This window comes from Anguilla anguilla, chromosome 6 (assembly GCF_013347855.1).
Source record: "Anguilla anguilla isolate fAngAng1 chromosome 6, fAngAng1.pri, whole genome shotgun sequence".
Taxonomy (NCBI): Eukaryota; Metazoa; Chordata; class Actinopteri; order Anguilliformes; family Anguillidae; genus Anguilla; species Anguilla anguilla.
This window is the reverse complement of record NC_049206.1, coordinates 12,384,085-12,524,498: the sequence shown is the minus strand read 5'-3', so window position 1 is coordinate 12,524,498 and position 140,414 is coordinate 12,384,085. Positions and strand designations below refer to the sequence as shown.

At 44.2% G+C, this 140,414-nt stretch overlaps 8 protein-coding genes, 1 long non-coding RNA gene and 5 other non-coding genes across 25 annotated transcripts in view; 4 read left to right on the top strand and 10 right to left on the bottom strand.

Annotated features, from left to right (window-relative positions):
- epha4a (eph receptor A4a) overlaps nt 1-38,271 on the bottom strand; it is a 42,542-nt gene extending 4,271 nt beyond the window's left edge. Inside the window, exons 1-15 of the mRNA XM_035423130.1 lie at nt 38,077-38,271; nt 36,410-36,477; nt 34,305-34,968; nt 17,478-17,633; nt 14,018-14,353; nt 12,457-12,581; nt 11,226-11,385; nt 10,525-10,636; nt 7,363-7,421; nt 7,072-7,185; nt 5,885-6,070; nt 2,855-2,916; nt 1,082-1,291; nt 748-897; nt 304-497 (exon numbers count right to left, since the gene is read on the bottom strand). Of these exons, the coding sequence (XP_035279021.1) occupies nt 304-497; nt 748-897; nt 1,082-1,291; nt 2,855-2,916; nt 5,885-6,070; nt 7,072-7,185; nt 7,363-7,421; nt 10,525-10,636; nt 11,226-11,385; nt 12,457-12,581; nt 14,018-14,353; nt 17,478-17,633; nt 34,305-34,968; nt 36,410-36,477; nt 38,077-38,167 (2,687 nt within the window). The 5' untranslated portion in view covers nt 38,168-38,271. The remainder of the gene's footprint in view (nt 1-303; nt 498-747; nt 898-1,081; nt 1,292-2,854; nt 2,917-5,884; nt 6,071-7,071; nt 7,186-7,362; nt 7,422-10,524; nt 10,637-11,225; nt 11,386-12,456; nt 12,582-14,017; nt 14,354-17,477; nt 17,634-34,304; nt 34,969-36,409; nt 36,478-38,076) is intronic.
- A 16,248-nt stretch (nt 38,272-54,519) lies between these two features.
- capn10 (calpain 10) lies at nt 54,520-62,710 on the top strand. Of its 8 annotated transcripts, none has more exons than XM_035424251.1 (13): nt 54,520-54,611; nt 55,317-55,615; nt 55,732-55,863; nt 56,412-56,608; nt 57,045-57,265; nt 58,383-58,524; nt 58,828-58,994; nt 59,147-59,415; nt 59,528-59,730; nt 59,816-60,062; nt 60,376-60,569; nt 60,900-60,945; nt 61,572-62,710. In XM_035424251.1, exons 2-13 carry the CDS (start codon nt 55,484-55,486, stop codon nt 61,599-61,601), a joined length of 1,980 nt encoding a protein of 659 aa, XP_035280142.1. In that variant the 5' UTR covers nt 54,520-54,611; nt 55,317-55,483; the 3' UTR covers nt 61,602-62,710. The 8 variants fall into 8 exon arrangements, with proteins under 8 accessions (XP_035280142.1, XP_035280146.1, XP_035280147.1 ...); XM_035424255.1 differs by having other exon boundaries at nt 54,531-54,611; nt 55,394-55,615; XM_035424256.1 differs by lacking the exon at nt 54,520-54,611 and adding an exon at nt 54,618-54,764 and having other exon boundaries at nt 55,394-55,615.
- A 252-nt stretch (nt 62,711-62,962) lies between these two features.
- Nucleotides 62,963-68,786, top strand: eif4e2 (eukaryotic translation initiation factor 4E family member 2). 2 transcript variants are annotated; one of them, XM_035424002.1, is made up of 8 exons: nt 62,963-63,089; nt 64,562-64,673; nt 65,138-65,272; nt 65,723-65,827; nt 66,095-66,247; nt 66,698-66,834; nt 67,342-67,418; nt 67,570-68,786. In XM_035424002.1, exons 1-7 carry the CDS (start codon nt 63,070-63,072, stop codon nt 67,388-67,390), a joined length of 711 nt encoding a protein of 236 aa, XP_035279893.1. In that variant the 5' UTR covers nt 62,963-63,069; the 3' UTR covers nt 67,391-67,418; nt 67,570-68,786. The 2 variants fall into 2 exon arrangements, with proteins under 2 accessions (XP_035279893.1, XP_035279892.1); XM_035424001.1 differs by lacking the exon at nt 62,963-63,089 and adding an exon at nt 63,299-63,505.
- LOC118230729 (phospholipid scramblase family member 5) lies at nt 68,561-75,489 on the bottom strand. The gene is made up of 8 exons (XM_035424000.1): nt 75,141-75,489; nt 73,359-73,719; nt 72,845-72,919; nt 72,286-72,478; nt 71,336-71,447; nt 70,798-70,897; nt 70,651-70,709; nt 68,561-70,416 (listed from the first exon to the last, which is right to left on the bottom strand). Exons 2-8 carry the CDS (start codon nt 73,714-73,716, stop codon nt 70,390-70,392), a joined length of 924 nt encoding a protein of 307 aa, XP_035279891.1. The 5' UTR covers nt 73,717-73,719; nt 75,141-75,489; the 3' UTR covers nt 68,561-70,389.
- A 557-nt stretch (nt 75,490-76,046) lies between these two features.
- Nucleotides 76,047-86,054, bottom strand: chrng (cholinergic receptor, nicotinic, gamma). 4 transcript variants are annotated; one of them, XM_035420818.1, is made up of 12 exons: nt 85,998-86,054; nt 81,469-81,608; nt 81,014-81,058; nt 80,485-80,597; nt 79,959-80,114; nt 79,676-79,776; nt 78,921-79,121; nt 78,427-78,541; nt 78,138-78,252; nt 77,741-77,942; nt 77,271-77,404; nt 76,047-77,153 (listed from the first exon to the last, which is right to left on the bottom strand). In XM_035420818.1, exons 1-12 carry the CDS (start codon nt 86,002-86,004, stop codon nt 76,986-76,988), a joined length of 1,497 nt encoding a protein of 498 aa, XP_035276709.1. In that variant the 5' UTR covers nt 86,005-86,054; the 3' UTR covers nt 76,047-76,985. The 4 variants fall into 4 exon arrangements, with proteins under 4 accessions (XP_035276709.1, XP_035276710.1, XP_035276708.1 ...); XM_035420819.1 differs by lacking the exon at nt 85,998-86,054 and adding an exon at nt 85,575-85,802; XM_035420817.1 differs by lacking the exon at nt 85,998-86,054 and adding an exon at nt 83,070-83,408.
- A 16-nt stretch (nt 86,055-86,070) lies between these two features.
- Nucleotides 86,071-89,814, top strand: LOC118229123. Its single transcript, XR_004765612.1, has 3 exons — nt 86,071-86,303; nt 88,160-88,341; nt 89,453-89,814. It is a non-coding gene; the product is annotated as an uncharacterized LOC118229123 (long non-coding RNA).
- On the bottom strand, nt 87,401-107,675 carry prss56 (serine protease 56). Its single transcript, XM_035420816.1, has 17 exons — nt 107,597-107,675; nt 105,706-106,944; nt 99,320-102,758; nt 97,746-97,904; nt 96,305-96,562; nt 95,546-95,735; nt 95,158-95,266; nt 94,623-94,779; nt 94,202-94,344; nt 93,799-93,958; nt 93,380-93,568; nt 92,791-92,961; nt 92,211-92,395; nt 91,405-91,879; nt 89,057-89,113; nt 88,595-88,701; nt 87,401-88,424 (listed from the first exon to the last, which is right to left on the bottom strand). The coding sequence occupies exons 3-17, from the start codon at nt 99,420-99,422 to the stop codon at nt 88,251-88,253; spliced, it is 2,637 nt and encodes an 878-aa protein (XP_035276707.1). The 5' UTR covers nt 99,423-102,758; nt 105,706-106,944; nt 107,597-107,675; the 3' UTR covers nt 87,401-88,250.
- A 633-nt stretch (nt 107,676-108,308) lies between these two features.
- Nucleotides 108,309-129,935, top strand: vwa5b2 (von Willebrand factor A domain containing 5B2). The gene is made up of 22 exons (XM_035421440.1): nt 108,309-108,384; nt 112,332-112,550; nt 112,992-113,207; nt 114,035-114,260; nt 114,453-114,610; nt 115,538-115,669; nt 116,062-116,186; nt 116,759-116,935; nt 117,281-117,391; nt 118,399-118,601; nt 120,468-120,582; nt 120,737-120,922; nt 121,632-121,851; nt 122,007-122,308; nt 122,827-123,064; nt 123,583-123,888; nt 124,059-124,196; nt 127,505-127,633; nt 127,804-127,854; nt 128,001-128,094; nt 128,352-128,475; nt 128,687-129,935. Exons 2-22 carry the CDS (start codon nt 112,412-112,414, stop codon nt 129,341-129,343), a joined length of 4,047 nt encoding a protein of 1,348 aa, XP_035277331.1. The 5' UTR covers nt 108,309-108,384; nt 112,332-112,411; the 3' UTR covers nt 129,344-129,935.
- On the bottom strand, nt 125,330-125,401 carry trnaa-ugc. The gene has a single exon. It is a non-coding gene; the product is annotated as a tRNA-Ala (tRNA).
- On the bottom strand, nt 125,652-125,723 carry trnaa-ugc. The gene has a single exon. It is a non-coding gene; the product is annotated as a tRNA-Ala (tRNA).
- On the bottom strand, nt 125,813-125,884 carry trnaa-ugc. Its single transcript has one exon. It is a non-coding gene; the product is annotated as a tRNA-Ala (tRNA).
- Nucleotides 125,974-126,045, bottom strand: trnaa-ugc. Its single transcript has one exon. It is a non-coding gene; the product is annotated as a tRNA-Ala (tRNA).
- trnaa-cgc lies at nt 126,182-126,253 on the bottom strand. The gene has a single exon. It is a non-coding gene; the product is annotated as a tRNA-Ala (tRNA).
- Nucleotides 129,936-130,579: 644 nt separating the features above from the next.
- On the bottom strand, nt 130,580-136,409 carry alg3 (ALG3 alpha-1,3- mannosyltransferase). Its single transcript, XM_035423572.1, has 9 exons — nt 136,132-136,409; nt 135,455-135,554; nt 135,207-135,354; nt 134,677-134,837; nt 134,072-134,192; nt 133,762-133,967; nt 133,403-133,479; nt 132,817-132,961; nt 130,580-132,222 (listed from the first exon to the last, which is right to left on the bottom strand). The coding sequence occupies exons 1-9, from the start codon at nt 136,310-136,312 to the stop codon at nt 132,042-132,044; spliced, it is 1,320 nt and encodes a 439-aa protein (XP_035279463.1). The 5' UTR covers nt 136,313-136,409; the 3' UTR covers nt 130,580-132,041.
- Nucleotides 136,410-140,414: the final 4,005 nt, after the last annotated feature.

The window sequence follows — 140,414 nt, the reverse complement described above, 5'->3', positions numbered from 1 at the left end:
CGTGCGTGCAAGTGAGTGTGTGAGTGTACATGTGCATGCATGTATGTGTGTGTATGCGTGAGTGAATGTATAAATGAGAGTGTGTGTGAGTGTACATTGTATGCGTGTGCATTTACAAGCATGTGTGAATGATTGCATGTATGTATACATGTGTACTTGTGAGCGAGGGTAAATCAATATGTATACGTGTATGTGTGTGTGCACGTACATGTGAGAGAGTGTATGTGTGTGAGTGTATGCATGCATGTATGTATATACGTGCGTGTGTGTGTGTGTGTGTGTGTGTGAGAGACAGGGCCCTACCGGCTGGTCTCCCCTCCCGTTCTCTTCAGGCTCCCCGGGTTGCGGATCAGCTTGTCCAGCATGTTGACGATCTGGCTGAACTTGGGCCTCTCGCCGCGCTCCCTCTGCCAGCAGTCCAGCATGAGCTGGTGCAGGGCCACGGGGCAGTCCATGGGCGGGGGCAGCCGGTACCCCTCCTCAATGGCCTTGATCACCTGTGAGTGCAGGGGGGAGGGCAGAGGTGATGGCTCAGGGGCGGGTCCTTCTGTACCCAAATGTCTCAGTTCGACATTAATTATAAACCGCGTGAGCAGTTTCGGGCAAACAGTACCGAACGTGCTCTGTCTTTTCCCCGTCCGTGCTAGCTTTCGCATTTCATTGAGAATTGCACAGACCAAACATCGCATTTTGCCATGTTAATGAGTAACGCAGACAGAGAGGGGTTAAAACAGAGTGAACACTCACATCCTGGTTGCTCATGTCCCAGTACGGCCGCTCTCCATACGACATCACCTCCCACATGACGATCCCGTAGCTCCAGACGTCAGAGGCGGAGGTGAACTTCCTGTAGGCGATGGCCTCTGGGGGGGTCCACCTGATGGGGATCTTACCCCCCTGCAATTGACAGGTGTTACATCCTGTTACATCCTTTCAAAGCACAAACACACACACACACACACACACCCTTCACACCGACTTTGATCTATTGTGTGTGTGTTAATTGCTCAGCCCAGATACCGCTCAACCCTGCCACCCTCAACGACCCTCTTAGTCACAGAAGTGGGGATTTGGGTCTCACCCTGGTGGTGTAGGTGGCCTCAGGGTCGTCCTCCAGCACCCGGGACATCCCGAAGTCAGACACCTTGCACACCAGGTTGCTGTTAACCAGGATGTTCCTGGCGGCCAGGTCCCGGTGCACGTAGCTCATGTCGGAGAGGTACTTCATGCCCGAGGCGATGCCCCTCAGCATGCCCACCAGCTGGATCACCGTGAAGCGCCCGTCGTTCTTCTGCAAACGGCGGGTGAGAAAGAGAGAGAGAGAGAGAGAGAGAGAGAGGGGTTGAGCGACGGTGGTAAAGTCAAGCTGCCAACTTGGGAGCCTGGTGTTCTGGACACCCACTTCACTATACTAAAATATTCATGCCCAGCTTATGAACATAACATTTTCACTCAACAGCTATTCCTGGATTGCTTCCGAGATAACTTTTAAAAGTGAAGTAATTCAACGAGCGCTTAATTTTATTCATTCTTTAGCAGTTAGTCATGCTATCCATTATGCGCACACTCAATAACGCTTGACTTTGTTCATTTGTCCAGCCATAAACAGACAAATGATTCATTCAGATGTACTTAGACCATTTATGGGCACATGCGGTTTCTCTCTTTTTCTTTCTCTTTTCTCTCATCTCAATAGGAGGTCCTTATTACAGTGGCGGTAAGTAAGAGCTTCAAGCCAATGAAAATTTGTCTTCATAGAATGATTAACACTCACTGATTGGCAAACCACCCTTTTTCATGCTAAAAGCTCTGTTTGGGTGGCACATTTCTATGTATGTTAAATTCAGTCTGATGTTCTCCGTGGAACACTGAAAAATGGTGGAAAACAGGCTATTGCTGCTTCATAATTACTTTCTATTGCTCTGGTAATGTAATAAAGCAATTAAGGATTTCATTATTTTGTTTAATTTTTTATTGGTTTTATATAAAGACAGCTCCACTTGTGTTAGCAAATATAGCTGAATGGGTTAATCTACCATGGCTTAAAGACAAAGGCTTGTGTCTGGATTTCATTGCCACTCTTTTTATAAACGGTATAAAAACATTGCATGAATTGTGTGTGATGATATTACTCTATTCACTAAATAATTTATTCTTTGATTATATTTTATTTATTGAATGTGTCAGAACAGTGAGGATTTTGAAGTTGGAGACAGGCAAACAGATTATTTGCGAAGGGTACAGTAAATTCACTTGCTTTATAAAAGAAAATCCCACCTCTAAACGGGCAGCACCTTTTTCCTGTTTGTTGGATTTTTTCCAGTCTTACCAAGAACCTTAAGGTTAATTTTATTAAATCCAACACAGTCTGGTTTGATTGAATTGTATGTCCCCTTAAACAAGCTAAATGCGTTTGATTGAATCTAGGGGAAATTCCCTCCACACTAGTGCAAGCTCATTTTGTTCATGCGAGTAAACTTAGACATTTTCCGTTTGCACTAGTTAACTACAGTTATGACTCAGCAAAGGCCAGGTCATTGCTATCAGTTTGAAATAGAGAGGTCTAGGACAGCAGTGTGAATTTAATCTTAAATTCACTACACACAGTCATGAGGGGGACTACCGTAATCCATAAAACGGTGACAGTAATTCATGATCTCATAACACAATCATTAACGGCGAGAGACATGACCTCACTGCCTTGCAGTGCGGCTCAAAACGACTGGACCAATGGCGTTTCAGATGAGCGCAACGCGCATAATGTAACGGATGGCTGCGGCGCCGTCCCCACACCTGCGACTGACAAGCTGTTCGCTGTCGGAGCGGCTTGTTGCCGTGGTGATGCACAACCTACCCTGAGGAAGGCGTCCAGGGAGCCGTTCTCCATGTATTCGGTGATTATCATCACAGGCTTACCTGCAGGATAAAAATGAAATGACTTATAAAACAATTACTGCTCAGTTATCTGCTCACTTCCGTTCTGCACCTTAGCGTTGGGTAAATTACACAGCCAAAGTTTAACCTACTTTGCTTACATAAATCTGGGTTTTTACTGATTTACAAATGAAGGTTAATTATTCTGCTGCAAGGAGTTACTATTTAGCCATTCCCCGCTTATAATTTCAACTAGAAACCGTGAGGTTTTCAGTTTTTTTCTCTCTCATGGCTTCTCAAAAGCTGATGTTTAACACATGCTTCAGCTGATGGTAGAGAAAAATGTGTGCACGATAGAGGCTATTCGCCACCATATTGTTCCTCTGGGGCTTCTGCTCTGATCGTATTAAAGGATCCAAACCTCCACACCCTTGTATGTTATTTGCTTTCTCTTTTGACTTATTCGCTGAAGAACTCCTGCAAGTTTTTTACAAAACAGAAACTTTCTCTCTCAACACACTGTTCCATCGGCCAGGATCGCAGCTTCAGAAAGCTGTTGAACTTCAGCGCCCAACCGAGCACCCTATTAACTTATTAACAGAACGACAACACCTCAGCGGGCACAAAGTAAACACTTCAAAAAAGGCAGCTCTCTTGGGAAGAGCGCAATTACACACAGCCGTCCCTTCTGCCTGTTCTTCGGGCGACCCTGAACTTGCCTGAACGACAGCTCCCAATCGAGTCTGGAAAACTCTTGCCCTCTGACCCCTCCCACCCCCTCATTTGCATGCAAGTGTTTTGTTTACTGAACGCGTCCATTGCAACCGCCGAGGCGGGCGAATTCCTAAGTAACCTGTCAATCAGGCCGGCTCCATGGCGACGCTGACCCGGCCTGTTTGGAACGGGTCAGCCCGCTAAGAGCCGCACAATGCGGCGCGGCGGGGCCCGCTCGCCGGTGGGGCCCGCGCGCCGGCGCTGCAGATTGAAATGATCGTTTTAATTTCCCGGCAGCGGCTACATTATGCAAATGAGCGTGTCGGTTTACTGCGCCCGCGAGCGAAAGCGGCGCTGCCGCAGCCAGCCTTTTGTAATGATTACCTCTGGGGACGGTAAAAATGACAGCGCCGCTCTCTCCCTCATTAGCATCGCCTTTGTGTTTACTTACACGCCGCGTGTTTAACATTATCAATAAGTCCTGCCGGAAAGCCAGCAAACACGGGAGGGAGAGGGAACAAAACCTGTTTATGATATTTCAAAAAAAAAAAAAAAAAAAAAAAATCAATTACTAAGGTTGTAAGATTTATTAATGTAAACCGACTGCACGAGCGCACTCGAGTACGGGGCTGACAGGAGATAAAAAACCATAAAGAGAAAATATGATCTGCCCTCGGCGAAGGTGGGTGTTGTGTTGAATAATGCCTGGTAATGCACGCTCGGAAGACCCTTTGACTCCGCACAAAGCTTTCAGATACAAGGAATCCATACAGGTCCCTCTCTGATAAAGCTGGCTCTCAGCCCGCTCTCTCGTCTCATCTCCACGCCTGCGCTCTCTCTCCGCTCGGCTGCTGAAAGGTCTGAGTGCGGATAAGCCATCAGGATTGTGCGGCTCCAGACCCTTCACTCGCCACCGCCGACAGCTGAGTGACGGGGCCGGAGCTTATCTCCAGGAAGTGGGGCTGGGTGTTTGTCACAATACATTACACTTATACATCTTTCATCTGCCCTCCGCGGTCCGACACGCCCTCAGCGCACCGGCATACACACACGCATGTGGACACACGCGGAAACACACACGCACATGTGGACACACACACGCACACACGCACGCACACACACGCACGCACGCACGCACGTGTGGACACACACGCATGTGGACACACACACATGCAAATGTGACTGCACACACACACACACGCACGTGTGGACACACGCACAGACACACGCACATGTGGACACACACACACATGCACGCACACACGCAAATGTGACTGCACACACACACACACACACGCACCTGTGGACATGCACACATGGAAGCACACACACATGCACATGTGTACACGCACACATGGAAGCACACACACATGCACATGTGTACACACGCACACACACACACACACACACACACACACACACACACACGCGGACACACACTTTACACCACACACATACAGCCACGAGCACACAGACCTACAGAGCTCAGCAGTTTTAAATGCACATGTACACATACACACAAACACAGACACACACACACACATTTTACAGCACAAATACAAACACATGAACACAAACCTACAGAGCGCAGCATTTTAAATACACATGCACACTCGCACACACAAGTGCACATGCGCGCGCATACACACACATACACATTCACACACACACACACACACACACACGGTCATGTCAAAGATGCAGGCTCCTACTAAAATAAACTTTAGCATGCCAGCGAACCATCAGGTATTCATTTCCTCCAGGAAAAAAAAACCAAACAAAATAAGAGCTGTGAAAACTCAAGGGCAAACGTGCACTGCAGATAGTGCCGCAGACCCCGAGATTAACTCCGAGCCGACATCATGATTAATGACCCTTTCATCAGGCATTAGCGGGGAGAACGGCCTTTTGCATCTATAACATCCCAGCGAGGAGGCAGCCCAAGGCTTGAGAGAGAGAGCGAGAGAGCTCGGGTTGGGCCTGCTTGAGTACAGTACTACAGAAGTACAATGCTGGGGACAAAGGACAATAAAGGCGGGCATTTTCAATCATTTAAGGGACGACCGCACTCCCCGGGAGCAAAAGTAATGCCGATAATACCAGATTTCTTCGCTTTTTACTGTCGTTTTAAAAGCCAGCGGGTCACCAAACTACTTCAGTGACCAGGTGTACGCTGTATGTTTTAAAAAGGCAACTGAATGTCAATTGGAAATCCATGCTAGGAGGAAGAAGACATTGTATACAAGAAAGACAAGGTAACTTCAGATGATGGGTGGGGGCTGGCTCCCAGACTCACATTTGGTGACCACGCCCTCCAGACGGATGACGTTGGGGTGGTCGAACTGGCCCATGATGCTGGCCTCGCTCAGGAAGTCCCGCCTCTGCTGGTCGGTGTAGCCCACTTTCAGAGTCTTGATGGCCACGCAGATCTCCCGCTTCCCCGGCAACTTCAGGCGCCCGCTGCAGACCTCGCCAAACTCGCCTGCCAGGTGGCGCACAGGGGGGGTGGGGGGGTAAGAGCCAAGTCACCATACACCAGCGGGGGGGGGGGAGGAGGCATGAGCAATGCCAACGTACACCAGAAGGGGTGAATGTAAGTGAAATTCCTCAAAAGGCAGAAGTGAACGTATGAGCTATTCGGGGAACAGCAGAAGGGGTGAATGTAACAGCCATTCATTGAACAGCAGGTGGGGGTGGGGGTGGGGGGTGGGGGGTTGGGGGGGTGTTCCAGCCAAGTCACGGGCACAACAGGGGGCTTGACGTTAACAGCCAAGTCTTCGCACAGTGAGGATAAGGGGGTTATGCAAGAGCATTGACATTGCTCAGCAGTAGGGAATCTTCCTTTCTCACATGCACTCATAAGCTCATAGAAAGATATATTTGTAGATTCTTTGGCCCGGACGTGTTATATTAATCACTTTTCTCTTCCAAGTGCCCGGTAATCCACAAGAAGAGGATGCACAATTATTTTTTCAAATGTATAAACATTAAAATGCATAAATTTCATTTTGAGGCAAACCATGCCATTTATAAAAATGATCACTGGAGGCCCGACACAGCCTGTTCCATTCTGTTTGGACATTTGCTTCCAGTTCACTTATGATTAACACATAAATAAAATCAGAGTGGAATGTTAATTACAAAATAAACAGGGTCTCCAAATGACCAATAACAAATTTTTTATATGCTTACTATTATAGCATTTTGTCCTATCTGGGTCTTTGTTTAATATAACACATCTTAATTATAATAATTATAAAAATTCAATAAAGCAGTCTTTAAGCTGCTTTTTTACATTCTTGAGATTTAAGAGTTCTTACTACGAAAAGACTTGTCTATAAACAACTCTGTAATAAAACCTCTGACAGGGTCTACGGCAGTAGCTTCTTTAAATGTGTCAGAGTGAAGTAAAAATGACATTTTAATGCATTAGTGATGAGCTAAAATTCCTTAAAGAAACAGAAACAGAAATCGACTCCTTACCGATTCCAATGACCTTCTCGATCTTGATGCAGGAAGCGTCGATCTCTTTGGCAAATTCCCGGACAGCCTGGTTGGGGTCCTCATACGTGAAGGGGTCCACATATATCTGCACACCTGCAGCAAGAGAGCGAAAGAGAGAAGAGAGAGGTTGCTTCCACTTTCCTCCTCCTGAGCCTTCACACACTTTCAGCCTCCTTCATCCTCCGAAGGAAAGCTAGCAAGGCTTTTCCGTCGTGACTGCTCCTCACTCCCTCCTCCTTCAGCGCGTGGGAGCGTACGCTGGCTGCTTACCTGGGTGTAGATGCTTCTCCTCCTCCGCATCCTGCTTGGCCTTGCTGTACTTGCGCCTCCTAATAAAGAGAACAATGAAGGAAAACGGTAATGAGTTGGTTAAAATGCTACATAACCAGTGTAGCATCATTTCCAGGGACACTATGCATTCATGCTACGAGGAAAATTACAAAGACCAATGCAATACAGTTTACATAATATAAGTTGGAAGAAATACAAAGAGTATCTTGGTTTTATTTGGTGGATTATATTTTGTTGGGGAAGGGTTATAGGTCTGCAAAATTTCATAATGGAGCAAAAATCTATTGATCACCATTGATGGGGAATGAATCACGTTTTCGTCCAATAAACAGACATACCTGGTTTAAACTACTCATGACCACATGCAGTCCTGTTTCAGAGCTTGGCTTTATTTTATTAGGGCTGAACCATACATTTGTGATTTTTTAAAAAAAACAACAGTTTTTCCGATCAGACAAACATATCCCAGTGAGACCAGAATGTGTGATTTGGCCGTCGCTACGGTAACTTTAATCTTCCCATGGGATCAGCCAGCGAGAGGGACAATGGAAGGAACGGAAAAGAGAAACACAGAGGGAGTCCCAAAACACAAAGCCAGGAAGGGACCCCCCGCTCAGCCAGAACGGCGACGTACAAGACAACTATTCAAACATTCCCCTTTCAATATCCCCTGTTGTGTTGTCCCCCCCCCCCACAAACAACCACACCCACACCCACACACAAACACACACATGAACGCTCACACACACCTAGCCCCCACCTCACCTGTTGGCCCTAAACACCCCTTGAGGCTGCTCTAAGCAGACCAGCAAAGAACTGGGGGACAGGCCATGACAACAGGACACCCAGGACACAATGAAACTCACTGCAGGAGCTAGGGGGAGCTATTCTGAGAGAAGGGGGGGGGGGGGGTCAATTCACCTGCTTCAGGACCTGAGGGTGCACTAAAAGAATTTGGGGCGGGGTTTCAGCTCTGCATCCTGCCGATAATGTAAGGGTAGAGCCGGAATGTCACGGTGGGGGGGGGTGTGGGGGGGGGAGCAGGTAGGACGGAAGAGGTGTGCTGGAATGCGGAGGCAACGCCCAAAGGGCTGCTGGGCTTTGACGTGGGGCTTCACGCACTGCTGTGCCTTCGAATGGCCAGAGCAGAGCTGCCAGAGAGAGCTGGAGAGGCGGAGACAGTGGAGCTGTTGTTCCAGGCTCCCGGCCCCATTGAACTCAAGTGGAATTATCAGGTACGCTCTCAGGGCATATGTGCGATGAGTTGCCTCCTTTGTAATCCCGCTCAAATCCCCCCCTTCTTGATTCCCTGCCCTCTGCGAACGGCGGAGGAAACGGTGAGACTGTTTAGCGCAGCCGCGGTAATGGGCAGTAAACCTGTAACGGGGACTTTGGGGGGGAAAACAAAGACCAGCGCTAATTAGCTTCTGTTTGTTAATTTTATCCCCAAGGAGACAGACAGCCATACAAAAGCTCACTTCACATTTATTACAATAAATGAAAAGTGCACTTTCATTATCATAATATTACAGCTCCATGAGCAGCGGAAATAACAGCCATGGCGATGGAAATAATGAAATGGCCACATCTGAACCCGATTAAAATTTGGCAGATTGGATGTCGCGCGGCTTGACGCTACGCTAAATGGAGAGATCGCTTTCCAATTTAGTTACGGTGCAGGCAGGCAAAAAATAAAAAAAAAGATAAATAAATAAAAAATTTAAAAAATTAATCCACCGGAACAGAGACCGAGGCAAAATAAAAGGTTCCTTTGTGCTTATTTCTCATTTTGTAAAAGCACCTGGTGCTATCCGACAAGGTGAAAAGAACAGATATAGCAACTGATGAGACGGAGAGAGATTAAGCGAGAGAGGGGGAAAGAGAAAGGGTGGCGATTAAACTCCTGTGTTGTTCTGAGATGGATCTTTTGTCTGGAACAATGAGAGCCGTGAGCCTGGAGGAGCAGAGCAGTTTGTCAGCAGCTGACAGGCAGATCCCTGTAATGCAGAATCGCACCACAAACACGTCCCATTTCTCTCCTTCAACTCCATTAACTGCATTTTTTCCCTTCAAAAAAAAAAAAAAACTGTTGCGTAATATTCCTATCTCAATAAGTATCTGACAGAACGAGTACCATTGGAATCAATGAGTTGAGAATGTGCATTTTATTTGTAAAATATTACATGTACGATTTCTTTCCGGGCCAATGACTGCATGCCTAAGGTTTTGTAGAACCTTCTTGGTTCCAGTTTATATCCTGAATTCGATTCCGTAAAGCTCTACGGTTTGGTGTTGGATAAATATTGGATCATGTGGTTGTGTGTGTTCTGGTGAGGTGTGATGGTTTCCAGTGCTATAAAGGCTAAGCCTGCTGTTATCCTCAATTCTTCTGGGGCTTGGAGCGCAAAACCATGGACCCAACAGAACCTCCACCACAGCAGGCTGCCTGTCTGTCAAAACCAGCCCCAGCAGAGACTATCACCAAGCTATCACCTGCCTGCAGACATATATTATTATTATCATTTTTTTATTTTATTATTTAAATTTTTTATTATTAAGGTGACCACACAGCACTAGCTGATAATGAATAAGATTTGCATAATAATCAATTGCTAGTCTGTCGTGTAGCAGATTTTGAGCTGGTATACAAATCACCCTTGTGCCTGGGGGCTTGAAGGCCCTTCTCTATACTATGATCCCATCTCTCTTTTAAAGAATCTTGCTTTCCCTGTCTGAATATAGCGGGGGGGGGGGACGGACAGTCCAATCTCCTTTTTTCTGCACATTACAGTGTTTACTGTGCATATCCTTGTTAGTTTAGTTTATAGGTGGAGTATATTCACTGTATGATATGGCATACTTAGTTACCAATATTTACAGAATTAATTTTGGGGCAGTGAAGCAGAGAATGGCCTTTCAAATAAAATTATTATAAAACTGAGACTGAGGAGGGGAATGGAGAGATTTAAAAAAGACAAAGGCAGGCACTGGCCACAGAATGGAGGAGAAGAGAGAGAGAGGGAGAGAGGGAAACCATGGAGAATGAGGGAAAGGGAAGGAGAAACAGGTTGAAAATATTGCTGTGAAAAGAAAGGACGAGGGAGAGAGAAACAAGTGTGATGTGAGGGACGCAAGTCTCACCTCCTGCTGATAAAGAAGGCGCCGATGATGAAGAGGAGCAGGACCACGCCCCCAATGACAGACACCAGCAGCACAGTGGAGTTGGCTCCATCGCCGATGATCGGAGAGGGAACTGAGACGTGAGAAAACACGACAACATCATTCAGTCAGGAGGCCGTTCCTCGTGGAGCTTCCAGTATGTAGCAAAGTGGTGCCTACACACTGGATTTATGTGCGCACGCGCACACACACACACACACACGCACGCACACACACACACCTTCCCCTTCCCCAGTGCAGGTTCAACCCTCACAAATAAAACAGCACTTTGGGGCCGACTGCCACCCTCTCTCAATTTCCACTCGCATTCTTTTTTCTTTGTCATTCAGGGAAAATAAAGCGCTGCAGAAAAATCATGAACGCGGCTTCTTGGCTCTGTCTTTCTGTCTGCCCAGCGCTTGCCTACTCACACCAAAGAGGTGCACTAACATTATTCCACCACTAGAGGCCAAGGTTGAATGAAAGGGGTGAGTGTCAGTGAAATCTGATTGTACTTTTAACCCTACATATCTGGACAGTGTCTTTGCTGCCCAGCACTAATCTCCATAGGAGTGTAATTGTCATGCTTAAGCCACCCCATCACTGAACCCTGTTAGAACTGGACACCAATGTTGCGGACGGCCCAGCTGATCACAGCCGCGCCGGTGCGGGCCAGGACGTACCGGAGGTGGTCATGAACTCGTACGGGCCGCTGAATTCGCCGTACCCGGCGGCCGTGCGGGCGCGGACGTGGAAGACGTAGGACGTGAGGGGGTTGAGGCCCTTGATCTCGGCGTTCCGGGACAGGGTCTTGATGATGCGGTAGCTGCGCTCGTTCTGGTCCTGACCAGACGACAGAAGGAAGAGAAGGAAAAGCGTTGAACGCATATCGAGCGCAGCGCTTCCTGAATGGCCCCGTCAGGAAGGTGACCGGTTCAAAATGGACATAAAGCTGTCGCACGCACACATGCTGTCCTCACCTCTTCCTTGTTTATGGGGCACTTTGCCAAAATGGAAATTTGACGCATTGTTTCTTACCACAAAAATAGCATCTTTTTCTATCTTTGTCAAACCCTGCACAGTCGTAAGAGATGGGCTCTGAGACTGCGGATCGCAATTTCCAAAATTCATTCTAAATCATCCGATAAAAATGACACATCCCTCGAGACAGCTCATTGCAGAGGGTTGTTTCAAGAAGTTTCAAGAGTTTTTTTTAACCTAATATAAAATTCAGAAAATTGCTTGACTATAGAATTATTCCCCAAAGCGAGGTAGTTTTGGGATTTGGCAGGCCTCTTGAAAGTTTTCAACGATCCAGTTCTTTCATGGACATAACAGTAAGTCCTGTGTGCCATGAGAATCACAGTCTCAAGATTTTCTTTGGTCTGAAAGTATAAGGATGAAATATACTAAATAATAAAAAGACTATTCTCTTGGTGAGAAACACCATAATCAATGGCAATGTTCTTGCAGGACCTCTCCATTAAAAGAATAGTTCACTATGGAGTTTTCGGATATTATTTCAGTTTTACTGTATGTTTTTGCGTGCATTGAAGGATATATTAATAACTTGCAGTGCACACAAAAATAAAATATCTCCATCACACACAAAAATCATCCAGGCAAGGTGAAAATAAATACTAAAACTGAAATAATATAAAAAAGGAGAAATTCCTCAATCACAACAGCAGGACGAATATGCACAAATGGTAGGGGGGCAGTATCACACCTTCTCTTTGCCTATTTTTTTTTTTCAAAATTGCATTAGTCATGGCAGAGAGATTGTTTACTTTATCCTGCCTCCTACTCTGTTCAGATACTGTGTCCCCGATCCTGCATGCAGTCACGTAGAAGTGAAGAGTAACCAAATTAATGCATTTCCTTAGAAACTACATTTCCCAGAGTACTTCTCACCTTCTCATAGTACTTGACCTCATAGTCCAGAATGACCCCGTTGGGCCTCTCGGGCTGCTGCCAGACCAGGGAGATGCTGTGCCTGGTGATGTCCTTGGCATGGAGGGAGGTTACAGAGGAGGGAGCTGTGAGAGAGACAGAAACCACCGCCGTCACGAGCTGCTCAGCCTTTCATTCCCCCCCAGAGTCCATCTAACAGGAGATACAGCCGCACCAAACCGTATCTTATTTCCTGAGATGTCCTCCCAAGGGCTGAGAAAGTAAAATGTAGATCAATCCCCAGGACAAGGTGCATCTCCAAACCTAATTTCAAATCCAGGAAAGTGAGAAAATCTGTGGCTTCGTTCAGGGTAGCCGCATCAAAATGGTGTGCTCTCAGAGAAATTATGTTGTTTTAAAACACACCTCTTATACGTTTATAGAACTATATAAATGCTCCCCGGCCTTATCCAAGGTGAGATGAAACAGCATGTGAAATAGCCTTGCTAACTGTGCACTGATGCAGCAAACGACTTCTCATTCTTCCTTTCAGAGGGGGCTATAAAACATATATTTTAGAGGGAAACGAGCAAACTCATCACACACTTACCGTAGTTAAAGGTGCATCACTGTCTGAACTACTCATCATTACTCACATCCTAGTATTCAAACAACTGCTGCCAAATCACTTCTAGTGGCTAAAATGCACTTTTAGGACGATAATATGTGTGGCATATAAATTAGTGATTGTCCCTGGTGTGTTTGGATTTTTTTTGCCCCTTTTCAGAACTCAAATATGTGTAGCGGGCTTTTGGACTAGTGAGGTTCCACAGGCTCTTCTCGTCAGTACTCTTCCCGGTAGGGGGTGGGGGGTGGAGGACAAGGCTAGATCAGCCATTTTTTTCTGGAGTTATTAATGGTCTGATCCGCATGCCTCAGCAATGTTGGACGGTTGTTTGAGAATCCCTGCTCTCAAGTTTTCTCTTAGCTATTCCACAGTTGTCGTGAAACAAGATGTATAGGACTTCTGGGCAAAGGTATCAACTGTAACCTCTTTTTTCATAATTAAATAACAAATCAGAGTACCTTTGCCTTTGAAAATAGTCCACATAAGATTAATTACTAGAACAGAAAGTTATGATGACATTTAGGGCAACAAGAGGTTACAGTAGCAAAATACATTTACACAAAAACTGCGCCAGAATTGCTGCTTGGCCAAAGCAAAGCAAACAGCACTTATTCAGAACCTCTCTGCTCAGTCAGAAAACAACCAGAGACTCAGAACCTCACCGAGCCCATCAGAATACATAGGGGGATTCAGAACGCCACCACCGAATCAGAACACATCAGAACCTTGCCAGCCGAAAAGAGAACCAATGTGCTGCAATTCTGTTTTTTTCCAAATAGCAAAGCAGTGCAACCTCCTTGCCTATAACTAGAAACCCACATAGTTCTGATATTCTTTGAAAGCTATCAGTTCATGGCAGTAATGACACACTACGAGCACTCAAAAACAACTCTGCGGTGTCGACCGTGGTGACTGCGACGGTTTCGCGGTAGGCCACTCCGGCTGCCAACTGACCGGCCTGGTTGGTGGTGACGGTGACGGAGACGGCCTGGTCGCGCCCGGGGCTCTGCTTGGAGACGCCGTTGACGGCCCAGATCTCGAAGGTGTAGTTGGTGTGGGCCTGCAGGTCGTTGATGGAGACGCGCGTGCCCCTCAGGCTGAGCTGCTGGGGGGAGAAGTGGACGCTGCTGTCGCAGGGCAGACACTGGCGAGGCTCCGCCCCGCACAGCTTGCACACCACGTTGTAGCTCAGGTCCTGCCGGCCCCCGTTGGACATGGGCGGGCTCCACTCCAGGTTCACCGACGTCTCGTTCACGTTGGAGATGAGGTGCATGGGGGCCGAGGGGGGCCCTAGGATGGGGAGATGGGGGGAGGGAAGGGAGGGAGGAGGGAGGAAAGGAGAGCAAAGAATTTAAATTAGTTGAATTAAAACGAGTGCCACACACACGCACCCATGCGCATGTACAAACATACACTTGTGCGAACGCAGACACACGCACACACAGTCATGTCGCCTATGTTTTTCCCACAATGGTGAATTCTCTGCCTCTCTCGCCGTGAGCCATATTAGAGAAAATTATGTTTGCCACACAGAGAATACATTTTCTGTGAGTCATGTACTCAGCAAGTATGTAAATCGCCCACAGAGAGATAATCACACCGGCGCACGAGAGACAAAGGGAAACAGAACTCAAAGATCAAACAGGCTGCAAATGAATTTGCCCTCTCCTTTTATCGGCGGGCGCGTGCGGCGCTGAGAGGGGGCCGCGGAGCCGGCCGCGGTGGCGGGACTGGCGTGTTGTGTCAGCGCGGCACGCTCCACCAACACGAACCGCGCAGGAGCGGAGCCGCCGTCCCGCTCCGACACGCCGACGGGACGAGCTGGCGAGGGGCCGCGGGGAAGGACAGGCGAACGGGGGGACAGGGGGGCCCCGCTGAAAAGGGCGGCCATTGTGCGTCCGCGTCTGTCGCTCACCGAAAGGAGGGGTCAGAGAGCAGGAAGGGGCGGGGGCTGGGGGGGGGGGGGGGGGGGGGAAGCAGGGGGGCAGCTGCAGACAGCGTCTGTTCCCTTCAGAATCAGAAGTCAGCGATTAGTATGTAAGGGAGGACTGCGGGCAAGGGAGGAGAAGACAAGGAGGGAGGGAGAAAGAGGGGGAAAGGAGAGGAGTGCTACAAAAGACCGGGGTGTGCGAGGGTGAGACGGGGTGAGGGCGGTTCAGAAACAGACTGAGAAGAGCAAAAAGAAAAGAGTGAAAACAGAGGGAGAATGACAAGAACAGACTGGAGAGACTGAGGGATGGGTATGTGTGAGAGCAAGAGAGAGCGTGTGGAAAAGAAAAATAGAGAAGGAAAGATAGAGCCAAAAAAAAAACAAAAAGAGTGACTGACAGGAGCTGACCAGGACATGCACACAATGTCAGGAGGGCTTCAGAGGCCTGAGAGACAGGGCCGGTCGTTAAGGGGCGGAGCATCTCGTCAAGACAGCCAACATGACTTCCATTTCCTCTTCAGCTGAACTGAAGCCATTATCCGGCCGCATTAGATTGTGCGGCCACGGAACACTCATTCGCAGGCTGAAATTAAATTGCGTCTGATTTAAGCTGGCCGGGGAGTTTTCAGCTAAACGCTTTTATCTTACCTTCTAATGGCTTCCAACGCATAAATAACAAGTCCGATTAATCCCCCAATTAAGGTTTTATTTTGAGATTACACTACAATTTTTTGGTTATCATTTACCTGAAGAAGGAAAGAAAAAATGCAATAAAGGGAGAAAATAAGGTAATACGGGTCTATTTTATGTTCAAGCACACGGTGACTCACTCGGGTTTGGGTAATTTTACAGACTGTTTTTCTTTTTAAATAGGAATGCATGTGGCTGCTGGTTCCAGGATGCTTTCAACAGTCGTCTTAATGCAGCCCTGAAATTTCATGCTTGATAGCGGGCATTCCAAGAATGTCATATTGAGCTCAAGATACCTTTGTCCACAGCCAGGGAACATTACCCCAAGAGCACTGGCCATGACAAAGACTATACACAAGGGGGTAAGAACAGCAGAGATATAGTCTAATGGTCATATCTTCACCCAACAGTGACATACAGTGCCATTATTGCATTACTGTCACAGGGGTGGGGCTCTGATGGAAAGGGTTATTATATCACTGATAAAGCCAAATGCCATTGGGGAAAAACTAAATAAAGAGGAAAACCCCACTGATTCCTGCAGAATCACTCCCTGACAGGACCTAATTGTTCCCATGAGGGAAAGTGGTTTTGATTGCAAGGGGGGGGGGGAAAGGTTCTGCTGTTTGAGTTGGATTTCTCCTCTCACTCAGTCCCTTGTTTTCCCTCTCTGCCCCTCTCTCTCTTTCCCTCGCTTTCTCTCTCTCACTCTCTCCCCCTCTCCTCTCAATTTGGCTCAATTCAAATTCAAATATTTATTAGCATGACAAAAGCTCCATTGCTCAAGAATTTCGGCACAATGCATTTAAGATTTCACATTAGTTACAGGTATTACACTTATGGTAACAACATAACTGAACAATCCTCTCTCTTTCCCTCTCTCTCTCTCGGTCTGTCTCTGTCGCTCTCCATCCCTTTCTTTTTGCTGCTCTGAGAGAAACAGGAGGAAACAGGAGCCAGTCTGAGGGAAATAAATAGAGGGTGTTTGTTTGAGCGACAGACATCATTAACCCTTCATTGTCCCTGCTTGTCCAACCTGGGGATCCCAATAAAAGCACAACATGGCTCGCGTGTCAAAGGTCACGGGTCAAAGGGAAGAACGAAACTCGTCATCACATAACAAGCAGCGCTGCCGCGAGAGAGGTGCAGAGGTGGACGTGATTCATGCATGTCACCAGCGGTGGTGAAGAACACCCTTCATTTCATTTGACTGAAACATGTCATTACTGCCATCTCTCTCTGACTCATGCAATAACACTTAATCTTGCCGACACCTGTCCAGAGGATTCCTCTGTAAGAAAAAAAGAAGGAGGAAAAAAAAGCTATGGAACCATGGAACATTCCAGTACATACCTACATACCTCTGTCCCTGTACACCTCAAAATTGGAAGCGGCATGCTGGTATACTCTGAACCTATTTACAGGCGCTGGCTAAATAAAAGTACTTAAATATGCACCTGATTGGAGTCTTGCGTTTGTTGAGATTTACAAAAAATGAATTCACCTATTAAATCCTCATGCCTATATTCCTTATCAAGTCCACATGTCCTTATATTGACATTTCAACAGGCGTGACAGTGCTTTGTTTGAACGGACAGTTCCAGCTTATCCATTTCCTCTCAAAGTAGATTTTTTTTTGTCCGTTTTTTGTAAAGCAAACAGACCTGTGCGGGAATGATGTTCCACAGCTTACCGTCACGCTCACACAACGACAAACGGGGAATCACAAATTTAGCCGTTGGGCAGACGCAGCCCCACAGCCCCAAAGTCGGGGCGCGGCGCGAAAACACTCACTTGTGCAGGGCATGGAGGCGGGGTCGGTCTCCGAGCGGAAGTAGCCCTTGTCGCAGTTGCAGGAGGTGGAGCCTTCGCGGACGGAGTAGCTGTGCAGGGGACACTTAGAACAGCTGCCGTCTGTCGCCAGGGCCCTGTAGTACCCCATCCTGCAGGCTGAGAGACACAGGGAGAGACAGAGTTTTAAAATGACTTCATTAGCCAAAACAGCACACAAGCAGCATTTTCCCTGTAAACAAAATGAAGACAAATCAGACAAAGCCAAAAATAAACAGAGAAAGAAAGCTTTAAATAGGACATTTCATTATAAAGAATAAGTTAGAGACAATAAAAACCTGTGTGCGCACACTGCTCTTTTAATATACAAGATTTTTCATTGTCTCCCTGGTTGGGTTCATTGCTATCCTATAGCACATAAAAAGAAGTTTATTTTTTCCGTAAAACATTTTTGTGAAAAATGTCACCACCACATCAGTTTAAGAAGCCAAGTAGTATCTTTTTCATTCTTTTAAATTTTATTCCATTGAATATACACCTATATTTCATACACATATACACATACATCCAGAAATGACCTCCAAACTTCTGGGCGCATAATAAATCTCATTTAGCATTAGTTCCTAACATGTAAACCACAGTACAAGACCAGTACTGATAACCAATAATAAATCATAATTTAACCAAAACTGTCAAAAACCCAGAAGCTTTTATTTTGAAGAATGGGGCAATTAAACCAAAAGCCACTTCACACTCGATTGACCTCTGGACTGAAAGAGAAATTACAGATGTCCATTTAATCCACCTCTTACATATACAGAGCACAGGCACATCCTGACCAGCTGACACAGAGCACTGAGCCCAGGCTCGGTGACCACAGTCTGGCCATTTACAGAGGACCACACGGGCAAATCCGGCTCGCAGGCTCTGCAGTCAGAAATCAGGAGACAGACTCACTCACTGCAATGCTCTGAGATTGCTTTAAAAACAGCTATGAGCAGTTCCTTCCCAGTGACTGCTAGAGAAAGGTCGTCGGGCCTGTTTGGTAAGGGGCCCATAGTCCCACAGCTGACCCAGTCAGCAGTCACCTGTCACAGCCTGAGGGACACAAACACACAGGTCTCTCCACAGAGAGGAAGGAGTGGCAGAATCTGTGTGTTACAGCTGTCCTTCTTAGTAATTATTGGTTCCTATATTAACTTACTATTCACTATTCATACTATTCACTATTATTATGTACACATATCCAATGTGTTCCGCTCAGCCATTAAAGTAACCTCTGAATTGAAGTGAATCGACAAAGACAAACTGAGAGACAGATAGCAACAGAGAGACGAGAGACAGCCTTGGACGAACGGAGAAAAATACACAGGAGACGTAGGGAGGGGAGACGGTGGGAAGATGAATTCATCTGGGTATTATTACAGCTTTCAGGGTTGAACTGTGACACAATCATTCACTGCAGAGACCAGGAGGGTGGATGGGGAGATCATGGGAAACTTTGCCATGTCTGTGATTGCTCAAACCACCCACACATACACACGCATCCTCACCCCCACACGCACACGCACACACACACACACAAACCAGCCACTTCCCCCACACACATGCACCGTCTTCAAACTGTTTATTTTCTTTCATTTTTCTCCATCTCGTCTGTCATTCTGCGCGACTAATAAATAACAGAATGGCTCTACCTCTTCCTTCTCACTCAGTCGGAAAAGGAATGCCTGAATGAAAGAGTACTGAATGGACGCATTATTTTTTACAACCGTAATTATGTGCCGTGGTTCTATCTGTGGAATGCAACACACCCATATTCTAAACTCCCAGACTGTTAGATCTCCTGATTCTCCCTCTGGAGCAAGGACAAAGAGTTTCTAGAGCTTTTTTTATCATCTATTTATTGAGCTATCAATACTTCCTTTCTACAAAGATAGCATATCCACATGCGAAATAAAAAGTCCTTTATTTCATTCCAGTCGGACCATAAACCTAATCTTTTATACTAGCACTTTACCCAGGGTGAGGTTGTGTGTGTCTGTGTCCGCTTTCAGGGTAATCTGTACAATATCACTTCAGTTTCAACTTTCAAAAAAAGAGGGAGAGGGAGAGAGAGAGATTGTGTGTGTGTGTGTGTGTGTGTGTGTGTTTTCATGGGCACAAGAGTCAGCAATGTTTGCATTTCATCCCTAACCATAACAATAAATACTGTCTAATGAAACATAGCACATAGGACAGCCAATCACAATAACAGCAAGGAATTGAATCACTTAGCCTCAGCAGAGCAGACATGTCAGTGTGCTTCACCACCACCGCGAAAACAATATCTTATTGATTTGAGTGACAAAACGATGATGTGTCAATCCCATCACAGACAGCTGCGCAGGCTTTTAACCAACTTTCCTGGACCATTGCGACACCCGAAAGGTCACTTTACCTTTGAGCCGTATCTACACAGAAATCCCCAAAAGGAGTGGCAGCTTTGCACAGGCGTTCTTTACCACACAAGTAGCGCAATCTTCACAAGACCGAGCCATAAAAAGAGTAAATCGCCCTCTCGTTCCTCCCCCTCCTAGTTCGCCGTTCAGGAGCAGAGCTCTCACCCCATGTACAGCTCGCTAACATCCAGGCATCATGAAAGCCTTCTCTCTGATGGCTTCTGGCTTTCACAGTGGCCCCCCGTTTCCCCAAAGCATGCCGTGACATGAGCCCGAACCGCAGTCTCTCAGAGAACCCAATTACTCCGCGTCTGCTCGACTGACCCACCCAGACCAAAGGTACACCTAAGAAGAGCGCTTTAATTTCAGACGCACTGCAGGGGGGGATAAAGTGGTTAAGACCAGGCAGATTATCCTGGATCCTTTTTTTTTGTCTTGCAAACAACTCCAATCAGAAACGGAGAACAAAAGACGGAACCGAAAGTAGAAGTGGGCATTGTCGGAGGTGGCCCGGGGGGTTGCGGGGGCCTTTTATTAAATTGTCGGCCTGGTGATTGTGCACTGGAGAGAAAGAGCGAGAATGGAGACCGGCGTTCATCCGGGCTGGTGTCCAATGATAGGGGCTCGCGGCGAGGCAGTTGCGGCCTGTGCTTCGGGGGTTTTTACAGCCGGGGAGATAGCCACCCCTCGGCTTAGCCTCCGCGAGGTTATCGGACTGCCCACCTGCTCCGAAAGCCCAGCGCTCATCCAGGGCCAGCTGTCCCCGCTGGCTCAGCCTTATGGCCGGTCCCCGTGGTGACGACTGTAACGGGCTCCCAGACCACCGCCCCTAAGGCCCCCCAGGGGGAGGGCCGTACCTCCACAGCTCTTCACAGGTCGGTGGCCACAGCGGGGAACAAATGCTTGTTTATTGGTTGCGGCTCGTACGGGACTGAGCCGATGAGTTATTTTGTCCTTTGATAATGGGAGCAGTAATTACCAGCCTCTGCGCTGTTATTCAGGGCCATTACACCCCCCAAACCCCCCCCCCCCCCCCCCCCCCCCCCCCCCCCGCCCCCTACCTCCCACCCCCCTACCCAACACCCATCTCTGTCCGAAACAGGAACAATGCGTTCTTTTTAAAAAGGCTTTGAAAGCATTTATGGGTTTAAGCATTCACACACCTATTTTCTGTGTTGTCAGAAAAAACCGGGAAGGGTGGCGATAGGGGGAACAAAGGCTCGGGGGGAGACATTGTGCCGAGAGAACAGCACGTATGCAGGTATAAAACACACAGGGTTATATAAAGGACTATTTCCAGAAAACAGAGAAAGCGCCATTTGCATTCGCCTCTGAAAATGACAGTCTGGTTCGGTGTGTTGGCTGGGGCAGGGAGGGACCGAGAGAGAAAAAGAGGGAAGAAGGAAAGAGGCCCTCCGGAGTAACCAGATCTCCTCAGACAAGGACACACTGGGCCAATTTATTTACAGTCTTACTGGCCAGGATCACTGCCACGAACCCAGATCCAAATCAGCAACAATTTAGAAAAGAAATGTTGAAAAAATCTTATCTTACAAAACAAAACTGTAATCTAATTATATTTGAAGTTCATATTAAATTTCATGATAATATACAAGGAAAATTTGAGAAATTAAATAAAATCGCAAACAGACTTCAATACCAAATGGTCATGAATAGATATTTAACTTGGAAGAACATCTAAAAAAAAAAAAACTAAAAAAAAACAGAAAACAAAGTGACCATTGCCTAGCAATTGAAAAGCCAAAGTGTAAAATACCATTGGTTCCCAAGGCAGAGGTGTATGTTCTGTTTTCCAGTAACTTCCACAATTTCATGTCCTCCCAAAAGGCATGAAACCCCAATTCTAATATGGCCAGATTAGAAGATGAGCCAGCCTACCATAGCCTAAGAGACAGCGCGTGACGGTTGACCTTCACATGCACACACTCACTGTCTCAATCCCTGCGCTAACCAAGGGACAATCTCTCTCTCTGCCTCCCTCTGTTTCTGTGCCTCTCGCTGTCTCTCTCTGCCTCCCTCTGCCTCTCTCTCTGCCTCTCTCTGTTTCTGTGCCTCTCTCTGCCTCCCTCTGCCTCCCTCTGCCTCCCTCTGCCTCCCTCTGCCTCTCTCTCTGCCTCTCTCTGCCTCTCTCTGCCTCTCTCTGCCTCTCTCTGCCTCTCTCTGCCTCTCTCTCAAAGCACATCAGGTGTCAGGATCCTACTTCCCCGGATCAAAGGGGCTGACTTGCCGTTCCCTTTTGGACTGTCTCAAACAACACGTCTGCACCATTTCATCTGCCCTTCCTTCTCCTCAGCTACTCTGTGCTGCTTTTACTCTTCTCTTTGTCATCCTTTTCCCTCCTCTCCCTCTCCGTTGTGCACTCTATTATGTGCACAGAGAACTTTTCATGGGATTGTTGAGGACCATGGGGATTCTCAAAAATCCTCACACTGACAAAAAAAAGCCTGTTCCCCACGTGGTTAGGAAGACATAATCCACTTCATACGCAAGCTAAGCAACAAAAAAATGTGACAAAAAATATAGGCCTGCTAGACAAGCAAACATATTAGTCCCTGTTAAACACCAGGCTCTTTATAAACAGTTATTCAAAATAAATAAAACAATCTTATTCCCCGTTCCCCAGTTATAGTTGATATGATTACCTCTTTTTTTTTTTTTCCAGTTACCACAAAGTCAGATGACGTCAGCAGAAGTCTGTATGGTCGTTTCTACTATAGCAACCAAATGAAAATGCCCAGACCCTCAATTACTGTTTATTATTGCGGTTTTATGTTCAATGCTGCTAACCCACAAGAATATGTTTCCAAATTAGTTAGATAAATATAACAGCGGGAGCGTGTCTGCTGGGAACAGAAAACAGTAAACTCGCTCGGATGTGGGGGGGGGCCGTCAAATAAAATCAATTATGAGCTCTCCTGACACCGTGGGGACCCTCTGTGCTACAGGGCCACATGGAGGATTACACCTCAGCATCAATCAATCCGGCCCGCGTCACGTGACGCGAACCCCACCTCCACAAACAGCTGGAGGGGGGATTCCAGAAGGATCACACTGAGAGCTCCACAGGTTACAAAGTGCTAGAAATCTGGCAGCCAGTCAGGACAACAGCGGGGATTTGGAGGTGAACAAACCCAGAAAAGCAGCCCATTGTCTTTCTAAATTTCCTTTGAAAGCTCCAGAGACTGCCACTGGGCAGGTCACGCAACGGGGTCACGAGGGTGGGCAGGTGCCCATTTTCCTGAGTTGATATTGTTAGTTGTGAAAGGGATGCAATTAAATGGATGTACATGTGTGTGCTTTGGGGGGAGGGGGGGAGGAAGGGGCACGTAAACTTTGTGGCCGTGCAGTTGTTTACACATCGCAATGAAGGGCGTATGGAGCTTTTCCTGTTTGTCTTTACAGTGGGGAAAAGCTAGGAAATGCAGGACAGGGAAAGCACCCAGAGAGCACTGATGCATTGTGGGATCGTAGCGTTACCTGAAAGACACTGAACCACTGGGAAAATAACCAAGAGGGGAAACAATTCATCTTATTTAGTTTCTGGAGAGGGGAGGGGGGCTGCAGTGGGATTACTGCCCCCCCCCCCCCAGACAGCTATTCCTGCCACACATCCTGAACAGATGACACACTTGAAGTGGAGAAGCTCAAGGATTTCACCTCTAAAAGTAGCAAAACTAAACTTGGTTTTAATAGTTTATTTGCCGTAATCCAAGGCTTCTACTGCAAACTGCACGTCATTTAAAATAAATATTATTTTTAAATTATATATATATATATATATGTGTGTGTGTGTGTGTGTGTGTGTGTGTAAACTGTGCATTTATTTATTTAAAAATCTTACCTAATGGACTGTTAATGAGCACCTTCTTTTGGGTGTGCAATCTTACTATTTTTTTCTATTCTGGGCAGGGTGCTATACCAAATGGACAGCCTTTGTTCACTTAAAACAACACCAAAACTTTGCCTTAGTCATGGGGGAGGGTGGAGAAAAACAAGGAGGATGTTAGTGGAAAGCCGTCTACCTCTCGCTTCAAAGGAAACTATAACCAAGTTTCAGTTCTAAAGCCTCTTTCCACTTACTCCTCAGAGGGGATTTGTTATTTGGAGGATATTTATATTTTGCCTTGTTTGCTATCCCACTGGAGGCTTACAATTTAATCAGCGTAAAAACAGACTGATTGCCTTGCAAAACATATCATGCGTATCTGTATCTATTTTCTTCCGGTGGTTTTCATTGATACCACATTACCTGATCCGTTTCCAAAGAGGGGTTTAAACATCACGTCAGTGAACTGTGGTTTAATAATACTATCACTCAAGGAAACACTGAAATGTGTTATAATCCAGCAAGGCTTGGGGCCCTGCTCAATTTACACTCATTATTAAAAGCGGACAGAGAAGGATCTTTGTGAAATGACAGATAATCTTTGATGGAGCACCCACTCCTCCAAAAGCAACATTTTGCTTGATTTCCTTCTTTCTTTGTCCAGTTTTCTCCACATTACTCCCCGCATGCCCTGTTTGCACTGGCACACGATTCACACAAAATATGCACGCTCACACGGACAGAAACGCACGCAGACACGCAAACAATAACAAACCCCGGACACGCACACACGCAAAGATACACACGGAGCGTGCGCGCGTGTGTTCTTTGACATGTTTTCGCGCTCACGCCAAATTCCTGAACCGTCAGCTACAGTCTGAGACGTCTGACAATGGGTGTGATGGATTCCAGCTGCCTTTGTGGGCCCACCGTCATTAACCTCAGAACCCTGCCTCCTTGAACCGGGCTGCTGTGGGTGCAAGGCGATATCTGTGTTAATGGCGATGGGGTCAGCCGGGGTTACGCGGCTAATGTATTGTCTTGCGTTAAACACGGATGCAAGTACGCGTGCTGACGGACAGATCCGAGGGCTAATGAGCCAAACTCCACTCAAATCCGAAATCTGCAGACAGCCCGCATTGAAACTGGGAGGGGGCTGAGGCTAGGCAGAGATGTAAAAATAGAACCCTTGCCGAACTACTACATTGAACAAATTAAGCCCTCAAATGCTGGTGTGACAGGAGTAATCCTGTGCTGCCAAAGCATTTTAGGGCATGCAAATTTAAGACCGCCCCCATAAAGGGACAAAGAGAGAAAAACATTCCAATATAAAAATATATTTCAGTGGATTTTCCTAAACAGAAAATTCCCTTTGACAACTCCATTACATTAAATTACATTCACTCAATAGATACTCTTATCCAGAGGGACTTAAGAACGACAAAATTTGCACGTCCTTTTAGGATAAGGATTATCAACCCCACTAGCACAACTGTAGCCAGGGGACCAGTTGAGTACACATCCAGAACAGTACTGACAACACAAAAGCAATATATACAAAGATGTAACAGATAACCGGGCGTGTACACTGGAAGACCAGTAAAAATTGTTTAACCAAACAGGTCGATGCAAGGCGGATTTTTTCCTTTCGGGAGTTCAGACCTACCACATAACAGTGTGCTTTAAAGAAGCCCTTGTCTTTTAGTTGCCCCCGCCTCACTTTTCAAGCAATTCCATTTTATCTGCCCTTGCAAATAATCCCCCCAGGGGCAAAATGGAGGCGGCCACTCCAAAAACGCAGAAATGAAAAAGTGTGCTCCCCAGATCTTCCGTTCCTTACTTTTACCTCCCAAACCTTGGCAGCCCGACTGAAACACAATCAAGTGTGGATCATACTTGCAGAGCGGAAGATTAGGGAGTACACAGCCCATCAGTGTACCAAGCTCCCCGATTAAAATCTTCTCTTACTCAACTTCTCCTGCATTTGAGATGCAACAGTAGCCTGTCAGATTACGTTTCTATTCTTCGGCCTCTTTGTGGTGAATCTGGCAGCACTGATGTGATGATTACCAGTTCAGCCAGAGATTCCTGAGACCTGGGGAGGGCGGGGTGGTGGTGGGGGGGGGGGGGGGGGGGGTTATTCACTGAGAGGATGAACCCAATGGGATTTAGTCAGCTTTAGATCAAACAGGAGAAAAGGATGAAGCAGAACCCCTGTCAAGGTGTTTGTGGGTAATTGTCAGTGGGAGGAAAATAAAGGATTGTAGATCATGTGTGTGATGTATTTGGGTTATTTCTCGCCACACACGTGAAGAAGTCAGGATTTCGACGAACAGTTTGGCAGTGCCCATTAAACAGATAAAGATCAATGATAAATTGTTCCCCGGAGCCTGAAGGGCAACAAAAAGTAGAGGGGAAAAATGCTGTCACACTGCAAACTAGCGTTAGCAGACAAAAAAAACTGCATGAGCCTCCTGCTCTCTCTCTCTCTCTCTGTCTGCTGCCTACCGAATCATGAATGATTCCTTCTCCCCCAAACAATCTACTCAGTAAGCCATCTGACGACTGTGCCCCCCTTCCCTCTTTCACCACACTCTTTCCTCTCCTTCCCAAATGTGCCCCCCTGACCCCTGAAAACAGCCCCCCCACCCCCACCTACACACACACACACACACACACAACCATCAGCTGTCAGGGCCTGCCTGTATCCCCCCCACCCCCCCCCTTTCCTCTTCGAAAAATGCACTGGGAGAGAGAGTCACCCAGGCAGGGGAGTGGGGGGGGTGAGGGCTGATTCAGGGGGCTTTTGACATGCTAATATGCTCAATGAGACTGCCTTCCCCATCCTCTTTTCCCAGCCAGGACTTCAAAGACAGGCTGCTATTCAAGGTGGAGGGGGGATGGGGGGAGCGCTGGTTTACTAAATAGCACCCTCCCCACACAACGCCATCCAGTGAAGACACCGCACAGACACAACATGAACTAAAGGCTGGTACGGAGGGGTGTGGAGGGTGGGGGGGGGGGGGGGTGGAAACCTGCGACAAGACATATTTTCTCAGCAGATGCCCTTGTCCAGGATGACTAATTACACAGTTCACATTTTAAATGTTATCCAGCCGCACAGCTGGATAGTCACTGAAGTGCTTCAGGTTGAGCGCCCTGTTCAAGGGCAAAAACTGGCAACCCACTGGGAAACAGAAACGTACCCACAACCCTCTCTGCCTGGGGGAAGGAGAGTTCAGCTCACACAGGTCTGTGCACGGCTTAACATGTCCACTGTGTAATGTGCCCTCACCATAAGATCCACGGCTAAATGGATGCGATAGAAAAAATAAGCATAAGCCAATAAGCTACAGCTGAAAGCCAACAAACAAAACGTTTTGATGTGCGTGAACGTGCAGGACTAGCTATTGAAACTGGAGTAAGATGACTTTTGGCAGAATGGGGGGGGGGGGGGCGAATATTTACTCAGTCACACTTCTAAAACAGTGTGATCCTTCCATGGATTACACATGTTTTAGGGAAAGAGCTGGCAGTGTAAGAGAAACGCAGGACTCGAAGATTGATGCCCAGGCAGGGATTCAAAGGAAAAGGAAAAGCATGCGAACCCTGCTGTAAGGATATCTGAAGCACTGCCATGCTGAGGACGGGCGGGACGACCCCCTGTGAGGTAGACCAGGCAAACAGAAAAGCTATCTCGTGGTATGCGGTTTCTTAAACCATAACAGCACGACAGAACGCATTTAACACCGAGGGCTACGTCATCGTCATGGTAACTGGCATGATTAAACCCAGAACCCTGAGCGCGCCTGAGAAAACGCTCTCTTTTTTCTTCTTCCCTAAAAATCCACAAACACCCTACTACTGTACCGAGGACCCCGGCGTTTATTCTTAAGCAAAATGCGGTGTGATGTTTGATCTGGCCGAGCGGTGCAAGAGAACAAGGCGCTGGGCATCGGACTCTCGCCTGACCGAGACTGGGGAAGCCCCTCCCTGTTCATGACCACTCTGAGTGAGCTTCTTAAACTTATAACATCTCAGTAAAAATTCAGCTACATTAGTCAATATCAGTAAATAGAGCAAAAAAAAAAAAAAAAAAACTAAAAAAAAACCCTGCAACAAAAGGGATCTGCGTCAAAAATGAATGCTAATGGCCGTTTGCACACGCCCAGTGTTTAACTATATGTGTTGGTTGGCCAGTGGAAAGGCCCTTGTTTCTGGCCTGGGAGACATGCCAGTGGTAATGTGCAGTTCAGTGGTATATTGGGGAGTATAGTGGTGGCAGAACAGTATAACGGCTAGGGAACTGGGCTTATAACTCGAAGGCTACTGATCTGATTCCCAGCTGGGGTACTGCCATTGTACCCTCAAGCAAAGTGCTTAAACAGAATTGCTTCAGTAAAACAACCAGCTGTATAAATGGATTGTATGTTTAAAAAAATGCAAGTCGCAGTGGATAATGGCATCTGCTAAATGCCAAAATGTAATGTTACATAAATACTCTGTTGAATCAGCACCATAGCCTTTCCAGCTAGTTGACAGTTATTAATGATCGTCACAGACAGAAAACCCACAATCTGATTTTAACACACTTCCACTGACAGTTCGGTTTTACTGTAGACTGTTAATTAACAACTGTAGCTCAAATGGACTCTCCCCCTCAAAGCCCCCCACCTCCCAAATCTCAACTCTTCTGTTATAGCTGCCGTTGCAAATTTTGGTTCAGTTTTGGAAAGTCCCTTGTCAGGCATGCTGGCAGGTTACTTATCTGTAATGGTGCCAATGGCCAAGTATAACACAGCCTCAAAGAGAGACAAAGAGAGTTTGAAAGCTTGTAAGAACATTCGAACACCCCCACCCCTGCCTTCACTTACCCCCTGTGGGGTAACCTGGTGACCCCTCTGGGACGAAGCCAGACAAAAGCCCAAATACAAGCATGAGTTGAGGGGGGTAGGGGGTGGGCAAACGTTAACCAGCAGTGTGGGTGTGGAGGTGTGACTGGCGGATCGTTTTCAGTCACTACGCTGGAAAACTTTGTAGCCAAGGTGCCAACAGCTGTGTGTGTAAACTAATGCGTGGGTGTGAGTGTGTGCGTGTGGGTGTGTATTGGTGGCAGTCACAGACAATAGGAGAAAACAGTACTATGCAGAATGTGGAACCAAACCGTTGAGCCAGGACAGTTAAAAGCAAAGCGTGTCTACCGCATGGAACTGCCTGCTTGCGGACAGCATACTGATAGTGTGTCAAGGGCATCCAGTCCTATGTAAACACTGGTCTGTAGACGAGCACTGCTCACAGAGAGGCTAGCCGTCAGAGCATTCTGATAACACCTGAAATGATGGCTGCTCCCCCCCTCCCCCTTCCTGCCGGCTAAAGCCACACAGCTGGCTAGGCTCTGCTCCCCCCCCCCCTCACCCCACCCCATTAATCACTCACACATCTGATGGGCCAGGAGCTGTGAGGGATGCTCTAAACCACAGGAGGTGCCACTGGTGGGCAGGGTGGGGTGGAGGAGAAAGACACACACATACCGATGCTGACACCTACATACAGGCACATAAACAAACACACGCCGACGCCAACACCTACACACACATGGGCACATAAACGCTCACACACCGATGCGAACACCTACACACACAGGCACATAAACCCCATATGCACACACACGCATTTGCTTGTATGCATACAGGCACACAAAAAAAACAAACAAAAAAAAAAACACACACACATACAGTCACGCACACAGGCACGCAAATTCAAAGTATTCAAATGCACACAAAATACTTGACTCGTATAATGTTTAGATGGGGAAAAGCTGCTGTGGCAATATAGAAGCATTGTTTTGGAACGAGTGGTAAACCAAAGGTCACAGGTTTTATTCCAGGCAGGGCACTGCCATTGCATCCTCCAGTAAGGTACATAACCTGAATTGCTTCAGTTTATATCCCGGAGTAAAAAATGGACACTGCACAAATATTTTTTTTGTTTCAGTTGCTATGGATAAGAGCATCTGCTGTAACATTCAGCGGATGCAATGGACATGGCGTCCCCATCATTCGTTTCATGTCTTACAAATGTGAGAACAGAAAGAGGAGGGTGGAGGGTGGCAGGGGGGAGGCAGCCCGCAGCTACAGAAGGAAGCTGTGTTTATTGTGCCGGAGGGATATGGGCACTGTGCACTCGCATTTCAGACAAACTATGCAAATCAGGACTGTGTGCTAGCCACCAAAGGACAATCTCTCTCTGTCCCTCTGTCTCTCTCTCCCGTCACTCTGCCTCGGTCTCTCTCTCTCTCTCCCCGACTTTCTCCCTCTGTCTCTCTGCCTCTGACTCTCACTCTCTCTCGGTCCCTCTCCCTCAGTCACTCTGCCTCTGTCTCTCTCTCTCTCCCCGACTTTCTCCCTCTGTCTCTCTGCCTCTGACTCTCTCTCTCCCTCAGTCTCTCTCCCTCCGTCACTCTGCCTCTGTCTCTCTCTCTCTCTCGGTCTCTCTCCCTGTCTCACTCTCTTCCTCTCCCTCAGTCTCTCTCCCTCCGTCTCTCTCATCTGTTCAAAGGGTGATAAGAAAAGTGGAGGGTTTTAAGTCCTTCAGAAGACAGGTGAAGTGCTGAAGGAGCACCTTCTAAGTGCCATGGTGAAAAAGTGTCCATTGCTTCATAATTTTGCACCGCCCACGCTAAAACAACACCTATGTCTGTTCTCTCCGACAAGACAGACACGTGTGGGCTCATATCATGCAGAAAACTCCAGGCTAATTCTGCATCATTTTCATGAGTGAATTGTCTCGCGTTTAAAATGGCTGAGCAGCGAATTTGAATTTTTCCTAATTTTTTTTTGTCTCTCTCCCTTGCTTTGACAGCTCTTTTCACTGACAGCATCTCTTAAACGCTGACAGGAAAAGTGGGGGTGGTCTTAAGCCGAAGCAGAGAGGAACCTGACAGGAATTAACATGTCTGCTTCCCATCACGTTAAAGCATAGGGGAGGGCCTTGAATATTCATGCTTTGGCTGCCACCGATGGAAGAAGCAGTCATTGTTTCGCACGACGGAAGGACAGGAAGACGACACTCATAGCGAAGCAAGAGGCCATACACACCTGCTCAAAATGAGCGGATACACACCAGCTCAAAATGGCACCATACACTCCTACTGCTAGCTAATGACCAGATATACACTCGCTAAAAATTACCCTATAGCCACCCGCCCAAAATGACCAGGAACCCACCTGCTCAAAATAAGCGGGTATATTCCTGTGGCATAATCAGTGTGGCCTAAATGGTTATTTTCCCCACTCGGTGAGGCAGGACAGTGATGGAAAGCAGAGTTCCGTAACAGCCAGTGCCAGGGACCTGCTCAGCTACTACCCTTTCCAGCGCCATCGGGATTAAACGGTTTTCCTGGATCAAACACATATTTTCCCATATAATCACTTCCACATTCTCTGGAGCGAGCTTTTGAACACAATTGCTCTGTTTTGTTCTCTGTTGTGTGTGCCTGTGTGTGTGTGTGTCTGTGTGTATATAATTGTTAGTGAAGCAGGGAAAGGCTCTCTGGCCTTGGCCTTGGTTATAACCTGGCTTGAGTGGATAAGAGAACCTGCCATCAGCACCAGACTGACAGCACCCAGGTGCCTGCATCTCATTGGCATTCATAGTGACACGGCGGTATCGACTGAGGCAATACATATCTGAGCATCACCAGCACCACACTCCGGCAGACGAGAACCAGCCAGGAATCGGCACCACCGGCTCCAGATTGAAAACAAAAAAAAAAAGGCACCTCTCAATCTCTTTTCTTCTCTGTCTTTCTCTCCCCGATTCTGCCCCTCCTCCACCCCTTTCTGTCTCCCTCTTCCTCTCTTGAAACTTGAACATGCCTGAATAACAACTTGGAAGACTTTAAACACAAATGGGCAATGTGTGATGTTAATGAGGAAGGGGATTTTGCTTTGACATGCCTTTTATATTTGACTCTGCGGTTTTCCTTTGTTTAAGGCTTTTTTTTGTGGGTTTCTTTTCTGTTTATGACAGAACGCTTATGCCTTTCCTGTTTATTTATGCTCTCATTGACAGCTGTTAGATAAAGAACTTTACTTTTGAAAGTCTCGCCCTTCTCCTCTCCTCTGTGTCCTTGCTGCCCTGGAAGAGCCCCAGCTGTCACTTTTGACGTCTTCATCTCGAATGGCCCTGACCCCCCCCGTCTGACGAGCGAGGAGGATGCTGACGAGACGTTAAACCTCTGACCTCCTGTAGTGTTTGTCCCATCGTGTGCCCCCCTCCTGCCCCTGCCCCCGTCCCCTCACCCCCGCCCCCGTCGTCTGCACAATGGGGGTATTGGGCGCCTCTCAGGGCCCCGGAACACCCCAAAGAGCCTCCTACACCACCCCCCACTCCAGTATCTCCACATAGAAGGTAAACCTCTCTCTTTGCACCCCCAACACGCACACACACACACACGCACAATGCTTCGAGCTTCTCCAGCTGTCAGCTTTAGGAAATATTAAATAGATCATCACTGCGTTTCAAGGCTGGGAGCGCAAACAACCTTTTAACCTCTCCCAACAGAGGAAGGGGCTGCCTAACACAACCTCCTCTGGGACTGGCCGATGGGCCAATCTGGCCCGGAGACCGCATGAGAATCAGAGTATATACACTGTCATAAACAGACACCCATTACATTACACACCCACGTATACTGACTCTACTGATACTCATTTCATAACAGATCCACATACACCAACACTACTGGCATGAGTTATATCACACAGACCCACATACGCCTACACTGCTGACGCAGGCTATACCAGAGATCAATATACACCCTCCGCATCATAAATCCACAAACTGACACTACTTACAGCTGTTACATCACAAACCCCTATAAACTACTGACATCTATTATTTTACATTACAGATCCAGATATACCAGTTACACTGCACAACATTGCCTATAACAGAATATACAACCATAATATCTATATAGTGAAATAAATCCTCTGACTCTGAATCCAATACAAATTATCTATGATGTATTGATTTAAATTGACTGGCCAGTCCAATTTAATAATTACACAGCTCGTATTAGCACACAAACCAATGCAATAAACTGCCAAAGAAAAATTCCCATGCTTCACGGTGACCTTTTGAGAAGGAAAAGTGAAATGGGCAATTAAAGCAAGTTGTGTTAAATCTCCATGTGAAAAGAGGCTCGCAGCGCACAGTGAGTTATGGCCTCTTATTGAGCACCAACAGAGCAGCACAGAACCTGGTCCTTCCTGCCCCTGGACAGAGAAAGAGGGCGGCATTCCTGGGAATCCCACCCCAAATCGACCCTCGTCAGCTCCGACCACCCCACGCCACCGCCAAGACTCCCACCTCCACCCACCGCAACCACGGACCCTAAATCACTAGTGGCGTTCATCATGCTGTTAGCCCCCTGAGCTAGCACTCCCACATAAATAAAATCAAGCGGTGTGGTCTGGCCTCTACTCCTGCTCATCCTCCTCACGCATTCATGCCCTCCAGGGCCGTCCCACTGGCTCTTTTGAGGGGGAAGCGCACATTAAGCCGTAAAAGTACCTACAGGACACTCATGACCTCGTGACTGCGTCTTGCCCCACCGGTGCTGAATGCTAAGGGTCGCAAAACACCAATGGTCTGAGGCAATGGACACCATGGACTCAGGAAAGGACACTACACTCGAGCACCAGCTCCCATCTGTCTCTCCGTTCCTCAGCTTCGACCCTCTCTTTTTGTATTTTTAGTGTTTACCCATTTCAGTACCAATTACTCACCCGGCTGAAAAGAGAAAAGTGGCCACACAAGAACGAATTGAAGTGGATTCTACTCATTAACAATAAAGAGTGGCAATGCAAGGCTGCTGTTCAGAATGAATAATCAGTGGTTATGACGGTTTTCATCAGCAAACCTCCCTGGGAGAAAGTTTCAAATCACAGTGGCCGATAATCAGATCCATTCCGTTTTGCAAACAGCAGTGCCTCTGGAGCTTTTTCCCCCCACGACCCTTTCAGTAAGCATCAATCTATGTTAATAGCCTGTTACTGAATGTAGGAATTTCTCCATTTCAACTTGCAAAAAACATCAATCAAAAAAATAAAAAATAAAAACAGAACTAATATCATTCTCACTAGAGGCATCTCTACCACATTTCAGCTCTCAAGACTATTTCAAGCCACTTCAGAACATCACTAGTGCAGCCATAATAAAGGGCCACACTTGAACTTACATGCGCTCCCAGTACTGAACTGAAGAGCTCTGCAGATACACCAGACCAATGAAGAATATCCAAAATATTCTTAATTAAATATATAGGGGTCATGGTGTCAGGTTATGCTTGTTCTTAGCAGTACAACACTTCCTTAGACTGATTCAACATCATGTGATGTTACTGGCTTGTAACCCATCCCCAAGTGGAGGATAACTTTCCCCACTATTTAGTTACTCACACTGATGTGTATGTCATTCAAAGCAAAGCAACACATGAATAAGCCAGTACATTATATATGGTGTTTACAGCCTTACCTTGGCAAGCCCCGCTGCGCACCTCGAACCCGGGGCTACAGAGGCAGTTCCCAATGGGCACCAGCCACTCGCCGTCCGCCCCGCAGTACATCTTGGGCACGTCCCGCTCCTCAGAGTTGTCGACGCAGGAGCCCCGCACCTCCACCAGGGAGGAGGTGTCGGCCCCGGTGACGGTGTCGGGGAACTGGGCCAGGTTGCGCACGGTCAGGGGGCACTTCTTGTAAAACACCCGGACGGACACCAGGGCGATGCAGGCGCCCACGTCCTGGAAGGCCAGGTAGAAGCCCTTCCGCGTCAGAGCCCCCACGTCCCGCACCTCCGTGTTCAGCTTCATGATGCGGTCGCCGATGTCCACCTGGGTGAAGCTCTCGTCGGCGGCCACCGTGTCTATCTTGGCGAACTGGCTCTCGCGGATGTAGCGCTCCTTGTCGGTGTTGGACTCGTAGTAGTAGAGGTTGAAGGTCTCCTTGCAGGTGCCCATCACGCCGGGCAGGCTGTTGCAGTCCCGCAGGGTGAACTTGATCTCGATGTAGACCCGCTGCGCCCCGCCGCGGGCGATCCAGTCAGTCCGGAGCCAGTTGTTCTGGCTGGGCTCCATCACGTTGCACACCTGGTAAGTGCGGATGGGCGTGTTCTTCTCATCCATGATACTGACCTCCTCCCACTGCCGGAGACACACACCCACACAGGCAAGAACATTATTATTATTATTACCACCTTAAATCTCAATTACAGCAAAATGTTGATTGTCTTAGGTAGAGTACACATTATACTATCTTTGAAAAAAATATACACATTTGAATGAAGTAAATTATCTTTGAAATCGCACGGATACATGCGTAGGTGTACCATGTTTATTCTTCAATTGTGGATTTCATTTTGTTTTTTTGTAGTTTCACTTCCCGTACGTCTTTTACGGAGAGCAAACCGATTTGCCACTTAATCAAGCAAACGTTTCCAACAAAGACATCGAAGCGATAACTTGAAGACGCAATCATTAGGCTACTTGTTTTTAGAGTGTTTTCAGATTCAAAGTTCATCCTAGTCCGACCGCCCCAAGAAAAGACCACAGCAGGTCGCGTAGCTCGTATGAATATTCTAACAGTGGGGGAAGTAATATACGAGTTCTCCATTTTCTTAATTCTTTAAAATAAACCGCAAACCGAGCTTTATCAACGACAACGCTGCACCTTTCCGCAATTATGGTGGGGGGTGGGTGCCAATTCCTTGCTGAATGCGCTCTTGTCGACATTGCCAGGCCCTGTCAATCACGCCGCTCTAGGCGATAATGCAGCAGGCACCAAGCAGCCCCATGCGGCACCATACCGCAGCGACGGGCCAAGTTCACAGATCAGCCAACTAAAGTGGTGAGTGAAGAATGAAAGGAGCAACGTTCCTTCTCACGCAAAAATATTTTAATGTAATGTATCGGTAGTATTTGTAATTTATGCAGTCTTTATGTGAATTAGGCTATATATGCAGTTCAGGCGATGTGTTAAAACTAGGGAAATGTAGCCCATTCGTTGTTTAAATGTTGACAGTATTCAAAAAGCTTTATTTAAAACAATGGGAAGCGGAGCCCGCAGGTCATAATAATAGCAGCTTTATAAAGGTTTGGTTTATTGTAGTAAACCTACACACGCGAATATGTTCGGCTTTTCAGTTTCCATTGTGGGCTATAACTGCCTACTAATATTTACAAACGCCCCCTAGAACCATGCGCAAACTGCATACACTTGCTCACACCTGTCGTAAGGAGGACATTTAAATTAAAGTGATCTATGAGCAATCGCCTGTTCGCCAAAATCACAGTCCAGAACATTTTTAGAATCATTCCATGTGGCAACATCCGCAGCACGGCTTCTTTCATGCCTCTCTCGGGGTTTTCTTAGCTCCCAAGTGATCGTACCTTTCAGGCGAAAGGATATAATGTTGCTCCACAAAAAGACTCAATTTACCGTCTATTCAGGCAATATGATACCCATACACACGATCTACCCCGTATCTGACCATTGCCGAGAGAGAGAAAGAACATAAAAGGCCTCTTTTCTCTCATTTTTGTCCTCGGGTGCAAGCTTCGTTTTATGTTCTGGGGGAATACTTACCCCACCTTCAGTTGGACTCGCAACCCATTTTAATTCCCCTTGTACTGTTCTGGAATCTAGCAACGTTACTGAAAAAGAAAGGATAGATAGGTCATGTTAAAACTTAATCACATTAAAGAAAATAGTAGCTAAATAAAGAACATCTTTAGGAAGCATTTTTTTCCTCAAACCGGCATTGAAACAATTCTCAAAACTGCTGTCCCGCACAGCCCATAATACTACCCTCAGTACCCATACCCGTGGTAATTAGAGTAGGCCTGTGTTATCCTTTAGTCTACGTATAATAATGATGATAATAATAATAATAATAATAATAATAATAATAATTTAAAAAATAATAATAACAACGGCATTTTTGCTTTAGTAATCATTACGAAAACATTAATTATGCAGAGCTATGTGAATGTTACTGTAGAATAAATGAAGAAATTATGAAGCTTATATTATGAAACTATTCATAATATAAATATTATAAAGAAAATTAACACATTATTTATTGATTTAAGAAAGGTAGAAAAATAATAAATTAAAACCTGGAAGAGTTTAGGTTTAGGGACACCAGAGGCCTATCAACCCGAGTTACACATTCGGAAAGTAATCGTGTCCAAAATCCACCAACTGCTCAACGACACTTTACCGTAGTTTCTTGGGGCATTTAGCGCCGAGAAATTCTTATTCTATGCAGTTTGTTAGGAAAAAACAATACACTGTTCCAAGTCTAGTAAAGGGAACATAACATTAATTAATAAATATGTAGTTTGTGTAAATGTAAGTGAGATACTAAAAGAACAGAGCTGTTACCGCGACCTCAATGTTTTGTACAACCATACGTTTTGGAAGTCTCAAGCTTTGTTTGTTAGGAAAATCCTAACCTAGATCTACATTGTGTCAGTGAAAATTGAGGTAATCAGTTAACCACAGTGTGGTTCGGGTATAGCTTCTTCCGACTTAATATATGCAGCAAACAAAAGTCAAATTATCGTGCGTCTGGAGGCATGAGGTATGCTATGCGGGGTCCCTAACAACATTTTCGAAAAGCAAAACAGTCGTGTCGAAGAAAGTACAATATGAACTCACCCGAGTGCCAATTCAAGTCATTATGAGGCAAATTGTATTGGTTAAAATCCAATTAAAACGATTTAATCAATACCAGATTTCGTGTGGTCGGTGTATACATTTAACCAAATATAGTTTCCAAAAAGGCACCGGAGAGCTACTCAACACAATTTTACCACTAATAAAATAAGGGGTTGTTGATCAAATGAGACATCTTAAAAAGGCACTGGAGCGTCCCAAATGCGCATCCGAAAGCTATGCTTATTTTGGGACCTCGACTCCTACTTCAGACACGCATTTTAGCTATTACAGGTTAGCAGTCCCCACTGCAGTAGCCTTCGCTGGAAAGTGGAAATTGTGGCTCCGTGCAACCGTGAATCAGCCTACTTCCATCGAGTATTTTTGCAGCAATTAAAACCTACACATGTAATGAGTACACGACGAAGTGACCATTTAATCCCTAAACTTGTGAAATGTTGCTTCACATCTTCCCAAGCAAGTTGGATGACACGAAAGCAGACTCAATGCACGAAGTCGCGCATAATTCTTCAGAACTAACTAAGAAAAAAGAAAAATATCCCAAGATAGTACACTTCCTTCCATCTCCTTACCTTCATTTGGAGGATATATCCGTGCTGAATAAACAAATGTTGAAATCCAGATCAGGACAGAAGCTGCCGTGTGGCGCACAGTGAAAGCCATTCGTTCTGTTGTTGTGTGTCTCTTGCGCTGTGCGGCACGGTTGCTGCCTATCCTTTCTCCTCGTAGAGTGTTTGAGATTGAAGTGAAGAGCTCCGTACTAACTGCCTAATCAGGGGGCGTCTCTCTCTCTCTCTCTCTCTCTCTCTCTCTCTCTCTCTCTCTCTCTCTCTCTCTCTCTCTCTCTCTCTCTCCGATGCAAGTCTGTTGAAATACAAAAAGCGAAGAAACATAAAGTCTCCATTATTGAAAATTTAACACTTTGTCTTCATGTTGCAAAGATAACAATTCCATAAACACGGTATCAATATATATAACATAACAACGATTATTTTATTATTAACACTTTTAATTCATATTCATTATTGGTCATACACATATTGTAAATGTATTGTTCATGACACGAATATGGCACAGCCTAAAAGTAAATCAAATTTATGAATATAATTAATGTTTCGTAAGACCAATGCTAGTTCTTTCGAGATACATTTTGTGAACAAACACACTTACACCAAGAACAACAACAACAGTGGGTTGTTACGTTCAATCAAATAGAACAAACATTTTTCCCACACTGTGCACCAGCGAGTTGTTAAAGTCACCTACATGGCAAAATGTCTTGACACTACGTCGCCACCTAGCGGGTTCCCATTCCTGTGGAATTACAAACGAAAATAGCAGCGTCTGTGTCAATATTTATCGCCGAACTTCTGAAGGACTGGGCCTACACGCACTGGCGTCGCCAATGAAGACACATTTTGGCGTGTAACTGGAATGGTGGTGGGTGCGATGTGTCTAAAATGCTTCTTTTTGCTCTCTTTGAGATAGAACGTTGTTTTACAGCTTAGATGAATTCTGGGATTTCAGGCCACTCGCGTTCAGATAGGTAGCCTATAACATGTAGCAATAAGGACAGAACAATACTACTAAATGGACTACTAGAAATTGTTTAATCGAGCTCTCTGGATATTTTTTAAACCGAGTCTACATTCACGCTATCATTAGAGCAGATCAAAATTTTAAATTGCTTGAATTGTTTATGACCAGTTTTTTCCTGAATGTTAACAACAATCTGTCGTTTCAACGCTTTTGTGGATCATTTTTAAAATGTAACCAACTTGACACCTATCCTCCATAATGTTTGTCCACGACTAAATGATAATCATCGGGGGATGTTGCCAGTAATTTGCATAGGACACACTTGGCATGTTTTTGTGACTTTGACAAAACTTGTTTGGACAACAAAACGCTCTCAAAAGGCAATCCGACCAGAATCATTCCCATGCTTCCTACTTGCATTGTCGTGCTAGAACTGAGATTCGATGTTATAGGGTGCAGTGAGTTTTAACCTAGGTGCGCTCCCTCTGTTTTATAAATAGTTGTCGGTAATTTACGATACAATACAACCAAACTGGTGGGACTTTTATTGCTATAATTCCTCATGTTAAACATTCTTATTGTGAATTTGTTATAATACCCTTAACAGTGATTGCTCTTGATGCTAGAAACAAATGACAAACACTTTTTGTCATTTGTTTCTTTTTTGTGGCATCTTTGTTTTTATATTTTCATTTCTTAGTATTTTTTTACGCGGAGCTCTTGGTGGAAAAAATGGAAACATTCTGGCTATCGAAAAGCAGGATTTGGCAGCATTTGAGTGAAGTGCATTGGCGATCTCATTCTTTTTTCACTTTTTGAAGCTGACAGCTGCAACCTAACTCACTTTCTTTCTGTCAAATGATTTCTGCGAGGTCTAAATTTCTCCCTTGCTCACGTCCACCTACGCCAGACTTGACACTTTCCTGTAGTGGGCATCCGTGGCCCCCAGCACTTTTAAAAGGTTACACGCTCTCCCCGGAGATTTTCACCAAAAGTACACAACTCCTACAAAGAATTAGGCTGCGTAATGCTGTTCTATACAGTGTAATACTGTGATTTTAGATGCGATGTAATCATTTGTTTGCAATGCCGGTTTATTTCGATTTTGTCTAAAACCGATTTAGACAAAATAATCTGCTAAATTAATACAGGATAATATTCAAAGAAAATTATGTTTGTTCCTGTACTTAATTATTTATTTTAAGGGTGAAGATATTGAAGTGTATGTTTTGGAAACGGCCAGCCACTTAATGCCTGATGTCCTTAGCAGATCTCGTATACAGTATATACACTCAGTGGCCACTTTATTAGGTACACATATCTAGTACCAGGTCGGACCCCATTTTGCTTCTAGAACAGCCTAGATTCTTTTCATGGCTTGGATCCAAGTGCTGGAAACATTCCTAAGGGAATGGTCCACACTGACTCAATAGCATCACAGTTCCTGAAAATTTTTTTTCTGAACTTACCATCTGCACGTCACAGCAGAATTTGAGATTCAGCAGACCAGCAACATTTTTTCCAATCTTCTGTTGTCCAGTTTGGTGATCACATGCCCACGGTGCCCTCATCTTCCTGTTCTTAGCTGACAGTAGTGGAACCTAGCATGGTCTTCTGCTACTGTAGTCAATCTGCTTCAATGGTTGATGCATTGTACATTCAGAGATGCCGTTCTGCACACCACTGTTGTATCCAGATGTTATGTCAGCGTTTGTGGCCTTTCTGTTATCTTGAATGAGTCCCATTTTCCTCTGACCTCTCTCATGAGTAAGGTGTTTTCACACACGGAACTGCTGCTCAATAGATGTTTTTTGTTTATTCCACCATTCTCTGTAAATTCCAGAAAAGTGGTGGGCAGTTCCATTACTTGAAGGCTGCTGTATGTGTAGGTTTTGTTTACCCTGGCTAAAGGAGCGAATTGGCTGTATACACCAACACTGGTTCACTTATAGATTAGGCCACAGTAAAATGTTTCATATAGTGACAAAAGAACAGTCTTCAGCTGTCATGTGCTTACCAAGAAATGCTGCTATCGTGTCAGATGGCATACATGTTAGGGATAATTAAGTAATTAAGGCCAGACGTTGGCATGAAAAGCAGAAACAGATATGACCCTTCTTGCCCACCTCTGCTCTAGAAACTGTAGTGTATGAAAATTCCCAGAATGGCAGGCGTTTCTCCACGTCTGGCACCAACAATCATTCCATGATCAAAGTCGCTTAGGTCACATGTCTTGCCCATTCTAATGTTTGGTTGAACAACAGCTAAACCTCTTCACCATGTCTGCATGCTTAATATGTATTGAGTCTCATCCACATGATTCACCGTTTTGAGGAGCAGGTTATTTGCATTAACGAGCAGGTGTAACCCAATAAAGTGGTCGTAGGGTGTAAGTAAGGCAAGATGCCGCAATGATTGAAAGATGAAGGATGTCCAAATATGGGGCCCGCGTAGGCGTACGAGACACAGCATTCCAACCGCCCACACTTTGAGGTTCAGAGACGCGGCCGATTCGAAAGCAAAATAAGATGCATAATTGTCGCTTGCCATCTCGGCGTAGGTGTTAAAATGTAGAGCACAGCATCTGTCATTGAGAAAACATAAATCTGAAATGTGTTTTGGGTGGTGCAAGCGAGGGTGGCGTTGGCTGGATGTGGGAAATGAATAGACGTCCTGTGATTTATTTATTTATTTATTTATATTTTTTATTTTTTCCAAAATGCACCAGGCAATTAAAACAACTGCGCACTACAACAAAGAAACAATTTTCTTTCCCTTTTATCTATAAAATAAAATAAAAAAGACTATTTAACTTGGACATATTTAACAGCATTGTATGGCTTGTTTCATATTTTTATCAAACGTGGGATAGTTGTCAAAATGACAAAGTATTCATAAGTAATGAATATACTAGCAAGGTCAAGCTTTTTTGCCTTAGGTATGTATGGATGTTCAGTTTTTATATCTGTACAAATGTCACCATATGGAATTCAGTAATAATTTATTCCTTACTAATAATAATAATAATAATATACTGGTATTGTTGTTTTTTTATTCATAGTTATGATCAATCAGGTATCACAGTTACATATTGTAGTTTAGCTTGATTATAAGTTTCACGGATCAGTTCACTGAAGTGGATCTGTAGTGGGAAGGAAGTGATTCTCTGGATCTGAGAGTTTGAATCAGTAATTATTAGATATGCCGTGGGAAAAACTTCTTTTTTCTCCATGTTATTGTTAATATGTTGATTTTCTTGCCATATCTCTGGTTACTGGTTATCGTTGAGTTACCGATGTCATTCGTGCGGTAAAATGTATTAGCCCTGGGTATTAGCCCAAAAATAATTTTCTGGTACCACTCCATGAGAAAAATGTTTTAGTACTTTCTTGGTTTATATTCTACTGCGTTCATGGATTTCATATTAAACCCATGTGGAAGAAAAAAAATCTTTCTATGGTAATTCTTTAACATGCAACCATGAGAAGTTGATACAACTTTCAAATGAATGCATCTGTTATGTGTGCAGTATGTTTGTTTTATGCTATTCTAGGGTGAAATGTGAAACGTCCAAGCAGTAGCTTTATAGAAACACAAAATTGCATTTGCTGAAGGGGCAGGTGACCTTTTTCTAAACATTTTAAAACATGGTTGCCAGGGCTGTAATCTTGTTACTTTGCGGGGGTTCAGTTGCCTCACCAAAACCGTCCTGGCCGCTACGTTGACCCCTGATGGAGCATCTGGCGGCTCGGGACAGCAGCAGTCAACATCGATTGTGCGTACATGTGATGTGATGAATGGCGGTTTTTGGACTCGCACAAATGGCCGCGCCTTCACAAAGCAGCCGATTAGCGGGAGAGGTGGGGGCAGGGTGAAAGCGGGCGAGCTGGGCCAATGAGAACGCAGCTCGGTGGGCGTGGCCTCTCGAGCGTTGGCACCAGTGGGCGGTGATGCTGACACCGAGGGCACGGCGTCACGTCCCGGCCGTTGTTTTCGGCCTTTCCTGTGACAGCTTTTTTTGATTGATGACCTTCGGATCATTCTCCATTCGCTCGCCGCAATTCTCGGCTTCGCTGAAAGAATTACCTCAAGGGAGCGTCCGCCCCCACGCCACTTTTTTTTATTTAAGAAGCCCCAGATGGCATCTTCCTACACTTCTATACTCTCTGTATGGCGGGATGACCCGTCCCCCCCCCCCCCCGGGGGGCCGTGGGCAGCCTTTAATTGCCAACTCATCCCCTCCCCTCCCCCTTCGCTTTACCCCCAGACCCCAAAACCCATCCACGTCCTCCTCTTTCTGTGTGTCCTGAAAGTCGATCTCCACAAATGGCAGAGAAAGGCTATCCTCCAAAATAAGGATGACCGACCAGCAGAACACAACGTCCTGCTTATCATGCACCGCACAGCTTTTAAGCCAAAGGTCGCCTGTGGCAACTCTTTTTGTGATAGCCGCAGTTTACCCTTAGATTGTCCGTATGCGTGCTCTCGTAATGCCCGTGATTTAAAGGGACGGGGGCCGTGGGTCGCACCGCAAGTACTGCAGAGAAATCACCAGAGCGGTGCGAACGCAGCAGGGCGGCAGGAAAAAGCTCCATTACGGGCGATAACGGGATGCCCAGAGATAATCGCTCATTGGCGTGCAAGTCCTGTTACTCGGCTCTGCTGCGACGCTGTTGTCCCGTTGTGAGAATGCTGCGTGTCGGAGGAGCCTTGTCCAATGGGGAGACAATGGCGATTGTGCTGTGGGGGACAGTAGGAGCTCCGGGGAGTCTGTGCGTGGGCGTCTGAAATGGGAAACTGAAGAGGGGGAGCAGAATTTCGCTACTGCCGCTGCTGCTGGAGGCTGCTGCCGAAATGTTCTGTCTCAGCTCAAAATGGCCGCATACTAATTACTTACGAAAGGAAGTCACAAATGCGCTCCCACTCCACGCATGTGCAGCGGGGTGCTCTTTTCAAGGTTTTCTATGAGGTGGTCATCAGAGAGTCAGAAGAGGGAGCAGCAAGAATAGTAGTCGTTTACGGGAAAGAGAGGGAGGTGTTGTGTTCACACAGTTGAAACGACGACAGCACCAAAAATACCAAACAAAGCACACTTCCTCAAGGCTCCCTTCCCCAGTCCACGCAACCCATCATCTCAAGTGATTCTCAAATTTTATTTTATTTTTTTCATTAAAAAACCCTCTTCTGTTGGGTGTTTAGCCATACAGGTTTAAGCTGTGTGATTTACCCAACTTATATTTTACATGCTATACATTTATACAGCTTGATGTTTGCTGCATCAATTCAGGTTAAGTACCTTGCCCAAGGGTACAACAGGTGTACTCCATCTGGGATTACAAACTGCAGCCTCTGAGTTTGAAGCTGATTCCCATAACCATTGTACTACACTGCTTGCAACAGGATGGGAAATCACAGAACTGGATGTGGATGACTCCTCATGATATTGGTCTAATATTTATTTATTTAATTTTTAAATGTTTTATTTATTTATGTGGAAATACGGGATTGGCTGAGCTAATGAGCAAGCAAAGAGCATAATACTGCCAGTACGGAGATAATTATCCCTTCCGTGAACACACTATTAACAGATACAGATACCCCATCCATGTACAAAAGAGCATTCATTTCAGTTTGTAACAGTTTGTAACAGATACAGGTACAGAACCGGTTTATCTAAATGCCTAGTACACAGTGTACTATTTTCACCCCAGTTCAACTCTTTAAATTTAGTTTGCTATGAGTTGGTTACAACTTTGTTGAATTCAGCCCATGTTTCTAAAAAATACATTGCCTTAACAGCTTAACTCTTGTACTGTCTCCAGCATCCAGATGGCTCATGGATATCAAACAGTTCTGAAATTTCCAACACCAATATCTGTTCCCTGAAGGGACTTCCGTCAGCCAATGATAAATAACCATTCAATAGTTTCTCTCGTAAAAAAATATCACTAAGCTGTAAATGCTCTGTAAATGACAAACACGTGCTTTGACATTCGTATGCTGGGCAGAAGTGAAGGTTGAGTTGCATAGGAACTTTGAGTTATGAAACCATAATATGGATTCATTGGAAATAGAAAACTGTTTAACAGAACCAGCTGGTGGCTCTGTGTTTCATGGTTAGTGCTAGGTACACATGACCAGATTTATTGTTATTTATTATTTATTTAATTGAATACCTACTAACGTTCATTTTTGTATCTTCATACACCAATGTTTGATGCTTGGTGGCAACTGAAAGTAACTTAAGGAATGACAAACTGAACAAACTCTAGACATCAGAATGAAAGGTGGGTATATTTGAAACAGCAGGGTTTCTTCAATTAATATTTGTCAGTTACCTTGCTCACAGCATACCACAACATAAGACAAAATACAACACCTACGGTAGCATTAAATAATCATGTTTTTGATGCCAGAATTATATCTTTTAGAGAAAATGGGCACTTGTACTAATGTTAACAGTATGATATTTGCCGATTATACACATAAAAACTGAACCTTATGTATCCATAGAATTGAGGCACTGAATATTTGTAGTGGTGTGCGACTTTGAAAAATTGGCTTCACAGATCCCATATCTTTTTTTCAATGTTTTAAAGCAAGGTTGGTTAGAGGCCCACTCAGAAGAGACAAGCCATGGTAGACCCAGAACCTTTTGTGTTTTTGATGTTCTATACAGCTTTCGTTTATTCAAGGTGCATATATTTTTATTTTTCCTTATCTGTCCTATATTTATGCAGATGAGTACCGCTGAGACAGAGGTGTTCTCTTGAGTGGAGCCCCAGTTATAAATCCTGCTAAGCCTTTTCATTGCCTTGTAGGGCAGCATGGGTGATTAGCGTGTGGCTCCCTGTGGCTCCGAATCCTTTGCTGTACGTTTCCAAAGCCCGTGTGGAGCGCCAGCACTGCTCCGTTCTTTCCGCAGTGGCCCTGTCCACTCTTTACGTGCGCTGCCCGAGAAGCAATTTGTACTCGCCTTCAAAGTGCGGTGGAAATTCACCACTCACCGTTTAGGGCTATTAAGGCTTCTTTATTACATTCACGCATGGAGAGATCTCTATGCTTACTGTAGGAGTGCAAAGCATCTCTGGGGGGAGAGGGCAAATACAAGCTCTTTACAGTAAAGTTGAAGCGGTCGAAAGGATGGTGCTACGGACAGTTCAAAAGGCCGGTTGCTGTTAAGACGGGTGGATAAACCACAGAAGTTTTACTTCTTGGTAAAAACACAATTTATACTCATCCTGTATCTGTAGATATGTATGCCAAAGTTCATCTAGAGGACAGTGTTTTCTCTCTTCTTCTTTCTTTGTTCACTGTGTTACACAATCAGCAGATGCATTAAACTTCCACAAAAGGATATACATTGTTCCACTGCTGCTGTGTGGCCCTTGGGTTGAACCTGGCACCTGAACATTGTTTGCAGCGTAGGACTTAACAAGGATCAGGTTCTGAATTGCCCTGATTAAGAAACCATCTGGCCCTGCCATGTTCATGGACGTGAACATCTGCAATTTAACCTCCCTATTACAAAAGACTGTTTCCTTAAATTTGTCATGGGAATATCCTTTGTATTACTTGACACTATAATGTGAATCACAACCTGAGAAAAAACGGGGAAACTCGTGTTTAAAGTTTTATTTTATTTTATATATTTTTTACATTGTGGGACTCTTTCAACCACTGTGAAGTGGTCTTTCATTTTCAAATGTTCTGAAGGAAACAAAGCTGAAAATACAACAGCCCACGCTCTGGTTGAGTTTAGTCTGTCTGTTCATCGCATCTGTGTGTTATCATGTTCTCAGTAATGGTAACATGCACTAGTACCCCAGAGTTCCCTATGGTGTTTTGACCCGTCTGTTTCGTGATTCAAACATCCTCTTCGGAAACACAACTCCTGACAAATTCCTTGCAAAGCCAAAAGCCCATATTGATCGGAACCGCGGTGAGTCCAAATACACCACGGCGATCTGTGCCAAGCAAGCTCTTGGTAATCAAGCGCAGTAATTCTATTCCGTGGTGTGTGCTGGGCGGAAACACAAGGGTCTCGATGTTCCCCTGCGGCAGAGCCCCTGCCGTTTCAATATCACAGTGACTCCGTCGGACTGGCGGTTTTGCGGTGATTCGGCTGTAACTGTGATGTTTTTTTTCTTTCTTTCTTGAGAAGACAGGAGAAAAGAGGAGAAGTTTGTCATTGTCTGTGTCACCGTGCATGTGTAAGCCTATCAACAGTCAGGGAGGGGCCTGAGGGAGAGTCGCGACCGCACCATTTAAAGCAGAGCCTTAGCTTACTTCCCCTTCCGCTTTAATGCGTAAACACTTGAGAGATCTGCGCCCGAACTCCAGCCTGAGCGGTACAAAGATGTGGTCGGAGCTGAGGAAGGGGGGGGGGGGGGGGGGGGGGCGGCTTTCGAGTGATGAGAGGGAGGGTGCGGAACAGCGTGTGGTGCGATCTTTGTGACGCCGTTGACGCATCGGCGGCGGGGCACTGCATCCCACGCCGTCTGTACGCCCACATCCTCTGCCCGCGCAAACGCACGCACTGATTCCCGTTGCCATTTGCTCTTTGCCCATTCAGCTGTCTCTTAAATTGGCACTGTTCTGTAAATATGAATTCGCGCTCTCCAGTGCTCTGCTTGTATCCAGCTTAGCATAGAATTCTCAGACTTTTTAATCAAGTGTGAAATTTGCTCTCTCTTACATTACGGTGCTAAATTCAGCCACAGCTCTGGCCTGAGATGAACGCGCACCACTGATTCTTCCCTCTCCTGACCCCTGGAAAAGGGACACGCTGTTGACCTAATGCATCTAATTGACCTCACGCGGCGTTCAGATGGTGGTATAGAGTTCCCGTTTGATGAGCCATGCAGATATCCAGGTGTGGACAGCTGAAACTGCCTGTTAATTGTGGTGTACCGCTGTCTCTAGGACAGAGGAGGCTTTGGATGGTGGGGAGGGGTTAAGAGATGGTTTGAGGGCACTGTTATCAACATCAATGAGAGCGGGGCCATCGACATGGACGGTCGCTGTGAGGCTCAACGGGCAGGTTCTGTTCCTTCCTGCCGATTCTTGGAAACAGGTGCCTGTGAGCACAAAGCATTCTGTCCCCTGCACCGTGGGTCACAGCACAGCCTGGGGGGTTTCTCCAGATACCTGTGTCGCCATAGAAACGCCCCCCCCCCTCCCCCCTCAACACCATTGAGCATTGTCCACCACCTCCCGCGGTTCCCACTGCCACAGGGAATATCAATGCCCCCTCCACCCTCCTCCACTTCACTTAACAGTGATTTCTGTACCTGCAGGAGATGGGTTGATGGCCCTCATATGCTATGGGTCACTGGATGGCAAAGATGAACCTTTTAATGTGCAGACCTCTGAACTCTCAGGGAATTGGGGAGGTCAGCATATGTGCACCTCTGTGCACTTAAAAAAGGCATTGTTCAGGCAAAATCACTGAAACGTTTCAGGGAGAAGGCCTTTTGCTCTTCAGTCAGAAAAAAACTGGGAGATTCTCTCCTTGTGTCTAAGGTTTTCTGTTAATATATCCCTTGAAATTACATTAGTAGAGAAGTTGAAGTGTCTCTCTGAATGGGGTTCTTTGGTCTATGTTTAATTGTCCCTCTGTGTCTATGTGAAACTGTAAGTGATATCTGTAACACAACACAGCTGCTGCTTACGATCACACCTCATCCTTCACTGATCTTCCCTCTCACTTATTCATTAATCATGAAAAAAGTGATAATTGGAGGGGCAGTTTACAAGTTTTGTTTACAAAGTCTTGGAGAGAAACTTTGTCTCTGGTGCCTCAAGTCAGACTTACTTGCTCTCAAAGGTATCTTGGGATGATGGATTTTTCCAAGTCTGTGTAACTCTCTTGAAATTTGAACAATAATAGACACCAGGCTAATTCTGTCCAATGTGCATTGCTCTGTACTCTGTATGCACTTGTACTGTAAATATTACCTACTGCAATTGTTTGAACTGAATTAAAGAAAAGTGTCAAGGTTTTTAATTGTTATTTGAATTTCAACATTGTTTATTTGTAATGAAAAGGCTTGCTCTCTCTCTTTCTCTCTCACTCTCACACACACATACACACTAGAACACCTACAATGATGCATACAACTCTTTCCAGTTGCGGTGCTAGTCTGCATCCTTATTTGGGTATCAAACTGAACGCAGGGGTTCTAGTTTCAGTCTGAACTGCTGGGATTTTAATGTCGGAGTGGAATTTTCTGGAAGCTGAATAACAAATGATGGCTGTCAGTTTCCCTGTGTGATGTTCCCTCTGTCGCACTGTTCCTCAGACTCTGAAAGTTTCTGGCAGTTTCTGCGGTGACTGTTGAAGTGACAGGACGGCAGGGGCCTGCGGGGGTCCGTCTCTGTAATTAACGTACTGATTCAGCCGAGGACTCGCTGTGGTGCATGGGACTGCAGCAGAGGGACGGCTGGGAGCCATTTTCTCAATTAGACTGGATTTAACATTTCTACACCGCGCTCTGCCCGAAACACGGTCACCCGAGGGGTGGGGATTTCTGAAGAACAGCAGGACACAAGGGAACCTGGGGGTGAGGGGTAGAGGAGTGGAGGGCGGAGTAAATCGAGTGCACATCCTCCTGCCCCCCCCCCCCCCCCCCCTCCCCCTCCATCTCACACGCCCCCCAGCCTCGCTTCCATCCATCATCTTCAGCAGGCTGCCAGGTGACGGGGTGGAAGCAGCCGTACGCCGATGTGACCTCACTTCCTCTACTGGGCAGGTCAAGTTTATGGGGACATGACAGGAGTGAATTGTTTTGACCAAATCAAGATCGCCATAGCTGCACCAATAAGGATTGTTATTCATGATGTCAGATCCTGTTTCTGTACCCGCTGAGTTTTGGCCCTTGTTTTTATGTAGGTTTTGTATGCTGTGCTCAGAACCAGCTCAAACAAATGAGTCAAAGCAGCCAATATTAATATCATGTTTCTATTTCTTTTTGAGGAATGATCTCATATCCATTTTAAGTTTGTTTCAGAATCAGACAAATTGGAATGAGAAGTGGTGAGGCCACAAAGTGGGATGTATCTTTTTGCGTATTGCTAATTGTTGGTTGGTTTGACAAACTTTACATTTGTTGATTATAAAATGGGCCTTCTGTGCCTTCTTGGTGATATTGCACTCTTTTATTCTTGAGAGTAACAGTAATATTCTCAACTTTTGCAATTCATTTTGCATAAGAGTGTCTGTTTAGTGAAAGTGACTTAATGTAATGTAATGCTGGAGCAATTCTGAATGCTGACTTATGTCATCACAGCAGCCTGAACCTAAAGCTACCTCAGAGCGTAAATTCACACGTCTGGGTGTAAAGGAATTCTCCTCCAAATGGTGATTAGTAAGACAGATCTCAGGCATGGTGGACAGGAACACGTCTCTTTAATATCAATAATTCACAAGAGATCGATTCTGCTGAGGCAGTGCCTTATGGTGTTGAATCATAGAACCATGGGATTTTCTCAATGTCAGATGATTTCACAGGCAAGAGCACAGAAGATATATACACACAATGAGATGTCTTCATATTTGAATAGTGCTCGCACAGAATATGAATTGCCGTTAAAAAGTAAAACATAGCTTTGAGGCATGGCTGTTTCTGAATAAAAATGAACTGAGTATGTAAAGAATGTTTTATTTATGAGACTGGTAAAAGTGTGAAATATTGCCCTGACGCAAGGAAGCAGATTAATTTGGCTAAGTAAGCAGAGCTTCAGATGAAATGGACAGAGAAATATGTCCCTCCATAACCCTCCATTCTGTCCTACCTCGCTATCTCGGTTGATTAAAAACACATCCTTTCCTTTACATTTGCATGGGGGCATACAACCAATTAGTCAGGTGTCATAAATCAGACCCACTACTCTGTGGTCAGAAAGAAAAAAAATGTCTTCTTGAAATAATAGAGGTATTATATATTACCCCTGCTATAAAAAAACAGGGATTCAATTTGAATATATACATGATTCCAATATGATTAGAAATTCTTCTGAAGTTTTAGTTTTTAAAAAACATAAAAGGATTAATTTAACCCTTTTACTCTACGTCGATTTCACATGTAATCGCTTCCAGAACGTGTGTGTTACATTGCACCCACTCATTAAACTCACAGGGCTTGGAACATGAATTCTACATGAGTAGCCATTTTCCATGCCATTTTACAGGCCTTAATCTAATGAATATTTATGAGCAATTAGGTCATAGGGAATGACTAAGAACGCCATTGCAGGGCTGAACTGGACATGCATGTCCTGGCCTTTTAATTAAGGTTTTGTGCCACACAAGCCTGTAATAACCACGGTAGGAGAAAAGGACATCACACACCCTGCGGTTAGAGAACACTGTTGCAAGTTCAGCGTTTTTCTCCGCGAATTTAGGACACCTCATTTAAACTATACCCAGGCCTTATTAAATGCCCAAATGCTGAAAGGAATTCAAGGTTCTATAATTAGCAATTCCGTGCAGGAGAGATTAGAAAATTTAATTTGATATTGCAAAGTGAATGCGTCGTGTCTCGGATTCAATGACGAAAGACGTTCGTGTCTCTGAGCTGTATTAGAATGAAAGCCCGAGACTGATGCTCAGCAGTTTTACAAGGTTTTTAGCCCCGACTGGGAATCTTACTTCCGGACGTGCGATCCACGTTCTTCACACTTTGGTTGAGACTCCTTTCTTCAGTTAGAATTAGACCTGGCTCCCTGGAGCCACACAGTTCATGGCGATCCCTCAATCAATCAAGCTCATTATAAGTGGGCTGTGCATTACAAGGAGCAGGTGGAAGGGGTAGATAAGGTATCAAGATGTCTTTTTTTGTCTGTGGTGCAAAGATGCAGTGTTTCGGCTCCAAGAGAACAGTCAAGGTCAAAGCTAATCCGTCCTCTCTGTTCTGTGATTTTCGCAGGTTGAGCTCATCTGAAAGGGTTCCAGGTTGAAGTAACGGCCACATTATGACCTGATATGACAGCCTCAGGGATTAAAGCATTAATCTTGTTTCTCTTGTTCCTGCTTTGTGCTGCGGACAAGCACGCTGTTTAATAAATATGTTTGCATTCGTTCTTCCTAATCTTGTTTTTTTTCCCCCCTCGGTTCCTCTCATACAGCCAAACACAATCTTCAGCATATCTATTGTAAAACAACTTAATCTGCGGTATTAAAGCAGATAACATGTGCAGAAATAGAATGGTTTTCCCCTGGAATGGAGTATATCTAGCCCTGAAAAAGTCCATTGAAACGTGAATAATGTCCACAGTCTTTGGTTGCATTTTCATCTATATACTGCATCTTGGCTGCAGACAAGTCTCCAGCCCTCCTCTCTGATGCTACCTGGGCCAGGCCATCTTAACCAGCAGGTGGACCATGCATGTGATCCTAATCCCCCCCCGCCAGGAAGCCACACCTGCTTTAATGAATGCTTGCAAATGTAAGTATTTTCACAGAGGTTTATGAAATGATTCATACCCTTAACAAACAAAAGCAGCTCAGTGGAGTACCATACACCCTGAGAAATAAAGGTACAGTGGAGGTACATTTTTGTTCTTTAGGGAAAATAATGTTTTATAAAGATACAAATGAATTATGTATTCCTGGCTAGGGGTACAATTTTATGTGCCTATAGGGATCCAGCCCAGTGACAAACCTTTATAGGCAATTTTTATACCTTTTTTATACCTTCTTTTTGAGAGTGTATCATGTACCATGTGTAAATAAAATCTCTGGGTGACAACGTGATAAACTATATTACAGAATATATGTTGTTGCTGCTAAAAACCATGCTGGTCAAATAACACACTGAGCATGGATACAGCAGCCTTAAGAGCAAGATGGAATCATTAGAAATAATGTAGTGCCCCCATGTGGAAGTAAGTGCTACATGCATTTCGGTTGCTAGGATAGGTTGGATGTATTCTTAAACAGAATTAATCATTATTTATCCTCTGAGACTGCATTTGTTCTCCTCCAATGAAATTCAATGTCAGCTAAAATGCAAATTGAGAACCACTAATGTAAAACTCCTTGCTGTAGTTCACAAATTTTAGACAAAAGGCCCCCTTTTTGATGTCAAATGAGAAGGCAACACTTATTTTCTGTTTTGATCACAAACCATTCACTAAATGCTTTTGGAATCTGAACAAGATCGCAGCTTTTTATGTCCTTGCTAGAGATCTGGCACTTATAACCAGTGACCAGAGAGGATATGTGAGCTGCAATCTCCTGTCTACTGCAGCAGGAAGATACTCCATATTCCCTAATATCTGATATCCACCTGGATATATCTTTGTTCATAAATGACATATCAACAAATCCGATTTTAATAATGTCAAATATAGCTCATTTTCAGGATAGAAATTTTAATCGTAGGCCATTTTGTTCTCTGTTCTTTTGGAAGTACTCTTCATCATTTCTATAATTTCCCCTGGAGTATCCTGAAATGATTATGGGTAACTTTGTTAAGAGGATTATATGAAAATCAAATCTGACTGATTGACAATTATGTATCCTAGAGTGCTGAAATCTTCATCATTTTATATGTGGTATGCTAATTTGCATTGCCTGGAAATAATTTTTTTTCAGTCCAGAGTGCTTTCCTCAATCTATTTTCACTTCCCCAAGTCAAGCTGATTTTCATAAAGATTTTAAGAACAGTTATAAGACAGCTCATCCTCTAAGTTTCTGCTATGAGAACATTGTCTTGAACTTTTCTGTAGGCTACTCTGGGTTTGTGGTTATGACCTCAAGTAATTTGTGGTATATAATGTTACCTTTGTATTTTTTTTTTAGTGTATAACCTATTTTGAGTTGCAGAGATATCAGCTGTCAAGCTGAGGAATTCATATTACATTTAGCAGTTTATCAGACACCGTTATCCAGTGAGGTAATTTACTCTACTTAACCTATGCTTAGTGGGTGAACTAGACTTGATGTTCATGGCTATGGATAACTGATACTGAATGGGAATTGTACCTTATCGGACTTGTGTTCTGTAGCTGTTCCAATGACCTTCGGTGTGCACTCGTACATCGCTTTGGATAAAAGCGTCTGCCAAATAAAATGTCATTTATTATGATCTCAAAATGCATGTTATTATCATACTGTTGACTGTGTTCTAAATAAAGGACTACATATGGGACATATTTGAAGTGATTTATTTATTTTTATTTTTGCAAAACTGTGCAAAAACAAATACTTTTCTCTAAATTAAATGGCTCCTAATAAAGCAGAAGGATTTTTGTATCATACACGCTTTGCCCTTCAAAGTGTGCTGAATTCACATTTTTGGTAATGATAGTTTGATTGGGATATATATATATATATATATTCTGCCCAGCAACCAGCCTTCACAGCAATATAAATCAATATAAATTAATTCTCTTGAAATCGATGAACTTAGTTTAGACTTGCACTGTAATTCAACAAGGAGCCATCGGGTGGCATATACATACTGGATCAAAGCACGGTTGACGTCATGAAAAAGAGAGTAGCGAGGGAAACGCGTCTTGAATCTTCTTCCCGGAAGGAAACCACCGGCAGGAAATAAATTGGGTATTTTTTTCGCATTCGTTTGCAGAAATAAGTATTGGAAGCATTATTTTCGTATGATTGCCACATTTATTAACAAAGGAACTCACTGAAGGATTATCTCAGTGAGCAACTGAACGTTAGCGTGCTACAAGATAGCTATCAGCATGCACTCATGTATGATTTTAGAGGGTATTGTGTTAGTCGAAGAATGCTTAACTTTAGCAACAAGATCCCGAAAAGCAATAATGCTATTATATCAATAATGATATGTCGGCTGGCTGTGTAATTTGCTCTATTTATCGAATACTTCATTCATATCTTGTGGTCATGCTTAGACATAACTGGATTGCAGGTTTACTTTACTGAAGGTACCGAAGACCTTAGCAATGTAGCTTGCTCTCGTTGATATTCCATACGAAAACTATCCAAATAGGAGCACATTGCCTTCGTCTGGCTACATCCTAATATCCGAACACACGTTGTATATCAGTTCTGCATGCCGTAACCCTATTGTATTTTCAATCAGGTCAGTTCTTGGCTGCAGTATGTTGCAGCAGACTATCGTACAGCCTAATACAAATTATACAATGCTTTGGTCAATCAAACCAAAGGATCCTAGTTACTTGCATTAAAAGATTGCAGATTTTACGCGGCGTAGCGAACGTTATGCATAAAAAACATGACATGAACTTTGATATGTAATAACATATATTTCTGTTTCTCCAGGTCAAGAAATGTGTTTTGAAGAGATAAAACCAGAGGAATTCATACTTCGTAAATCCTCGTGTTTGTTTGCTTGGCAGAAATGATGTAGATATGAGGTGCATGACGGCAGATTTCAGGAGGAGAGGGGTAGCAGGACATTGTGAGTTTTTTGGATCTTCAAGGTGGCAATGGAGGAGGAAGCAAAGTGCGGGAGGCTGTTCGCGGACGCAGAGTTTCCGCCAGAGGATTCCTCCCTGTTTTCTGATTATACCACCCCCATTTCAAATTTACAAGTCTGTATCACTTGGATGCGGCCGCAGGTGAGGGCTGCCTGTTGGATTTTTTATTTTATTTTTTTACTATGTGTCATGACTTGTTTGAGCATCTTGAACTGTGTAAGATCATGACTTAATGATCAATGTGGTGTTTTTGCCAGGAAATTTGTCAGTCACCTAGAATGTTTCCAGAAAATCCAAAGGAGGCCCATGTGAAACAAGGGATTCTGGGAGATTGCTGGTTCTTGTGTGCCTGTACCGTACTGCTGAAGAATGACCACATGATGAACAAGGTAGTCACTGACATGACAAAAAGTCCACTGAAAATTCAGTCTGCCATTTTAACAAAATTATCCCTTGCTGGAACCTCTGATCATGAAAACTCTTTAACAAATTAATTGGTGACAGGAACACTTAAGTGAACCCGGAAGAGCTGAAGAGGGAGTAGTCTTCCTGTGGTTAAACTACACATGTGATGTTGTATGAAATACATACATTCTTTGGGAATATTGTAACTTAAATTTTAACCTTTTTAAAGTATTAGAGAATCTTGGGTTTAGTTTGTGTAGCCTAATCCTAAAAACAATGTGATGAATTAAATGTGTAAGTAGATTTCCTACTCCTACAGTTTGACTGGATTAGTGCCGTCAGTGTGCCGACATTATTGACTTGGTTTATAGGTAAATCCTCCCTACTTTCACAATTAAAAAAATAAAATAAAAACATGATTAGTTGTGTAAAATTGGGTGTAACCCAGTTCCAGTTTTGTGTCCTGACTGATATTCTACTTGAGAGCGATGCTGGCTGCCTCTGTCAATATTCAACATTGTGTATGTCTCAGGTCCTGCCTGCTGGACAGCCACAGTGGGGCGAACGCGGGTACGAGGGCCGCTTCCGGTTCCGCTTTTGGCAGTTCGGCCGCTGGGTGGATGTGGAGGTGGACGACTGGCTGCCTTGCGTTAATGCCAAGCTATGCTTCTCCCACTGCCAGTCTCCCAGTGCATTCTGGGTAGCGCTCCTGGAGAAGGCATATGCCAAGTGAGTGGAAATGTGATATGGTGATTCTTTTAATTATAGGTGATCATAGGTGATTTATTAGTTAAAAGTGAATTATGCACTGATACTTTGAATGTGTTTTTACACTGAGTATTTGATGAAGGGAATAACTTACCTGGGAATGTAGTCGAAAAATAAACCAATGAGGTTTTTAAGACCAGATTTGATACCGTCCTAGGCGCTCTCAAAACTGTAGGCTAAAGAATGACCTCCATGTGATGAGTTGTTGATTGGAAAACATGACCACGACATAGTCATCGTTGACTGAAATGCACCCGATTTTAAAATAAATAAATAAAATAAAATAATGAAGCCATATAAAGCAGATTCAAGAATGGAATGTAAAACCTGTGTTTTGTTGTTTCAAACCGTGCATTCAGTGGCATTGGTTGCATCACCATCCTCTGCCCCCCTTTAGGCTTCACGGGTCCTATGAGCGGCTGTGGGCGGGACAGGTTTCGGATGCCCTGGTTGACCTCACGGGGGGCCTGGCTGAGCGTTGGAGCCTGAAGGATTCTTGGAAAGAGGAGAACCAGCATGGAGAGAAGCACAAGCCCAAAAAGAAGCTTGATCTCAGCAGCCTGCAAGGAGTGAGGGACAGGGGTACAGTGAGCTGTTCTGTGCACAGCTCCCCTGGAGGTGAGATGGAGAACCGCATAGATATATTTTATAGTAGCCATTCAATCCTGAAACTGGTTTGTCAAACCAAAGTGTAACATTTTTCACTTATTTACACAACACTGGGTCAAGCTCATAAGCTCAGTGGTTGTTGGTATGATGTAGAATGTTGTTAAATAACAAAGAACTCTATGTTAATATTAAAAATTAACCCCAAAGTGTCAGACATGGTAAAAAAAAGTACTTTATTAATGACAAGAACCAAACAAAGCTCTGAACGCTTAGCCCTTTGATTGATTTGAATATTTCAGTATCCAATGTGAGTATACGTTATTTATGAACCCTTGCTTTTCCCATCATGGTGATTACACATTTCTCATTTAATTATGCATCATTAACATTAATAAATTACATAGAACATATTTATGCAATGCTCATGCAAAAGTAATCAAGCTAATATCAGTTTTTTGAGTGGTTATACTTAATTAAAAAAAAAAAAAAAAAGTATCCTGTCAAAGTTACAGGGATCAGAGATAGTGTTTTCCCAAAATCTAAGTAAGATAGCTGTAGCGTGCTAGTGAAAATACAGCAGTATGTCGTAGTTCACTTGGTTTTGTTCTGGTCTGCTCCATGCAGAGACATCTGATGATGAATAACATGTATTGTGGTTTAAGAAGGGACATTTTTAAAACCACCTTTTCCTCATTATAGCACTGAAGTTAAAGCAGCTTGTCATAAGACCTTCTGTTCAGTTCACATGAAACAAGTCTCATGACTAACACTGAATGCTGGCACATGTACAGTGCAGTGCGTCAAGCACAAAATGTTAAGGGAGATCCTTGTGTTAAAGCCTGGTAAGCAGCAACCGATTACCATATTAATCTCTGAAGAATTTTTAGATAACACAAGCTTTAGCCTGTTGCGTGCTGGTAAGAGGTTTCTTTTTGAGATTTCTTACCGCACATAATGTCTGAATAGCCACATGACCTGGTGCTGTTAAGTGCAGCATGGGCTGTACTCTGTCATACGTTTGGAGTTCTTTGAAAGCCATGACGTGTGGAGTGAACTGTTGCATTGAGAGGGGGGCCTAGAACAATCGTCGTTTATGGTAACAGTGTTAACCCCCCCCCCCCGCCAGGTGCTAGTGAGTTGGGGCAGTACCACGCACTGAGCGTGATGGAGTGGACTGACGTGACGACAGAGACAGGGGGTCACGTGCGTCTGCTTAGGATCCGGAACCCGTGGGGACGCCGCTGCTGGGGAGGGGCCTGGAGCGAGAGGTGTGTAGAGCCTGGGGGCAGGGTCAGTTTAGCTGCTCTTAACCTGTGTAGAGCCTGGGGGCAGGGTCAGTTTAGCTGCTCTTAACCTGTGTAGAGCTGGGGGGCGTGGTCAGTTTAGCTGCTCTTAACCTGTGTAGAGCTGGGGGGCGTGGTCAGTTTAGCTGCACTTAACCTTTGTAGATATGGGGGGCGGTGTCTGTTTAGCTGCTCTTAACCTGTGTAGAGTTGGGGGGTGCGGGGTCAGTTTCAGAAGCAGGGCAAATTTCATGGCTGTGACAGCATCTCCTCTGTCTGTACTGGCAGCGGGGATGGCTGGAGAGAGCTGGAGCCAGGCTACTCTCAGGATCTGCTCAGCCGCACCCAGGAAGGAGAATTCTGGGTCGAGGAGGCGGAGCTCCTGAAGGAGATAGATGAAGTCACTGTGGGATATCCAATCAACGATCAGGGTTTGCTTCAAAGCATTTATACAGGTACCCTGTGGTCACCACATATAATCCATAGTTTAAAGTTACCTTCTTTCTGAGGATTATAGAAACTATTTCCAAACGAGCACTTTGGTATAATGTAGGCTGTAGTGTGCTTGCAAGTGATTGGTCCTTCACATCTGTCCTCTGTCCAATAGGAAAAGAGTTACCTCACAACCAGCAGATGGGTGGTTGCTGGATTAGAGATCATTCCGCAGGCGGGTGTCGCAATAACAGCACTTTTGGCAGTAACCCCAAGTTCTGGCTGCGGGTGTGTGAGCCGGGAGAGGTGCTCGTGTCTCTTCTGCAGCACAGAGGATGGAGACAATCCTCCATTTCCAGAGAGTGCAGTAACGTGGAAGATCCACAAGAGGGCAGCCCCGAGCCGCACCAGGACTACCAAGCCATTGGTCTGCACATGTGGAAGGTACCCCTTTCGGAAAAATGGTGCCACTAAGCCCTCTGAATCAAATCAGTTTAAGTATACTTAACGCTAAATACCTTTTATAAAAAGTAATACATTTGTCTGTCTCCGCCAGGTGGAGAAGAAGCACTTTAACCTGACACGGACTCTGAACCGAACGCCCTGTGCCTCCACCCACTGCCACGCCTATGAGCGGGAGGTCACGCTACGCGCTCACCTGGGCCCGGGGTTCCACCTGCTCATCCCTAGCACCTTCCTGCAGGGCGCAGAAGCCAGCTTCCTGCTCAGGGTGTTCTCCTCCGCCCCTGTGTCTCTGAGGTAGGCGTGGCCGTATCGCCGGGCGATGAAGCCAACCGTCCGGAGAAATGCGCCGAGCCTCACGCGGGTTTGTGTCTCGCGGCAGTGCGCTGAAGTGCCCTCCTCCCCCTGCCGCGGCGGTCTGGGACGGGGAGTGGGAGACCAGCCGCTTCCCAGGGAGGTGGGTCCCAGGCATTTCGGCAGGGGGCAGCAGGAACTTCCCCTCCCACCGGACAAACCCGCACGTGCCTCTCGTCGTGAGCTACCAATCGGGCGAGCCCAACACAAGGATCACACTGCGCCAGCACTGCCCCGCCAAAGCCCTCCAGCCAATCGGCTTCCACATATACCAGGTGAGCGCTCTGCAGGACGGGGCCAGGGAGAGGGGCATGCTGGGCCATCTGTCAGTCTGTATGGAGTCACTCCTTTTCACACCATTCTGTGTCTGAATGGTAAAACTGAATGGTGATTTTATTTGTGTTTGTGTATGCCTGCGTGTGAATGCGTACATGCGTGTCTCTGCATTTGTGTGCGTGTGCATGCATTCATGTGGGTACGTGTGGTTGTGTGTGTTCGCGTGCGTGTGTGTGTGTGTGCGCATGTGTGTGCGTGTGCGTGTTCGCGTGCGTGTGTGTGCGTGTGCGCGTGCTTGTGTCCACACTGCAGGTTCCTGAGGGGTCCGTGGACCCGCAGATCTCCCAGGATCAGGAGCCACAGGCGAGCTGCGTGCCCCACAGCTACGCCCCTGAGGTGTCCCTGCACTGCAGCCTGGCCCCCGGGGCCTACGTCATCCTCCCCTCCACCTATCAGCCCCAGTGCAAGGGCCACTTCACCCTCACTGTGACGAAAAGGATCCACAGGTACAGATCTCACTGCTAATCCAGCAGTGTTCATTCAAATTCATTTAGAGCTCTCACAATGAATAGCCTACATGGTCAGAATACTTGATGTATTTATGTTGGTTTGGTAAATAAATGTAAATAAATAAATGAATCATATTTGGAAACAACAGTATGCAGTGTTCTTTACCCCCTGTTATTTACTTTGTGTTTACCCTGCATCTGTAGGACCTCATGCCCATCCAGTTGTACTATGTTTAAGAAATTAAAGATTCAATTAATATTGCCTGTTAGCATTGGCTATGGTGGTCTGAATTTTCTTTTTTCTTTTTTTTTTTGCTTTCTGTCTAGGAAAGTAGTGAAGAGCCGGGAGGCTTTAGGACAGTTGATACAGGAGGTGAGTTCCTGTTTTAATGTTCATGTGGCCACAGCTTCCCTTTTTACCCCGGTGGCCTGAAAGGTAGCTACACTTGAGGATTATTTACAAATACTGGGAATTTAGCCAAAGCCCCCTACCTTTAGTGATCGTAGTGATCTCAGCATAATTGCTTATTAGAAAACTTCTAGGCCTTTGTTTGGTTTGACCTGCTGATGGCCTGGTGTGGCTTCCATGTCCCAAGAAGCAAAGCAATTTTTCCTTTTACATTTGTCTGCGAGAGTCATCACTCACTGTCCATTGTATTTTCAGAAGTGGCACTAGAGGGCAGTGTTTACCTATGAGGTGTGTGTAAAAACTTTCCTTTTGCGAGAGAAGAATGGAATGCCTATAACTCATCTCATCATGCCCGTATTATAATTTCTTTGCTGCTTCATGGGTACTGCTCTTCATAAATTTCTTTCAATTGTAATATTATTATTATTATTATTCAGTACAGTTCATATGGCATAACTGATGAACCAGTACACTACAGATTCAAAAAATGCACATTTTGCTACATGATTCTGTAAGATGTTTTACTTCCCTACCCCATGACCTCCTCTGCCTGTCTGTCTCTCTCTCTCTCTCTCTCTCTCTTTCGGCAGGTTTCAAACATCTCTGTGATGCGCAGCTAATGATGGGGGACCGCCCCCTCCGGTACGGTGACGTGGGTTCGGCCCCTGGCCTGAGATGAAAGTACCCCCCCCCCCCTCCCCCAGGGGCAAATGAAGCCAGAGAGCCTTTATTCGTCCGCAGAGGGCAGGCCGTAGCGATTAGTACATCACAGCCCGTCCACTGCCTCGGCACTAATGGGAGGCGACGTGACTTGGCGGTGTAAACAAACGGGCCCGATTGAAGGGGCCCTCTCCCCGCTGCCCGCCCCGCCGCCAAAACAAAGACGCCACTCATGAACCCTCTCGAGGGGGGGGGGCTCCCCTGTCCGTCCGAACCCCCACCCCAAACCCTCCTAGCCTGCACCAGAGAGATGGGCTGCCCTTTGAGTCCAGTGCGGCCGAGAGAGTGGAGTGGAGTGGTAAGGGTGGGCCACAGAACTCCAAACGTATGACAGAGTGCAACCCATGCTGCACTTCACAGCACCTGAGGACTCTTCTTAGGGAGGGGTAACTTAGGGAAAGTGCTTGGCTGGACATCCTGTTGCACTCATTAATAATTCAGCTGTGCGCCTCTTTACCTTCCACTGGGTTCAGTTCTGAGGTGCTTCACCGTTCTGTTGAAAACTTCAAATGATTTAAGATGAGAGAGAAAAAAAAGAACTACTGATGGAGTTATGACTGACTGTGACTTTTAACTGCTATAATTACCAGCATGTTCTTTTTTAAAATATCACTTGCAGAATATAATTCATGTGGTGAATATAGTACAATTAATTTTCCAATTTCACATTTGAAAAGTCTTTGTCTGGAATTGATTGGGGATATCCAGTCTACTGAGGTACTTTTTATTTTATTTTTTGCAGTAGTCATTTTTCACTTTTTGAAGGTGTCACAGCACATGATGAAAACCAGGAAAGCTGGGTTTTGTGTCTGAACTTGAAAATGCCTAGTATTACTAAACATTTAATATATTTTTAATTTGGGCACTTTGAACGTTTAACTGCTAACTCAAACGTGACCTGTATAAAATGTTCTGTATTTGTGTTCATCTAAGAACTTGATGAACAGCAAGCTGTCAGATCAGCGAATAGAAAATACTATGTCGTGCACAATAAAAAGATAAAATAAACCATGACGTGTGCTGTGCTACTTTTCCATAAGGAGAGGCATCTTAGGCTTCTGAAGTTTGTTAGCAAAATATGCCTAGATGACGCCGAGGAGCGAAACGTTGTACCTACTACACGTCGGAATGTCGGCTATTAATAATATATGATACGGAAGGCGCGGGAAATTGTGAAATTAAAGCTTGAGAAAAATGCAAGGCAGCGAAACAAAATGGAAAAGACATTTCAACAAAGTGCAACGCATGTGCAGCCGATGCACGCTGACTCTGCACGATGCGCGCCCCCGCCTATGTGCACGCCGCTGTTCCTGCGGAATTCAGGGGGCTGTTGTCAGACTCCGGAGACAGACACCCATATAGAAAATAATGAACAACAAATTTGACGCGTGAGTAAAGAGACTCGTTTCGAAGAGCTGCAGATTACTCGCTTTCCTCGCGGATCGCAAATGATTAGTTGTAGTGGTTAGCTTGCTGTCTGCGTTGTTCTTGTTGTAAAGAAAGAGGCGTGTCTCCGCCAGTCTTGCATAGGCAGAGGTCACACACGAGTGCCTGTCATGTGTCCCACGCTTGCTGTGTCCTGCATCGTGAGTGAACACGAAACGACAGGCAATTGTCCATTCTAGCAATGCTGTCTTAATCTGGGGGGAAATGCTTGTGTTTGAACGAGTAAGGCCCGTCAGGCCGTAGCTGAATCCCCGGGTTGTAAGTTGATGAAAGGCAGGGGCAGGTGCGCTGGGACCCGGCTGGAAACTCCATTCTGCTCTGGCCGCATTGGAAGGCTTTCGACTGACGGCAAGCAGTGGTGAATGTAAAATAACGACAACTTAAAAGTGATTAGCAATTGAAAGCGTTTTGCATGTTATCAGAAAAAGCAAGATCTCTTGGACGTATGCGAGTCACAAACTAGCTTTACTAGTTAGCACTTTCATTTTAAAGTTTGTAGTGCTAACAGCTAGTTTGTTAGCTAGGTAAGAAAACATAAAAACATATTTATAGCAAGCTTTTTACAATTAACATGTGTCTTGATGAACAGCTGTAAGCTAATGAACTAGTTTTAATAGGAAAATGTACCCGTGGTGCACTAAGCAGCAAGTAGTGCAATGCTAGCCAGTCATGCAGCTTTCAATGGTTAAAAGTGTTTGCTAACCTTAAGGATTTTACGCGAGCTGCCTAGCAATGCAAGTATTACCTCCCATGGTTTTTATTTTATATTTTTTTTATTATATAAGAAAAACATAATTATTTATCGTTGGTTATAAAAGTATAACATGTACAGAGACAGACGTGCTGTTCATATAGTGAGCTGCTCGCATATGACATTGAACGTTATTTTAACCTGTAAAAGATTATTATTATTATTATTATTATTATCACCTACACTAATTGAGTGTTTCCGGGCAGTTATAAGTGGAGCAGTACTGGCACACCCTCCAGTACCACCAGCACAGGGTAGCTGTGGGCCCGGACCCTCTTTGGAAAATGAGCTCCTGACCCCATGTTTTGCCCCCCAAAAAAAGTACAATCATTACATTAGTTATTTGTTGCCCATTTAATGTGCATAACGTGCAGAGTTAAAAACACTGATCCTAACTCTTATGTATTTCCAAGATTGGAAGACATAGCAGATATGTATTTTAATGAAATATTTTGAGTCACTGTGTAAATACATTTGTCTGTGAACGTTTGGAGACTAGTGGCAGGAATGTATTTCTCTGTGGAACCGAACGTGGCAGACTGTGAGACTGAACCTGAGATATGTAAATGGTCTTTGAAGGAGGTGCGGCCTGTGTATGAGCGTGCACGCATGTGTGTACCTGACTGTGCCCGAGTGAGATAAGAGAACTGTTCTCTACTGCAGTCTGAAAGATGACGACAGCGGGGACCACGATCAGAACGAGGACAGCGGCTCACCGAAAGAGTGTGAAAAGGAAAAAAACGAGGAGGAAGAGAAGGACCAGAATAAGAGGAAGGTGCGGAAAGTGTGTGTGGCCGTGTGTACGTGCTTGCAAGTTAGTGAAGAGTGCGAGTGTGTGCATGCCTGTGTGTGTCTGTACGCATGCGTGCATGCATGCGTGTGTATGGAAATGTATGCGAGCGTGTGGACATGCATGTGATTGCGTGGGCGCGCGCAGGCATGCGGGAGTGCGCGCGCCTCAACCAGTTTCTATGTAAAGCGTGGACTTGACTAGCAGGAATGACAGCATCCAGTTATTTCTGGAGATGCGCATGGTAACTAATTCACACTTTTAGACAGCTTTGTGTAACGAGAAGTGCATGGTTAGTGCAGAAGCCAGTGAGTGCACTAGCAGTGCACACTATCAGCTTTGCATGGAATTGGTGCACTTATGACCCTGCTGGACTGGTTTAGACCTGTTTGGTGGCAGCAGCAGTGGACTGACAGCTTCTCTCTCTCTCTCTCTCTCTCTCTCTGTAGACAGCTGTGCCTGGTGCAGGGGAGCACCCCCTGCAGTATAACTATACCTTCTGGTACTCGCGCCGAACCCCAGGTCGCCCTGCCAGCTCTCAGAGCTATGAACAGAACATCAAACAGATCGGGAGTTTTGCCTCTGTGAGTCATTCACAATAATAATAATATGAGAAGAAGAAGTATCTTCTATTTGCCCAAGGTCATTGTGCATGAGGTGGCAGTAATGACCTCAGTTTTTGTTTTTAAAACCCCAAGTGTTCTGCATCATCCTCACATGACGTGTTTTTAATTATTATGATTATGACTGTGCATGCCTTAAATATGTCCAAACCTGGACTGAATAACTATATATAAAGGCAATAATGTAATAATGAATTAATGAGTAAATACTTTAAATAATGAAGTAATTGTACTGTAATAGCCGAAATCACTCTCTCAGCCGGTACTATTTTTCACCACTGGGTGGCACCGTTTTGCGACGTGGAAGATTTTACAGTTGCACTCCTTTTGTTTTAATTGTTCACTAAATTCCCCCTGCATCAGGTTTGCCCTTTTCAAACATGTGGCACAACAGCTGTTTCTTTCCACCAGGTGGAGCAATTCTGGCGCTTTTACAGTCACATGACCCGACCTGGTGACCTTACGGGCCACAGCGACTTCCACCTCTTCAAAGAGGGCATCAAACCCATGTGGGAGGTGAGTTTGGCAGTTTTGGGAGTTTTGTTTAGCTAGTTGTCATCAGCAAAGCTTTTGACCCTTTGGAGAGTAGGTTCGTTTTCAAAATTCCATGTAAGTGTTCTAGAACTCCTTTGCTTTCAGTTGCCAGTAGTGATTGTTACATCAACAATAGAATGTTCACTTAAGAACATTCTAATCACATATTTGTGATCTTATACCGTAAAGGGTTAAGAGCCCTGTTTTCTCCAGTGGCATTAGCCGTCTGTTCTTCTCCCTCTCTGCCAGGACGATGCCAACAAGAGTGGGGGGAAGTGGATCATTCGCCTGCGGAAGGGCCTGGCATCCCGCTGCTGGGAGAACCTGATCCTGGCCATGCTGGGAGAGCAGTTCATGGTGGGGGAAGAGATCTGCGGTGCCGTGGTCTCCGTGCGTTTCCAGGTAACGCCCACACGTGTGGCGCTCACTCCCACTCCCCCACGATGCCCCATTGGTCAGCATAGAGCAGACAGGCCAGATGGCAAAGGCAGGACAGGCAGAGATAGAGTTCTCTTCAGTTCTGATTAAAGCCAATTTGATGTGATTGTCTTGTTCTGTAGACCCCACCCCAGTCAATTCACAAAGCCACTTATGGAATGTTTCAGTACTGCTTCCTCTCAAAGCCTCCTTGATGATGGTGAGTGCACTCTCTACAGCTGCGTACGTTAAGGACATCAGCTAAGTGGCAGCAAAGAAAGGTAGCACTGGTCTGTATGCTGGATCATAAGGCTGTGGGTTTGAATCTCAAATGGGCTCCTGTAGGCTTAAGTTGCTTTTCCTGAGTTGTCCAGAACACAGAAAGTTCATTTGAGACTGGAGTTTTCAGGTCCATGGTTATTTTTTGTGTTTCAGGAAGATATCATCTCCATCTGGAACAAAACTGCCAGCGACCAGGCTACCACCGCCCGTATCAGAGACACGCTGAGGAGAGTCCTCAACCTCCCGCCCAACACCATCATGGAGTACAAAACGCATACTGACAGCATAAAGTATGCTAACACCCACACACATGCACATGTATACTGCATGTACATGAGCACACATGCTCTCTCTCCCTCACTCTTTCTCTCTCACACACACAAACACACACATGTACATGTATACTGCATGTACACAAGCATACATACTCTCTCTTGCTCTCACATACACACAAACACACACACACACACACACATACACGGGTTCTTGTAAATAGTTGTACACTTACATATGCCGCATGTACATCTGCTCACACACACGCAGCTGTCCCACACATACACACATTGTCCCACACGTACACCCAACAAACAGAACACCCACATATGCTACATGTGAACAACCAGCCGAACACAAACGTACAGATAAATGTATATGGTCTCTCTGTTTTGCTATCCTCCTTTCACACACACACACACACACACACACACTCACAACAGCAGGATTATTAGATGTGGGAAGTCAGTTACCAGTCCACTGATGTTGTTCCTTAGACTCTCTCCTTGTTTCTGATTGGTCAGGGCCTGGGAGGATTTCCATGGCTTGGTGAATGCCAGTGGGGGGCGTTAACTCCAGGTCCGTTGGGCGTCTGCCAAGGGTAGGTCTCTCGTTTAGACCTATTATCACTAGCCTTGAGGTCACTTATACACGTTGATGCATTTTTCGTAAGTGCATGAGTTCACCAGTAGTGTTTGTCTGCCATTTGCTTTTTTTTGAGTGTGTTGTCTTTCTGCCTTTCCCTGAACCAGATTTGTGTTTGTGGTCTTGTGGGTGAAGAGGATTGTCCAGAGGAGAATGTCCGCGAATCACTGTTTCAAAAGAGAGAGGGAGAACGGGAGACAGAGCAGGGAGACAATGCTTTCTGACGGCTTGTGGAATCATTTCTTTTAACATTGTTCATAAATACGTGAGCCATGCCAAGGGCCAGCTAAACGAGGAGCGAAATTGTCAGTAGAAAACAAGGCTGTCCTTACTGCGGCCATCACCCCGTAAACACAAGACATCCAACAAGATGACCGAGCTGAAGATGGAAGATAATGACCTCTCTCTCTCTCTCTTTCTCTGGTCCATAAGGGAGCCTGCGTAGTAAAATTCTCAGCTGCTGTGATATGGGCAATAACTGTTTAAGAGCCTTCAAGAAAAACACAAAAAATAACTAACCAAAACCCCAACTTAAACGAGTAATGTGTATTGTCATATTACATGTGCATTTTACAGCTCCTCATATTAGTATTGTTATGGTGCACTATACAGCCAAAAAGGTTCCCATAACTATACAGTTATTATTTTAATAAACAAATGGACAGGCCTGGAGACTGTTTTACTGTAGTGCAGTATTTTAATTACAGTATTAGTGTTATTTTTTAAAAGCGATTTCTAAGTGGACACTCTAGAGGGATCACTGGAGGATTTTGTCTTGATCCGTACCTTTGACCTGGAAGTGGAAACGCGCCCAAAGGACGACCATCCTGAACGGTGGCGGTTGTGTCACCCGGAGCGTCTCTTTCAAATAGACTGCCGAGCTGCCTATATCACTGTGCCTGGACTTCAGTCCGTCTCCAAATTTAAAACGCTGAAGGCTTTTGTTCTTTTTGGTTACTTTTATTTTTACATCAAACGATATTTAGATTTCCAACGTGAAAACTTAATGGCAGCGACATCTCTTAAGATGCAGAGAGATGTGCTGCCATGTTATTGTGCTATAGCTGGATAGTGCCCAGCCCTCAAACACTGATCCAGGATCAGCTAATTCACCCCTAATCTTAACCGTTCGCCATTTTGCAGATCCAATCCGGGATCAGTGATAGGAGCACTATCTATTAATTACCCCCTTGCTACTGCCTGGGTTTCAGTGGGTGGTGCTGTTTTGCAGGAAGCTCTGTCATTCTAAAGGAGAATTGTGTTGCCTGATTTCACCTGGTTGATTATAGCAATAAATGTCAATTATGCATCTGCTGCTATTGAATTTCTGTAGTGTCCTACTCTGTGATGTTACCAATGTTTACATGAAATGTCACTCCGTTAAAAAAAAAATCTATAGTGTACTAAAAAGTATTATGACCGGTATCATAGCTGCTTTTTTGTAGCAGTGTTAAAACACAGCCCATAGAAAGTGTTGAAGAGCGCTTTTATTTTTTTAATGCTTTCAAACCATTGTGCTTAAAATACCAATATCAATATATTGACAAAAAGTGACAGCTGTGTGAGTGTTGAAAGTTTGTGAAGATCTCAAAATTCTTTCTTGGTTTGATAAACAGGTAGAGAATAACAACGGACAAGGAAACACTTTTTCTGTTTATGTTGGCAAAATAATTGGAACACTGATAATGGGCAGCCTACAAGGGACCCTCATCAAACAGCTGTTGCTAGCTGAATTGTGTACAGAGCCATAGCAGATTGACTGGCCTGTCAGCACAACATTGTGTCAGTGGTTGACCAGTGGGGTTCTGCCAGTATTGGCCTGCTAAAAAACTGCAGAAAAAATTTTTTGGCAAGCTAACAACATAAACCAAACATCCATGCTTGTTTTAGAAGTCTCTTACATTGGCAGTAAAGTATCATAGGAACAATTGTTGCAACATAAAATGTAATCGGAACAGCAGTGTACTAAAAATTAATTTGACATTTACTGGTAGTATTTTAAAGCATTTAAATTAAGAGCAACTTGAATACTTAACATTTAAACTAGTTACTGATACAGTAGTCAGTAAGGGTGGGTGACAACAAGTGAATTACAATTGGTGGCAAGAGGGTGACTCATTAAAAAACTGCCAAAGACATTGTAATGGGAAGAAAGCAATCTTCCAGCTGGAAGGAGGAAGCTGGCATGCCAGTGATGGACAAATCCTGAGCCACATGCAGTATGAGTGGCAAAATGATTGGCCAGAAACTTTTCCAGTGGGTTGACCTTCAAAGGCTTGGTTGCTGTGCACTCAGTTCATTAATGTTCCATTGTCCAGAGTTCTTTCCCATTGTGATCCTAGTCACTTGGACACATCTTCAAAGTGACAGCGTTGTACTACAATTCTACAGCTGCAGAAATAAAACCATCCTACATACACACCAAGAATACAGGCAGTGAGTAGTTGGAATAGGGTTAAATTGTATATGTCAGCATATCCTTCTGGAAAACACACTAAAAGCTGAAAGAAGCTACATGTAATGCCTGGACAATATTGGGAAAAGTTAAATGATTATTTAAAAGGTGTAGGTATTTCCAAGGTGAGCTGATATCATTTTATGTAGAAAAGTCTTAGAAAAATGCATTTACTAATTTTGGAGAGGTAGAAAAAGATGAAAGTATTTAAATGGGTAAATGATAGATGGAAGCATCATGCATCTTGTTTTCTTCATTTGGTCCAGGAAGCTGGGCTCCTGACGTGGCTCTATAGCAGCAGTGGTAGTGCCAGAGGTGGGTTGCATCCCGATCATTGTTTTCCACTGCGTCTGACTATGGCATCGACTGCGGGCGTGACGGACTTCTGACTTTCTCCAGTCTCACCAGAGCTGATGGCCTCCCATCTCTCTCTCTGATGGGTGACTCGTCTCAGGGCCCATTTCTGACCAGGTTAACTCATCTCAAAGAACATGTGATTCTTCACGGAAAGGGGATAAATATAAATGGTTTTTTAAATAAAGTTCTGAAACTCAAGAACAACTCTCGGATGGCTTCAGTTCACATGTCTTCACATTTAAGACATATTCAAGTGTACTGTAAAGTAACAGCCAGTTTTGTTTCCTTTGCTGTATCTTGTTCTAATCCAAGTGGGAGTATACACAATCTTTCTCCGAATTTACTAACCCGTTGTGTCAAGTATTAATGTACTTACCAGCAAGAAAGTGGCAGCCAGCAGAAGAACTTTTGTTTTTGTGCTCATTTCCTGAGGGACTGTTGAGAGAAGGACAGGAGCTCAGAGAGTGAAGCATGCTGGGATATCACACTCCCACCCTCCCAAGTAAAAAAATTACAAACTCACCATCTAATCCAAAAAACTCATGGTCCATGTTGCATTCTTCATTGAATCCAGGCCACTTCTTCCATATTCGTCCCAGTCTCTCTCCAATGGTTGAAACCACCTGGTCAGTTTACGAAGAAAAGTATGGCATTTGAAGTTTGACTTAAAATTAACAATTCAGTTGAATTCAAAGGCAACAGTATCAACAAAGGCACTTGATTCATAAAACACAAGTAATGACAACTACTTTATTGTTTTGAAATCTCAAGTGTTTTGTATTTATGAGCAACGTGCACCTGTAGCAAAAATTTTAACCAATTACAGGACTTGAAAGACAAGAAAATGAGATGTAAGATCAGAGGGTATGTGGGTTTAAAACCTGGGAAAGCATCATACATGTTATCATAAACTCTTCTAATTTATACCAATCCTAAGTGTATCAATGGACATAGAATGTGTAACCACTTCCAGAGATAAGGACTGAAGATGTGTTTCTAGCTTAATAAGACAAAGATGCCCAAGATAAGGTGCAGCCATTTTGTGGCATGTGCCACCCCACCTGAAACTCCTGGTTAGAATAGCAGCGACAGGGACAACAGGACCCCTGGATTCTGATTGTGGCTGTCCCATCAGAGTCACAGATCTCAAAGAGGGGGGTGAACATGCTCCATCTGCCAACATTAACAACAAGCCATTTGCTGAAGTCCCAGTTTTTACATTCATTTAACACGCTCTTATCCAGAGTGATTTACAGTATAGGACATCATTAGTGAATTCACATTATTATTATTTATGTGAACAGTAGTTCCAGACCTGGCAGACAACACTTCTAGACCAGCAAGTATATACTGTATGTAACACCGCTAAAGCACTAATTCAAATAAACAATGCAAGTAAATAACCAAAATACCTGAATGCATTCAAGTTAAATCCATGACTAGCCTTAAGATCAAATAGCATGAATGTTAGGGGGTGCCAATGTAAGCAGAATTAAGATTCAGTCTAAAGAAATGGGTTTTGAGAGAATTTGACTGAACGAGGTAGAATTTAATACAGTTAGACCTGTGAATGAAGGAGAACTAAATACAGTTAGACCTGTGAATGAGGGAGAACTTAACCATTAGATCTGTGAATGAGGGAGAAATGCATAGTTAGACGTGTGAATGACGGTGAAAGGAATACAGGTAGACCTGTGGGATCAGTTGAAAGGGGGTAAATAGGAGGTATTTGAAATAAAACGATTCTGTCAGAGATTATGAAAATTATTATAAATGGAATGAAACAGATTATATAATTACTTGGGAAGGAGTACAAGAGGCTAAGCCTTCTTTCTCAGTCTAAATCTACAGGCCTGCATTCCTGCCCAAGTTCATTAAGTTCCATACAGACAGCTGTGCACTGTATCTGACCCTGTCTAAATTTAGCATTGACAAGCAGTCTGTGTGTGTGTGTGTGTGTGTGTTTAGGGAGTGGCACTTTCCATTCAAGATTCTGCAACAGTCCACATACCTCTGGTGCACAGTTCCAATCAGCTGGTGGTCGGCATTAAAGGCCCTCATTTCCATCAGGCAGCAGCCCAGACAGCACGCGTCTGCCCTGAGGGGCCTCTCGAACAGGAAGACCTGCTGGGCCTGCCGGTCGAAACCCTGCAAGGAGCAGGCACGTGCTGGACCACAGCACTGCAGACACAGGCAGGAGCTTTCTGAGGAGGGCAGTGGAGCACAGTCAAACATTGCCTTTCATCTAAAATAAAAGCATTAATGTGTACTTGCTTAAAAGACAAATTTTGAAGGTTTATTTTTGTATTACACGTGTACAGATTGCCACAGAGCTAAATCGAACAGATATAAAAATGATTTGTACAACTAGTATCACAGATTCTGTTCAAAATCCAATAATAAAATTATATTTAAATATAATTTGTAGCTCTCTACTATTATTTCTACAACAAAATAATCAATTCTCTTGGACTTGAAACTATATCCTTCTGTGACAAAGCCAAAAGACTCAACCATTTATGACTTATCTGGTGAGATTTGCCCCCTGAACACAGGTAGGTGGGAACTACCTTCAACAGCTATGTAGAGCTGGTCTCTGGTTCCTGAGGCAATGCTGTATGTCCGGCGTGGAACACAGTGTGGACCTGCAAAATGAATCGAGCAACAGGTGGGCAGTGCTTTTCCATTTGTAATGTGTTTCTCTTCCTCACTTCCCACATATTTTAATTCTCAGCCATGTTAAATGTCCCATCACTATACCATCTTCTCTCAATTTGGGAGTGCATAAGTGATGCTATAGTAAATTATGGACTACTATATGGAACTGCCTGCTCAAGACCTCCCTTGGTGTATGAAATGTGCTATAGAAATAAATTTTGATTGATTGATTGATTGGCAGGCACACACACACTCTCTATGGTGTACATGATGACATCAAGGTCTCTGGTAGAGACAGCATAGTACTTTCTCAATCTAATGTTTTCAACACACAACTAAAAATCACAGTAGTGAGCATTTAAGTGGACATTTTAAGTCCAGTCTTTTTAGTACATGCAGAGAGATGTGTGATGAATAACCTCTAACCTTGCAGCTCAGGTTTGGCAGTGATGCGCAGCTGGTTGATGGAGTCCAGCAGAGCCAGGCCTTCAGCTTTTTCTGTGCCGGTGTGGTGGTTCCCATCGGTCCGGATATCCATCTCCACCCCTACGGCTCCTCTCCCAATGTCCATATGGCCCTCCTCTTCCCTCTCCTGCCTCAGCCCAGGCACATCTGGACTGGGGAGCTGAGGGGAAACGGGACCCCCCAGAGAGTGGGACGCCATAGGTACCTCCGGATCCGCGGACCACCTCAGTCTGCGCTGGAAGGCTCGGAAAAGCGTCTCGATGTGTTTCTCCCTCTCCAGGCGACCGAATGGGAGGGGCTGAACCGTCACTGCTGACATGCTCTGAAACAGGGAACAAAAAAAGGTGAGGTTATGACAGGAACTGGAGAGTCACGGCTTACGATAGGTAGCGGGGAATTGTTATGGGATAGCAGGAAATGGAGAAACAAGGCTTGAAATAGGAAGCGGGAAAGAGTGGCAGTATGACAGGAAATTGGTTTACATTGGTTTGAAAAGGCATAGTTCAGGCTTTGGACTATGTACATTATTCATGCATTATAATTCATTCAAGGTAGACTAGAAAAACCAAGCCTTGATAAAAATGTAGAAACTAAAGATCTTACATAGAATGCTTACACTCAACTTATACTTGACTTGTAAACAGCATTTCAAAGGTAACAAATCCTGCTTCAAGTATTGTTCAAGCTGTCGAAATGCTGAAAGTGATATTTTGCTTCTCTCTGAGTTTAGAGAAGAGAGGTGGACCAGAAAGCTTTCCCCCAGCATAGCCCCTTGCTGGGAGGAACATGCTTAGTGTTTAAAAGGCGCTGGCATTGTGCAGTTTAACGGGACCCATAGCTCCTTTTCAGCCATGTCCAAAGCAGAGGTTTTTTTCTTCACTGGCGGCCCCTTGGCACTGCAACAATTGTGACTGTCGTTGGGCGCAGGGGGACCCAGACAATCGGCCTGTGGCAGCGCGGTTCTCATTCAGGTCACGGCCCCTCCGTGTCATCGTATTCACACCGCTAACGACCGAACATAAAAGCACCCCTGCTAAGGCTGCACAGGAGCTAGATTCTAACCCGCAGAGACTGCGAGGCCATTGACCGAAGTACAAAGAAAAAATAATCAAGCGCATTACAGCCCCTGGCACGCAGCTATCTAAAAGGCAACCTGACCGTTTTGGAACACACCGCATCACAAAGTGTAACAATCACCAGTCAATAGCTATTAGTAAAACTAAACAGCAGCTGTCCATTGGGCATCGCTGCTGTATATAAGGAATTGTGCATCGCAAGAGGTCCAGTTACTTCAGCTCCTCCATTTCCACAGCTTTCACTTCAGTCCCTGAAACACAGCATCTGGCTAAGTCTTTTCGTAGAGCTCTGAAGAAAACAAGTTGTACAATTTTTAAAAAGTCAAATTATATGGAGACAAAAGGTGAAAAGGAGTGACGAGCGGTTTTGGGAAACATTAGGCGTAAGATAAAGTAAACTTAGCTGGACTGTGAACGGAAATTTGATGTCGTATTTTATCATTTTGTGAGAATGATGTGTAAAGCGGAATCTGGAATTTCCCCTCAGTCCCATAAGATTGTATACCTGAACTACAGAGTAGGCAAAAGGTCAACAAGTGATTGTTCAGTTCCTTTCAAGTGTACACAATGAACAGACAAACACACTCGAGAAGTCAAGAAGCCACATATTCCACCACAGTCTTGTGGTACTATGCAAATTACTATTTGGTTGTGTTTGAGTTCTTACCGGTACAGATGCCCTCCTTGGTATCTTCAGATTTGTATGCCAAAATAGTTGAAATCTGTGACACAGAAGGACTTTGGGACTTTGGGAAGCGGGGTGCTTGCTGGAAGTGCTGAGGGTCTTTTAGACGAGGGTGAGTAGAGGACAGCAGCATCCTCCCTCACATCCTCTTCAGGGGTAATCGCCTCTCTCCTGCTGTCGTTGGCTTCGGCCCTCCCCCTTGGTTGCCATCCCAACAAGCCGGACCTTCCCATTGTCAGGAAAGACTGGCCTCAGTCATCCGTAAAATTGAGTCTCCTCGAGGAGAGCTGGTGAAGGAGCCACCACAACAGCCCCCTTCCTTCTGTGTTTGGATGTAGTTATTGCTGTAATCCTGACTGAAAGTTTGGAACAAAGCGTACGTATGTACATCTTACAAATATATGTCATACGAACAGCATTTTCCATACATTATCCAGAGAAACTTACACTTACGTAGTTTTTGTGTGTGTGTTTTTTTTTTTTTTTTTACATATTATGAATTTATACAATATATACTGAAGCAATTCAGGTTAAGCATCTTTCTCAAAAATACAATGGCAGTATCCTACATGGAACACAAGCCTACACCCTTCAGGTTACGAGCCCAGTTCCTTAACAATTATGCTACACTGCCACCCAGTTTCATTTTTCAAATGTATCAATTATTTTCAGTCTTCAAAATGTAAAAGCGCTGCTTAAATAGTTGTTTTCTTGAAGCCATTTCCCACATATCTGGGTGTAGACACTGGCCTTGCTCTGACAGGAGCAGGCAATATTTGCTTAGCCAATAGCAGCTGTGAACTCAGCAGGGGGCCAGGCAAACAAGGGCTGTTTGGCACTGATAGAAAACAGCAGCAGTTCTCTCTCATCAAAACGCCATTTGCTATACAAGTGTATGGGCAACACACTTTACGTCATTCTGTTTTTTGTATTGGTTTATTGTGAGAGAAACACTGTTTTTACAATAACATTAATTGATGTTAAATAGCCTTCTCTTCATGCTGGTATGACTGGGAGATCGAGGATTGCTCAACCACAAAACAAAGTGATGGAACAAACATTCTTGTCACTTCATTTAATAACATACAATCATCTCTGTTCTTCGAGATAAATCTAGCATTTCATTTCCCTTTACGAAGAACATTTAGCTAATAACAGCACTCTCGTTATACTGATGATTTCAAGCTGTGCACAACCCAGTGAAAATATAAACATTGACAAATCACAGCCAGAAATGCAGAATGAGCCTTACTATATTTGCAAAGCTTTCAGGTTTTTGGAGAATCATATTTCTCCAGTCCAAGCCACTGACAGATATTTATAAAATAACACTGACAATGTATTTCACATCTTATCCATTCAAGCAGCTGGATGTTTACTCTTGGTACCTCTTGCAAGGGTACAACAATAGTGTCCTGCCTGGAACATGAACCTATAGTCTTCTGCTTCTGCAAATCCGATTCTTTAACCTTGCCACGTTGCTACATACTGTAGCTTTTTCATTCAATTTCTTCCCAAACTTTTTTATATTTTTGGGTGATCATACTATAGGAAGGAATAATACAGCAGTACCAGCATCCTTCTATGAGAAAAAAGGAACTCTCTGTAAATTTAAACACAGACATCCTAAGCATTGGTCACATTCACACCTTCATGTTTTTAACATTGAAAATGATGTCTTCCCCATAATTAAATCTGTCCTTATTTGCTGGCTCATTGTGAATACCATTAAGAAGCATAGGCAGGCTTCCACAGCCAGCTCAGCAACACAGACACAGAGCCCTGTTCTCAGCTGGTAGCTGTCCCTCTGCTAAGCAGTCTGCGGTTTTACTTCGGTAAGTATGTCTTTGGGTCATCTGGAAATGGCATGGAAGGAGCCTGGTTGAAGTGACCCATGAGGAAGATACCAATCGTGCCCATGATGAACAGGAGTGCCATGGCAAAGAAGCAGACCCGGTCTATTACCCGCGCCACCAAGAACCACTCTTCGTTCTCCTGTGAACAAAAAAAAACCTTCAGTCTTTCGTGCACATGGATACGTTTTTCACTGTTGAAACAAAGCCCAAAACAGTCGCCTGGCCTTAAATCTGAAACGGGTGAAGCGTAACTCACGCTCTGGAAGCGGTTCTGCTGCTGGATGGTCTCGGTGATGTGCTTGCAGGAAGCAACGCACTGCTTCACTGCTGAAGAGGCCTGGGCAAGACTGGCACACACGTCCTGCGCCGTGTCCCCCTGCAGACCGTTCTCTGAAGGTTAGAAAAAAGTCACAACCATAGCAGCATCTGCATTGAATATCTTGATGATTTCTCAGGCCTGCGTGGAAAGGTTCTATCCTAACTCTTTCATTACTTCCATAGCACCTAGAACTAGATTAAGCCCAAGTGAAAGAAGGACAATCATAAACACAGCAACAGAGAAGTTTCAGAGAGACAGGAAAGTGGAGGTGTGGTAGGTGAGAAAGGCTTGATTTTCCGCATTTGATGTGAATTTTAAATTGGCATTCTGATCCGTTTTTGGAATGGAGATTAACCAAACCTTTACTACAAACTCATATCAATCAATTGAGAGAGAGCGAGACTCACGGATCTGCTCTAACGCAACCCTCATCAGCCCGTCCCGCTCTCTGAGCTTGCTGAACATGATCTCGGAGCGGGCCGTCTTCAGGAAGCACTCGTTGGCCTTGGAGATGAGGCCCAGGGAGCTGCGTCGTCGCGAGGGGGGCTCTGCCGGGGTCCAGGGTCTCATCTGCATCTGGAGCATTTGCGGCAGGACGTTTAGGAAGACCTGGTGAGTAGAGAACAGCAGAGGCATCAAACTCACTTCCTGGAGGACTGTGTGCAGCATTTTTAATTACATTACATTTAATTAAAGAGATTTTCCCGGATGACAGGAAAATCTCCCAGCCAATCAGAACTGCTCAGTGGCAATTCCTTTCATAAGAGCTTTTCATTCATATTTTAAAGATGGTTTTGACTGTACCTTTCGGACTTTGTCTGTCATTAGATGGGTGTTGGGAGTTCGCAGAGAGACATTCAACACAATTACAGAATTCATCACCACCATGGTGGTCACTGATATGACAAACATCAAGTACCTAGGGCCAAAATAAAACCAAGAATATCAGGATAGCTATCCACAGTATTAATCTGCAGCAATAACAGCAATCACTTCCAAGACTTCATTGACTTTACTATCAAAATCAGTATGGGAGGGAAACTACAAAACTTCTTAGAGCAAAATGCACGACAAAAGAGATGTAACATCTTACTTTCCGATAAGTGGTGTAGCTTGCGATGTTTCCGGAACTTTCTTGGCAATGAGGAAGAGGAAAACAGTGTGCGCCAGGAGTATGGAAATTGACATGGTACACTTTTGCCCACCAGCTGATAAAAACAACATCACAAACAGATGTGAGCAAATATCTGTTCAAGAAGACCTTGAACATATGATTCAGCTCTATGATATTACACAAACATGGCACTTTTGAAGGGCATTCAGTGGCACAGTTAAAAACTAACTTAAATCTGAGTTAACACCAGGAAGTTTTCAGCACAGTTGTCATTGTGTGGAGCAGCTTGCCATCTCATGTATGAGAGGTACAGGCCCCAGGGGCATTTAAGTCCAGGCTTCATGCAGTGCTCGCTATTCTCTTGTACATAGGTAAATTATGGGCTGAATGGCCTGTTCGGAACATAATCGGTATGTGTTTCATCTCAATCATTCATTTGCAATAAGGCTCATTAGAGAGGATGATGGGTGAACCTTTAGCAGGGAGGTAGTAGACCAGCAGGCACAGGGAGGAGATGAGCACAGAGGGCACGATGATGTTGATCACGTAGAACAGAGGCTTCCTCTGGATGATCAGGAAGAACACCAACTCCTGGAATTCCAACTCGTCCCTGCTGTAGCGATGGTTTATTATCTTCTTGGCGGGTCTGTGTTTGATGGCCCATTCACCATTCTCTGTTGAAGGGAAATGGAGACAAAGACTATTTAAGCTGTTGTGGGCTGGTATCAAAGCACGCAACTTTCCTAATGTCACTCAACAGTCTGTCATTCTGCATTCAATTATAATAGAACACCTGCTACCAGCTGATATTAATAGTATACCTCAGAAGGTATCAAGTCACAGAAACTGTAATTGTATCCCAGGTTGTGAACTGCAGGACATGGGTCATTCTAAAGGAAATCATCATCAGGACTGTTTTTAATGGAGGTATGCTACTGAATTTCTTTTTAAGCACTCCTTGAGGCCAGGGCAGAGAGAAGCATTAGTTTCATTTTTGCCGCAGGATTGTTGAATTGAAAGCCCACTTGATAACGTGCCTAAATGCTAATTGAACACATTTAATTATGATACTTCATACTTCATGAAATTTACAATGCAATACAGTTTTGTAATAAAAACACAATAAAGCACTGTGGCATTCTGACTGAAGAATACAGTTTTCTCAAAATGGCAACAGGAGTCATTGAGGACAGGAGGCTCTCCACTGCCTTCAGATACTGAGTCTGACCTGTGAACGCCTCTGGGTCGATCTCAATCCACTCCACCATCTGACCCTTTTCATCAGTTATGAGACGTAGCTCGATTTCGTTAGCGGTGTAGGTCTGGGAGCTTCCAGATTGAATCATAAAATGAGAAAAGAATCAGTACAAACCGTGTTAAACCACATCATAGCAGTGGCACTGGTGTGACAGCAAAACACACGATTCAAATATTTAAAATAACGCATGGCTGAATTGTACCTTATTTCATGCAGGAAACTGATAACAGACAGGCCAGGCAAGCGACCTTACCGAAACACCATCGTGCAGTTCTGCCAGTCGAAGGGGAAGTAGTTGACCTTAATGGAGCAGGCACTCCGATAGATAGCCGGGGGCAACCAGGAGACGTGGCCAGAGGGGTCAACGAGGGCATTGACGTACAGAGCGATTTCAAATTTTCCATCCATACTGCAGGCACAAAGAGTGGAATGTACGGTATGATCAAAAGCAAAAATAAGCTCATTGACTAGAAATAAAAATGGTCAGTATGTTGATGTATTTTCCCGTAATCAGAGTAGCAAATGTGTGGAATGATTATATTGCCTATATTAGCAATATATATGGTAAAATATGTGTAAACTCAAAGTTACAGTGATGAGGTATAATTCAAGATGAATAATCCTTCTCCCAGTCAATTGAGGACACTGTGATGGCAGCTGTCAAATGCAAATGATCATATATTGGAAAATGTGTTGCTTTTGCAGGCTGTGGCTACCACAGGGATTTATTGAGAAGCTGCTACTGTAGGTCTATAGCCAGTGATGGCGTTTGTACTCACTTGTTTTCTAGGATAATGTCCGGCAGCCAGATGTTTTTGGAAGGAACGCGCATGCGGGTGACATTCTGATACTCTGGCAAGTGATCCCACTTCAGGCGGTAGTCATCCCATTGCTGTCGAATAAAAAACACATTCACTTTCACTTTGGAGAATTTTTACATTTGAAATTTTATGAAATTTTTTTAGCTGCGGACCTAAGCAAGTGCATGCTCTCAGGTCTGATTCTGTTTTGAGCTCCAAAAATATAGTTTAAATGACCAGTAAAAAAAAAATATTTATACTTTACCTTCAGTGTCTTTTATTCTACTTCAGACTGAAATTTGGTTTCCACATCAATACTCCTAACTCGCCATACTCTATAGTATGTACTAATTCAAATAAGTTTCATTGAAGTCAACTTCTTATAAGGGCTGTTCTAAACACCAGGACGCTAGAAAAGTGTACCATAGCCACCCAACGCCAGGTCCTGACACCCCCACAGCCCCATCATTCAGCTCTATCATAACTCTCTGTTGCACCCTGTTTTTACCATTTCAACCCACACGCTGGTAGTGAGGGCCTCCTCTCGCTCGTTCTGCAAATCAGGACAGAAAGAGTTAGATTGACATATACTCTCCACAAATCATGAAACATATACAGGCTCAGGCATTCCCCTCCCATTATCTGAATGCAGTACCCTAACTGGGCCCTAATCTTTCATAAAGAGACTCATTATTTTTGGACATTCACTTCACATTTGACTTTTTTGTTTCCATTTAAAAATAATAATAATAATACTTTTGAGGGTGCTAGTATATTGTGAGCAGGCTAAAATGCTGAGTAATGGTGAAGATTTGGCGGGTCAGAGTGGATGCAACCATTCCTCAACAACAGGTTGAGTAGTGCTTGAAACACACACACACACACACACACACACAAACACACACACATACATATACACACACACACACAAACACACACCTTTGTGCCTGTACATGTACGCACCAGAGAGATGAGGTTGGTAAGAGTCAGCTTGAGCTCCACTTGGATGATGTTCTTGTTCCACTCCACTGGACGAATGTTTTTGTTATAACCCCGCATCAGGTCCTTCATCAAAGGCCCCTCCAGGTTAAGACCCTCAGCTCCTGAGAAAATGGCACCAGACATTTATCACATTTTAACGCTCCACATTTTGTCAAAACACAGAATTGTTGGATTCCATGTTGCAATTCATTATATTATTAAGCACTTCCCAGGTTCAGTCTGGACAGCATTGCATTATTGTGATTACATTTTAATACTGTATTGACTGCTGCCTGTCCATTGTGATACATCTTGTAAAACACACTGTTCAGGTTTGTCACGTCAAGCAAAATTTGTTGAAATGCACAAATTACATTGAAAGTTAACCAGGTAAACGAAAGGAAAGGACTAATATAATAATATAATAATATAATAATATAATAAGGCAGCAAGAGGGAAACCAACTGAGAGAGGTGTGTATTTCAGTAGATTCTGACTTTAGTGTTATCCAGGTTCACACTGTGTATGGTCTTTGATCCACCCGTTCATAATAAATGAGGTTTGATTGAAATGCCAAATGAATATTGATCTTGGTTTTACATTTTCTAATAATTTGCAACAAGTATGTATGGGAATATATAAAACATCTTATCCTTAAAATCTCAGTTCAAACGCAGACACAGGGCACTAAAATTAAATTGTCTGGCAAGTAGTCATCAGCTTTCATAAAAAATGATCAAACTGAGACAGATAGCTCATACCAACTGTAACAAACAACTAATTTCTTAGCAACCAAACTAGGATCTTCACAAAACAACAAACATACCATTTGGTGAAACAAACAGATAACTAGTATAAGAATATAATTACTGCATAGACTTTATAACTCTGTCTATAGTTCATTATTACAATATGCAGAGTATACCCCAGGAATAGTTACTGAAAGAATTAATGAATTAATTGAAGAATTAATTTCACCAAAGGCATACAGTTTAAGTGGTTTCTTGGTAGCAGGGAGGTTCATAAAAAGAATAGTGAAGTATTCATATTGTTTCTATAGTTCTCACATTTTTAGCTATTCTACCAAACATCACTTTCTATAGGTTGTCATACGTTGGCAAAGGTGAAACTAGAGGACAGGAAGAGGTGAAAACAAAGAGTCTGAAATAAATAACAAAGAAGAAGCTAATGCCCATGCTGTTTTCTCAGTGCTGGCACCTCAGCAGTTTCACAAACGGTGAATTAGTAACCTTTTAGTAGTTTAACAACAGCTCATACCTACAGTCAGACAACTGTATTCTCCAGGAATAAGTTGCAATCTCTCAGCATTCAATATCAAATCCTTTTTTCCATTTGTAGCTTTTGATTTGTTTAAGAAATACACCAAACACACACACACACACGCACGCATACACACATGCACACACACACACACACACGTGTGCACGAACACACACATGCACACACGTACTAGGATAAAACAACAGGGAAAATAACCAAGTAATTATGAATAATTATGAATGGAAAATTATGGATGGAAATACTCAGTACCAAATGAAATAAAGGATGTAAAAGACGTCTACCTGTGCTGAAGAGGAGGATAAAAGAAAGGAGTAGGAGAGCTAAAGGGAGGGATGAGACCAACTCCATCTCTCCGTGGCCAACGGAAAATGTAGTGATCTGAAGTCTCCCTGACTCAGTCTGATAGAGAGGGTATGCACCTGGTTGTCAGGGCATGTGCTGGTGATTGTTGGGTTGCTGAGCTGGGAATTGGGACCTTTGTCCTGTGGTTGAGATGTTATTTTTGGGTGACCTGACCGCAGCTTTTAGCGCCCAACCCCACTGTCCTCCTTTGCATTGTCAGCTGTCCTACAGATGAAATCCTCAGAGAAGACACCCCAGGGGGTTACAGTATTTTTGAACTGTTTCCCACAACTTCAGATTCTGACCAGTAAAATACAAAGATTATATTACGTTCTGTTGTCGACTGCAGATGGCGCAATGTGGATGGTTGGCGGACGGATGGCTCTGGACAGCTGGTCTCCTGCCATTTGTTTCTATCTATAACAGTCATCAATGAACCACAAGGGAGGCGAGCGGGAACTGCACGCAGTGACAGGAAGCACGGCTAAAAACGGCTGCATCTCAAATTATCCAAACAATATTTCCCTCTGTGCCACTGAAGACTTGAGGAAATGCAACAGTCAAAACACCATCCCCAGCAATCTTTCACTTGCATAGCGACAAAAACACCATTCCCAACAATCGTTCACTTGCATAGTAACAAAAGCTCCATTCCCAGTAATCATCATCTGGGATACAGCAACAAAAACACTGTTTGCCACAATCATTCACAAAATATTTGTGTGAATTGCATATTCTCCGCTGTGATTTTTGTCATTTTTATTTTGAGATGACCTTTTAGTAAGGGGATGTGAGGCAGGTAACTCTACAGGGATCACACAGAGACAGGAAATCAGTTAGCACTTGAGTCATTTTACCTCACTTGGTACAAAGATGAGTGCACTTAGGTGAACTGAATAACACTCAGTGGTATAAGGTCATGGTTTACATTACATTATAGGAATCTTATCTAAAGAAACTTAAACAGCCTTCACATTTTGTTCCATAGTATATATAGTACAGCAGCAGTGTTTCTCACATTTTTTCCCCATCAAAAAAAAATGTTATTATTATTGGGCAGGGAATGCTATGGGTGAACACAAAGCCAAATTAGCTTACAAGTTTGTCCATAGAACAGATAAAAAACTTAAGAATATGAGAATGCCCAGAGCCAAACCTCTTCAACATGTGGGCAATAAGTGGCACGTGCTCTCTCTGCAGTCAAATCTCTTCTAGACTGCATGCTTATCACTCCCAGATGAGTTAACAAATCCATGTGCTGCTAATTCAAGAGAATGCAGACAACTCTAATTCTCTGTGGTACTTGCAGCCAGTCACCTCTATTTTCACACTGCAGTCAAAGCAACTGACAACTGTGCTAATGTACAACTGAGCTGGTGCAGGAATATTGCTGGTTCCTGACTGCAGCAGAGATGCTGTGTGTGTGTGTGCGTGTGTGTTGATGTGAGGAGAATCATAAAATCTCCACCCAGTCAGCAATGGGACATGTGGGATAGAGTTCCTGATGGTAGGATGAGACACAACCCCAGTGATAAGCGTTTTAGATGGATACACCTGCAGGTTAGATCTAGTGATTGTTAGATTCCTACATTCACTGTTGAAGTTAGTGTCCAACACACAAAAGAGTAGCTATTGTAAAATAATCTATCTTGCATCCTTCATCGTTATATAAATGCATGAACTGAAAAATCACTACTAAGCACTGCTGCACTAATAAACAAAGCTGAAGATAAATCCATATTATTAGGTTATCAGAATCTTCCTGATTACGAATGAAACTAATCTTCTACTTCAGCGCCTGCTGAAGAACACAATGAGCCGTGGGCTCCCTCTTGTGGTAAATTGCATTAGTGGGCACTACATTTTTTCAGCGAGGAATTTCAAAAGGCATAGCCTACATAGATTTAGAAGCCTATGTATGTCTTGACAGGCAGTAAAAATTTAAAAGGCTTATGAGTGCAATGGAAGACTGCATATACATTTCAAATAACTGAACTGGTAATGCCAGACAACTTAAACCCTCAACACCCGGTGCTATGTTTTACCACGGACAATGTCCCTCTGTAAAATGCAGCACTCCGAAAAGCCACAGCAGCTAGCTATCAAGGTAAATGCTAACTAGTGCCATATTAGCATGATAATTGTTCGGACTAATTTAACTAGCTAAGTTAGTAAACAGCCTGCTGTATCTGGTACAGGCGAAAAACACTGTTAAACATGTTACAAACGTTAATGTTTTCAATTCCTTTTTTAAAAAAAATTCAGAATAATGACAAAAATGACAATAGCTAATGCCTGGCTTAGCCTGTGGATAGCTATAGGTAGCATTACCATGAAATGAGCGACTGTGAGTGACAGTAAGAAGGTATATTAAATTATATCTTAATTAATTCCATTATTTTGAACGTAACAGTGTTTTGTTTTATCTTTGAACATTTCAGAACCTTGTGAAAGTCCTTGTTTGTAGCTTCACACGGCCAGTAACGTTACTCTTCTTAGGCCTACAGCCAGGTCCAGCAGAAAACAAGCCAAATCTGCGTCGCTTTTAATCCATTTCAGTTGACAACACCGAGGAAACCCAAAGCTAACTTTAGTTCTAGAACGGGCCCTGTTCGGATTGTCTTTTCGTTTTGCTGTATCTGGACTTCTTAGCTGGGAGAAAGGGAAAGGTCAAAGGAATTCGAACTTGACAACCGTATCGGATATTAGTTCTCTGGGCTTTTGTAGAATTATTTCTTGTGAACTGACGGCTGGAGAGATGTTGATAGGCTACAAAAATAAGCTGTCGTAATATATATTTATGTAGTAGCTGTAGCTCCCCAGCCAGTTTACTAGAAATCGATTAAGTTCACGAACGACCTGCTTACTTAGCATTTTTGTACTCGGCAGTGGTATTCACTTTGTTACGGCGTAACACATTTTTCATAAAAGACGTTCTATCGCCATTCGCCTTCTCATCGCCTCAATACCAACCTGGAATTCTAAAGTCGGGTGTTCGAAATAAGAACACCCAACGTAAGGTTTTAGAACACACTCCCCAAATAACTTTAAAGCCAGAAGAAGAAAAAGTTAAGAAAGGAAACCCTCGTGGAAGGCTGTAGTCAGCATGCCTGGCCTTCAGGAGGAACAGTGTCCCAGTGGGACAGAGCTGTTCGCTTCAAATTTTATGAAAGGTAAGTTTACGACACTTTATTTCAGTATTTTGGCTTTATAGCAAAGGTAAACTAAGAGGCATGGTTGGCTAGCTAACTATAAACGAACGTTATTGGGGTGAAAATAATAATAATTTAACTTTGTGAGCTATTAGCTTTGTTGGAAGAAGTCTAAATAACAACGTTAGCTAGATCACTGGTTTGGTAGATATTTTTATTTTTCATCTCTCATTGCTGTATCCTCCACTACTGACATTTTACTGTGATTGTACTACTGATTGTGCCTACCAAAAGAAAGACAAGAAGCCACGCAGAGATATGGATGTGAGATTTTACAAATGAGATTACTGAGCTTTACAAATTTGTTACACTCAAGAAAACAAGCACTACAATGCATTTTGTGACCGTGACGGATGCGTTTGTTAAACAACACATTGAGCTTCAATTGTCTCAGTCCACTAGATGGCAGCATAACATTTTTTGGTGTGTGTTGTTGCAGCTATTAGTCTAGTTGTAGCCTATTTGTTTTGGTCACACATAGCCGTGCATGCACAGTTTAAATGAAAACAGATCTTTTAGGTCTCAGTAGAGAAAACTGTAGTGTAACTGCTTCTGCAAAAATCCCATGTAAATGTTGCAGTTCAAGCAGTGAAATGTAGGTCACAGTGCAATGAGACAGGAACACTAGAAGAAGAACACAATAAGTGATTCGAAGGTTACATTTCAGTAAAAAAAGACATTTAAGCAAATGTAAGATGTAGATTCTAGAAGTAATAAAACTTTACTATTTGTGTCACACCGCTGACAGTTTATGTAGGGATCAACAGATTGTTGTCCACAAAATAGGTAATGTGATAAATAGACACTGTGTGAAACTGGGTGAATGCAAGGAAACGGTCCTCACAAAATGAACTGATTGGTCTTTGGTTACAGCCAGCTATGATCACTGCTGCAGGAGTAACTCAAGAAGGGAGGAACTTTTTGTTCTCTTCCAAGTAGTTATACGGGTTCACCCTCAAAGGGAAATGGGGCGGATGATTGTATATTCCAATCATAAATATAACAATAGTTCCCACAGTCATGACTGGTGTCAACAAATGAGGAAAAATACAGTAATATTGTTTATATATTTTTATTACAAAAATACATTTCTATATACAAATAAATATCTCCATAATGAAAATTACCATATTTTTACATTTAGCTTTTTTCACAAGAGGTTTAACCATTGCAAAATCAGCCATTTTGAATAACTTATTTGACAAATATCCACACAAACAGGCTCATAAGTTAGGTCTGAGGGAGTTATACCAGCTGGGTGAAGCGACCCATTGTAGAAATTTTTGGCTGGACCAGCCCTATAAACGCGAATGTCTGTGACTGAGTGATGAAGTTACACCGTTGGTCAGACGAGTTATAAAGTTACACCATTGGTTGGCCGGTCTAGCCATATACTAGGTTTTGACCTGGTCTTGTTTTAAAAATTGGTTATCTTCAGCCATTCCCTCTACATTCAACTGACATGAGTTCAGAACATTTCAGAGTTATAATTTTGATGAATATGCTTGCCAGTCTGTGACAGGGCACTCAGACAACTCAGAAGAACCTTGTCTCTTAAACTGTCAATACATTGACATTCCACACTGCAGGTCTCAGGGAGAGGTCTGGGAGAACAGCGTGATAAGCAAGAAGGCAAAAAATGTCTAACACACATTTATTGACGGACACGTTGCGAGAAGTATTTGGCCAGATTTCACTTCCAATATGGGTGCTATATATTCTTTCCTGTGTCCAGCAGCAAGCCAGAAATTCATCAAGATTGTGTAAAAATCTGTATTGTCTCTTCTGCACTTGTGTAAAATCAGCAGTACTTTCAGATGTGCTGTCAGACCTGTCCTCTGGGGAAGACAGAATGCCCCCATTGATATCTGTCCGAAATACTGTGGTTTGCATTCCTTTTCGGCTCATTCATGCCTTAAGTGTGTCCAGTGCCATGGCAATGACACGGGGCATGCTTCGGTAGAACGCCTCGCTCTCCAATCCCACGAGGCTGTAGAAGGTAAGGGGCCGGCCTGCGACCATGGCTCGGATCCGTGCCTCATATAGGCCTCGCTCATTCTTGGAGGCCAGATCCACCAGCACCTGAAAGCAGGCAGAGAGCAAGACGGCCTGCGTGTCACAACCCAACAAGGACATTATAATGACATATCCTTTGAAAGGATAGCAATCCTAGCAAGTTCAACGGCCTTCTTAACACAAAATCATTGGGTGTCAGTATATTAAAACTCCATTGAAAAGATGGAAAGGCTTACCTCTTGGAAATTCATGCTGAGGTTTTTGCTTGGGATTGCCAGTACCCAGCGGTATGACTGTCTGATCACACTGACTTGCTGCGTTGACTCCACAACCCCTGGGCACACTGTTAGAAAGAGACATATACTCATTTATTAATCTCAGTGATGTAAACTGAGAATATGGAATGGGAAAGTAACACAACTAAACTACATTAGACAAGCTGCACCCCTTCAGTCTTTCCCTTTTTTAACCACATTCTAATTCAAAGTACTGTCTTTGATATTTTAGAATTTTTATGTGTGAGAGCAAATTATGAGCAATATTTCAACAACATGTATGCTCCATAATCTAACAGGTCACAGCAGCCACGTTGTAATGACGGCTCACATATCAATATGGAATATTTGTGAGGGCATATCCCCAATTTTTGAGTGTTTTTTTTCCCTTACAAATATAAAACCTACAAGAATAATGCCTACCTTTGTTGTTCACCCCAGACAGCTGCCTCTTGTGCAGACCTCTGCGTCTTCGTTGAACTGAAAAGAGTAGGAATATTGTCATAAGGTTTTTTACGCTTCATATATCAGCATTTCGTCCATCCTAGCTAATATTAGTCCTAATATTGTGTCTTGTGCATTCAAGCTAAACAACATATCAGTGCATCAATTAAAAGAAGCTACCACTACCCACTTTCTGTCACGGTTCCCGTTTTCAACCACCAGATGTCGCTAACTCACTGCTCATTGTGTTTCTCTTCTTGCTCGTTGAGTCCATTCCTAGTGATTGGTGTCATTTTTGTATTATTGGTTTATTATGGTGTCCAGTTAGTTGAGTCTGTTCCCAGTTCAGTCCTGTCCCTTACTGCTGCTGTCTAGTGCATGCCTGCCCCCACAACATCTGGGGAGAGGACATCATCTTCTGCTACTGCTCCTGCCTCGACTTCAGGTGCCCTCAGCCAACAACTGCCTCTACAAGGTTCTCGCCTACCCCCACCTGTATGTTACGATGGTCATCTGGGCAGATGCTAAGGCTTTCTGACACAGTGCTCTCTCAGGTTCAAGCTCCAGCCCTCTATAGGGAAAAGACAGCAGCTACAAGGGACTGAACTTTTTGCTGCTTTCGGGGAAGACCCTGACTTGGGCCATGGCGGTGTGGGAGTGAGAGTACTCAGCTTGCTTGAACAGTTCCCTGCGCGAAAGAGATTTCTGCATAATTGCTCAAGACTTCTGAGAATTTGCCTTCTGAGCGCTCACAGAATCTGTTTACCCAAGTTTACCCAAATTAGTAACTCAGTCCCCAACCAAGTCTTACCAGAATTTCCCAAGTTTCCTTACTGAGGCTGAGGCAGGATTAAGCAAAGTGTTTTTGACTAATTCGGAAGTGGGCAGGAGGCTTTGAGAACTTGTTTCACCGCAGCAAAGTTTGCAAACAGAGAGTAGGTGGAATGAGGAGGCTCCTGTCTCTCTTTTTCAAAAAGGTCAGAACATTTGATAGATGAAATGGCATCCAGAGATCAGCCTCTTAACCTGGACTCATCTCTTGCTACTTGAGTGGATGGTTGCCTGCGCGAAAGCTATTTCCGCATAATTGCTCAAGACTTCAGAGAATTTGCCTTCCCCTGAGCGCTCAGAGAATCTGACAAGTTTACCAAAATTTGCTACTCAGTCTCCAACTGAGTCTTCCTGGAATTTCCCAAGTTCCTCTACTGAGACTGAGGCATAGCCATTACAATTAGGCAGAATCTGACTTTCTAGCGCTGAGAGAGATAGTTGAATCAAAACGAACTCTTGTATTTACTATGGCTAACCATACCATTTCTGCAATACATGACCTGGGCTCTTGTGAAATGTGTGGGCTCCTCAAGGATCGGGAGACTCCTAATGAGCCAGGTTTTATGTCTTGGACTTGATATTTTTCAGTCAATGGAGGACTGCACCACAGAAGCCCTTGTACTGGGACAGATCCACCCTTCTACCTCTCCTGCTAATGGATGTTTTTTCTTTGTAAGAAAGTGTAATGGCTGGTCAGCCAGGACCTGGAGACCATTCTGAGGTGCTAGGCGTCTGACCACCCATCCTCAGTCAGTTCCTGCCATGCTCGGAATTTCTGCACAACACCCAGTGTTCTTCCACTGGTTTTTTTCCCCATTTTAATATCTCCCCATTTTCGGCCTCCCCCATTTCCAGAACTGGAGGATATATCACTTACCTCTGCCTGCATGTCCCTATCTCTGCCTTTAGATCCATGCTGTGAGCCCTGACACCGTCTCACCAAAATAATGACTTTAAAAGGGAAACTGGCAGGGATACACCCCACTATGACTGACTGAAATGTTGTACGTAGCTCTGGATAAGAGCGTCTGCTAAATGCCTGTAATGTAATGCAATGAGGACTATGATCTCATATGACAGCTACATCCACCTGTATATATACTAATGCTCTGTTGGCTGACAAATAAACAGGATGATGAATGTGAATGACAGATGCACAAGTAGTGCCTTAAATTTTAATAAAATATCAAGGTACTGGATTTCAGCTGTGTGGAATGTGTTTTAATACTGAATATTGTGGAGAGGTAGAAACTTTCCAATTCCAGATTTTTCATGTTTCCTTTTAAGATTAACCTTGTGGTCAGGGAGACATTAGAGAATTAGGTTGTCAGGCTTTAAGGTGTATGAATGAGGTAGTCAAGACTGTCAGAGACAGTGAGGAACTTGATGGTTACATTTACTGGATGTTAGTGAATAATGCATTCTGAAGGGCATTATTCAAAAAGGTGATAAGAGGCTCTTTTTAGTAAGAAGCTCTTTTTAATGAAGAGGCCTACCTGTTTGTCTTCTGGGTGCAGGATTTTTGTTGAAAGGGTAAAGTGTGGGAGCAACAAGTTGAGGCATCTGTGTAGGGTCAGAAGTCATTGGCTCTCTGCCATCAGGGGTGTCCATGTGAGGAGCTGAACGAGATGACAACGGTGGATTCAGCCATGACACTTGCCGACTATGCGCCATAGTCCTATCCCAAGACGCATCCGTAGCTGGAATTTCTGAGGGGGTTTTTGTAGTTTGTTCTCCGAATTCCTGGGCAGCACGAACAATGGATGTAGAAATCGTTCCCTGAGATTGAGCGGAGGTATGGGATGGCATTCCCCTTTCAGCCCCAGCAGAAGAAGAAATGTCTCTGTCTTGTTGAACTGTGGGATCTGCGCTCACGTTAGCAAGGGCGACTGCAGGGCCCAACCTGGAGCGGAGCTGATTGATCAGAGAGCGATATTCTCCTTCCAGCTGGTGAAGAGTGCCATCCTCTCCCTGTGGGTCAGACACCACGATCGGTTGGTGAAGGAAACACCACACTTTCACCACACAATACCCTCGGGGTTATGCTTCTGTCAGAAATCCTAACCCTGTCCATGATGATATTTTTCAGACGTTCTGTTTTCATGAGTAATATATGAAAAGGTCCATCATCTCATGCAATTAAACCAATTGAACCAATCCTGACTTTCCCCAAAAGCCCCTTCTTTTTCTCAACTACTATATTCTTCCTTTTTCATTTCTTTTATTTTCCCCTTTATCCTATTTTCTTTAGGGATTTCACTCATGGTTTATTCTGGTAGGGGTTGTGTACTTAAATATTTACCTGGAGGAAAAGCCTCTTCTCCTGAAGTAGTAGCTGATGACCTTGGCTAGTGGGATTGTGGTTCAGAACTTCTGCAATACCTCTCAGGTAATTAGCCCAATCATTCACAAGGGGTCCAACCTCTTCAAACAGAGGGGGTGAGTGAAGACCCACTTCTTCTGGTGCAGCGGTCACTCCTACCTGTTCTTTTAAAATAATACAGCTGTTACTCAATGCAAAAATATGTACTACACTCACAATTTAAATTCCTGAACAGTAGTTATGGCAGAGCCCTGCGATACATTGGCGGCCTGTCCAGGGTGTATTCCTGCCTCTTGCCCAATGCACGCTAGGATAGGCTTCAGCACCCCCCGTGACCCTGACCAGGATAAGCGGATATAGATAATGGATGGATGGATGGATAGTTATAGCAGAATTAATGTCCACAGACTTGTGGGAATGGTAAGTGTGTATTACCAATGGGACCATTTATGTGAACATGTTAGATTTTCATTCATGTCAGAATGCGGTCCGCAAAGACCCACCAATATAACAGGCAGTTGGACTTTTGCAATTGGTTACAATGGTGTTGGTGGCGTACCTGTTTGTTCCGGAGCCTGGCGGCGCTCCCGGCCTGGGAAGGCGGTGCTGTAAATGTGCTCCACCAGCTGGGGCAGTGTTTGCGTGAAAAATGTTAGGTCCACCTTGTCCCTGATGTAGTCCTCGGCACGCTGCAGGAGATCAAGTAGTGTTTGCAGGAAGGAGTGCAGTTCTGCCAATGTAAGACACAAATTGCAGTGAGAGGGCTTCATTACAAAATGCAGTGTCCAGCCCAGCCAATGAGCATGCCCTCAACACATTGAAGAGAGTCGCTGTAATCTAGCATCATACTTTGGTTTGGAAACCTCCTAAGGTTTAGCTGTTTTATTATAATTTGCATGAGCTAATAAAAATTTCCATATGGAAATTTTCCCTGACTAGAACGGAGATACAAAGATTATAATTATTGTCTGATTGATGAAAACCTGTCAACCTGCCACTGTCTGAAATTTTGTAGTTAAAAATAAAATTTTGCCAAAGGTGCGTAAGCATTTTCATACAGGTTTCCACTTAAAAGCATTTTTTGCATATCCCAAATTATCTTGTCTTAAAATTTGCAAGGACTGTATAGAACAACAGAGGACACTCACGGCATTTCTTGTAGCGGTTATAGCACTTGTCCTCAGTCATCCTGATGCAAGCAGCAGCACCCTGAGAATGGGGACAAGTGAGGGTGTAGAAGCGGCAGAGAGACCTGAACTCTGACCTCTGCTGCTCCTCAGATAGTTCAGATGTCTTCAGCAACTCCGGACATGTCGGTTCCCGACTACCAGAGGATTCTGGTGTAAAAAGAATACACAGGGTTGTATTGATACAGAATTGCCAAACAGTTCCAAAAGATTTTACTTTGAATATCTGATAATGAATTTGCCTTATAACCATTTCTGAGAAAAGACAGACATTGAGAATCTAAACTCAAGAATCTATTCTACAACTGATCACAGCCAGACATAAAGAAACTATATGTTGCTTTCTGGGGACACAAGTTCAAAACAATCAGGAGACTCACTCTGAATCTCAGCCAAGATCCAGTCTGAGAAGGCAGTGACCCTAGTGTACACCCCAGGCTTCCCTTTCTCTCCGCACCCGTCGCCCCAAGACGTGATGCCATACAAGTGAAAGCGCCCTGAAATTCGGTCCGGGTAGATCAGGGGACCCCCAGAATCACCCTGTATGGGGAGAAGAGTTTCACCGCTACGGTTTCTCTGCAGTGTTGAGTTTCACAGTAATTTTCAATTTGGAGTGCAGAAATTGTAGCTTTCCCATGCCATTATGGATTAGGATATTTAAAAGAGCTGGGAAGACTAATCTATTAGTTTTAATTATAAGTCCATCATGTAAAACAAAGCAAATTAACAGAATATCAGTACATTAAATTCAAGGTGCTAAGTGAGAATTTATACGGAACTCACCTGACAGGAGTCAATGCCCCCTGACAGGTAGCCAGCACAGAACATTGTATTGGTGACCAGGTCCTTCCCAAGTGCGTTCTTACAGGTGTTTTGGGGGAGGAGGGGAACCTTGGCTTCCATCACTGTGTTTGCAGGCGGCCCATCTGGAGACAAACACACAAAGAAACCAGCATTGGCAAAAATAAATAAAAATCTGGAAAATGGGAAGCAGGAGCAGCATTGTCAAGATGAAGAGTGTGAATATCCTTGTAATTTAAATGTACTTTTGACTGATTCCCAAAGTGCATTTCATCGGGTATCATGACTGCCAACTTCGAGTAACATGCTATTCACCGTGCTTCATCCAGGAGAGTGGGTCACATTTGAGTCTTACTGTGAAGCAAACAATATTGAGTGTTCTTCCTCCTATGACCTTTCTCACCTTCATACATTGAGCCCCACCCAGCCACCAAACAAGGGGTCCCCACAGGGGGCTCCTGCCCAGAGGGCACGCAGACTGGGGAGACACGGTCAGAGAGCACCACTGGGGAGGTCAGTTCCACCAGAGCAATGTCATTGTTGAAGGTCTTTGGATTAAACTACAGACAGCAAAAGAAAGCATAAAAATGTAATACATATGATTATGAAAGCAGAAAAATGACAGAGCTATGAATTTGAAAGAAAACTCTTCTCAACTGTGACAGAGGAAGATATTGCAGTCTAACTGGTTCAAAAACCAGCAAAAATGGGACAGGAAGAGAATATACTAAGGCATGGGTTGTGAAATCTGGCCCTCAATGCAAATTTGGTATTGCTGGTTTTCATTATTCCCCTCTAAACATGTACTGATTTATACCTGTGACACAAAGTGAGTGTAATGTCTGGCCTAAAGGGCCAGATTTGAGTATCCCTGAATGAAGATACAGAGACATAGCTACGAGTAAGAGACACAGCATTAAACTCCTGTATGCTGTTACCTTGGGATGAGTAATAATGCGATTCACCCTCATGACTTGCTCCTCCGGGTCAGTCTTTGTGATGTCAAACTCCCCCACCACTGCTGTCCAATAATTCTCACTTCGGCTTCTGAAGAATAGCAAAAAAGGCATTGTATTTTTTGGATATGCATCATTAGAGCCAGAGAAATAATATATAAAATAATGCATTGTCCCAAATTAACAACGAATTGGGCCTACATCCATGAATTATTCCAATATTCTGAAAGAACCGTTAACTGATTTAATCTGAAAGAAAGCCACTAGTGCTTCCATGTTTCCATACTAATTTGTTATTGGCAAGTGATCTGGGATTTGATTTGATTGTATGAGTACTCTTAGGCAGGGACAGGACAGTCAACACACTTACCCAGAGAAGCAGTGGGCAGCTGTCACCACCCAGGAGCTGTCCACCAGCACGGCTCCACACATCATCCCACCATCCAACCGCAGGTTGACCAACCAGGGCCAGCTTCCTGGAGGGGCCAGAGATCCCCCCACAATCCTGGATCGAGGCTGAGTGAGGTTCTGCACCGCTGGGACCCGCTGACCACAGACAGCTGTCAGGGGGGAGGCAGCTAAGTGTGCTGATAGCTTCTATCATGGAGCAGTTTTGACAGTGCACTACCGCATTCATTTTTATAAGTTCACTGAGTAAAGGGGATAGCAACAGGATCCTAGCTGAGTATCCATCCACATCCTATCCAGTATGCATCCACAGGTATGGTACCAGTGTGAACAGGACACTGTTTTTCCAAGATACTTCCTGACCAGCACATATACACTACCAAACCAGTTTGCTGAAGGGAGGTGAATTTTGGTAGGGCTCTGTTACTGGTAGTTACGGATAAACCTGTGAAAGGACTCTAGCTGATCTTTATTAAAATTATTTTAGGTTGTGGAAAGTTGTAAAAACGTGGGCTTGTGATTTCTTTGATGTTTATCTCTATAAATGTGATTTGGACCATTCCACAAAGTAGCTAATGGTCTTAAAGGCTATGATTTATGGATGGTAAAAAAACTAACATTGCAAAACCACTACAGCAAAACGTTTGTTCATCTCAAATGTCATCATTTTGAGCTTTTTGGTTCTGGCCACTATAAAAGAGCGGCTGCAGGGATGCAGTACCTTGTATTTTGGTTTGTGGGGCGGGCTCCAGGTTGTTCATGGTGTTGAGTAGACTACACTGCAGGACGCGGGCACTGCAACTCTCCCCCATCACCCGAATGCAGCTCTCCTTCCCCAGCTCCGTCGCTGGGCAGCGCCGCCGGTAGAACCCGCATGCTTGGCTCAATGCCCAGTTGCGCTCCCTCTCGTCCAGCAGCCTCTGCGTCTGGCTGATGACCTCACAGCTTGGCTCGGTGGCGTACGCGTCGGGGGAATGACCTATGAGGGTTAACACATAATTTCTCAGGATGTCAAATCAAATCAATTTTATTTTTATAGTGCTTTTTACAGAGAATGGTCACAAAGACACTTTGCAGGGTAACATAAGGAGAATTTAAAAATTGCAAAAGCCAGCCCAGATTCCCCAAAAAGCAAGCAAGGTAAAAATAAAAAAATCTTCCCAGTGGGAAGAAAAACTCCGAAGGGAAGAGATCTTGAGAGGAACCCGACTATAGAGAGGGAGCCCATCCACCACTGACTGGCCCAGTGTAAAGTAGAGGTAGAACGTATGTAGCAAATGTAATAATGGATCTATTACAGCAAATAATCAAATAGATTGAGATGTATCCCTATTCATCTCATAATTTTTTATTTTTTCTTCACATTATTCGCGTCATACTATTTGTTTATGGTGACAGTTTTGATCAACTAGTTTCCATCTGTAGTCCCAAGACAAGCTAGAATTGATAGAATATCTGACCGTATCTAGTGGTTATGCTACTGCCACTATAAAATGAAATATGACATATTTCCACATCAAGCCCTAATACATCTGGATACCTGCATATGCATTCTCTCCCTGCTTTCTGAACCTGGTTGTTTGAAGTGTACATTCCCAATCAGCTTCCAAGAATGAAGAACATCCCAGAATGAAACAAGATTTGTAATTCTTGCAGGTTCATTATGGATTTCGTTTTCTACCACAGTATAATCTGAAATGGTTCACAAAGAAAATATACCCAATTGTGTGTGTATCCATGTTATCTTGACCTCCTGGAAGAACTTGTGTATTCTAAGGGTTCCTTGAGCACAAACTATCATGTGAAACACCAAACAAAGAAAATATACTGTCGATGAAACCATTGTTTTATATGCAGGGATATAATGAGAATCAGAAATGTGGTCTAATAACCCGTGTTAACAAGTAACGAGTTAAACAATTACGCGAACAGTTAGTTGAGATGCTCAAATGCAATAAACATGACGAAAATTGTAAGTTAAACCTGCCTGGGTTCTCCTTCTGTAGCCCATTGCATTTATTAATTATTTGGCAGAGCAGTTTTAGACACAAAACTCAACTTAATATCTTTAACAACTTCCTTGACAAAACAGAGCCCAGTAGGAAACACTTCACCGATTGGCGAAGGCACATAGTGGGATTGGGTGATGGCGTTTTTCTTACCGCAGGGCCCCGAGCGCTGTCCGCAGTCCTGAAAGAGGCAGGGCACACAGCCCCTGCAGCCCGACTCGGCCCGGCTGCGATCCGATACTGCCTGCTCCAGGGCCGACAGAGCACTGGCCAGGGCCGCCTCCAGCACCACCGTACCCCTGTCAGATAGGGCTGTGGCAAAAGCACAGAGAGAGAGGGACCTATGAAGGTTACATGAGAAATGGAATTCATGAGGACCCCCAAGTTAAAGCTCTTGACGGCATAGTAATTGTGGTTAGCCTATGTAACCAGAAAAGATGAAAATAACACTCTTTATGGAAAGCAGTTTGAGCTTACTAGAGGCAGGAGAATGTTGCAGGATGACAGCGCCTTCTGGAAGCATTTCGGTACACTCTCCTGCATCTAGTAAGACCTGGAATGGCTCAAACTGCTGTGTATTGGGAGTGCTATTCTATCCCCAGATCAGGGGACTAATTAGTGGAATACTGAAATGCTTTACAGACGCAAAAAGCTTTGTTGTTTTTGCATTTGAGGGGAGCTGTGACTATTTAACACAGGGAGTGTGACCCCGGGACTGTCCCATTGCTAAGTAGGAGATTTCAGGGCACCCACAGTGCGTGTCCTCATTCTCGCTGTGCTACGAAATGCGCTGAGGCTGCGCAAGAGAACACAAGCTTGCGCTCAGAGAGCAGCTGAGGAAGCCAGGGACCAGCTTCAAATGTGCCGCTAACCCCCGACCACCCCAGACCCCCCCAAGCTCCCCCCCCCAACAGTCCCTTGTATGCTCTGCTACAGAGAGCCACTAACAACCACAATGCTGATTGAAAATTTAATTGGAGCGCTAGCAGCATCTCTGATGAGGCCTTGGGTAGAGATGGCGGGACAACTGAGAAGGCATTTCTCATCGCTGTTGCCTTTAATTGAAGATCTGTTCTACATGTAGGCCCACAAGATACAACAGCAGTCTGCACATCCCAAAACAGCAGTATCCTAGCTCAGAAAGCACAGTACCATCCTAAACTTCACATGAAAGAACGTGAAATAAAGTTTGTTGTATTAGGGTGGGGTCTGATTACACTGTTGAAGATGGACATGTTATTCCTGCCACATAAAAGGAGGATCCTCCACTATTCATATGAATTATTTTTCCATCAGTCATACAAACTGGTTGTCTTCACACACAACCAGGTCACATTGAGCCCAGGTGCTAAGAGAGCAGTGTTACAAACATGCCATTCTCATTGTCATTACATTAACTTGAACAAAGCTGCAAATGATGGAGATGTTTAATTCATCATCTGTCCAGAAAGTTTTCTAAAACGGATCAAAATATCCAAAAAGATCCAAATCCTTCAATTACTGTTCTCATCCTAATTACCCATCTATTATCTCTTTTAAAATCTGTTTCAGAAAAACTTAATTTAAAGAATTCTGATTCAAGATTTCAATAGGTAATGCTAGCACAGTGCTAACACCATATTACTAGCCTTCAGCGCAACAGCACTACTCAGAGAATTAGTGTGACAGCATCGCAGCATCAGCCACCTGCAGCAGGGCCAGCTTCCAAAGCAACAGAGCATGCCTACCTTGCAGTGCACTCTGGGGCATGGTGTACACCTCTCTCCCAGCTGGTGCAGCCAGCCTGCAGTCCAAAAAAATCATCAGCAGCAGCGATGCCAGTAGCAGCATCTTTTAGATCACCTGTGGAGGAAACGGCAAAAAGAACTGTATGGACCAAGTTCAGTTCCAGAAATCCCCCGCAACTGCTTTTGTCTCAAGGTTTCTGCGGCAACTCTCTCCCGCCTCCCTAGTGTCTCAGCTTTCTCCCACACTGTTACGTAGGGCATCTGTCTGCAAGTTTACTTAGGGGAACAATAGGTGCGTGTAGTAGCATGGGGTATATATAGAGTCCCTCAGGGTGTGACGGAAGGGGGAGGGGAGGGGGGAGTGCTCCCATGGCCAATGCACAAACAGCTGAATTCATTAAGATGGTAACAGCAAATGGAGTGCAACTTGCCAAGGCTGGAAATTATAAAGTGGTTTGGTTTTGTCAAAAGAAAGAGAGGGGAGGGAGGAGAAACAGAGGGGGGTGAGTGGTGCTGGTGAGTGTGTGTGTATGGGGTGAGGGGTTGTTTGAATTCATTAGCGTTAGAAACTTGGGGGGAAGTGATGGCTGTGGACTGTAATGCTTGGAAAAAGAAGGGGGAGGAGGAGGCTGTGGGGGGAGAGGGAGAGAGGAGAGGGGAACGTCTGCCATTCTGCCTGTCCCTCAAAGGAGGCATTGTCCTCCACATCACACAGAGCCTGCCTACTTCAAAGCTGTCCCCTTAACGATCACAGACGAGCCGCTTCCCTTGATCATTTCCACGCTTTTATGCCCTCCATTAAAATATTGTCGATTCATATCACTTTTGTCTTTCTCAGCTGAACTTTCGTTACATAAATAATAACAAAAAATAAACATATATTACAGTCAGCAAGATTGATGATTGTCAGTAAATGTGCATTGCAGTTTGCAAGGTAACTTAAAAACTGGTTTGACACTGGTCATACAAAACATGACAGTATCAAGCAAAATATAAAAGATATTCAAAATTAATTCAATAATTAATATTCAATAATTCTAAATAATAAAAGCAGTCTAAGGCTCCCGTTAAAACCAAACTGGAATAGCACAGGTTAAAAAAGGAAGTAGATCTGTACAATTTTTTCACTTTTTTTAAACAAATACATAAACAATTTAGAGTTGGTTACTATATGTTCTAAGAGCTGGTCATTAAGAAGAAAAGGTTAAGATGCATCACAAATATTTTCTAGGTCTACAAGTGTCTTGTAGAATAGAATATTAAGTAGCAGCTATGCATACTTAAATAAGGTATATTCTTCATTTCCATGTTATTCATACACTGTTTTATAAACAAGCACATGGAAAATGTGTGGCCCATATACGCAGTTCTAAAAGGAAGCCTGCTTTCAGGACCTTGCTCTACACTTACACTTATACACTTTTTGTACATATACATATTATATATATATTCCTTTTCTGTTTGGTTTTAAACAGGACTGTCAAATAAAGTGTGATTGTGTACATCGGGGAGTCAAACTAAATTCCCAGGGAGCCATCTGCAGGTATTTGTGGTTTCCTTTCAATCAGCTGTCAATTAAGCCTTTGGGAACAAGGAGTGTGGATTCTTTAGCCAGTCAATGACTTGAACCACTGGTGCTGAGAACATCTCGAAACCAGCAGACGCTGCAGCCCTCCAGGACTGGAGTTTGACACCTGAGCTTTTGAGAAGTGAAAATCAAACATAGATGTGCCTAGGGTCCACAGGAAAAATGGTTAAAAAATTTGTTTCCACAGACAGACGTATTAACTGCAGAGACATGGATACTGATACAGAAGCACATTCGACAATCAAATGCACTGCAATAAATTTATATTCAGTCTTTAGTTAGAAAGAAACAGCCAGTGGAAAAGTGCGGATCCCACGCAAATGCGAATTGGAGTCAACTTCACAGACGCCGCTCGGCCCGACAGATCGCTACGCGCTCGCCGATGAAAGGCCGGCGTCGCCGCTGAAAACACTTGTCAAAAGGGTTCAGCTGGCTCGGCCCGGGAGCCAACGCTGACGGCATGGCGAACAGTGCCAGCGTACGTGTGCGCGCGTGCGCACGCGCAACTCCCAGTGACACGGAGTACCTCTGGCGGGCTTGCGACCGGCCAATTTCGCCGGGACGTCAAAAAAGGGGACCCTTGCTTTGTGGCGGGCGGCGAATGAAAGGGCTGTGCCGCCCGCGGAGGATGGCGGAAGATCCCACTGCTCCTCCCCTCTTGGAGCGTCCGAACTGAGGACTGAGCCGACTGCTGGTTCCAGCCCCTTCCATGCACCCGCTGGCGCACAATGGCGCTGGGATCTGTAAGCTAACTCGGGCAGAGCGAGATGGCATGGAATAAACGCGCGGCACTCTTTCATCCCTCCGCCCCCCCCTCCCATGGGCTGCTTTGATGTCCTCTGATTAAACTGTCCTCTCCGCCGCCCCTTCTTGCTCCCACTGCAGCGGGCACAGTTTCCCCCTCTTCTGTGCCGAGCTGCTCCAGTCCCTCCCTCGACCCATCCGAAGATGGTGCTAGATGGTGCTGGTGGGGAGAGGGGTGTGGGGAAGGTGGAGAGATGGAGATCTGGGTTCTGGGTTCTCGCCTCTTTGACTGTCTTTTCAGACCCACACAGCCTATGGAACAGAAGCTTTTGCTCCACTTGTGGTGCATAGACTTAATACCTTTTGACCTACTGTTTCCAGCTTTATAATAGAATATAAATGAAAAATGACTTTCTCGGAACTGCAGGAATCTAATTTGAGGACTTGAAATCTAATCTGAATCTAATTATTTAGATCACAGGCATGCAGTCAATGTACAATGGATATTTCTCATTAGTTGGTAAAGAAAAACTGAAAATCAGGCCATGTGCAAATTGCAGGAAAGCAAAAACTTCAGATTGCACTAACTGGGTGAAAAAGCCCAACTTACTGAAGCACGTTACCTATGACTTACCTTGCCCTGGATTCATGGTTAGTTTAAAGCCCCTCATAAATTATGACTGTTGTTTTATGAATGGAGGCTATAGTTCCCAAGGGAAAGGACGCTGGCATTGGCAGGCATTGCACAGCCTGCAGGGACGAGGTTTCTGGTAGACACTTATTTCTCCCAGACGTCACTATGGGTACAAGGGGGGACCCTCCCTCCACATCCCTAATTAAAGCAGTCCTGGAGATCCCAGTGCCTACAACTGCAGGCTTGAACCTGAGCTAATTGTGCAGATCATTATTTTATTCTTGCACTTAACCCCCGATAGGCTAGCTCCATGTCTATGGCCTTCACAATAGAAGAAACCATGTCGGTCCACAGAAAGGGGAGAGAAATAACTCCTTCTTCACAGCTAGTCTGGTGGTCGAGGCTTGGCAGACACCTGGGGAGCACGTCTGATGAAAGGGATCCATGAGTTCAGGCCACCAGGCAAGATGGGGCTGTTACATAAAGCAAGAACACAAAGCACACACCATAATGACATGACAATAAAATAAAACAGTTGTGCTGAATGACACTCAGGAATTGTGTAGTTATGAAACCACTTTTCATTGTTTCAGTGTGAAAACAATTGAAAAGTGGGTCACCGGGATGGAGAAGGGGAGAAAAAAAAATCTATGGTTCCCAACATTTTACAGCTTGTATTTCTTCCCAAAGATCTTCAAAAACTAAAGACGTTATAATAATCCCTTATTACATTTACAAAACATTTTTATTGCTCAAAATACACTTTTTGAACATAAAATGTTCATTTTGTACACAAAGGGAAAGAGTTCAGGTGAAAGTAAATAGTAATTTACTAATGTATCTTCAAAATTGTTAGAAGTAAAATTACCTTTGAACTTTTAATAAAAGGATACTCAATAACACAAACAAAATGTGCAATAATTCAACATTGTGTTACTATTTTATGTGAGGATGTAGAACTGCGACATCCTGTGGTGACATTACGCTTTGCACGTCAGTGCACTGACGATTTCTGCTGGTGCAGCCTAATTGCTAAGACCACCTTGAACACTATCAATGTAGAATATATGCAAGCTAGCTGTCTAAGGTTGTCTCTTGTACAGAGGTGTCACTAGGGGGGACCCTTCCCCCCCCCCACCCCGTCGACAACATAGGGTGACACCACCAGTTGACTGCACCGGGTGTCACCAACCCAAGTCCAACTCTAGTGATGCCACTGCTCTTGTAAACTAGGAAGCTCCAAATAAATAGGCTACGCTAGCTGATTAGGGCTGTCAGCTGCAATTTTCTTGGAACAAACTTGCTAAGGAAACACAAATAACTTTGTTCAAATACCCAATCTATTTACTCAAAATGCACATTTTTCTTATTATACACTGATATTATTTTAATAAAAATGCCATTGACACAGTCTACAGCAAAATAAGCTTCTGGCTGCAAACAGGTAAAATTGAGAACAACAGTAGGCAATATGGCTAAGTTTAAGCCATATATGCAGATATAACTGGCCTACGCTTTACTGGGAGGCACATGACAGCAGTGCAAATTATGTTATGTAATAACACATAAATGATAGTATAGTTCTCTTTAAATTATTACAAAACAAGAGAAATACAAAATGTGTATCATAGTGGGTCTACAGTTAAGAGCCAAGGATCTGTTTTTGTGTATCCTTCTCAGAGCACTATGCACCATGCTGTTTGTTCAGAATACTGGGCACTGAAACTGTCACAGTGTGCATCTAAATTGTGTCCTATACTCCTGCTCTTATCAGCATAGTACACAGTTACCTAGCACCAGGACGGCTGTGTTTAATTTTACATTTTATTATTTCGCTCTTGTAAAAGCACACACATGCACACACAAATGCAGTCCACTCACATGCTGTTTTCCCTGGCTAAGGTTTGCCAAAGGCAAACACTGTTTCCAAGGCAGCTTGGCGGAACTGTGGGGGAGCGTAATGTTTGAGACGGAGAACTTTCCCACTACACTGCCATTCTGAGCCAGTCAGGCTACCAGGCGTAATGAGGATGATGTAGCAGCAAATGGGGAGGAAACAGCAAAGGTAACTTGTCACATTTCTTTATCATACCAGTTCATTCGCTAGGCTGCAGTCGTACGAGGGGAGGGGTTTTCCAATATTGAATTTAAGGACACGGTTGTTCAAAAAAAGTTTCTTCCTGTCAAAAACACAACCTTTGTGTTTTAGTCACTTTCCTTACATCATCAAGGCCTTTAATTTTGATAAGAAGAAAATGTCAAAATATGGACAAGTAATGTGATATAGAATAGGTTAATTTATCTTATTTTTCTTTCTGTGTAGGCTGCTTGTTTATGTTAATAGCATCACATATTAGATAAGAAAAGTGTGGTCTGATAGTGTCTATCTGTGTAGTTCAGAGGAGTAATGCAAGCAAAATTAAGTAGAAATGACAAGCTTTGACTGCAGGCTCTTAGCGTATTGACTGCATATAGAAGTAAATAATCTTCATTCCTGGCCCTGGAGAGCCACAAGCGCTGCTGGTTTTTGTTTTCACCTTAATATCAGCAACCAATTCAGACTCAAGAAACCAGGTGAGGTGAGGTAACTGTAATCAACTGCTTTTAACTTTCTGTAATCAAGTACCGAGTAACAAAAAAAACCCAGCAGACCCCCCAGCTCTCCAGGACCAGGAATGAAGATCACTACCATGTTACACGGAGTAACACACGATACACACGTAGTCAGAAAGAGCTGTTTAACAGCTTTCAGAAAAACAAAAGGGCATTAATGGCTAGACATTTTTAATGTCTAAGGCTCAATGTTGGACAAAGACGGAATTTTAGGAATTTATGGAACTAGTTTTGTTACAAAAAGACCATACATTTTAAAGAGTCACATAGATAGAAGACATGCAAAAACCAACCAAATCAACCACCTTCACTTGTGTGTGTGTCTGTGTTGATTCGGTTGACTTCTGCTTGTCTTTTATCCATGTGACATTTTGAAATGTGTGGTTCATGCACACAGACTGTACACACACACACACACATATATATATATATATATATATATTATATATATGTTATGTATTGTCTTGTTGTGAAATAATAAGAGGAGGTTTCAAGATGCTTTGAATAAACAATCTGATTACAAGAAGCTATGGCACAAGCAGACTTCAAAACCATGCATCAGCCCACATACACATTGTTAATTCCTCTTCTGAGGTTTATGACTATAACTATATTTATCTTTTTTTCAAACCCTCTCAGTGTTTTTAATGGACCGGAAACATTTGAGGAGCATCAAAATTCACAGCGCCACCCCTGGTCAGGATGACCTTGGAAAAAGTGCTCTTATGCTTCGGCCCAAATCAGCCAAAGGGCGGAGACGAAATTCAGCGCAAGCTCCGAACCACGAAGAATGGCTGGAAAACATACCCAATCATCAGGCGTGTGTAGTAGAGCCCCCATTCATCCAGCCAGTTCTGACCTCTGGGAGCAACAGTGGACAGAGTCATGGGTTCAAACTCCAACCTTCCACTAGTCCAGAATCACTACCTCCAAGCGGTTGGCAGTACATGCAACAAGTCAGGGACAACAAGCAGCCAAAGCTGTGTTTTCCATCCCCACCGAGCCCATCCCTCATTCCACCCACTCCTTCCACACTGAACAGATACCGCGTTCTACCCTCTATCAGACAGAGGAAGGAAGAGAACCCACCCAAAAAACCTTTGGAGCCATAATTATTCACTGCTGTACGTCTCCTCAAGTAACAATTCAGAAAACGTTTTTTTTATGTGACAAAGTTGCAAATGTCATAGAGAATACATAGCTTGTGTATCATATTCAGTATATCACAATTATTTTTGTATATTTTGATAAAATATTGAGCTCAATGTGAGTTTCTATGAGATTAAATTTTGTTTTAAGTGTCTGCTTATCCTGTTTCTGATTATTTGTTATAAAAGGCAATACAACTGATACCTCAGACTGCAATTATTCTTGGGTATCTGAATTTGTCTCTAGATGGAGCTAAAGGCTAGTTAATAAAACATTGCAAAGGTAGTACCTTTTGGGGATGGAGAGGGCAGATTGCCTGGGTGCAACACGGTGTCCGAAAGATTCAAATCCCATACAAAAATGTTTCGTTATTAATGCATTGGAATTATATGTCTATAGCAACGTCGATTAGCAACGATTGTTCTGCATTTATCACGCGCAACAGGCAAACAGGATATAAATATCATATGCATAAATACATATGCTATGTCCGGTTTGACAGTTCTCACACGTAAACTGCATGCTTTAAGTGCATAGTTTGCCGTTTTAAGTATGATGAAAAAAACAAATCTACGCTGCATAATCCTTCAGAATATTTTGCTTTTAAGACAGTCGTCATTCATACTAGGGCAAACGATGCAGTCGTACGTGTGTAAACTATCAACGAGGACATTAGTCGAAACCTATTTGCCTGGTGTACAGTGCAGCACATTAAGTTCTAATACATTTCTTTTTCTTACCTGTCGATCGGCTGGTTCCCATGGTTTCTCAAGACGTCCCGAGCTACTAAAATTCATTAAAGGCCATGGGATGCTCAAAATCAAATTAACGCTGGTCAGCGCTGTCACATCGAGCCAGGGATTAGGTGTCTCCGCAGAAGCATATGCCTCGATATGCCTGTCACACGAAAACAAAAAAGGACCTCTTTAACTGAACACAACGTTCTGTCTAAATCTCTCCCTCTCACGAGTTGTTTGCGTGTTCACCTTTCCGGGGAAACAAAGAGATTTCTGAGCAAGTTCTGAATACGTCAAATATCGTAGGCCTATTTTATGTCAATTCCACAACAAATTTATTTTAAACAATTTTAAACGAAATCGTTCTAGGGAATGAAGATTAGCCTACTGTTTAAAAAATGCATGGCCTTTGCAGGAGTTTTGTGGAGTGAAAGTTATTTTGCCTAGAGTGCAAACGATCATTTAACAACAAAAAGTCTTTAAAAACTTCCAGTTTCTGAAAAATGACTACGTCTTAAAATGACTACTATCATCAGCGACCCTGGCGTGCTACTTCAACTTGGAACCGCACTTTATCTTTGAACTGCTGATGCCTGTAGCGACATTTCCGCAGATGATGATACTAGCTACTTTGTGAGCTACAGCATCACACCCAGATTCGACACAGGGCTTGTTAACTGCCTTTTCTGTAGCAAACACAGCTGTAGCCTGCAGCTTCTGTAGCCTACAACCTGGTGGGAGGAACAGACATCGTCTGTCAGGGTTAGTCGATCATTACCAGAACATTCTAACTTGCCGTCAGAGTCAATTACCTTGACAAAGAACGGCCCGCCTCATTCAGGCTCAGTGGCTTTGTTTGGGTCGGAGTGCCGCTAGGTTCTTCCAATTCCAAGCCTCTCCTAGAATTATCAGAAACGGACCCACAATTTTACCATTTATCATGCAATTTCCACTAAGGTTATAAGTCGCTCTGCATTTAATGTACGCTATACTATAGCCAAAAGTTGGGTAAAGATCAAACTCGTCCCAACTGTGTGCGCCCACCTGCCTAGTTGCAGCTGAATGAAACAGCATTGACCACCTTGTAAAGAATGAATGACTCAGCTCGGAATTATAGTTTTTTATAGTAGCTTCAATACCCGTAACCATTAGGGATGATGATACAATATAATACGAGTCCCATTCAACGAGCATTCAAAAAGTCATTAACACCATGCTACTTGAAGATAATATTGTTTTGATGAACGTATATGATCATATTCCTCATCATTTTATTCCCCAAATTTTCCGTGAACGTATCTCGACACGTTAAATTATGAATGCATAAATACATCAAATAATAAAAACCTACACCACGGTTATATGGGTGTGACTCACGTATAGTCTATGCAGTGTCTGGAAAGGCTGTAACAGAGATTTCCAGACGCGCAACAGTGCGCGCCCTCTCTGTGCGTTCCGAGAGCGCACGTGAGAGAAATGCCCTACGAAATCGAGATCAGGCGCTGTTCTTACCAGGCGTCCTGGAGCAATTACGAAGACCTGACTGAGCTCGAAGAGGACCCCGACTACAGCTCTCCAGAACATCATATAGAAACCGCAAGTAAGTGTAATCTGCACGCGTCATAAGCTGAGCATTTTTTGTTATTCAAGTTTAAGAGGATAGCACAGCTTTATAAAACTTGAGAGCGGGCACTTGGACAGGGATCCTGTTCTGCTATAGGCTACAGCTTCTTATAGCTAGCATCTACTTAGCTATTATGCCTAAAATACATATCCCGTTTTGCTATATAATTATACAAATGTATTTTATGTCATCACTGAAAATGTCATGAAATTGTGTTTTTATTTGTAATCTTGTGAGTTTATACACTCAGTGAAAATAAACCTATGACTGTAATGACTTGTTTTATCAGATGTCAGTTCGATACCTGGAAATGTGGACATGTCAATTAATGTGGTTTTAATTATTCTTCTTGTGCCAACCCCTATTTTTGTGTTTTTTGATATAATCATTTCCAAAATTGCCCTTTGATTAAGGATGATTGTGGTGCAGTCTACTGAGCACAGCTGAACGGAGACATCAGTTTATGGCGCATTCTGAGAAATTATGAAAACAACGTGTCCTGTGACCTATACATTTTAAATGAAAAAGCTATGATTCCATCTTCATGTGAGCCATTTATTGATTCAACCTGGTGAGTGACTCAGTGTTTGAAGAGTATTTTATAACTCGGATCGCCATCTAGAATCGCTCAGAGTGGGAATATGTGTCACTAGAGTGATTGTTTGAAGTAAGGAAACAAAAATATATGCCTGAGTATTTGTCTCCAAGTCTTCAGTTGAAAAATGGAAATTGATTCTATGAATAGATTGTTTATTTTGACTTTACACTGTTAGTTTTTTTTTTGTTTTTTTTTTATAGACAACCTGTTTCTTAGCACTGACTCTTGTAATTACTGGTTTCATAATGACATGCTGCTTTTTTAGAGCCATTGTGTAGTTTTGGACTCTGTTTCTGTTATTCTGTTATTTCCTGACAAGTAACTGTTTATACGGGAGTGGCAATTTAGAATATAAAGAAAATCTGCAATTCTATGTCATTCATTTGAAAATATAAGATAGTGATTTAACATAAGAAAGATAGCACTATGTCTTGTCTTTTTCAATCAATGTTGTTGGAAAAGTTTTTGAAAGTGTAAAGTGGAGGGTTATGGATGAAGTTGAATGCAGTAATATGTCCAGCGTTAATTCAACTATGACAGCTTATGTCCAGAAAAGATAGAGAGAGAGAAATTCACTACTGCAGTCTATCACAATGAATATTTTGCTGTGTGTTTGCTGTCCTGAGAAGTGTAAGGTAGCTGTTGTGATTGGTGGCTGATTCCATGTTGGTGATCATCACAGACATCCTCTTTGCCGGCTCGTTTGCCTGGGGTTGCGAGAGCAGTAAGGTCGGTGGGCGGTGATGTGGGTGCAAAGCCTGGCGTGTCCTCCTGATCACAGTGAATCGCATCTGATTACCACCGACCTTAAATTTTCAATAACAGGTGCGCCCTAAGCCACTGAGTGTACCCTGTTGCCCTGTTAATTTATTCCAAACAAACACTGACTCACAACAGCAAAAAAAAAAAAAAAAAAGTTAGACCACGAAAGAGTATCTATTTAATTATTCAGGGGTAGCAGTAAAAGAACCTTTGCGGTTTTGCATTTTATGCATTCTGTGCCACCCAATTGAAAAAGCAGGTACTCACCTAGAACCACAGGGAGACCAAGCATTTCACTACTGGTCCACTGTGCTGATCCAGTGTTCCCCATGCACTTGCACCCTGTGATCTGAGCTTACGCAAGCCCTTACAAAGCAAGGCCAGTCCCTTCAGCTTTATGGTTAGCGGGGATTTAATCTGACCATTTGATTAACCAGTGGGTCAAACCCACAATAGGTAAAAATTTAGGCACAAAAATTAGCTCCAAAAATCCAAACGCACATTTTTGATAGAAAGCATCTCAAAGTAAAAACCACATATTTTATTTGTCATGTAGGTCCATTGGGCTGCATATAGGATGGCTTGGCTCTGTGCAGTGCATACTAAGGTGTTTCTCAAAGTAATTTAACTACTAGAAAATTTTTGTTAACAATTTTATCATTATTGTTAAAACTACAGATGACCTGGCTTAACTATCTCCCTGTTTAAAAACCATTGCTCTGAACCAGCAATGTTTCTGCAACCATATTTCTTTTAAATTTAAAATCCTAAGAAAGTTTAGCAGGGACAATTCTAGAGACTAGAGGCTCTTAGGCTAGAAAATCCCACGAGGCTCTTCTGACCAACTTCCTGTCACCTATATATCTGCCCTCTGGGGCCCCCAATGCTTGGGGCCCAGGTAGCTGCCTCCCTTGCCTGTTCATAATATTCGCCTCCAAAGTTTAGCCACTGGAAGGTTGGCAATATGAAAACATTTTACTGTGTAAATTTTGCATCTGTCAATCTCACACCTATATTTTTACATCTCAGAACTTGCATTATGCCCACCTAATGGTTGTTGATCAAGCTTGTGTGGGCAGATGGAAGTTGTTGATTTACTTGCGAAAATAAATGCAAAAAGGTCATTACCTGGGAAAGAGCAAACAGCTACCGACTGCTACCACAATTATCCGTTCACTGAGCTGTGACCAAATCCACAAAACCACCTATTTTCATATCTTAACGATTGCTGTTATATAAATAGCAAAATGATTAACCCTGTTTTAATTTCCTAGTTCTGTCATAGTTCTTTGACTACATTTTTTACCTAACACGTGATTCTATAAGTTTACAGTTAATGAGCTATATTGGCAGAAAGCTGGAAAAAAGAGAGAAGAGTAATAAACAAAATGTAAATAATTACTTATTTCATTTTTGAATTGCCCTAGTTTTTCTGTGTCCAAAATACTACTCAATAGATAACTGTAATTTCACTGTCTTATTCCATCAAGATATCTTACAATTATTTATTTTATCACAGCATATAATGAAATTGTAGCCTGTAGAAATTGTAGATATTGGGGTGATTAAAGACATTTGTAAATTCCTAATTTGTTCACACACACACACACACACACACACACACACACACCTGCATCTGTAAACTAGGTTTCTCTGGCATTATCCTCAATTGTGCCATGAAATCAACTGAACATTTCCCTGCTGTGTCTATCCCTGGAAAGTACTGGGTATTTGGTTTTGCATTAAGATGGCCTTTGATGGTGAGCCTGGTGCTCGTGGAATGTTGACTGAGCTGTTAATGATTTAGCCGTGTGCTAATGCATCCGCCTGCTGCTTCTGATGGTTGCCACGCAGCGGGAGACAAGAAATAGCCTGGTAACTGGCCTGGGATGTTGTCAGAAGGGGATAAATATCGCGGCCATATGGGAACAAATATGAATTCTTGTCTTATTGATAGTGCTTTTTTATTGGGAAAGGATGGGGCAGGATAGTTGCCTTGAGAACATCGCTGAACCTTCAGTGCACAGAGCGTGAACAGAATCCGGGGACAACATGGTACTGGAACTCCTGGGAACTGATTCTGAACCAGAATCCAGCATCTTAGGCCAGTAATGAAGAGCAGCAAGTCCCTGGTGCAGTATTATTAAACCCAGTAGTACCATTGACAAAACCCATTAGCGTTGTCATTCAGAGAAGTTACTATCAAAACAGAAAACTTACTAACAAAAAAAAGAAAGAAAAGTTAATAACAAAACAGAAAAAAACATATATAAAGAAATTATAATTGTGATCTGTATCACATATATTGTTTAAGCATGTAGGAAAGAGAAAACAAACAACAAAAGTTAAAATGAATTATGCTCTCTGCTCCTAAGTTTTGAAGTGAGACTATTACTTACACTGTGCAAGCACACTTTCAGGACAGTCCAAATCCTGTGTATTAATGCATGAGTTCACAACATGCCTAAGATGAAGATTGTTAGATTAGATGGGAGCCCTCATACATTCAATAGGCCCATGCACCTAGGTCTGTTGACATAGTTTTTATGCTCTCTTCTCTCAGCTCATTGCTACATCCCTGGTTCAGAAGTGCCTGCTCTACCAAGACCTCCTTGGTTCCCCTGCCTCTGATGAGCAGAGAAGATGCCTGGCCTGAGGAACCGCTCCACCTGGGCCCCCCTGTTGCTCAAGGGCTCCTGTATCAAGTCCTGTGCCAATGGCTGCTCTCTGGGAATCACCTCCCACCTCACCTATGCCAACACAGACTCAGAGCCTGTGGAAGGTAAAGTTTATCACCCCTCACCTTGTAGGGATGACACATAGGCTTGCCACAGGCTTCTCGTTAATAAAAAATATTTATTCCAGTAGGAGCCTCAGCAAGGCCCTAAAAATAGTCTTAGACCCCAATTCCCCTAGTTCCATCTGTCAGACGATAAGAAGAGTTTTATCCAAATGCTGTGTGATTTAAATATCTGGCTGCATTCCTATGTATTTCTTTTATTCTTTTATTCTGAAAGAGCATGTATACCCCCATGTTTTTTATGTACTGTGTTCATCTCCATATTTTTTATTTTCCTTTTTCACTTATTATCTTTTTTTATATTAGAGCTTGTGAAAAAGACTTTCGAAGTATTCATTTTTCCTCACCATTTCCTCAAACAGTACAGGCAGTGCAGGTGTCGTTTTTGTGTGTCCTGTTCATTCGCATTTTTTATTCCTCCAGGTGTGTTTGTGTACCCTCTGGGGGAGAAGGAGGTGGTAGTGGGGTTTGAGGCTGTCATTGCAGGCAGAGTAGTCAGTGTGCAGATCCAGAGCCGGGGAAAGATGGAGGACTGCTGCCTGGACTGCTGTGGGAACTCCAGTCTTGACATGCAGTGCACCAACAGCAAGGACTGGGGCTGCTGTGGGAGCCCTAACCTGGACATGCAGTGCACTAACGGTAAGGATGGGGGCTGCTGTGGGAGTCTCTAACCTGGACATGCAGTGCACTAATCGTAAGGACTAGGGCTGCTGTGGGAGTCTCTAACCTGGACATGGGACAACACAAGGGAGGGGTGCTTATAGACCACCTGAGAGTGTAGGAAAGATGGCACCTCTATGGGGTTCCTTTAATATACATACATACAGACATACATACTACATAGAGAGAGAGAGAGAGAGAGAGACAGATTAAGAAACATATGAATCCTTTCCCTATCTCAGATTGCTCAATGTCTATGTAATACAGGCATTTGTAATGAATTTATAATGAGGCTTTCACTTATTAAATTACCCAGGAACACACTGTAGAAGCATTCTTATTCTGAAAAATGGCTTGGATGCCTAAGTGTGCTGCAGATGTTGTAGGTCAATTTCACTGTTGTTAGGGAGGCTGCTATGGTGAGTTCTGTGATGGGGATTGTTGGTGGTGCTTTGATGGTTCTTGATGAATTCTTCAGTCATGCTTTCCCTGACAACTTTCATATTAGTTTTTATACACTATTAATTTAAAAAATATATAATCAGTTGTTAATGTACTGCTGTGGTATTTAAATCTAAGATCCACTAAAGCTTTCTCACGGGGAAAGTGACACAGTGGCATACCATACAGCAGTTACCCCACAAATGGTAGCATTCCCTGCATTATGGATGGATCAATTTATATTTATCAAGGGGGTAGTTATGTCTGTGGGTTTTCGCAGGTAAAGGATTCTAAATCAAATTCAAATAAGAGTCACCTGCATATAAGAAACATTGAGCCTTTGACTCTCAAGTGTTATGTTTCAGGGCACCTCATCCTGGATGAAGACCTGGAGAGAACCACTTTCATTGTTGGTACGGGTGTCATTGGACCAATGGAGGTAGTTACTATCATTATAAGCACCACTCTGGAGCTCCCCACGCTGGAGAATGGAGCAATCCGACTGGTCTACCCTTCAGTGCTCACACCCATAGTGAGAGGCAGGATGGTTCCAAACAAGAGCGAGAGCGGGTTGAGGTGGGATGAACAGAGGTATTTAATACCTTAGCGTTGGTACTAATATACTAATTGAATTTACAGGATGTTCACGCAATAACTTATAGCGAAAAATAGTCCATGCTTAAAGAGAACTCCATCTCCCAAAAGTGGATGAAAACAATTTTTGAATCCAATTCAATTCTAATTTCTTCCTTACACCCCCCCCCCCCCCCCCCCCCATTCTAGTCCAACCAGCTGCTTTGGGGGCACCTCTGGCAAACATGAGAGATTGATGGGCCCTCCCCAGTACTGTGCCCATGGAATCTTCACCAGTCCAGCAGTCACTCACATGCCTTACGAGCTCAGCTTCCAGCTGCTGGTGCGGGGGGCGTGTCTGCTTGCAGGTAGGGTTTATATCAGGGTTGGAGCCAGCCTGTCATAGATATGAGCGTGAGCCATGATGAGAAATGATGAGAGAGTCACGCTTAGAACAAATCAAATGAAAAACAAGTCCATTTTAAGGATACAAGATATTTCAATGTCAATTCTGTTGTTAACTTTTTAAAAACACAAATGATACACAATGTTATGTCAACATTCATTAAACAATGTTTTCCCCAAATTTGGCCTTAGTCAGTGTCTATGTTTGGGCACTGAGGCCCCCCATCTTTCTGCACAACAGGATTCCTCATACAAACCTACACCTATGCCATTACCTCTCACTGCACCGGCTCAGGATCTCTCTCTTTATGACACACTGTGACTGGCAGGAGGAACTGAGAGCTTGTCTGGGAGAGCCAGGAAGAGGGAGGGGCAGGCACTAATGGCTGGAGCCAGTCTCCACAGCTGATTTACTGAAAGACACAATTGGCTTCGACATCCACTCCCTTTATGAAATATGTCAGCGTGCTGGCCAGAGGACCCGGCAGCACCGGGACTTCAGATGAGGACGAGGGGAGAGGGAGTGGTCAAGTCTGGACCTGGAGAAGGGCCAGAATATATCAGTCAAGATTAAGAGGGCGGTTAATTAGGACGTTCAATCACCAAACAGTCAATGTACTCCTGGGGACTGGAGAGGGAGGAGGGGACTCACATCTGTCAAGAGAAGAAGCCTTGTTTTTCCTTCAGAGAAGCAAATGCACTTCACTCTGTAGAAGAGAAATATTCCATTTGCATTTTAACAGCAGAGATTACCTCAGAAAAATATCAAAAAGAGCCTCTGTACAATGTATTTCACAATACTGCTAAAGTCTCATTCGGTGTTCTGATGGCCCATTTCTCAGTCACAGATGTTATTTTGTCAGTTAGCTGTCTGTCCCCTGTCTTTGAAGGTCTGGAGAGCCCCACCCATGCCCTGCGGGCAGACGCTGACCCCAGTGCCCAGTGCGCCACTGCCACCTACATCACCCTCGCTGAGGACCACCGCTATGACCGCCACCTGGAGATCATCCTGCACCTGAGTGGTGAGGTCCTAGAGCTACCCTGTAAGGGAACCAACCACAGGAAAGAATTACACACGAGAGAACCTCGTAAAGTGGATGAGGGAAGATTTACAGACCAGAGACTCCCCGTAACTGCTGAAGCGACAGTTACAGACTTGCTTGTCCCATTAAAAGGCCAGGGGAAGAGTTATACATTTGAACATGGGAGCCACAGAGGGAGTTGGAAGCTAGAGGATTCTATGAGGGGCCACAGACAGGGTAGCAGTCTAGAGCACTCCCATGACGGACTATAGAGAGAACTTCTGACTAGAGCACTGCCATGAGTGACCACGAATAGACTTGCAGACTAGACTCCAGGGAACGATAACATTTCTCACCATGGCAGTGGGATTCCTATGATCCTCTTCTCACAGAACCTCACAGTCCTCTCATTATCCTGGAGAGGGGTCGACTCACCTTCCAGGAGTACGAGCAGCACATCAGTGCCCGTCGCGATTTCATTCGCTGTGCCAAGAAAGAGTCAGACTCTGAAAAGAAGGTGAGCTCTTTACCAAAACTCTGCCTGGGCTTTATCCACCTCATACACTGCAAGGTGCTGGACTGGTGCAATAATGATGATTATGTATAGCGTTGGTTGTATCTGGTGTCTATAGTTTTCAAAACCTCACACACTTTACCTACAGTTTTCTTAGGTTTTTGCTAAATGTTTCCTTCTACCCATTGGCAACAAGTGCTCTATCTTTTTGAGGGTCAAACTACCCACTGAGCAAAAGCTGAAATTTAGACATCTAGAGGTGGAAATCTAGATTGAGAGACGTTTTGTCATACACAGACTAAGTTAACCCAAATGTAGCTCAGATTTTACCTGCACATAGGTTGACTATGTCCTAGTCAGCTAAAAAATTAAATGTAGCTGAGTTTTCACCTGAATGCCCAGACAATGTTTCATTTTCACCACAAAATGTTCTGTTTGTTTTTTTGTTTTTCAAATCTTATAATATTAGCTCAGGCTTATGTCTGTGGGATACATGCGAGGCTGGTGGGTCTAATGAGCTGACTATAGTTTTCCATAAAATGTCCTTGTTTGAAATAATTGCGTTTTCCCCTCAGCTGGAGTTTGTAAGGAAGCGGTTCCACAAGGACATTCTGTGTAACCCGGTTCTGATGCTCAACTTCTGCCCAGACCTGCTGAGTGACCCGGTCGAGCTGCACCGGGCCACCAGGGAGGTGATCTTCCTCATCGACCGCAGCGGCAGCATGAGTGGAGGCAACATTGACAAGATCAAGGTGCCCCTTCAAATCCACACTAGCCAGACAGGGCATCGATGGTCCTTTAAGGAGGTGGTTTGTGCCACAGAAATGTAATTTCTTGGTTAGGGGGAAAAAAACTTTGTGATGTGTATGTGATGTGATGTGGGTTTGGTCATCCCATCCAATATGAAATGCTGAATGGAAGTACATGCTGCCCTAACACTGTAAAAAATTACCTATCGCTGTCAACAGATTTTCTGATCCTTGGCTTGCATTTTCATGCACCAGATCCAATCATGTGAGATGACGTATTCTCAATTCTATCTGTTTCTACTGTGCACCTGTGCACTCATAGCATACCCATTCTCCTGTACCCCACAGGAAGCTATGGTGGTGGCCCTCAAGAGTCTGCCTCCAGGGACGCTGCTCAACCTTGTGGGGTTTGGCTCCAGCACAAAGACCCTCTTCACCTCCAGCAAACTCTGCACCGATGTCAGTACTAGTGTGACCACATCGTGGCAGTGGTTCATACTGTATTTCATTGCATATAACTATACTGTATGTAATTACAATCACATACTGTATGATTACCAGCCAAAGGTTGTCTCGCAGGCTTTGCAAACTCACTATTTTTGTACCTCAACTCATCATGGATTTAATTTGTAGCCAGAAAAGGTGTAAATTCAGGCGTGACTGAGGATGCCATTGTGGAAGTTAAATTTAGAAGATGCCTTGCTTTGAGAATTTCGCAATCACAACTGCAATATCATGTGCCTGGCTAATCTGTCAGCTCATTAGGGTATAAAGTCCTTAAATTGTCTACAGAAAATAAATGATGCCAAAAAATCATGATGCACTTAGAGATGGCTTTACCTTCAACAGAGCTGGTATTTATTTGAGTGAATTACCTTGTTTGCTCCCTCTTGGATAACAATGTCCAGGTCACCCCTCTGAGGTTGCCGTGACAGCAGAGTATCAGGTTTAGTCAGTGCAAGGGCCAGGTAGGACAAATGCTTTTTAATAAAGATGGCCATATGGTGATCTGACTACACATTCATACCATGAAGTAATCACAAACCCATCTGTGCACAATAAAAAAACTGTTGTCCATGTATGCTTGGGATTTGTATAAATAGTTATGTTTAGGAGATACTAGAGTAGTTTACTATATAAGTCTTCACTTTAATGCTGTGGCTAGGATTTGTTTTTAAAGCAGTTAGGATTAACAACATTAATAACAACAGAACATATGCTATCAATTGGAAGAGGTTTCAATGGGCAATATCTCTTTTTTCCATCACACATCAGTTGGTTCCTTTGGTTTAATATATATTATGTATGTATCTGATATCAGTATAACCTGATATCAGATACATTTTATTGTTGGAATACTGTGTAAAATGTATAATTTCACACTGTAGTCATAGTTGGTTTGTGACTACTTTAACTTGGGGCATGCTGACGTGAGGGGTGTATTTTCATGTATTTGCTTTCTCCAGGAAACCCTGGTGCTGGCCTACGAGTATGCCCAGAAGATGAGGGCCGACATGGGGGGCACCAATCTCCTCGGTGCCCTCTCCTGGGTGTACCAGCAGCCCGTGCAACGCAGCAGCCCGCGCCAGGTGTTCATCATCACAGATGGCACGGTCAGCAATGTTGGCAAAGTGCTCGAGCTTGTGCGGAGGAATGCCTGTTCGGGCAGGTAAAGATGGCAGGGGCCACCTCACCCAGAGAACTCTGGGATTTAACACGGTTTGACAATGGGAAAAAGGGAAAAGCAACAGCCAGCAGAAGTAGTGCAACTCTTATGCAAGCCTTGCAATGTTTGCATTCTGTAACATTACACACTGTTACATCTCCTGCCAGTCTGAACTGCAGCAAACTTGAGTCAGAGATTTGTAGTTTTCCTAGACAATGATGACTAGAACTCGCCTACTCAGCAAAAGCGAGATTTGTGCTTGTGCAATGGGCTCGACATGTGATAGCATCAAATCCTTTGAAATATAATTTCTTCACTATTTCCTTAGTGATATATATATTTATGCAAATATAAAAAATAGGTTTTTTGTGTGAATGGACCCCGTAATGTTTGCAGAGGACAGAGTCATAACTTGGATTTGGAGAAACATAAACCTAGATTTACCATCAGAAATGTTTAAGCAACTTATGCAGTTTTAAAGGTTGTCGATTTATTGTGCATCTGTGAATCCTAACAGCCTGCTTTAGGTCTTCCCTGTACTGCAAGGCACTGTTTCTGTCAATCTGTAACCAGAACACAACTGTCCATTGTAATTCTGCATGCAGAGCCCTGTAGGTTGTGCAGGGCTGTGTGTTGGAAGCAGGCATCAGTACAGCTGTAAGGCAAGAGGGGGGAAATGAACAAAGGTAGATAAAGCTGCAAAATACTTTGTAGTGTGTCCCTCAGTACACTCTGGCTATACCACCGGAACACTAATTACAGCACATCTTCAGCTGGGCATGACGACAGGGAAGGAGGCGGGGGGGCGGGGGGGGGGGCGGGGGTGGAGCTGGAGGATGGCGGCGCGGCGTTACGTTAGGTCATACCCAGTAATCACGCTAAGTGCTCCGCACCGCCATCACGGCTGCCGCACCGCTCTCTGCTCTACTGCTCCCTTGGGCATTGTGGAAAAATCACTCAGGCTAATTCCATTTTTTTTTTCCGTACATCTGTATTCCGTGCACAAACAAACAGGTGCCTTGGTTTGCTGCACTGCCCCGCCACTGAGGAAACTCCTGAACCCCTCCCAGTGGTGCAGATTTTCTTGGTTACCGACTGCCTTTGCACATGCTTGGTGCAGAGAGATATATACGTAGCATTTTTGATTTGTGCCAGGGCTGTCTAAATTCTCCTATATCCAGTGTGTCATTGTTGCATTCTAAGAGGGGGACGGCGGTTGTATCTTGGACATTCAATTAGCGAAATTGCCCAGTAACTCATGGAGCATTTCAGCTTTTATAGGTACTGTCACACAGAAAATATTAATCCTTCAAATTACAAGGTTTAAAAGACCTTGGTGAATAAACATGTCCAGTTAGTGAGACAATCTGATCAGAGAATAATGTGAAGTAATATAGCGTGACCGTCAAGTGGGGGCCCGAAGGTGCCTGTGCGAATCAGGATTTTAGGGAATGTTTCCTCAAAGGTTTGATGCTGCGTTCTTATGTAAGTTGCGCTACAGTACTGTGTGTGTGGAGTACTGAGGGACTGAGGAAATGTCTGACCTGGCCGTGGGATTTCCATGATCCTGTTTCTCACAGGACCCAACAGTCCTCCCTACAGTCCTCTCATTGCCCCAGAGACAGCGAGGCCAGCTCACCTTCCAGGAGATCTGTTCCTGCTGCGATTTCTCTCACTGCAAAAAAAGTTTTCTGACAACATTATGAGAACATTCTTATTTTGCAGATTTTGCACTGGGCAGATTGGCATGATGCTCATGTGACAAGCCAAAATTTCTGTACAGAATATTCTATATTACGTTGCTTCTCAGACCAGTAAATGAAAGTTTTGTCCATTTTCCATTTATGTAAAACCTCTTTTGATTGGCAGGTGTTTTGGGGTGGGCCTGGGCCCACTGGCCTGCAGAAGGCTGCTTCAGGGGGTTGCCAAAATTACAGGAGGCATCACAGAGTTCCTTAGTGAGGACGAGAGGTTGCAGCCCAAGGTAAGATTGATGTGACCTTTCCCCCTGTTGGGGAAAAATTTATCTTCATATTTCCTCAAACCTATAATTATTTACTGTTTAACTTGATGCCTTTATCTATTTTCATCTACAAAATATGACAAAATTAAGTGACACTTGCTTTACTTTCCCGCAGCTGATAAAATCCTTGAAGAAGGCCTTTGAACCCGTACTTACAGATGTCCGTATTGACTGGTATGTCCCGGATAACTTGGAGGCACTCCTCTCACCCAATGAAATCCCTCCACTGTATCCTGGAAACTGCCTGATTGGCTACTGCACCATCTATGATGTATCTGCATTCAAAAGTAAGAAGAATGAGGTAAGTGTGGAGCAATTAGCTGCGCTAATGGAATGCAGTGATAGGGCTCTCAGGGACATAACTGTTCTTACAACTTTACCTCGACTGTTTTTGTTAATTTATTTTATCAGTGTTCTGTCTTTGCACCACCTCAAACTCCAACCACCCCCAGTAGAACACAAATGGCTTCTTTAAACTTTTCTATAGTATATTTCAGTTTATGAAAGAGATACAATTAGGAGGGACAAGATAATTCGAAAAAAGTACTGTGTGGGGGCATTTGTTCTGTGGGCATTTAGTCCCTGATTGTTTTTCAGTTCTATCTATTTTTCATCTTATCTTGAAAGAACTCTCAGACATCTGCTTGATAATGAATTGAAATGACTCTGGAACTGAGAGTGAAATATAGCTACAATGTTCAGTATCAAATTTCCACAGAGGCTCCAAATGTCATTCCAAAACGAGCTTTACCGAATAAACTGAGCGCAGCCAGAGACTGCAAGCAATTACCTCTGTGAACCAACTCTGTTCTACACAGGCTTCTCCAAGTGGCAGACTCTGCTCACTGCATCATTGTCATCAAAGCCACAGTAACTCATATGTTATGGGTAATAGGCTCTAGTCAGGCACTAATTGGTAAACAGACACAAATGCCTTCAGGCTGAGACTGGAATGCATCTATACTGGTCCCCCAGTGATGTGAGCTCTGTGTTTCCCCCCCAATGCGCAGGCAAAGAGCCGCGTCTACAAGGGCCTTTCCCGGGGCTCGATGGGCTCTGTATTCGGGCATTCTCAGGATGAGCTCTGCGTCCCCTTCGCGGCCGACCTCCTCGAACCCCTGTTGGCCCCGCTGGAGCAGGACGACGTGGAGGAGGCGGTCAGGGAGATATCCCGCGAGATCTCCTCTGAGTTTTCCTGCGCCAGGCCCACAGATGCCAGCCCCGGCTCCGGTGAGGCTTGCCTGTTAGCGTGTCCGGGAAATACTGCGGCACTGGTGCATGGGGAACTGGGCTTGTTGCTAGCACTTTGCGGGTTCAAATCATGTAAAACTGGAAATGGTGGTTGAAGTCGCCCACAGTGTGCGTACTGACGGGCGCGTGCGCAGTGTCCGCAGGAGGAGAGGCGGAGCCGTCCAGCGACGTGCGGCGCAGGATCCAGAGGGACTCCTACGTGCAGGAGCAGTACGTCCTGACGCGGTGCTCGCTGAGCAGCGAGAGGGGCCTGACCCAGGGCTCCTCTGGCTCGGAATGCCCGCAGCCCGCCCTGCTGGACACCGTCTCCCTGCCCCAGGGCCTGGAGAGGATGGCCCCTCCCGAGCAACGCAGGCTGTCACGCTGGGAGTCACCATGGCAACACGCACAGTCCTCAGAGAGTGCTGAAACTGTGAGTTTCGCTGAGTCAGGAAAGGTAAGCGATGACTAGTGAAAACTGATAAGGGGAGACATTTAGAGAATCATTTACATATAACCAGTGCCTGTGTGTGTGTGTGTGTGTGTGTGTGTGTGTTTACCAGTCAACCAGTGCTGGCTAAGCATATAGCATACTGAGCTAGAGCTAGAGATTGCAGAATTTTTTTTATGTAGCATTTCTTCCATTCAGTGAATCAGCAAGGTCAGTGTTTTTCAGTTAGCTTAAACTTAATCTAAATCCGACCGAAGAGAAACTGATGTACATGCTCAGCAATACATGCTGTGACTGAGATTATTCAAACTCCTTACAGCAACCGCATTCATCCAGAATGGGCTTGACTTAATTTAAACAGTTTGCCTGTATCATTGATGGCTATTACCAGGATATGTACTGTTAAAACACCAATGAGATGTTCACTCTTTTGCAGGCTGATCATGTATTTTCTTAAGCTTTATGGTAAACACGAGGTGGACAGACTGTAACTCTGGGCGGGCGTGTCTCTGGGTGTGCTGCAGGCAGGCAGGCTGCTGAGCGTGGAGGAGTCCCGCCGCAGACAGAAGGCCCTGGCGCGGTCGGCCATGGCCAGCCGCAGCTTCTCCTCGCCGCAGGGCGAGCTGGACATGCACCGGCTGCGGCGGGCGCTGGAGAAGGTGTCCTTCGACCAGGCCGTGGGCGGGCGGCTGGACGAGAGCGACGGGGAGGCCCAGCCCACTCCCCGGGCGGCCCTCTCCCGCCGGAGCCTCACAGACTCCAGTGAGCCCCCCCTAACGGTCGCATCGCAAAACTGCTCGTACACTTGCAGGTTACGCTAAAGAATGTAGCGGTACACAACAACACATCCCAAATACCTCACCCAAAAAACCAGGCCTCCCATACTCTCGCACTTCAAAATATAAGCCTTTTATTGATTAACAGAGGAGTGGGTAATTTCATGTGAGGAAGCTTGGTCTGTATGCAGGTTTTTGTTTCCACCAATTATCATAAATTTATGAACTAATTAGCTATATATACCAATCTTGGTTAACCCATAGACTATACTGCAGTGAGATATTTTATTTAAGGACACAAGAACAATCTGCAGCTGTTGTTCATTAGTTTGCCAACAAAGTTTGCTACAAAGTCGAATCCTGTAAAACTGGGCTAAATAAATTATTAAGAAGTTGGCATGAAACCCAGAAATAGATAAATTTCCAAAATTGTAGATGTAGGGCCAGTCATCAACAAAACTGAAGGGGGTTAGTGTTCTGTGGTCTCTCTCCCCTTTAACCCAGGCGGTCTCCTGTTCCCCGCCTCTCCCCTGGACTGGGACAGTTTCACTGACCCAGAGTACCTGTTCTCTGCTGCCCCGCCCGAGGAGCCCCACTCGCCCCCTGGCCTGTGCCGCTCTGTCATCCACGGGGTGCTGTCCGGTAAGCCCGTATCCTGGGAGGTGACTGTGGATCTATCGCCTCTCTGGCTCCCCGAGGGACCCGCCCCAGGGCCGGACGGCTGGGAAGAGATAGTGCACCACCTGACCGCTCGCTCCGTCATCCGGGACTTCGAGAACATGGCGGAGAAGGAGTCCGACATTGAGCACGGTGAGCATTTTATCTCGATACAGGTCTTGCGGGTTGGTGGGAATCCTGGGTACTGTAATTTCTCAGCAGAGGTTCAGGTCAGTGTAGATGACTGCTTATCTTTTATTATGGTTAACCAAGCATTCAAAATCAGAGTATTGAAAGCTCTTCTTACTGTGTCTGCCTCGCAGGGCCAGCAAAGAGGTACCGCATTAAAGCCATCCAGACCAGTAAGGGCTGCAACACAATCTGTATGTATACGGCCTTCGCTGCTGTTGATGGCAACACCAAAGAGGGTCTCACAGGGTCTGTGGAAGTGCGAAACACAGGTATGGCATTATCATGAATGACTAACGGCTATCATATGCATCTCAATAGCTGTAGTAAGCATCTCTCCTTCAACAGCAAAGATGGCTACGCTTTGACATGTATGGGCCTAGGAGCAGATTTGTGAACCTTAGGTTCATCTAAATGGAAAGATTACACCATTTATCCATCAAGTTCAATTCCAACAATGAACTTGTGAAGGTTATCGGCTGTGGTGCCCGACGGGCTTCTATGACAAAACAATATTATGTCATTATTTGACAAAACCACAAATTAAAGCATAGAGATTTAAAAATACAACAAACCAAATTTTGTGCAAATCAGGCCAGTTTTGTAGGACGAGCAGTATTTTAATTGTTTTTCCGAAAAATCTAAATGGTGGGAAATCCAATATGGTGAATGCTATGGTTACATCCCAGCCTGTTTATGGACTGCATGGACTGCATTTATATAGTGCTTTTATCCAAAGCGCTTTACAATTGATGCCTCTCATTCACCCATCCACACACACACTCACACACCAACGGTGAAAGGCTGCCATGCAAGGTACCAATCAGTTCGTTGGGAGCAATTATGGGTTAGGTGTCTTGCTCAGGGACACTTTGATGTGCCCAGGGCAGGGGATCGAACCGGCAACCACTTGGTTAGGAAAATGGTGTTAGGGATAAGGAAAGATTAGGATGATGTTTAGGAGCTAGAGAAAAGGTTAGGGCAAGAGTCACTTGTTTTGGATTTTGGATGGTCCAAATCGTTTCATTTTTGGGGTTAACATCCCAGTATTTTTGTATACACTGTGTTGTATTTATTTTATTTTATTGATATTTACATTTTTTTCATGACAAAATCTGTTATTTAAGAGAACTTATAGTTATGTTTTACAGTACCAATTAGGGTTTTGTTAAGGTTTAAGTTAGGAAAATGGTAAGTATTGGGGATGAGGGTTGTATGTAGGAGTGTGGGAAAGAGTCAGGGCAAGTATTTGATTTTGAATGTTTCAGTTGTTTTCACTGGTAGGATGTAGCACCATAGCCTCATATTTTAACATTTTTCCAGTGAAGTGAACTGTGGAGAAATTGAAATTGGGTAGAGTTAGGGTTAGGATTACAATTTGTATTAGGTTAGGAAAAGACAGTAGTGGAGATGCTGGGGATTGAACCCCGGGCCTCATACATGCAAAGCATGCGCTCTACCACTGAGCTACATCCCCAGTGGCTTTTATTGTGGGTTAGGTCTACAGGTCAGGGTTTGGGATTACAGTGTAGATTACAGGAATTAGGGTTTTTGGTTTGCGCTCTACCACTGAGCTACATCCCCAGTGACTTTTATTGTGAGTTAGGTCTACAGGTCAGGGTTTGGGATTACAGTGTAGATTACAGGAATTAGGGTTTTTGGTTTGGCTATGGTTAGATTCATAGGTTAGGGATTACAGATTTGGTTATTTTAGGAAAATTGAGTAGTGGAGATGCCGGGGATTGAACCCGGGGCCTCATACATGCAAAGCATGCGCTCTACCACTGAGCTACATCCCCAGTGGCTTTCATTTTGAGTAGCACTAGGGCTAGGTGTACAGATTAGGGTTTGGATTATAGATTTGATTAGGTTTAGGAAAAGAGAGCCATGGAGATGCCGGGGATTGAACCCGGGGCCTCATACATGCAAAGCATGCGCTCTACCACTGAGCTACATCCCCAGTGGCTTTCATTTTGAGTAGCACTAGGGCTAGATGTACAGATTAGGGTTTGGATTATAGATTTGATTAGGTTTAGGAAAAGAGAGCCGTGGAGATGCCGGGGATTGAACCCGGGGCCTCATACATGCAAAGCATGCGCTCTACCACTGAGCTACATCCCCAGTGGCTTTTATTGTGGGTTAGGGTTAGGGTTAGGGATTACATTATAGATTACAGGAATTAGGGTTTTTGGTTTGGCTACGGTTAGATTCATAGGTTAGGGATTACAGATTTAGTTATTTTAGGAAAATTGAGTAGTGGAGATGCCGGGGATTGAACCCGGGGCCTCATACATGCGAAGCATGCGCTCTACCACTGAGCTACATCCCCAGTGACTTTTATTGTGGGTTAGGTCTACAGGTCAGGGTTTGGGATTACAGTGTAGATTACAGGAATTAGGGTTTTTGGTTTGGCTACGGTTAGATTCATAGGTTAGGGATTACAGATTTGGTTATTTTAGGAAAATTCAGTAGTGGAGATGCCGGGGATTGAACCCGGGGCCTCATACATGCAAAGCTCTACCACTGAGCTACATCCCCAGACATGCTGAGCTGTATTCTGGTTGGCCAGCTGGTAAGTATTATGGTCAAAGCTAAATTTTGCCTACATGTAGTAGTTTGAGGAAGGGTTTTTTCACATTTTCCCAGTGAAATACAATTTTCAAAATAAAAGACACGTTTCAAACACATTTCTTTCTATTTCTGTTATTGAATATGTGCTATTTTAGTTGTTTTTCCATCAATTTGGATTGAAAAACTTGATATTTAAAAGATCTCACATGACTTCACTTAGGTTTAGAGTTCCAATGAGGTTTTGGCTGGGGTTAGGTCTATGGTTTGGGTAGGGTTATGAAAACAGCAAGTCTTAGGGATGTAGCAGTATAGCCTTACACATTTTGATATTTTTTCAATGAATACATTATTTAAAACTATTTCTTTGCTTTTCATTTATTGATGATATTCATACTTCTTTTAATTCATTTAAATATAAAAATCTGATATAACACCTAGGGCTAGAAATAGGTTTTAGGTTTCAAATTAGGATTAGGTTTAGGAAATAATTTTTTAACACAAAACTTTCCTCCAAGAGTTGGAAAAAATCTTTTTAGGCTGTCCTAAAACAAGAACTACACTAGCATTAATCCTAACCCTAAACCCTCAACATTACCAAAATCCTGCCTTTACCCCACCACTAACTTGTATCCCTATTCCTACCCCTCCTCAACCAAAAATTGAAAAATGTTGGGCTATACAAGAACAAAAACTAACACTAACCATGAATATATTAGCAATTCAAAAACATCTATCAATATGAAAAAGCAAGTTACATTACATTACATTTATTTACGTCGCTTTTTATCCAAAGCGACGTACAAAAATGTGTAAGTGTTTCTTCAAGATTCAATGTCCAATTGCAAAGCTGTATACACCCAGGTGACTCATTTGAACAGTTTTGACAGCTTCTTGTTGTTGTTCAGTTGTTCTGTTCTGAAAAGCATCTGCGCACAGCTTAAAACAATCTGCATGCTTGTGTTAGTCATTGTCCCCATGGTTACCAAGAATGGCCACTTTCGTTTGACAGGGGTACGCTTTGGCGCCAGGCGGAGCTCTCACTCCGGAAGCCGCAGACAGAGGGCGTACTCCACGGGACTGGGGCGCAGGCCATCCAGCCGGGACTTTGAGGAGTTTGAGGACACCTTCGCATCAACAGGTAACAAAGGAAAAGGATTTTTACATACATAGCGCTTTGGTTCATCGGTTTCATCCAGTCTGAGCCTTTAGCCATTGTGCTTTCACATAGCACTTCCCAGCATCACCGCTGGTCACTGCAGTCTTTCAGAAGGACAGCAGCAGCAGTCATGTCTTGTCTTGGTTTTGCAGACCGGGAGGACACCCCTGCCTCTCCTTGCAGCCTGACATCCTGGGACAGCAGTGAGTATCTTCACTTTCCCAGCATGCACCTCTTTAAGTTCCCAGTGATTTGAGTGCATGTGCCGAAAGATAAAGCAAAAGCATTCACGCGTATAGTCGCAAGTATAAAACATGACACCCATGTTAATGTATCCCCCGAGGCACAGGGGGGAGCTGGTGCCCCGTCAGCCCGTCGGCCACGTCCGTGAGGTCCCAGCGGTCTATGGAGAGCCGCTCAGTGGAGACCTTCTTTGGCTCAAGGTGAGAATTGGGAGGGGCTTACCTGATTACTACTGATGAAATCACATGACTACCAAAGAAGTGAAAGTCAGAGGTCCAACCTCGGCAAAAGGCACACCCTTCAACCCTTTATCTTGTTTGTACGGGTAGTAAAAGATCATTGAAAACTTCAAAACATACTGTACATTGAAATTCAAATGTAATCCTATTTCTCAAATGGAAAACTGAAGTTGATCTGTTGCTCGGGAGCACTCCTCAGTCCCTGCCTTGTGTTGTAGGTTCAGTCTGGGCAAGCTCCGAGGCCCCAGCTCTTCAGGGAAGCAGGCGCCACTGAAGCCGTACTGCCTGTCGGCCGAGGCGGAGAAGCCGTCCGACTGCGAGACCGCCGACTACATGCAGCTGGTGAGATCAGCACACAGACCAGATCCAGCGTCCACACCTAAACTCAACACCGCTTACATCACATCTGGCCAAGATTTGGGGAGGGGGGCGATGTATCATACTTAGGTCAAATCCATAGAAGAGTTATTGAAATGCTGTAGGCTTCCTGCAGGCAGGACGGGAGGCGTACCGGTTTAATACGCATTCCCTCCCTTCCTCCGCCCTGGAACAGGTGCGTCTGCAGCTGGCCTCTGGCGCCTTCCTCCTGACGGAGCTGTACTCGGAGTGCCTGCAGATCCCCCTGGAGAAGCTGAAGAGAGCCTCCCCCTACACCAGCCACCGCAGCAGCCTGAGCCCGCCCTTCCACTGCGGCTCCCCGCACAGCCCCGCCCCCAGCCCCGCCCCCGCCAAGCCCCCCTCGGCCTGCAACCAGGACGCCAAACACAGGGCCCCCTGGCCACGCCCCTGCCAGCAGGACCCCGCCCCCCTGCCCTGCGAGGCCCCGAGCTCGGAGGAGACCTCCCCGGAGCCGGGCGGGGGTCCGGGGCAGGCGGACAGCGGGCGGGGCTCGGAGACGGACGCGTGCGAGGGGTCCCCCGTGGAGCCCCCGGAGCCGGCGGGGGAGCGGCTGGCCCTGCGGGACCTGGAGGGCTCCACCTGGGCCACGGCCGTGGCGCTGGCCTGGCTGGAGCACCGCTGCGCCGGCTTCTTCGTGGAGTGGGAGCTGGTCGCCGCCAAGGCCGACTTCTGGCTGCGCGGGCAGACGCTGCCCGAGGGCGTGGACCTGGCCGGCCTCAAGGGGGCGGCGCGCCAGCTGTTTCTGCTGCTGCGCCACTGGGACGAGAACATCAAGCTCAACATGCTGTGCTACAACCCCAATAACATGTGAGCGCCAGCCCCTCGCCCCGCTCCTGTCACCATCGCCCCCAAAGCCTGGACAATGACTGTGGAGTCCCCAGTAACAAGAATCTACTTGAAATTGTGTGTGGGGAAGAGGGAGGTATGCGCCGATTTTGGTAGTGACGGCCAGTTACGGTTGAGTAACTGTCATGTGCCTTGAAACCTGAACCTCTTGACCGTGTTCCTTATTTTATTCCACTTCGTTCCAGTTAAATCTCCAGAGAATACAAGACCCTGGGATACAATGTAGAAGCAAAACCAGTTGGGCAAAGGCAGAGATTGTTAAAAACTGAGAGGCTGCACTGATAGGAAACCCTGTGGGGAACACAGACAGGTTGTGTTTTGCGATTTGTGTCACATGCAGAATCTTTCTCATATTTTATGTTGCGCTCACTGTGTGAAAGACATTCAATCTGGGGCAATAAGTTTCATTCAGTCATTCGTTCATTAGCTAGTTATCTTTGTAAACTGTGTAAATGAAGCTATAGCTTGCTAGCTTTCAAAATAGAAATGAAAATGATTTATGATTTATTATCGACAGCTAGCTATATGTAGAAAATTATTTTTGCTGAAATGCTAAAATCATGTTGACATGGTAAATGGACTGCATTTATATAGCGCTTTTATCCAAAGCGCTTTACAATTGATGCCTCTCATTCGCCAGAGCAGTTAGGGGTTAGGTGTCTTGCTCAAGGACACTTCGACATGCCCAGGGCGGGATTTGAACCGGCAACCCTCCGACTGCCAGACAATTGGTCTTACCTCCTGAGCTATGTCGCCCCTTAAAACTATTACCAAATAATCACCTCTTCAGTTGATGACACCGTGCTGATAACTCCCCAGAATATTTGTATTATCTTCCACAAGATACTACAATATACATAAAACCAGCTATATTTTATTTTCTTTAGTGCCAAAGTTTTCTATCACTGGTCTCACAGCCAGGTTTCTTTACTTCTGGTCATGAGAATGGATGCTCAAGATATTATAGCAAAGGAGGATACAAAAGATTCACACTTGAATGGTGACACTCGGTAAGACCAACAAAGGAGAGCTGTGAAACAAGTGTGACTTTTGTTCACAGTGTCTCACTACACAATCTTTGCTCTGCAGGTGTCTGATATCATATCCCAGGGTCTACCTTTAAAGGACACGAAGGCATGAACTTTTGCACCTTTACACCAAGCCTGTGATAGATGTGGAGGTGCGTTTTTTGACACTCCTGTGTACATTGCTCAGTTCCTAATTAAATTCCTTCGACCTGATCCCACAGTACTTTTATATAATTCAGAACGTTCAGTTTCCTCACAGCCTCATTTCACATCCACAGTGCAAGTAAACTCACTATATGCAACAGCTTTTTTAGGAATGTAGAACTTAAAAGTGTGCGAGTGTGTGAGTTTGTATGTGTGTGCATGTTGGGAGGGATGGGGGAAGTGGAGTAACTTAACACTGACTTGCACATATTTTCAACGCTCAAATTTATGAGGTGAAAATTGACCAGACTACTATTGTGTGGCAATAATCTGCTGTAAAATTAAAATGTACTCATTTAAGTTTATGTTTTAGTCCTCCTGAGTATGTAATAAAGGGATGCTTTGAAACATTTTTGTCAATTTCTATTTACTGTCAAATATTCCACAAAAGGAATACATGCAAATTAAACATTCAGCAAATGTTCCAAAGCCATGACCACCCCACACCGAAAAAGCTCTACCCTAAACACAGCTTTTATTAGTTTCCAATTGATTACCACTCAACACTGTCCAGACAGGCTCTAGCCAAAAGGATCCCAGTGTTTAAAACACAGGTACACGACAATCAAAGTTAATGGTAGAAAAATAAAATGCTCTTCACATTTTTTCTCGTGATTGTCAATACTGGAGCCCTGCAGAGATTCAGCCAGAGAACATTTTTCGTGACCGCAAACGTCGTTTCCGGAACGCGAGCTTCTGTCCTTCCAGCGAAGACCTTACTCCTTTTTGTATGTTTTGCCATGACTGAAATGTGGCAGGCTGAGGTGGCAGCATTTCTAGCGACAGGTGAGCTTTAACTCTTTACCATGAAAACGCAGGCCATCCTTCATCAGGTTTGAACACGTAGGCAGAATGGTGTCATGAACACGTAGGCAGAATGGTGTCATGACAGCATGGGGCTGACACCTGAGTGCCTCACTGGGGCCCCTCCCAAACCGACTGGCGCTACCAGGGTTCCTTGTGACCAACTTTAGCCGGTCCACTGTCGGTAAGTCTGAAGACAGTGACCACGAGGAGACGGGAGAACAAAATTACACTAAAAATAGCAACGAATGAAAACCTTCTGTGCAAAACAGCACGATAGTCAAAACACTGCCAGATTTTCACTTTCCTGTGTTCTTCAGAGGTTCGGGTCAACTACAAAAATTTACCAAACGAGGGAGGTAAGACGAAATGAAAAGGAGAAACTATTGTTATTTTACTGCCAGTTCTCAAAACTGCAGATCATTTTTGCTTCCTGAATTGTAGGGGGGGGGGGGGGGCGCAAAATGGCGGGGCCACACCTAGGTGGAAGAAGGGTAGAGCAGCTGGTATTTAAGACTGACGCTGCCCCCTGCCCTTCGCGGCCACGCCCACAGAGGTAGAGGAGGATGGCGAGTGACAGCAAGGTGGCGACAGGGCGAGCGTCCTCGCCAGGTGGCGGGACTTTGGTCACGCCCGTTTGGGCTTTTCCTGAGACTCTCTGTCGCCGCCCTGCTGGCCGGCCGTAATGGGGGGAGAAAGCCAGAGGGAGACCAGGATGATGAGGTGGCAGACGTGCAGGGCGGCCGAGCTGTAGATGGTGGAGGGGTACGTGTTCCAGGACAGCTCGATGAGCCCCAAGATGAGGACCCTGCAAAGCCAGAAGAGACAGACCTGTAGCATCACTGAACACTGAACAGCATCACTGAACACAATACTTTGCAACTCAGACAAAATGGGCTGGCACTTAATTTTTATTGTATCAACTACTACCCAGTTTAAGTGAAATCCACAATATAAGGATGGTCTAACTTCCTGGGCTCAGCAAATACTTCACTTAAAGGTCATTCAACCTGTGTAATAGGACTGACTGTGGACTGTGTGCAAAGAGTTTTGATTATATTTTCTTCTAAATGTTTAAGATTCTGCTGTAAATGGTCGAGTAATGGTCCGGCCCCTAGTACCTATTTGGCATTTGCCCAACGTGTCACTTAGACAAACGCAGCATCTGTGCAACATGTCACTTTTCACGAAGGATCCTGAACATCAAGATTCTCAAAGCCAGCTTTTAAACATCATCAGCATAAAACACAACAAAACCGACACGTACACAAACACCAAAACTAGCAAGGTAAAGAAGTTGTTTTCATGCATCCACACTCGCACCTTCATCCATAATGCCCTTCAGTGAAAAATGGTATGACATCATTTTTGTTTTTTCTGAGCTGTGCTGTGCTGTCCTTACCTGAGCAGGTGTGCCAGCTTCTTCACCCCACCGCTCCACAGCAGGTAGGGCAAGGTGTGGAAATACCACACGTAAAACTGATAGTGCAGAGAGCGGCTGAAGCACATGCCGATGAAGTTGGAGGTGAACAGAACCAAAACCATCTGTGATTGGCCGTTAAGGAGAGATTATGTGAAGCGGCAGGGGAAAGGAAGTGACGTCACAAGAGCTGTGGTGAGATGGATGGGCACAGGATATGCAGCAAATTTATGTCACTATATTAACAAATAGGTTGCTCGGTTTTTTCAGCTCTCCTTCATTATTTTCACAGCAATTCTTTTTCTTAAAGTTTATCATTTTCTTTTGTTGATACATATATGTCTGTACATTTGTTTTCTATTTTTAAAAAAAGGATATTTACAGGCTACAATGCGGTTTTTTCGACACCCGTGCAAGTCATCAAGCAAGTCAGGTAGTTATATTTTACACAAACTAAGCTTTATGCCAATAACAAGCCAGAAGACCTAGTTAGCAATGGGTCATGTATAAAGAAAGAAATGATTTTGGACGAGGCCTTCTGCAAGGAAAAACACAGAGGGAAGGATATGATTAGCGGTGAGTTTTGGTGAGGGCTGCAGCCGGTTAGCAGGATCCTTCAGTAGTGCCGTTACACTCTCTCCAGGCCTGCAATGACATCGACAGCAAACCTTCACACATTCATCACAAGCAACATATGAAGACCTTCCATTTACTTCATTTTATATGCAAAGATCAAACCATTAATGCTGATTAAACAATCTCAAATGTTAATGCTGCAACCTACATATAGGCTAGCAGTCCATTAGCTAAAGTGCCCATTTGTACAATTTTACAGCTGTTGATCAGACAAACATGCGCATTCGCCTGAGCTGAAGTGTTCCCCAGATCCCAGGGGTCACGTCCAGCGGGCGGCGTTGGAAGAGTTACCTCTTCCACCGTCGGAATGTGAAGAGCAGCAGGGTCAGCAGGTGGGCCCCCAGCAGGGCAAGGTGGAAATAGCGGCTGAGGAAGACCTCCTCAGGCAGGAAGCGCCAGTTCACCGTCCACTTGAAGAGGAACTGGCGGCCCAGGTCGAAGGCCCGGCTAACGTAGCCCACAGGATTCTCCAGCAGGAACGGCAGGCCGAGCAGCAGCTACAGTGCACAGGAACGGATGGGGCAGGGGGGTCACACACTGGGATCCCTCGCTGACTGGACGGACGGGTTCCGGTGTCGCAGGGGCGACGCGAAGGGCTCACCTGTATGGCTGCACACAGACAGAGCTTGGGCAGGGTCTTCAGGAGGCCGAACTCCCAGAGGAGGATGAAGAGGAGGCCGGGGGCGAAGAGGAGAACATTCATCTTCACAGACACTGCTAAACTGTCCGCAAGAGAAGAGGACAGACAAATCAAATATGACAGAGGTACACATACACAAGTCTGTGAGCCATTAGACTGAGGAAACCCTACGATACACAATCAGATTATGGACAAATATGTACTTCAACTATATTAATGATTTAGATACCAGGAAAGATTGCAAACAATCTGACACGTACCAGAGAATTTTCAGTGAACTAGCCAAAGTGTACAATCATGGAGATGTTGGTATGAATATTTCTGAAAATAGATACTTATTTCAAAACTGTAAGCAATTTGAGGGACTGCTGACAATCTGCCTATTGGGTCAAAGTATTTTTTGTATATTATTATCTGATTCAGGTATGCACAGAATATGTGCTCCAAAACAAATAGTCTAACAGACACCATTTTCCTCCACAAACTGTTTATCAAGGTTAATCTTGCATACATAGCTTTGTCTGTTGAGAGCAAACTGTGCAATCCACAGAAGTTGAGGCACTTGCCTGTACAGCCCACAGCCCAGCATCCAGCGGCCGTCCAAGAACAGGTTCACCGCGCCGAACAGCAGCATCATGGCTACCGGGTCGTTGAAAAGCCGGAGGACGAAGATGGAATGGATGCGGTAAGAGGCACAGCAAACAAAGAAAAACACGTAGGGGGGAACCTGAGGAGTACATGTCAGGGAGAAAAGGCATTGGTAAGACACAGTTTTGGCCAAAATCACAGACAAATGCTGTGCTGGACTATTAGGCACTGCATAATTCAGTCTTGGGGGAACGGTGTAAGGAGCGGTTTTGCCTTTGTAGGTAACAAAATGCCATATGTGACTGGGTGTACAGAAATGACCTAATTGACCTACAGGATGAGACAAGCCTACCATTTGCTTCAATTTATGAACAATAGGTGATGCTCTAAAAGGATTCATAGCATTACCACATTTTATGCGAATCAGCCCTTAGTGTCTTTCATTTCACCATCACAGTTCACTAATAGTCTCATCGCAGTCAACCTCTAAACAAGTGACCTGACTTGCCTTTTGTGTACGGTGGTAAATACGGAACACAAGCAGGAGATTGATCAGGTAGAACGCGGCGAAGAGATACTGCCCCATCCGAATATTCACCCCGTGATCAGTGACATAGTAGAGCACCGAGAAGATGTACACAAATCCAGCTGGGTACCTGTACAGGCACAAAAACAAAGAAACAATAGTACACTTTGCAGATCAATGTGGTGTGGATTTATACATATCCCCTCGGGAAGTCACGTTCTGAAACTCACACCAGCGGCCCCGTGTCTCCTTTAAGTTGGGTGTAGTCGTAGGTGCCGTTGATGACACCTTCTACTTCGTCCATGTAAGCTTTCCAGTCGATCTCCGTGTCTACGGATTCAGGACACACATACTGTAAGGCATCAGCTCAGCACCATTACCACACTCTTAACTTAAAACAATCCTGTACCAGCACTTACTGTTTGACATGCTGAATGCATTCGAATGTAACTGTCCATAAACACCAATAACACAAAAGCAACATTAATCGGTGATGCCACATGTCAGTGGCAGATATCAATAAGTATTAGCTAGCCAAGTATTATACCCATCTACCCATGTGAAGAAAAGCAAAGCTAGCCACTGTCAATAGGCAGCATGACGAAGTTGTACGTTTACGTATTCTGCTGTGGATAACGTTCGATAGCCAGCCAACAAACCAATGCATCCACTGCTTAGCAGACAGCTAGCAGCCACACAGTATACCTTGTCAGCTAGTTAAGCTGGCAAACGTTACGTTTATAGCATTGCTCGTTGCCGGCCCAAAAGAACATGACGGCAAATCCCGCACAACAGCCGACTACGTGGCCACAGACGTTGTCAGTCACTCGAAACAGCTAACAAACCATATTAGCATAATAGCTAGCATAGCAAATCCGCTTGATTCATCTGAGCTGTAGTTACTTACATGCAACCTTGCGTATAACCCAAACATTTATTCCGATTTCCAAAAACCAAAGAACCGCAGCCACCAGGAAAGTATATTCGGCTTTGAATAAAATCAAGTGCTTCTCCTGCCATAATGTGCGAAGACTCCCCCATATCCGAGATGCCTGACCGGTTGATTTCTTCTTTGCACCTCCAGCCATGTCTACCCACGCAAGTAGGCCGAAACATGTGTAACACTACTTTCGTTGTAGCCACATGATTGGAGGAAACCAAACTCCTCTTCTTCTTCTTCTGCTTGTAGAGTTCCGGTACTAACTCCTTTTAGCGTATTGCTGCCATCCTACGTTTAACATAGGAATTGCACTTTACCTTCATTTCCAGGCCTGACAGCCTTGGATGTAGACCTGTTTGAATAAATAAAATAAAGCACCGATCTAGCAGCAGCATGTTGCTTATCTTCCAGTCCTAATAGATCTTCAGTGAGAAAGTTGCCATCCCAGCATCTGACCGGTTGTTAAACAGAGCTCTTCATTATGTTTGATATTTTCCACATATTAACAGTCTCTCTTTCCTCGCATTCACATGATCCATTCTCATTCTTCCCAATCCTTTTAAGTCAACCAGCCAGCCCACAGTACCCAAACTGAAGTCTCATGTACAACACCTCATCCCTACTTTTATTTCCTATGACTAACATTTTTTGCCTTACTGACTTTTGCATAGGGTAATAGTATCTCCTTTTCTTCTCCTGATCCCATTCCTTTTGCCACTGATTTATTCTCCCTTCCTTAATGATTGACCTACACTCAGTGCCAGCCTCCACTCTTCTTACTGATTCCTTACCTGCCTGGTCTACCTTTTCATTGCCCTTCAACCCTGCAGTACACGTGCTGGTTCCCGCATAAATCCCACATCACGCCCAGCATGTTCCACCCTGCAGGGCATAGGTAAACATTTCAACTCACATCCTAGACATCATTAGGGTTTGCTTGTTTTTGTGTTAACTTTAATATCAATGACCAATTCTGATCAAGAAACCAGAAAACTGAAATGAGTTAAATTTGTAGCCAACTAGCCAACTGCCTGAGCTGGCAAATTAAGTTAAATCAATTCAGAATAACCATAATAACAGCCCCTGTGGCTGACCACTATTTTAGTCCTTCCCATTTTAAAACAAATAAGTAATTTTCTCTTGGAGACTTCTTTAAGATGACAGTTCTTTATTACCACAATTTCACAGACAAATGCACCTGTCGCAACACCTGACTACAGCTCTGCATAATGTGTTGTCAAGCTGTGAAATGAATTCTGGAAACACTGGATACATCGTCATGCCTAGTTAGTGGCATTACTGAGAGAAGCACTCAGCTTGTATACTCTGAATATGCCGTTATTTCTGCCAGCTCTGAAAACGAACAAGGAATATTTTGGGTGGGTGGGAGAGGGGGATGAGAGATGGAAAGACACCAGATTTATTTACAGCGATGAAATGGAAAAACTAAAGAAAATACTATCCAACTGGGACGAGGGAATGATGGGGGTTTGGAGCAGGTGGCCCTTCTGCAGTTCTATAAATCCCCCATGGGGTGAAGAAGGTCAATCCTTCAAGTGTCCCCGCAACAGCTGCAAGGATCAGGTGACGCTTGCCTCCTGTTAGATTGTATACTGGGCAAAGATGGCTGCAGAATCTGAGAAATCTGAGAAACATTCACCCCATATGCCTTTAGGTTGCTTGATATCCAGTGAGACTCAATTTAGTTTATTTTGTCTTCTTTGATTATTGTTTTTGTTCTTGCCTGTTTCTTGCATTCTTGCTCTCATTCACTCGAATAACAGTAAAATCAGTGGTTGCAGGAGAATAATCCTCTTTTTATGATATTTTTTTTTAAATCAACATGTTAATATTTCTGTTAGTCATTTAGGAGATGTTTTTCACCCAGAGGGATTTACATGAGTATTTGACCCAGATCTAGTCTGCAGTACAGAAAGAGATGGTGCATCACTACCACAGCCTGTACATGGAGGCCCTGGCCCAGCTCTTTCACATTCACAAGACCAGCTGCGGCCTGTCTGACACACACCAGCTCCAAGTCATCTACAGGCCCATCTACAGGGTGCCCACTGTGTGGCTCAGCCATTGATTCTGGCTGAAATCTGTAGAAACAGAGGCCAGACTTTAACCCTTTCAATCAGCCAGAAAAGCCACCTTATCTCGGTCGTAGCTCCGCTGTCAGTGTCCGTGTGGATCTTTGGCTGGAGAGCGCACCTGGGCTGCAGCTGGCACCTGGCTGGTTTTATGAAGCTGGTTTTCACACCACCCAGGAGGTTGCTTCAGCCCTGCTTGAACAAATGGATGTTGATTTTCCATGAGCAATGTGAAGTGGTCAAAGCAACCAAATGCTTGTACCAGCTGTGATAGACAGGGAACTTCACAGCTGTTATTTGTAGACAATACATTGTGGACGTACTCACTTTAAGTACTTTCTAATGTGTATACTTATGTGTGTGTATAAAGTTGCAGTTGTCTATATATTTTTAATCAGTGCATGCTGGACTCTAATGGATTTGAGGGCTTGTCTGTGTTTCAGTATGCCTGCAGAGCGATTGTCATCGTTCTGTAAGCATAAAGAAACACAGAGAATTGTTAAGAAATTGTCCACCAGGGGGCCTTACAGGACTAGTTTAAAAGAACGATTCATGAGATCCGTTGAAGGGAAAGAGAAAGCCCTACTTTTGTACAGTGGTTGCACCATGCAGAAATGATGCCACTTTTCATATCTCTCGTTTATTATTTATCCCAGGCTTTGTGTAAATAGTCTGAGCATTCTGCAATTATTTTTGGATAATATTTCACATAAAAAAATAAGATATGTACGACCAAATTAATATCACCTATTAATATAAAACTCTGACCCCAGACGCACAAGAAAAATGGCACCATCTCTGACAGTAATTAGATTCTGTTTCCGAATCATGGAATTTGTGTTTTCATACTGAGGTCCCTTGAAAAGTCAGTGACACGCTGGTAGAGAAATGCCCGTGCTGTGACAACGCGGTGCGAGTAATTTGGTGCGACAGGCGGGAAATGTTTCACCTGTGGTTGTACACCTGATTAGAATACCCTTTGAATCCCGGGAGGCCGTTGCCGGGGGACAGGAAGCGGCAGCTGCTGCCAGGCTCTGGCCGACAGCTACGGAATGCGCAGCTCACTGCGGGTGATGTCACCTCTTCAACGGCACTCGGTCGTTGCTGATAGGAACGTCTTTGGAAATTGTGGGTACCTGAAAATAATGTGTCAGGCAGCATCAATAAATAAATAAATAAATAAATCAAAACATTCAGTCAGGCGCTGCGGATTACCTGCATCCAGCTGGCGCTGAAAGCACGTGTCATTTGTGACCTAGTTACTGCAGTAATGTGACAAAGGCATGCTTTTATTATCAATAATTTACAGTACAGTGAGCCTAACACCCAAAGCTCTAGATTTTCCATGAAAACAGCTTGAGCGCTTAAGGTCTCCATTCTAGCTTAGAAGCTGCCCAATATGAACCTGATGTATTTATTAAAACATTGCATTATCTTTTAAAAAATATATCTTGTGAAATATTATTTTTGTTCTCAAAAAAAAAAAAAAAAATACTAAATAGATCTCACCACTGAGTCCTATGTATCACATAGCTTCCAGAAGTCATTTGAGGAAGAGGTTCTGAAATGCTGTAGAAAAAATCCTGAAACCTCTATGAAAATAGTACACGTTAAATTGAAGGGGCTGAATAGATTCTTTCTAGGATAACAGTTTTACATTGTCCTGGGAGATCCAGTGATTTCACAGTGGGCGTCTCCTCTGTGACACTTAAGTGGCTGAGGTTACAGCCTCCAGTTCATGAGGTGCACCATTTTAATTTGTTCCAGTCACCCTTCTGGATTGACTCCTGCTGTTCTGTAGATAAACAAAGGTAACAGCTCTGTGATGTGTTGGAGTCCCTTGTACACACTGCACTTCATCCAGTCCTTTTTGCCCCAGTTACTACATGAAACTCTTATTTAATAATGACTCACTGTAAAGCAATCTGCATTCACTCACACATACAGACAGAGAATAATATCAGTGAATTTTCTGATTATTTATGAGCGTGTTCTTAGGTTATTTTTGATGAATATGATCCTAAAATCATTCTTAATTTATTGTTTCATTCAAGATGAAGAATTGTGATCTAACAGTCCAACAATCAAAAAATTAAATATTATCTCTCATCTCTCATACAAATTAGATCCACATATGCAGTCATTTAAATGAAATAT

Excerpts from the sequence above, each read along its gene's own strand:
- LOC118230729 (XM_035424000.1), bottom strand. The coding sequence starts at position 73,716 with ATGTCAGCAGTGACGGTTCAGCCCCTCCCATTCGGTCGCCTGGAGAGG. Across the intron at positions 72,479-72,844 it reads GCTCTACATAGCTGTTGAAG|AAAGCTCCTGCCTGTGTCTG; the intron begins GTAGTTCCCACC and ends TGCCCTCCTCAG. Across the intron at positions 70,417-70,650 it reads TGGCTGCCACTTTCTTGCTG|AATCACATGTTCTTTGAGAT; the intron begins GTAAGTACATTA and ends CTTTCCGTGAAG.
- capn10 (XM_035424251.1), top strand. The coding sequence starts at position 55,484 with ATGGAGGAGGAAGCAAAGTGCGGGAGGCTGTTCGCGGACGCAGAGTTT. Across the intron at positions 60,063-60,375 it reads TCGGCTTCCACATATACCAG|GTTCCTGAGGGGTCCGTGGA; the intron begins GTGAGCGCTCTG and ends TCCACACTGCAG. Across the intron at positions 60,570-60,899 it reads GTGACGAAAAGGATCCACAG|GAAAGTAGTGAAGAGCCGGG; the intron begins GTACAGATCTCA and ends CTTTCTGTCTAG.
- prss56 (XM_035420816.1), bottom strand. The coding sequence starts at position 99,422 with ATGCTGCTACTGGCATCGCTGCTGCTGATGATTTTTTTGGACTGCAGG. Across the intron at positions 92,396-92,790 it reads CCAGGCTCCGGAACAAACAG|AACAGGTAGGAGTGACCGCT; the intron begins GTACGCCACCAA and ends TTATTTTAAAAG. Across the intron at positions 89,114-91,404 it reads TGCACCCAGAAGACAAACAG|TTCAACGAAGACGCAGAGGT; the intron begins GTAGGCCTCTTC and ends TACTCTTTTCAG.
- chrng (XM_035420817.1), bottom strand. The coding sequence starts at position 83,136 with ATGGAGTTGGTCTCATCCCTCCCTTTAGCTCTCCTACTCCTTTCTTTT. Across the intron at positions 81,059-81,468 it reads TTACCAACCTCATCTCTCTG|AACGAGCGAGAGGAGGCCCT; the intron begins GTGCGTACATGT and ends CCTGATTTGCAG. Across the intron at positions 77,405-77,740 it reads GGTTGCGTTAGAGCAGATCC|AGAACGGTCTGCAGGGGGAC; the intron begins GTGAGTCTCGCT and ends TCTAACCTTCAG.
- alg3 (XM_035423572.1), bottom strand. The coding sequence starts at position 136,312 with ATGGCTGGAGGTGCAAAGAAGAAATCAACCGGTCAGGCATCTCGGATA. Across the intron at positions 135,355-135,454 it reads GGAGACACGGGGCCGCTGGT|GTACCCAGCTGGATTTGTGT; the intron begins GTGAGTTTCAGA and ends GTGCCTGTACAG. Across the intron at positions 133,968-134,071 it reads GTCTGTGTGCAGCCATACAG|CTGCTGCTCGGCCTGCCGTT; the intron begins GTGAGCCCTTCG and ends TGTGCACTGTAG.
- vwa5b2 (XM_035421440.1), top strand. The coding sequence starts at position 112,412 with ATGCCTGGCCTGAGGAACCGCTCCACCTGGGCCCCCCTGTTGCTCAAG. Across the intron at positions 116,187-116,758 it reads AGTCAGACTCTGAAAAGAAG|CTGGAGTTTGTAAGGAAGCG; the intron begins GTGAGCTCTTTA and ends TTTTCCCCTCAG. Across the intron at positions 122,309-122,826 it reads GTTTCGCTGAGTCAGGAAAG|GCAGGCAGGCTGCTGAGCGT; the intron begins GTAAGCGATGAC and ends GGTGTGCTGCAG.
- eif4e2 (XM_035424001.1), top strand. The coding sequence starts at position 63,414 with ATGAAAGGCAGGGGCAGGTGCGCTGGGACCCGGCTGGAAACTCCATTC. Across the intron at positions 63,506-64,561 it reads TCGACTGACGGCAAGCAGTG|TCTGAAAGATGACGACAGCG; the intron begins GTGAATGTAAAA and ends TCTCTACTGCAG. Across the intron at positions 66,248-66,697 it reads TGGTCTCCGTGCGTTTCCAG|GAAGATATCATCTCCATCTG; the intron begins GTAACGCCCACA and ends TTTGTGTTTCAG.